Source organism: Octopus sinensis, linkage group LG1 (genome assembly GCF_006345805.1).
Source record: "Octopus sinensis linkage group LG1, ASM634580v1, whole genome shotgun sequence".
NCBI lineage: Eukaryota > Metazoa > Mollusca > Cephalopoda > Octopoda > Octopodidae > Octopus > Octopus sinensis.
The window spans coordinates 163,237,809-163,381,987 of record NC_042997.1 but is presented as its reverse complement, the minus strand read 5'-3'; the positions used below and the strand labels follow the sequence as shown (position 1 = coordinate 163,381,987).

The 144,179-nt window shown below is 35.8% G+C and overlaps 2 protein-coding genes across 10 annotated transcripts; one reads left to right on the top strand and one right to left on the bottom strand.

Annotated features, from left to right (window-relative positions):
* The first annotated feature begins 23,722 nt into the window (after nt 1-23,722).
* On the top strand, nt 23,723-82,875 carry LOC115217252 (tudor domain-containing protein 5-like). Of its 7 annotated transcripts, XM_029786911.2 has the most exons (27): nt 23,723-24,862; nt 31,198-31,598; nt 43,141-43,274; nt 44,420-44,476; nt 44,589-44,751; nt 46,086-46,222; nt 46,717-46,825; nt 48,037-48,122; nt 49,079-49,281; nt 50,678-50,825; nt 51,580-51,641; nt 51,732-51,801; nt 52,279-52,359; nt 53,017-53,142; nt 55,569-55,706; nt 59,026-59,212; nt 59,740-59,819; nt 61,085-61,311; nt 63,067-63,181; nt 64,809-64,888; nt 66,904-66,972; nt 67,680-67,782; nt 68,785-69,104; nt 70,487-70,632; nt 72,958-73,076; nt 79,317-79,569; nt 80,025-82,875. In XM_029786911.2, exons 1-27 carry the CDS (start codon nt 24,318-24,320, stop codon nt 80,096-80,098), a joined length of 4,233 nt encoding a protein of 1,410 aa, XP_029642771.1. In that variant the 5' UTR covers nt 23,723-24,317; the 3' UTR covers nt 80,099-82,875. The 7 variants fall into 7 exon arrangements, with proteins under 7 accessions (XP_029642771.1, XP_036362115.1, XP_036362113.1 ...); XM_036506222.1 differs by lacking the exon at nt 80,025-82,875 and having other exon boundaries at nt 59,035-59,212; nt 79,317-79,998; XM_036506220.1 differs by lacking the exon at nt 80,025-82,875 and having other exon boundaries at nt 79,317-79,998.
* Nucleotides 69,651-130,126, bottom strand: LOC115215056 (mitoguardin). 3 transcript variants are annotated; one of them, XR_005000780.1, is made up of 14 exons: nt 129,945-130,126; nt 108,817-109,058; nt 104,029-104,199; nt 102,041-102,141; nt 100,072-100,296; nt 99,158-99,270; nt 98,801-98,873; nt 97,081-97,167; nt 96,506-96,604; nt 93,807-93,941; nt 91,156-91,209; nt 90,545-90,661; nt 88,802-89,080; nt 69,651-69,663 (listed from the first exon to the last, which is right to left on the bottom strand). XR_005000780.1 is itself a non-coding variant. In XM_036506224.1 (13 exons), exons 1-13 carry the CDS (start codon nt 129,950-129,952, stop codon nt 88,934-88,936), a joined length of 1,572 nt encoding a protein of 523 aa, XP_036362117.1. In that variant the 5' UTR covers nt 129,953-130,126; the 3' UTR covers nt 87,320-88,933. The 3 variants fall into 3 exon arrangements, 2 of the variants coding, with proteins under 2 accessions (XP_036362117.1, XP_029640061.1); XM_036506224.1 differs by lacking the exon at nt 69,651-69,663 and having other exon boundaries at nt 87,320-89,080; XM_029784201.2 differs by lacking the exons at nt 69,651-69,663; nt 129,945-130,126 and adding an exon at nt 123,663-123,978 and having other exon boundaries at nt 87,320-89,080.
* Nucleotides 130,127-144,179: the final 14,053 nt, after the last annotated feature.

Below are 144,179 nucleotides of genomic sequence, written 5' to 3'. Positions count from 1 at the left end.
GGAGAAAAACTACAAGTAGTTGATAGCTTCTGTTACCTAGGTCAGTAGTGGGGGTGGATGCTCTGAAAGTGTAGCTGCTAGAATAAGAATAGCCTGGGCAAAGTTCAGAGCACTCCTACCTCTGCTGGTGACAAAGGGCCTCTCAGAATAAAAGGTAGACTGTATGACGCATGTGTGCGAACAACCATGGTACATGGCAGTGAAACATGGGCCATGACTGCTGAGGACATGCATAAGCTTGCAAGGAATGAAGCTCCACTGGATGTGTAATGTCAGTATGCATTCATGACAGAGTGTAAGTGCCCTGAAAGAAAAGTTGGACTTAAGAAACATCAGACGTGGTGTGCAAGAGAGATGACTGCTGGTATGGTCATGTGTTGCGAATGGATGAGGACAGCTGTGTGAAAAAGTGTAACACCCTAGCAGTTGAGGGTGCAGCAATATCATTGCAGCCTTTGGAAGAGGTAGACCCAGGGAGACCTGGGATGAGGTGGTGAAGCATGACCATTAAACATTGGGCCTTGCCAAGACAATGACTAGTGACCAAGACCTTTAGAGATATGCTGTGCTTGAGAAGACCTGACGAGCCAAGTGAGACCATAACCCATGGCCTATGCCAGTGGTGTATAACCAGCCCTTCATTCATTGGACAATAAACTTTGCTTGCGAAGACCTGTTGTGGCAAGTAAAATAAAAATTGCTGATGTGGCTGATGACAGTACTGCATGATTGGTACTCGTGCCAGTGACACGTAAAAAGCACCATTTGAGTATGATCATTGTCAGCATCGCCTTACTGGCACATATGCTAGTAGCACATGAAAAACAACATTTGAGTGTGGTCGTTGCCAGTGCCGCCAGACTGGCTCCTGTGCAGGTGGCATGTAAAAAACACCTTTTGAGCATGGTCATTGCCAGTACCACCTGACTAGCCCTCATGCCAGTGGCACATAAAAGCACCCATTACACTCTTGGAGTGGTTGGCATTAGGAAATTTTGCCAGATCGGATTGGAACCTGGTGCAGCCTTCTGGCTCACCAGTCCTCAGTCAAACTGTTCAACCCATGCCAGCATGGAAAGTGGACGTTAAATGACGATGATGATGATGATGATATATGTATATATAAATCAGCTCTGGTTGCTAACTTTGAGCTATATAGAACCTATCAGATTTTTGAATTTCCTTGCAACTTTGATATAGGAAAAAAGTGTGTAACTCTCAATGCCAATAAATTGTTATCATTTCTTATTGTATACTCTCCACTTTTTTGTTCTCTATACCTGCCACTCATTGCTTGAAGCTTACCAACTTCCTACACTTGGATCCCCAGATCATATATAAGCTTGAAGCTTACCAACTTCCTACACTTGGATCCCCAGATCATATATATATATATATATATATATATATATATATAATATATATATATATATGATCTGGGGATCCAAGTGTAGGAAGTTGGTAAGCTTCAAGCAGTGAGTGGCAGGTATAGAGAACAAAAAAGTGGAGAGTATACAATAAGAAATGATAACAATTTATTGGCATTGAGAGTTCTAGTATGCTCCGATGGATGTGTAATGTCAGTGTTCATAATTGACAGAGTGTAAGTACCTTGAGAGAAAAGTTGAACCTAAGAAGCATCAGTTGTTGTGTGCAAGAGAGACATTTGCGCTGGTATGGTCATGTGATGAGAATGGCTGAAGATAGTTGTGTGCGAAAGTGCCACACCCTGGCAGTTGAGGGGACCTGTGGAAGAGGTAGACCCAGGAAAACCTGGGTCGAGGTGGTGAAGCACAACCTTCGAACTTTAGGTCTCACCAAGGAAATGACCAGAGACCGAGACCTTTGGAAGTATGCTGTGCGTGAGAAAACCCGGCAAGACCAGTGAGAACAGTCAAAATCAAAATCAAACCAAATCAATACATATATCAGAAAGCAGAACCAAATTGAGGTCGATCAACATCAGGGGCCCCGTGCAGGTGACACGTAAAAGCACCATCCGTTCGTGGCCGTTTGCCAGCCCTGTCTGGCCCCCGTGTCGGTGGCATGTAAAAGCACCATCCGTTTGTGTCCGTTGCCAGCCTCGCCTGGCCCCCGTGCCGATGACACGTAAAAGCACCATCCTTTTCGTGGCCGTTTGCCAGCTCTGTCTGGCCCCCGTGTTGGTGGCACGTAAAAGCACCATCCGTTCATGTCCGTTGCCAGCCTCGCCTGGCCCCCATGCCGGTGACACGTAAAAGCACCATCCGTTTCGTGGCCGTTTGCCAGCTCTGTCTGGCCCGTGTTGGTGGCACGTAAAAGCACCATCCGTTCGTGTCCGTTGCCAGCCTCGCCTCGCCCCGTGCTGGTGACACGTAAAAGCACCATCCGTTCGTGGCCGTTTGCCAGCTCTGTCTGGCACCTGTGCGGGTGGCACGTAAAAAGCACCCACTACACTCACGGAGTGGTTGGCATTAGGAAGGGCATCCAGCCGTAGAAACACTGCCAGATCTGACTGGGCCTGACGAAGCCTTCCAGCTTCACAGATCCCAGTTGAACCGTCCAACCCATGCTAGCATGGAGAACGGACGCTAAATGATGATGATGATGATATATATATATATATATATATATATGTAGAAAGAGAGAAAGAGTCAACAGATAGTTTCTAAAGATGCTCAATATAGAAGAAACTTTGTATTCTGTGTAAATCTGCTTGGTTAATATATAAATATCTATGCTTACACATGAATGTTCATAGTCTGAATATTTTCACTCTCTCTCTCTCTCTGTTTACATGTATATTTTATATATCTAGCCCTAGCAGTTTTATTTGTTTATTTGCATTGCTATATATACATATATTTAAATGATGTTTTTCTAAGTGTACTTAACTCAACCCTCTGAAATATTTACAGTAAAGTACATTATATTTTTTCCATACAAATATTTATAAACTATATAAAAGCTATTTTAATTCTTTTTAAATAAAAGCATGAACTGAATGAATGGAAATTCCAAAAATTATTGATTATCATTATTGATTGCATTTTGGTTATAGTCATAGCATGTTAGGTCATAACAAAATGACTCCACACTTCTGTCAAATATTGCTTCTGTGTAATAGTTGTATTGCCATGATAGTAATTATGATAACACATCAATTTCATGTTAATATATTGATTATACAAATTATTATATATTGATTGAAATATTACCATATTTTTTGCAAAGAGCATTAAAAATCTAACTGGAGATAATTATGCTGTGAGGAAAAAGCAATATTAATTATTGAACAATATAGGTTATAATAGATTTAGAATGAAGACAAGGAATAAAAGAAAGTTGAAGATGAAAACCAGCAAAATCGAAGGCTAAGGCATTTTATGTGGTTAAAAAGTTCACTTTACAACCATGTGGTTTCAGGTTCACTCCCATCGCACAGCATCTTAGGGAAACGACTTCTATTGTTGTCCCACACCGACAAATGCCTTGTAAATGAAGCTGATAAACAGAAATTGTATGGAAGTCCATTCTACATATATATATACATACACAAACACACACATATATATATATACCTATTTCTTTACTACTCACAAGGGGCTAAACACAGAGAGGACAAACAATGACAGGCAAACGGATTAAGTTAACCCCAGTGCATAACTGGTACTTAATTAATCGACCCCGAAAGGATGAAAGGCAAAGTCGACCTCGGCGGAATTTGAACTCAGAACATAACAGCAGATGAAATACCGCTATGCATTTCGCCCGGCATGCTAATGTTTCTGCCAGCTTGTCGCCTTTTCATATATACACACACATATATATACCACCCATGTGTAGGTGTATATATGTGTATATTCAAGGCAGTGCCCCAATAACTGAAACTAGTAAAAGAACATGAATAAAGAGCCAATATGACTGAGCACAAACATGCAGGGTATCTACATTATCAAAAATATAGCCAGCAGAGAACAAGAATGATGAACAGTAAACTAATTATTTGCAACAACATCGAGAGAAAGAGAGAAGCACAACAATGCAGCACAGATGAATACAGCGGGCAGAATATTACATCAACCCTAGTGTTCAGTTGGTACTTATTTTATTGACCCTGAAAGAATGAAAAGCAAAGTCAACCTCAAATAATAATAATGGTTTCAAATTTTGCCACAAGGACAACAATTTTGGAGGAGGGGATGAGTCGATTACATTGACCCCAGTGTTCAACTGGTACTTATTTTATCGACCCCGAAAGGATGAAAGGCAAAGTCAACCTCCAATAATAATCTTCTCTACTCTAGGCACAAGGCCCGGAATTTTGGGGCAGGGGGTTATACAATTAGATTGACTCCATTACGCAACTGGTACTTAATTTATTAACCCTGAAAGAATGAAAGGCAAAGTCGACCTCAGCAGAATTTGAACTCAGAACATGAAAACAGATGAAATACCACTAAACATTTCTGCCAGCTTGCTGCCTTATACCTCCAGTAATAATAATGATGGTGATGATAATGATGAAAGCAGCGGGTGGGAGGAGCTTATAATTTCCGGTAAATTATTTCAAATTATAATTATGCAGTTTGTTTTGTTTGCATCGTTTAGTGTAAAGATTATCACATCTAACGGAAAGGGAATTTATTTGTTTTAAAATTCAGGGTTTGACACACCATTCTACTTCTGTCTGCACCCAGAAACTGATTGCCTGACTTCAATAATAGAATTAATGATATAAAGTTGGTTAATATAATCAACTTAAAATTTTGATGCTAAATAATCTTTACAATTTCAATTAGAAGCTCCTCAAAATTCAAAATGTTTGCCTAATGTGTTGTATACTCTACAAGAAATTAGAATATTTACAATCCATGTGCTGAACTATATAAAAATATGCATTTGAAAGAGCTGCAAGGTCAGGTATGTCTGTATATTTCAAGGCTGGAGAGTACCATTTATATTTGGTAAGAAACAGCCAATCTTAGTACAACAGACTGACAGGTTTCTTTGCAACTACAGAAGGCGGCGAGCTGGCAGAAACGTTAGTATGCCAGGCGATGTGCTTAGCAGTATTTCGTCTGCAGTTACGTTCTGAGTTCAAATTCTGCCGAGGTTGACTTTGCCTTTCATCCTTTCAGGGTCGATAAATAAAGTACCAGTTACACACTGGAGGTCAATGTAATCGACTTGATCCCTTTGTCTGTCCTTGTTTGTCCCCTCTGTGTTTAGCCACTTGTGGGCAATAAAGAAATAAGGTCTCTTTGCAACCAGAGAAAACCAGAACTGGTGGAGTAATGGTCATATTTCCTTCTTCATTCACTAGGAGTTTACCAGTTCTTTACAAGATGCTTTGACAATAGTAGTAGTAGCAAAGTATGGAAAACCTGACTATTTTCTAATGTACATCAGTAATCCAAAATGCCCAGAAAATACAAACAATTTAAACATCCCACAGAGACAAGCTTTCCACCTTCAAAGTCAGCAGACAAGTGTACTTTCAAAGAAGTTAAGTTTATTAACCCTTTTTGTATTTTGATTACTCTGTCAAATGTAAGGTTTATTTATTACATTGTTTTGAGTTAATCATGTATTATCTCATTGCTTTGAAATTTCAATGATGTGACTTTATTTTTAGAAAGACATTGTAAGGTAGGTGTGAGAGGCCAGATCTGGCTGGTTTGAACATAAAACAAGTAGAATATTTTGGACAGATATGGCCTTTTTAAATATTAGAGGGTAAAGCTACTGAAGCACAATGACACTGTGATACTATTTTGACTGAATAGTCTGGATGATTATTTCTTCTCTGTAAAATCCCATTTTCAATGAAAGAAGGAAAAAATCGATGCATAAAAATTTAGAGTTGATAAGTTGTAGAGACAAGTATTTTAATAGGTATAAGAAAGGAGTGCTAACAGCTTCATCCGAGCAGGATCACTGCCAGAGCAGCTGTCTGGCTTCCGTGCCAGTGGCACATAAAAAGCATCATTTGAACATGGTTGTTACCAGCGTCACTTTACTGGAACGTGAACAAAACATTCGAGTGAGATCGTTGCCAATGCCGCTGGACTGACTCCTGTGCAGGTGGCACGTAAAAAACACCATTTGAGCATGGCCGTTGCCAGTACCGCCAGACTGGCACATAAAAGCACCCACTACACTCACAGAGTGGTTGGTGTTAGGAAGGGCATCCAGCTGTAGAAACTCTGCCAGATGATATTGGAGCCTGGTGCAGCCATCTGGTTCGCCAGTCCTCAGTCAAATCATCCAACTCATGTTAGCATAGAAAGCGGACGTTAAATGATGATGATGAAAGGAATTTGTTTTTTACTTAGAAAATATTTTTTTAATGTTTACAAGAATTATATAGTGTCACTGATCCAATAGGAATGTTAAATGAGATGAATGGCTAAAATATTTTACTGGTAAACAACCCCACGGTGTATATTTGTGTATATGAAGCAAGACATGGAAAAATTGAGAATAGTCCAAAGAGAAATTATGTCAGCTACTAAAAATGCTTGCATTCAATTTAAATTATTGACTAAGAAAATGAGTTTGGAAGCACTTTAGAGGAAGCTTCAACATTTTGAACACTATTGCAACTTACAAGTAATGTATGCAGCTAAGCTATTTGTACTATTAACAATCCTCAAAATATAATTCAGTCTTGGAACTATTTTGCAGAACAAACAATTGAAGATTTTCTTTACATAAAGGACAAGAAATATGCAATAAATCAAAGTTCAATCTAAAGAGGAACAAATTAACAAAGACTAGGAATAGGATTATGAGAATCTATGGGTAAATTTAGAAACATAGATGAACAAGAACTCCAGCCTTATTCATTTAAACAAACATTCAAAAAATTTTAACAAAAAAAAAAAAAATTACTGATGTATTGATCAATGCAGAAGACAAGAAGAGAAATTCTGAAATGTAGTTGCTTTTATAATCAAGATTTCAGGAGGATGTAGGAAAACTTATTTAATGTATATTATTGTTTCTAGTCTTGGGAATAATTTCAATTTATCAAGTACTGTGTAGACTGGTGTTGCTGCTACTTTGTTGTTATATAATAGTAAGACATTAAGCAGCTTATTCAAACTACCAGTACCCTTTCTGATGTGTTGTATGATCATGTGTTGTATGCTCTACATGTATGCTCTAAGCATTTGTAATATATCTCCTAGAGCTGAACAAGTTCATTTCTTAAGAGATCAAGATGTAATTCTGTCTCATTGATGAACCACCCATGATACTCTTTATGCCATTAATAGTCAAAATATTGCTGGTATCAATAGCATTTTTTTATATAAGATCATTCTGCTAGGAAAAGATTACAGACAAGTGTTGCCTATTCTTCTGCAATCAATACAGGCTGCTATTGTTCATATAAGCCATTAATGATCATCTCTGACTACATTTCAGATGATATCATTTAACTCAAAGTATTGCAAATTAGTTGCTTCTATTTTGAAATGAAGCCCCTCCAATAATTCAGGGATTAGCATCTGTAATATTAGGGAAGAATTAGAAGTTTGAAAGAACCAGTAGTACCACATTTGTTTTTTATTAATTCATATTTTTATTTTAGTTTTTGCATGATATAGATATATAATTTACTGAATTACATGTAATATTATTAAAAGGATATTTTTCTATACATGAAAGGGTCATTATAAGCCTATTGCATTTTATTTAAATATATACTTCTTTCCATTATTAAAAGAACTTACCCTCATAAAAGCCATGTTTTACCTTCCTTTAGAAACAAAGTTTCTAACAGTGTAGTAAAAAAAGTGGAATACATCAATTTCCTTAACCCTTTCTGGCCCAAATTTTTTAACATGTTTTTTGATTGGCCTGGCCAGATCTGGCATCTCACACCAATCCTATAATGTCATTCTGAAAATAAACTATCATGACATCAAAATCTTGAAGCTATGAGATAATTCATAAAAAATCATGTCTTTCTACTAAAGGCACAAGGCCTGAAACTTGTGGGGAGGGGACTGGTCGATTACATTGATCTCAGTGTTTCACTGGTACTTAATTTATCAACCTCAAAAGGATGAAATGAAAAGTCAACCTTGGTGGAATTTGAACTCAGAACGTAGCAAGGGGCAAAATACCACTAAGCATTTCAATTAGTAAGCTAATGTTTCTGCTTAATAATTTCATCCAGTGAGCTAACGTTTCCAGCTCAATAATAATGAAATTGTTATATACACTACTCAGGTGCACTACACCTGATAAATTCCTGATTAATTCAAAACAATATGAATAAATAAGCCTTACATTTGACTGAGTAATTTGAACACTGAAGGGTTAATTCAAATATTGATATAAAATTATTGCACCTATTAAACTCTGCATGTTTACCTCCCTGCTCCTCTACCCCACCCCTCTGTAAATTACTCCTCTACTACTGCTGTCTCCTCTCTCTTCATCTCTCCAGCTCCCACCACTTCATTCAAGTCCAATAAGCTAATTTTATCTGCTTAAAAGCATTGACCTCTCTGTAGAGAAATAAATTCTTCATGCATCAGTGACTATCACATTCACAAACAAAATTCTGAACCAGCTCACTTGATATGCTGCTGAATCCACACAATATACCACCAACTGGCATTTTAACTTCTCCCATTTATATTCTATTATATTTTCCTAAGCACAAAGCAAACACTCCCATTGGCATACTACATCAACCTGATTGATAGCTTACATTCACACATTCACAAACTGAAATCACTACATTTAAATAAAAACAGAAAACCACCACATTTCTGCAACCTTTTAAATACAACATTCATTTCTGACTCAGGCTAAAAATTCCAACCACCAAGAAACCAGACTACTAGTCAAATAAAATCTGAATTGTACTTGGCTAACAAGAGACTTAATCTGAGCACTTATATTGAAACTAAAAGGTATTCAGGCTATTTAATAATACACATAACTGTTAAGTTCACTTTAAATCTATTTCATAAAGCATCAAAATTTTTGTCACACAACTGACACAGTTCTACTGCAGCTGAGTACATATACAATATACATATTATATATCTTTTATCTTTTGTTTCAGTTATTTGACTGCAGCCATACTAGGGCATCTAGTTGAATGAATCGACCCCAATACTTATTTTTAAAGCCTGATACTTATTTTATCAGTCTCTTTTGCTGAACTGCTAAGTTAAAGAGATGTAATCACACCAGCACCACCTGTCAAGTGGTGGTAGGGACAGACACAAAGACACACATGCACACACACACACACACGATGAATGTCTTTCAGTTTCTGTTTACCAAATCCACTCACAAGGCCTTGGTTGACCTGAGGCTGTAGGAGAAGATACTTGCCCAAAGTGTCATGCATTGGGGACTGAACCTGGAACCATGTGGTTGGAAAGCAAACTTCCTATCATACAGCCACACCTGCACCTATAGCACATTTTCTTTATATGACCATTTTTCTATCTCTCCTGAATTGTGTGGTATATAGAGGTTGTTGCCAGTACCACCTGACTGCCCCCCCCGTGCCAGTGGCACATAAAAGCACCCACTACACTCTCGGAGTGGTTGGCGTTAGGAAGGGCATTCAGCTGTAAAAACTCTGCCAGATCAAGATTGGAGCCCAGTGCAGCCATCTGGTTCACCAGTCCTCAGTCAAATCGTCCAACCCATGCTAGCATGGAAAGCAGACGTTAAACGATGATGATGATATATATGTATGTGTGTGTATGTCTTTGTTTCTGTGTTTGTCTCCCACCACCACCCAACAACCAGTATTGGTGAGTTTACATCTGTGTAATTTAGCTGTGCAGAAAAAGTGACTGATGGCATAAGTACCAGGCTTTTAAAAATTCTTCAAGCTGGTGCCCCAGCATGGCCGCAGTCCAATGACTAAAGCAAGTCAAAAATAAAAGAAAAAAGATATTTCTTTACTTTGCAGTAAATTCCAAAGTATATTATTAAAACCAAATCATTTCAAAATACATCAAATTATTTCAAAAAACATTATTTGTATTCCAAAATATCATAATATTACCCAAAGTACATTGCTACAATCAAATCATTTCAAGATTGTATTCCAAAGTACATTTTTTACAGTCAAATGATTTTAAATTACATTGTTAAATATTGCAAAGCACTTAATTACATACACACATCATCATCATTGTTTAATGTCCATTTTCCCTGCTGACATGGGTTGGACGGTTTGACAGGAACTGGTCAGCTGAAGAGCTGTTTTGACATGCTTTCTATCGTTGGATGTCCTTCCTAATGCCAACCACTTTACAGAGTGTAGTGGGTGCTTTTATGCACTTAGCACATACATACGAGGGGTTGCTGAAAAGTTCCTGGCTTTGAGTAAAGAAAATATAGGAGGATCAGTTAATTATGATTTTATTCAACATATTCCTCTCTCGGATTCACACATTTATTGCAATGGTCCTTTAGTTTCCCTAAGCTTTGCAAAAGAACTCACAAAGTTGGGCCTCCAACCAGGCCTTTCATGATACCCTAAAAGTCAGGAACTTTTCAGCACCCCACCATATATTTACAGGTAGCTAGGGTCATTCATTTCCAATATTCTGCAAGAACATGAATGGCCATGGGGGAAATATTACTTTGCTGGGAAGCCAGTGAGGGTTGGTGACAAGAAGGCATCTAGCCACTTCAATAAACTCTATCTGACCCATGCAAGCATGGAAAAGTGGATGTTGAAACAAAGATAATGATGATGATATATCGTCATCTTCATCATTGTCATTTTAATGTCCACTTTCCCATGGTTGTATGCATCAGATGAAATTCACTGAGGTAGATGGATGACCTTCCTCACTTGTTTCTAAGAAAGTTAATATTTTCCCTAGTCCTTTAAATGTAAGCAATGTGATGATTGGACAGGATTTCACAGAAGATAGCAAACAATTGATACTGATTGTATGACAGTATTCTTTTGTTTATATTTAGTTGTACATGATGTCAAGATAAAGACATACAAACACACTCATAGATATATATGTACAGACATATTCATTTATATTTATACAGCTGGATGCCCTTCCTAATGCCAACCACTCCGTGAGTGTAGTGGGTGCTACACTCACGGAGTGGTTGGCGTTAGGAAGGGCATCCAACTGTAGAAACACTGCCAGATCAGACTGGAGCCTGGTGCAGCCTCCTGGCTTCCCAGACCCTGGTTGAACCATCCAACCCATGCTAGCATGGAAAACGGACGTTAAATGATGATGATGTACATTTTCATAATTGTTGAGAGAGTACCAATGTCCCATATGACAGTGTGGCAAGCTTGATAAATGTTGAGAGATTTCTCTCGGCAAGAAACCAATGGTAGCTTTGTTAACCCACAATAAAGTATATATATATGTGTGTGTGTGTGTATTATGTTTAAGACAATTTCATGTCTATATACTTTGGTAAAATTTCTTCTTTTGAAAAGTTTTGTAAAACTATTCTTGGTTTTAAAATATTTGAGCTTTAATGAACCATCATAAACAGATCCTGAAGAAAAGGAGTCAGATGTACTGTTGTTGGAAATTCAATGTTTATGCACAACAAATTCAATTAGGGTAATTGGCAATATCTTTGAGTTTTTCCCCAAGCAATAGTCTATTGGGAAAATTGCCCAATAAAAGTCTTCAAGCAATGCTGTTCAAAGCAATACTGCAACCCTTATAAAACCTGAATCATTTTTGTTTTCATACTACTCATAGCTGCATTACTCTTTGATTTTGGTTGCCAACATGGTTTTACAATTTTGGATTAATTCTCAGAATGATTGCATTGAATTTTAATAAATCATACTTCAACTAAAATTTTAACTTAAAAAATACAAAAATGTTTAATCCATTAGAATTCAGACTACTCTGCCAACTGTAATACTCACTTATTCACATTATTTTGAATTAATCATGAATTATTTCATTTCTTCCAGATAGTCGGGGCGGCGCTGGCAACAACCATCCGAACGTGGCCATTGCCAGTGCCACCCCGACTGGCTTCCGTGCCGGTGGCACGTAAAAAGCACCATCTGATCATGGCCGTTGCCAGCCTCGTCTGGCACCTGTGCCGGTGGTACGTAAAAAGCACCTGCTACACTCATGGAGTGGTTGGCATTAGGAAGGGCATCCAGCCGTAAAAACATTGCCAGATCAGACTGGGCCTGGAGCAGCCTTCTGGTTTCCCAGACCCCAGTTGCACCGTCCAACCCATGCCAGCATGGAAAGCAGACGCTAAACGATGATGATGATGATGAGTTCAATGATGTGATTGCTCATTTTAGAATGACATAGGGTAGGTGGCTAGTTTGAACACAGAATAGGTAGAATGCTTGGGCCTGATATGGCTGGTTGTAAATGCTAAAACATTAAAGCTTACACATAATTGCATTATTTTCATATGCACAATTAATCAATGCATCTAATTTGTATAATATTCACCAAATATGGATATAATTTCATCATTTTGTTAGAGTAGATATCTAATCTGATCATGTTCATTCTTTTTTTATTTTTATGAATTACAAAACTCAGTTATACAACTAATGCTCAACTCTGGTTAACCAAGTCTCAGATATCTTTTATTCTGTGTACATTCAGTCATCAAGGGAACTTCTGCTGTGGTTGCTTGACCCACTAGAAACAGCAGCCAATCTTCATCAGATCATACCCTGCCTTCTTAAAAAAAATGAAGGATTATATAGTTTGTAGTTTTAGAAACAGTACATCTGAAAAAAAGTATGGGATGGTCGTAGCTAGAATGCTTTTAATCATAGGTCTGACTTGGAGCTAAACAACAGCCTCAACAGTAGCAATAACCCTTTGAAAATAGCTTTTGATCATCAGTTTCCTTGATCAGGGCTGACTTGGGATTAAACTGCAATAACAAAAGACTGCTATCTTTATACATTAACAACAAAATAGAAACAACATGCTAGTAGTGAGTTCTAGGATTCACAACACTTTTTCTAAATTATCAGTTCAAAATTGTGCATGAACCACAATTCAGGCATGTATTTTATTTCTTTATTGCCCACAAGGGGCTAAACATAGAGGGGACAAATAAGGATAGACAAACGGATTAAGTTGATTACATCGACCTTAGTGCATAACTGGTACTTAATTTATCGACCCCGAAAAGATGAAAGGCAAAGTCGACCTTGGTGGAATTTGAACTCAGAACATAGCGGCAGACAAAATACCGCTAAGCATTTTGCCTAGTGTGCTAACAATTCTACCAGCTCACCACCCTAATTCAGGCATGTATTTGTCATGTGCATGCACTATTAATTGACTAATCGTCTTGCAGCTGATTAGGCCACACAGCAAGAACAAAAGTCAATATCCTTGAGATCTGCATGCTTTTCTAAAAGATTTCATCACCATCATCATTGTTCAACCGTGGTCGAGACAATGGAATTTACCATTTTACTAAAAGATCTAATAGCAGAGTGTTGAGGGCAACCAAACAATTCATGAACCTCACCTCTTGCCAAGTAGACCAGGACAACTGCAAAGGTTGAGAGACTCAATAGTGAGCAACATATGATTCTTGGTCCCTACATAACCATGTTATGAAGAATCCATGAACTCCATTTCCTTACCTCTAACCACAAAAATCAAAGACAGAGTTTCAGCAAGATGTGGAAACTCATATCTCTCTGTCTTTTACCCCAAGATAACTAATGTCTGAGTAAACACAATTAAAGATAAGCTATTTCACTTCTCACATCAAAGCAAGCCAGAAATGTGAGCAGGGAGAGTAAAAGAGGGCACTTCTTGAACATAAAAGGATGGAGGACAGCGTTGGAGTGGGAAAGATGAGAGCATCATATAGTATTATGACCTGATACATAATTTGACTTGAAGCATTTAAAATTTTACCAGTTAAAAAATTTACTCAGTGACATGCCTGATAATAATGCTATAGATTTCTTGAATGCAAGTTAGTTATAAATTTGCAACTGCATTTTTCAGCTGGTGTAATGAGGACAATGACCAGAGGAATTTGTAGAAAAAGTTGTTAAAGGAGGTGTACAATGTAGGCTGTGAAATGGGGAAACATATTGTAGGGATATGAGAACTAGGTGCATCTTGTGAGACTATGAGAAGAGCACATACTCTGTAGGGCTAGGAGAAGATGGAAAACATTACATGGTTGGTTGAGGGTGCTAAATATCCTAGCACTGGCTCTGGTTTGTTTATTTTTTGCAATGAGACTAAAATAACATGGTCAAAAGATATACAATACATTTCAAATTATCCTCCAAAACCTGTATGGTGTACAATGAATTAATTATGGTGTTTCATGTTACAGAACAAACCATTTCTCGATAAAGTCTGTAGAATAGTAAATAACAGACTAACCCATTGCCCAGTTTGATACCATCACCTGACAGTTGACTGTAAATTCATTGTGGATAATTAATTACATTGCAGTAAATACCTCACTTGTAATTTCATCACATCAAATCAAACTGGTGTCTGGCTCCCCACTTTCTTTCTCTTTTCTACTCTTTGTGTGTGTGTATGTATGTATACATATATAGATACATATATATATATATATATATATATATATATATATATACAAATACATATATTTATATATATATATATATATATATATATATAATATATATATATATATACAAATACATATATTATATATATATATATATATTATATATATATACAAATACATATATTATATATATATATATTGCTATCTCCATTGGCTGGCTATACTATTTCTAAATAGTTCTCATACAAAGAAACATGTCCTATACTTGCATGGTGTACAAGAACCACTTATGATTATTAAATAAGTACATTAATGACATTTATTTCATCAAACATAACAACAACATTTCATAACCTTTCAAAATACTCATTTGCTGACGAAAAGCAACAGACCCAATGCTATGGCTGCTATGTATGTTCTCCAATTTCATTAGTCAAAGAGCCTCCCAGAAGCCTTTTCAAACCCACACGTCTGAGACTGCCTCTTGAGCTTTGATACCAAACATCCTATTTTAAAGCATTGAAAACTTTCATATCAATTTTAAATCAGATATTTTTGCTGTTTCAAACAGTACATAAACAGCAAAAAATGATAGTCATTTTTACTAAATCTCTGAACTCTTATGTTCAAAATTAATTAAATGTATGTAATGTATCCCATTAAAAAAAAAAAAGGGTCAACTTTAAAAACTGTTCCTAATACTGGTTGAATATTGGTTAAGTTTTCTAAAGAAAATCCTGTATCTGTTGTTAAGGAAACTATGTATGCAAATGCCTATTTCATTTAGTAAATTATCCTATTTCAGTTTCTTTCACATTTTTTTTTTCTCTTTCAGAATATTCTACAAAGTGATTTGATAATTTCTATCCATTTATCATTTGATGGAACTCATACCTTTCATAACTTTGTAGCACTGCTAATTCTACATAATTTCCAATGTTCTGTTTTTAAATTTATATTAAAGCTCGCAATTATAAAGAACTATAGTTAATGTTTTACGATATTTGTTTTGGTTCTCTGAATTCAGAGTATAAATTCTATTTAGGTCAACTTAGTCTTTCATCTTTTCAGTACTACAGTTGAATCCTCTTCACCAAACTCAAAAGAATTTATGACCTTATTTAGTAAAGACAATTTAAAGACACAAAATACATGATAGTTAACTATAATGCGGCTGCTGTTTTTGTTGTTGTTGTTGATAATAGTGATGGTGGAGGCAGTGGTGGTGGTTTTGATTTCCTCACTACACCTGTAAGTATAGTGAGGTTTATGCTTTGCTGATGAAACCATAATAAGACTAAAACATGCCTAGGATTGTCTTCTACACTTATTGAAAAAAAATGGAAAATATTTAGTGATAAACTTATATAATTTTTAGTTTCTCAGAGTACAAATGATGTACTGATTTGTAGCACACATATTGAAATCCTTCCAAGAAGTGTAACTTATGAGGGTCAGCTGAAAAGTTCATAGGCTGACCAAGATATTCTCATGGAATGTGACCAAATGGTGTTTATTTTTCAACATAGTCCCCCTCACATTCCACACACTTCTTCCATCAGTATTGCAGTGCTTTTATCCCGTTGGTGAAGAAGCTTTCATCTTGTTGGTCAAAAAAAAATCAACAGTAGATATGATGTTATGATCAATGACACTGGTCCCTAGCCAAGCGTTTTCTCATGTTGGGGAACAGATGATAGTCTGATGGGGACAAATCAGGAGAATAGGGAAGATGATCATACAGTTCAAAGCTACAGTCACACACAACAGCCATTGAAGCCAAGGCTTGTAGAAGGTGAAACAAGACCCCTTTTGTTAGTTTTCCTGATGTTTAGTCTGGATTACCCCTTTTATAACTGCTTCAGCAAATTGGCATAGTACTCTCCACTGATGATGTGGCCCTTTTGAAGAGAGTAAATAATCACAATTCCTTTTGCATTCCAAAAACTGAAACCATCACCTTCCCTGCAGATGAAACAAGCTTGGTCTTCTTTGGAGAGGATGGTTGTTTCCACTGCATGGATTGTCTTTTTGTCTCTGGCTCAAAGTGATGTAGCCAACACTCATCCTGGGTTGGAAACTTTCAAGGAAACCAGCTGGATCTGCCTGAAATAATGTCAGATTTTCCTGTGATGTGATCAGCCTGATGTGCTTTTGATCAGGTGTCAGAAGACATGGCACCCACCAAGCAGAAACCTTCCTCATGCCAAGTTTATTGTGCAAAATATTCTCAATTCTCTCATGGGACATGTTAATAACATTGGCTCTTTGATTTATAGTCAATCACCTGTCATTCATCACCTTGTGGTGAACATGATCAATGTTTTCCTCAGTGGTGGTAGTTGCAGGACATCCACATTGTGTGTCATCTTCAATACTCTTCTTCCTCCTCCTAAATTCAGCTGCCCACTTTTGCACTAGCTGGCAGAAACGTTAGCATGCTGGGCAAAATGCCTAGCGGTATTTCGTCAGCTGCTACATTCTGAGTTCAAATTCTGCCTAGGTCGACTTTGCCTTTCGTCCTTTCAGGGTCGATTAAATAAGTACCAGTTACGCACTGGGGTCGATATAATTGACATAATCCGTTTGTCTGTCCTTGTTAGTCCCCTCTGTGTTTAGCCCCTTGTGGGTAGTAAAGAAATAGGTTAAGCTGAAGCATCATCCCCTTATGTAGCAATTGTATCAGCATGACTCATATTTTTTTTTTGCAGGTATTTGATAACAGCATGATGTCAAATTTTGTCCATTTTCAAAAAGAATTGCTACTAGTTACTTTTGAAGTCTTCTTTGAACAATCAGATGTCAGTTTACCTGGGAAAGAAACAATAAAAAGAGTAGAAAATAATACATGCAAGATTTCACAGCTCCAGCATTACTCCCTCATAGACAGCCTTCACCATCCCATCTCCATTCATCTCCCCATTTCCTTCAATCATCATCCTATGATTCATATCTCTCAACTCACTTACTGCTGGCTGTCACGCCCTCTCTCCATTTTCTTTTTCACTGTCCTCACCAAACAAGCTCTTAGCTATCCCAACATTTTCTCATCTCTTCCCTTCTGGTCTACCTTATGACTCCCACATTTGTCTTCCTTTAACAACTCTTTTTAGACTCTTGTCACCTTCATGTATTTTCTCTCTTTCATGTTCTCTTCATTTTATGTCTTCCACCCATACCCTTATAATATGGTATGGCCTTGAACCCACCCTACAAACTTCATCCCCCTTAGCACTCTATTCCTCTCTTTCTCATTGACCAGTAACCCTAATCCCTTTCCTTTCCATTGTCTTTTCCATATTCCTCCCCAATAATGCCTACTTTCTAACTCTCTTACTACCACCCTTTCATAACTATATGTCTGTTCCTTTCATCGTACTTAGCTCACTCTCATCACCTTGTCTCAAATCATCACACACAAGTATTCTCTCCTTTTTCTCTTTCAGTTCTGTTCTGGATGCTTTTATCATGGCACCAGTCATCATCACCATCATCATCGTCATCACCATCATCACCACCTCCACTATCATTATCAACATCATCATTTAAGGTCTCCTCTCCATGCTAGTGTGCTTTAGATGATTCAATAGTTAGAGTACTGCATCATGCACCAATGTCCATTTTGGCAACATCAGGCATGGCAGATACTATGATGAAAGCAGATGACATTAAAAAAGTAAATGACATTAATGTCATCTACTGTAAAGCAAATGATATTAAGAAGGATATTCAGCTATAGTAACCATTCCAAAATATACACTGGGGCACAATTCAGTCCTCCAACACATCAGATCCTGTTGAATAATTCAAGCCATGTCAGAAGGTGTGGAGGACAAAGTAAAAGCAATTGGTCTCCCTTGGCCTGATATCTAGGAGGTAGCCCAAGATCACATCCACTGGCACGAAATGCCCACTGCTCTATGCTCCTTACAGAGAATTGTAGACTAAGTATGCCAGCATGCAGAGCAGACATTGGTGATGATGATGATCCTACATTTTCTTGGGCTTGTCAAACAAACAAAAGTAATAATGATATCGAATGAATTAGAGTAGCTTATAAAAGTGCTATTTCTTAAATGAAGGAAAATTGAATAGTAAATATAAATGGTAATAAGAAGAAGGCAGAAAAGGAAGGAAGAGAGATGAATCTAATTAGTTGACTAATTGTCAGCAAGGTTAGAGGTTGTGTTCAACTTAGGACAAATTACAAAAACAGTGACATTTTTATGTACTAATATATTTAATTATTCATTGAGTGCCAATGGATATCCAAATGTATGAAGATCATTTGATTCCAAAACATAAAAATCATTATCATTTGCTTGTCACAACTGTTTGTATCTCTTACTGGCTTTCTGCCTATTCAACATTGATTCTGTCTCTCCCTTCCTTTCTCTCTGATGGAACAACACTAAGGCATACGGGTACTCAGCTAAAGGACTAGATATATATTTCTTTACTGCCCACAAGGGGCTAAACAAAGAGGGGACAAACAAGGATAGACAAACGGATTAAGTCAATTACATCGACCCCAGTTCGAAACTGGTACTTTATTTATCGACTCCGAAAGGATGAAAGGCAAAGTCGACCTCGGTGGAATTTGAACTCAGGATGTAATGGCAAACAAAATACGGCTACGCATTTCACCCGGCGTGCTAATGGTTCTGCCAGTCAATGAAGGAGCCTTTATGCAGTTACTTAAACAACTTAATTCTCCTGGTAGACCCAATCTGTCACCTGGTTTAACAGCACCACCTGATCTCTGGCTGCCTTTAACGAAGACCATTCTGTTGCAAGCATTGGGACCAAGTCTCCAATTTGATGATAGTTTCGCCTCTCCCTTCTTAACATCCATCTTGAAGGTCTTGTAAATGGTCATTGGCACTACTCTTCCCTCCTGGCTAAGAAGAGATGACATAATGTAGGATAAGAAACCTGTCATATAGTATTCAAACTGGCAATGATTTAGTTTTCTTCTGCTGTTGTTGTTGCTCTGTTATTGCAGAGTTAGTGCTGATGTGGTGATGTTATTTACAAAGGTTCTCTTGTTATCTTTGCTTGAGGACAGAAAGCTTTCTGCATAAGTAACACCTAGCTCTCCTGTTTTCCATCATAATTCTAATGCACTCCCTACTTTCTAAGTAGAGGAAGCCAGGGATCTTCAGAAATCTTTCAGGTATGAGCAGCATCTTCACTTTTAGCAATCTGTATACATACTTAACCCTTTCATTACCAACCCTGCTGAAACCGGCTCTGGCTCTGAGTACAAATGTCTTGTTTTCATAAGTTTTGAATTAAAATCTTCCCCCAAACCTTAATCACAATTTATGTTCCTAACACTAGCTTAATGATAACAAAGTTATTTTACAAAATTCTTAGATATACTTAAAGTAATTGAAAGAAACACAGGGCATCTCAAAATAAATACAGTAACAAAAGGGTTAAAGCGTGTCTATGTTGAAAGCCTTGTTAAACTGCAGTTTTCATCATGAAAAAGTATCTCTTATATACATGACCTTCACCCGCTGTAGATATTTTTTCTGTTTTCAACACTACCTGTCTAAAAGAGATACTTTCTCAAAGTAAGTAACACAGTTTAGTAAGGCTTTCAACATATACACACTTTAAGTGTGTATACAGATAGCTAATTTTGAATTAACACTGCTTCCATCACTAATAACAAATATCTTCTTTATTTCTATCACTACCTACTTCTCCTTGGAGTTTGATCTTACGGTGATTATTTCATGACACTCTTCTAATGAAGAGCTTACTTTTACTATTTTGGTGTGGGTGGGGAAAAAGCATAATTCATCTAACTTGCAGGCCCTCTCATAATATTGATCCCTTCCAGCAGGGATATATCCATTGCAGCCCTATCTGCCTAATCTCTGGTCAGAACCTAATAGCAAATTCCCAGAACTCATGCAGCCACCACGTCTGTCCTGAGTGACATCCCCAAAGCAAATGAGACCCACACTAATTGTCCTTCTGCTCACATGGACCCCTTGCTCCTTTCCTTCTAGCAAGGCTCCTCAACTGTTCATGTGATGTCACCGACCCTATAGTTCTGTCACCTCAGCCCCACACGCCCCTTTGGATATCACAGATCACCTTATTGCCTCACTCCGTGTCAAAATCTGCCATCCCTTTGGGCAAATGCCTCACCCACTGTGACCTCCACAGATATGGAATTCTGCTCGCATCCTCTCCTTCTGAAAAAATCAATGATCCTGCAGACATCCAAGACATGATGTGGTATTTCATCCACAGATATGTTGTTTCAAGAATTAACAGCTGTTACTATTTCTTTTCATTATTGAGACATGCAGCACACATTTTGAGGGCATGACCCAGACTTCATTCCTACATGAAGGCAGAGTCCCTGTCTTCCACAGGTCTCTGTGATAATGTACATTGATGTTGCCATTCATATCTGAATATCACTGTGTGACACTGACTCCTCATCTTGCCCTGACTGGGGTGACATTGCCTCAATTGGTGAAATATGTCCTCTCTTTACCATGGCTTTGGGTGTGTGATGGTGTCTCTCTGTGATCCTATTTCCACTTGGCCTATATGCTGCTCTGAAGAAGCAGTTTGCATTCCACTTATCAAGCATTTCCTTCAGCACCTCTGAGCAAAATGCATTACCATTGATCATCAGCAATTCATCCACAGGGTCACACTCTATGAATATCTCATTCTGGATTCCTGTAACTTCAGCTGCAGTCTCCATCGTGATTTCTCTCAAAATCACCATCTGCCTCAGTATGCAGTTGACCATCTGCCAGTAGTGCATCGCATCCAGTGCCAACTGATTCTAATTATGCTTCACTGGGACGTTTCCCATCTTGTTCACACCTGAAGCAGAGTCAATGGACTGACACTTGTCATGACTCCTGACCACTTTTTGAACACTCTATCTAATAATGTTGCAGTTAACTTTCCTGGCTAGGTATTGGATCCTATCCACTATCATGTGGTGCATGGTATGCAGTCTTCTTAGCTCTGAGTTGCTTAGTTGACACACAGCAGCTATCTCCCACTCCAAATCCTCTACCAGCCAGGCTTTCTTCACCCTAGTTACAACATTCACCTTATTCTTTTCTGAGGGCACAATGACCATGCTCTATTTCAAACTGAATTCAGCAGCGAGCTCTCCAGGAATCCCTTGGTGATATTTTATTAACATCTCTGCTGCCTATTTTATTCATACTCTCTTCTCATTGGTGGACATAAATTGTAGCCCTCCAAGTACAGTGGCTGAATTGGTTTGAATCTCGAAGGTATGCAACCCTCATCTCAGAGCCAGATTCACTTCCTTCAGCACTGAGTTCAATTCAGCCATGTTAATATGATTGCAAACACCCATTTTTCTGAACCAGGCTGTGTCCTTCACTTCAATGATCCCTATTGCTATGCTTCTAGCATTGCACCATATGGTCCTGTTCTTCAATTTGGGCATGTGCCAGCTTCCTCTTACTGGGTCTTCTGATCTTACCTTCTCTCGGATCTCCCTCATCATAACCAGTTGTCTCCCCCACTTTGTGCCCCCAGCTCACCCTGTCTGCTTGCCTCTTGATATAGCTACCCTGCAATTGAATAGTGATCCACCAGTCTCCCACACATGAAGTATAGATGTCATCTGTTCGTACTGGTGCCCAGTTCAGAATGTCTTATCCACAAAGATGGTGCCAACATAGGAATTGGTAGTGTTTTGGCCTTGTCCACCTTTCCCAGTATAGATTTGAGAAGCATTGCCATGATCTTTGGTGCTGAATTTAGTCCAAAACCCAGTCTAGCTGCTACTTCCAAAATTTCTCAGCCACATGTAACTGCAAATATGTCAACTTCAAGTCATTGATTGTGGAAGCCCTCATCATGTATGCATTCTTACAATGTTTCCTCGCAGATCTCAGTAACCTCACCACCCATGTGGCACAATACATAGTCATCCAGCTCTTGAAAGTTCTGTACCAGCCTGACCTTGTTTTCATTGGATTCACCACTGCCGTTAGTGGCAGCACTCTACTCTTTACTTCCTCCTCCCAAGGCATTAAAATACCTTCTTCCACTCTTTCAAACGCACTCCTTTCAAGGTATGGTGATAATAGCTAATCCTATTCCTCATCATGGGGGCGGAGGCTCTCCTTTCCAGCTCCACTCAGCTTAGTAACTGCTGGCAGTCGAACACTGCATGAAAATCCTTGTTTACGATGGTGTATGCAACACATTTCTCTTCAAGGCTCTCCCCACTCTTCTGATGCAAATCACAGTTCATGGTGCTTTCGCACTACCAAACCCCATATTCACTAATTATGACAACTCCTAGGAGGTTGATTGTATTCATACCCATCACCATATGGTCGATCACAATACACACACACACACACATATATATATATATATAAGAGAGAGAGAGGTAGATAATCATCATTTTAACGATGATGATATATGTGTGTATGGCGATATAGATAAATACAGATTAAGTAGAACACACAGGGGAACTAGAACTCAAAACATGAATTTATACAAACATGGCTCAAGGGATGAAAGTTTCGAGTATAACACTCATTTGTATTTCGGTCTTTGGCTGTTCGCAAGCGACGTTCAGCAGTCTCATAAATTTCATTTAAAAAAGCAAATAAATAAAAATTGAGTAGACGTTTGGTAGTGGACCACTGTCTGATTATAAGACTGACCGCCTACATTTGTCGTGTCAAAATGTGAGCTCATCGAAATAGCGTAATGCTCACACTTAGTTTTAGCACGTATCTACCTATAAATACTAAGTAATATTGATATCTTTTGTCTAGGCATATAGCCAATCTTTGCAAGAAATGAGACACGGTAGACACAATCGATTGTAGCATATTACCGGCAGTTAGTTTATCAACCAAGGAAGAAACAGAGACAGGAGTCTAACCCGGTGGTTTTTGAACTTGGCACCAAGTAGAAAGAAACTATATGCGACAACGCATTCGACCTAACGCTCTTCTTTTGCGCAATTCCCACAACCATAATAAATACAGAACACACACATATATATATACATACATACACACGTATTAATGTGTGTATATATGCATATGCACGTATATGTCGTCGAATGACATTTAGTATGCGGTTATTCCCTACCGGTCTTAAAGGTAGATAACTCTATTTACTCTTCTCTCTTTCATCCTTATTTTCCTCTTCCAGTGGGTTAGGTTGCGGCGTCAAAAATTATTTACCACATGGGATGAGTTCACAAGAGTGACTGACAATTGTAACATAACTAATAGTACTTAACCTAACGCAAACAAACAGAACTCATGTATACGAAGAATCTACCTGTACAGAATGGCATTATAACTACTGAAACGCTTTCCCAGGATAAAAAGCGTTTTCTTTCCTTTGTAGCGTGTCCGATGGTCAGCCGCTGCTTCTACCCCACATAGCTCAGGGTTGTTTACGAACACGTGACAATCTAGAGTTTAGCTTTTTTAACGTCAAATAATCTCTAATTGTCAGACACGGCAGTAGTAGTCATGTTGTGTAGTGTCGCTTTGCTCACTAATGATTGATCTTAAATTGTTACAGCCCATTTAATTGACTTATTCTTTGCATTTTTTTTTTTTTTTTTAGAATTTATAATTGTCTTTTATTTGAAAACCTGGACACCACTTACATTTCTCCTGAAAAAGAAAAAAACAGCATCTCTTCTGAATCGCTTTTAAGCAAGCACTGGTATTCTGCATATATTCACTCAAGTTTGAAAACTACTTTAATTAGCCAAAATGTCCGAGAAAGAAGATATTAAGAAAAAAATTCGAGCTTTGCTCATCTCATCTCAAAGTGGTGTACCGTTGTTTAATTTTCTGAAGGATTACTATGATATCATCGGTGAACCCCTCAAATTCCGTGATCTTGGATATTTTGATTTGGAAGATTTTCTTTTAGATATGCCAGATGTAGTCGATGTTGTAAAGGCCGCTGATGGACAGACCGTATTAAAACATGTCACAGCCGACAGTACAAAGCATATTGAAAAATTAGTCGCACGCCAAAAAACAACCGTCACCAAAAAACCACGTGCTAGTAATAACAGTTATAAGACCAACGGGTATTTCCAATCTGACAGCATCTCACCTAGCCATTCTTCTTATATTCAAAAAAGGAGTCCAGTTTCTCCAACTTTTGCAAACAGATTCCGTCCAAACAACAGCAAACAGTTTCGACTTCCTTCCTTACCAAATTTCATTAAAATTCAAATCCAACAAACTTTAAGGAGTTTTTCTGAGCCAATTAGTGTCCATTCTTTTGATGCTGCTTATAAAGCAAGGTGAGGCAAGAATTTATTCCTCTTAGAATTTGTTTCATTTAGAGTTAATTATAAATTTGATTTGTTATTGAAAGTTATGGACGCAATTTTTCCTCTTAGACTTTTGTATGGTTGTTGTAAATTTATACTTCACAAAACTATCGACGGTGTCGGCAAAATGCTTTCAAAGCAAAAAAAAAAAAGGCAATTTTTCAAATTTCTAAAATGTGTAGCAAATAAATCCTCACTTCCTTAACGCTCACAAACTTATTTAATTAAAACCAAAAATTTGCCCTTGTGAAACATACTTAATTTCCAGAGACTCCTACTTAATTTGTATGACCATGGATATCAAAACAACACTGAACGAATTTCTCTTTATGCTTACTAACTTAGCAAAACAGTCGTTTATATTAAAGTGTGTGCATCTATTCATATAGTTAACTAAACTCTCGACACAGTCCCCACGTTGGATATTGTACAAGCCTGATTATTTCCTTTCTGTTCTTTTTGTATCAATTACATACGTAATTTAAAATGAAAGCCCATGTTGTCAAACTTTGTCATCGAGTTAGATTTCGTTAACAGGTTTTAATTCTTCTCTAATTTTGCTTGCTTTCTTATTTTATGAATTAAGCTTCTTAATTTATTGCCAATTTTATTCCAGTATAATTCTCTGCACATTTTAAGAATAATCACTTGAATCTGATTTGTATGCATATTTTTGATGAGGCCTATAGATTCAACTAGCTTTTTAACTTTGACTTACCATGTTCAAATTCTTCACATACTTTTTAACTGTTGCATATTATTTCTACTTAATTCACTTTGAACATTTTTAGCCGTAACTTTTTTTTTCTAATTTATATTTTAGTGAATTAAGCTGTTTCCTTTAGGCTCGCGTGAAATGTCATATTGTCTGCATGCAAAATATTTATTTTATTGATTGCGACAATTTGAATATCTTTTGAGCTTTCCTATTTTTTCATTAAGAAAAGCTGCTAGAAAGTAGGTTATATGTATATAATGTATACAACTCTAAACCTCACATAATATACTCTGTGTTAAAACAGCATCCTACCTCTAACAAGTGTGTATAATATACCTCTCTATCTTTCTTTTTATTCACAACTCTCACTCACTCTCTTTGCCCTGCTACCCTACTTCCGTTATCATCCTCATACTGTTTTTGCAGGTTGGATAAAATTACGTGTGGTAGTTTATTCACTGAGTGAAAATCTACAAGTTTCTTGTTCAACTGGGTTGTCTCATAAATTAATGATAACACGTTTGTATGGAATCTGGTGGTAAATAGCCAGTTGAAGTCTATCACTATAGTTCTTCTTACACCTGTGCTGCTAATGTTGTTGTTTTTTTACTGTTAGTATGAATTGATTTTCGTATCGCACATTTGAGATGCGATAAATAGTCTCGGACTCCCACTGTGAAGCTTATGAGCTTTGCACTTTCTTCTAACTGGGACTACCTCAACACATATTTTGGGTAACCCATAGTTTAGCTTCTAAAACAAGAAAACTTTCCAAAACGTAAAAATAATGCGTCCGATTTATTTCGCTGTGAACGCGGGAAAATATGCGCCGATGCGTGAAAACATACGCCTTTCTCTCAACGCGTTCCCAGTGATCATTTCACCTATTTTAAGTTTCAACCATGACCACCCAGTCATGAACGGCGTTCCGAACGCGAGTTTTTCTAAAACCTAAATCTTCATTGTTACACCCTATCATCATTTTAAAGGACATACTGAATGTCTGAAAGTACCGTACACTGCTTAAAAACAAAGATACGATGGTCAGGGGTGGAGTGTCTTTAATCATAGGTCTACTGAAACAGAACTGCCTGGAGCTAAACAACTAATCTCAGTTAACAGGAAACCTCCACGCCTCATTCGATCGGCTAGAAACAGCAGCCAAATTATTACTGAAACGCCTTTAATTATCATGTATAGAGGATTTCTCGTTAGCTGAAATGAGTTACTTGTTGTCAGAGATTTCATATTTTCATATCGTGTGCTCAGTGCAAAGAATATACACACAAGAGGTGGGGACTGCAAGCAGGGTAACAAAAAAGCTGACTTTCCTATGTGGCAAGTGCACATGAAAAGCACTCAGGAAAGAGATTCTTTCAACTGCCTTGTTGGCTTCCAAAAGGTAGTAAATAGTCTCTGTTGCACAGGTGATCTAATTAACACCGTTGGCAGGTGCTCTGAAAGCATAGTAACCAGAGTATGAACCTATCAGAAAAAAATTCTCCAGTGCTACTGTCTCTGTTGGCAACGAAGAACCTCTCCCTCAGTGAAAGGGCCGGTGGTTGTATGATGCTTGTATGTGAAATCCAATGCCGCAAGGTAATGAAATATGAGCTTTGAATGCAGGGGATTTGTGAAGACTAGAAATGAATACAGCAAGTATGCTTTGCTAGACATAATGTTAACATGCATGAACAACTGAGTATAAATGACATGAGAGAACGATTATATAATACGGATTAGACATAGTATATAAGAAATAAACTGCATTGGTATGAGCATGTGATGCATATGAATGACAACAGCTGCATAAAAAGGTGCAGAGCACGCAAAGAGGTTGGTACCTGTGCAAGAGGAAGATCTACAAAGACATGCGACACAATGGTGAAATCTGATCCCTCTCATGGTCTCTTTACTCTTTTACTTGTTTCAGTCATTTGACTGTGGCCATGCTGGAGCTCCGCCTTTAGTCGAGGAAATTTACTCCTGGACTTATTCTTTGTAAGCCTAGTACTTATTTTATCGGTCTCTTTTGCCGAACCGCTAAGTTCGTAAACACACCAGCATCGGTTGTCAAGCGATGTTGGCGGGGAGGCAAACACAGACATACAAACATATACACATACATATGTATATATATATATATGACAGGCTTCTTTCAGTTTCCGTTTACCAAATCCACTCACAAGGCTTTGGTCGGCCCAAGGTTATAGTAGAAGACACTTGCCCAAGGTGCCACGCAGTGGGACTGAACCCGGAACCGTGTGGTTGGTAAGCAAGCTATTTACCCCACAGCCACTCTTACGCCTGGTGTTGAAATAGATAAGGAATCATGATAACAGGTGACACAATGGTGTTGGAGAAAGCTGACTCTTGTGCAGTCAAGGCTGAAAGAATGCTAAAACAAGTTGTGAAGGTGGCTGGGATGTCACTGCATTGAGATCCTTTGCCTTCCCACTGCCTCTTTTACTCTCACTGTTCTCATTACATTCATCCATTCCTCCTCTATGCCATCTCTCTTTCCCCACATTAACCCCATGGCTTTTCTTCTTCCTCTGCCTCCCTGAACGCCATTTCTCTTTCAAGCACCCATTTCACCCACCCCAGAACACTAGATCCCCCTACTCATCCACTCAACAATACATCTGCTACTCTCATTATACTTCAACCTCTTTCAACGTCTTGCTTAAACTCATTACCCTCTTATTTACCTTTCAGTTAAGGGGGCTCTTTAATCTTGTGTTATGAGGGGTCCTCATTTAGTGCTCATGCCCTCAAAATAGCATCCAGTGACTCGTGAACTGAACAGGGTTGAGTGGACCCTTCAGTCTTGCAAAGAGCCTTGACAACTTTCCTTGTGCTGTTACCAGTGAAAAATTCACCCATTACTCTCTGTAAATTAGTTTGTTTTATGCAGAGCATCCATATATAGAAATCATGTGGAAACAGATATTTGTGTAAGATGTTTACCCCCCCAACCCTTTGGATCATCTTAGTCTGTTTTTGGAGACCCATAGTATGACACCATCATCTTCAGTTTACATCCATCTTACAGGATCTTACCACTCATTCTGGTCCTTAATTCTCTAGCACACTCTGCAATACAGCATGAAAAGTAGATGATGCAAAAGATAAAGAGGAACAATGATGATGTGTGTATGTGCTTGCATGCGTACATGTATGTTTACCTCTCACTGCTTGACAACGAATGATGATTTGTTTATGCTTTTGTAACTTAGTTGTTCAGTATAGAAGAATTAAAAGATTATACGCCTAAAAATACTGGAGTTGACTGATTAAACCTTTAAGTAAACCTGCAGTCCATTGACTGAAAACAAGAAAATAAGAATTTGTTTCTTTGGCATTTATTTTAAGCTTCTATCTTTTTTTTTTACCTTTTCCAGAATCCAAACCAGTCACCAACAAAGTAGCTTAAATCTTTTGTTTAACCCTTTAGCATTCAGATTTCTTTGTCAAATGTAATGCGTTTTTATTCACATTGCTTTGAATTAATCACGCATTATCTTGTTGATTCAGCATTTAAATGGTGTGTTTGTATATTTTTACAATGACATTGTTGGGGTTGGATCTGGTTGTTTTGAAAATAAAACTAGTAGAAATATTTTGGCCAGATTAAATAGCCGAATTAAATGCTAAAAGGTTCACATTGCTTTGAATTAATCACGCATTATCTTGTTGATTCAGCATTTAAATGGTGTGTTTGTATATTTTTACAATGACATTGTTGGGGTTGGATCTGGTTGTTTTGAACATAAAACTAGTAGAAATATTTTGGCCAGATTAAATAGTCGAATTAAATGCTAAAAGGTTGTGTCAATCTGGAACAATAGATAAAATGTTGATGGTTTTTTTTGTTTGTTTTTGGTGTAGTTATTTTAATGTTCTTTGAGCTGGCTACCCAATATAAGGTTCAGGGAGATTTCTTCACAATTTTTATTGATTCCTTGTGTGATAGATTGCATTCCTCAGAGTACAACTGGTATGCTGATTTGTAGCAGACAATGCAATCCTTCCAAGAAATATAACTTAAAGTAATTGGCAAAAGGCATCACAAAGCTTGCAGCATAATTTTGTTCAATTAGAGATTATACTTTTTAACACTTGCATATATAGTAATACTGTGAAAAAATAAAACAGGTGTAGGTGTGGCTGCATGGTAAGAAGCTTGCTTCCCAACCACATGGCTTTGGGTTCAGTCCCAATGAGTGGTACCTTGGGCAAGTGCCTCAGGCCAACCAAAGCCTTGTGAGTGGATTTGCTAGACAGAAACTGAAAGAAGTCCATTGTATATATGTGTGTGTCTCTGTCCTCCTACCATTGCTTGACAACTGATGGTGGTGTATTTATTGCCCCTGTAACTTAGCAGTTCGGCAAATGAGACTGATAGAATAAGTGCCAGGCTTACAACGAATAAGTCCTGGGGTTAATTTCTTAGACTAAAATGCTATAAGGTGGTGCAGCATGGCTGCAGTCAAAATGACCGAAACATGTAAAAGAACAAAAAAATTCAATACGACAGTGAATCACTGGTTATAAACTGCCAAAACCACTGGTTTACAAGAAAGCTAATGTCTATGTGGGTAAGAAGCTTGCTTCCCAACCATGTGGTTTCAGGTTCAGTGTCACTGTGCAGCACACCTAGGGCAAATGTCTTCTATTATAAGCCTTGGGCTAACCAATTCTTGCTGAGTGAATTTAGTAGGCTGAAATTAAGTCCATTTTTGTGTGTGTTAGTGAAAATGCTCCTGTCTCTTTGATTGGCTTGGTTGTGTGGTTATAAAATTCAGAACCAAGTGCTTTCAGTGTCTTCTACTCTAACTTCTGGTTGACCAATACCTTGTAAGTGAAATTTAGGAGATAGAGACTGTACAAAATCTTATTATATATGTACATACAGTTGTGTGTCAGTGTGCCTCTTCATGTTAACACTATTTGTATAAAGGTTTGTTTAGGTTTCCTGTAAACAGGCTCCATAGCTCTTTCATGTGAAGACCAGTGGAATAAAGATACCTTTCTTGGAAAGCAAGTGTAGATTGGCAACAAGAATAAGTCTCATACAATCCATGCCAGCATAGAGAAAGCAGATCAAATAACAATGAGACAACTATTTTTACTTTGTGCAGCATTGTGTGTAAATGGTAACTTATTTTGAAAATGATATAAGGTACAAGTGTGGCTGGGTGGAAAGAAGCTTGCTTCCTAACCACATGGTCCTGAGTTCAGTCCTACTGTGTGGCTCCTTGGACAAGTGTCTCATATTATAGCATTGGGCTGCCCAAAGCCTTGTAAGTGGATTTCATTGACGGAAGCTGGAAGAAGCCCGTTATATATGTGTGTGTGTTTGTCTCCCACCACTGCTTGACAACCTGTAACTTAGCAGTTTGGCAAAAGAAAACTGATAGAATATGTACCAAGCTTTAAAAAAGAAATAGGTACTGCAGTCAATTCATTTTACTAAAATTTCTTGAATGGTGGTCCAGCATTGCTGCAGTCTAATGACTGAAACAAGTAAAAGACTAAAGATGTTCTCCAGAATTGCTTCAATTTTTAAAACTATCTTTTACAGGTTTGGCGCTTCTTTAAACTACGAGAAATGCGGATTTTGTTCACTGGATGCAGTTTTACAAGCTATTCCTGAAATGGTGATGGGAATCTTACAAAGGAATGGTCAATATCACTATAAATTGCTGAAACCTCCCTTTAATATGGACTTCAGAAATGGTTCACCCTACTCCCCACAAGATAACTTTATTTCACCTTCAAATGCATACCATCAGCCACATTCACCAAAAAATTTGGGTTTTAAGACTTCCATACAAAGACCTGTACCATTATTACAGGTACCAACACCAAAACCTTTAATGCATAGTCAACCATTCTATGCTGCCTTTGGTAGTCCTAACTCTCAAACTAGACATACCTATTCCTATTCAAATGCTTCCACTTATGATGACAAAATACATAGAGGTAAGATGCAATTTCTTTTCTTCTATCTTTTTTTTTTTTTAGTTGGAACTATTTTGCTCTGTGCCATTAGGAAGTTATAAAAACCTTCCAAAGTAAATATTGCATTGCAGATTTAATTCATTGTCCAATTTAGTACGCCTGTAGACCACTTTCTTTGCAGGCGCTCAAGGCCAGGTCTTTGGTCTAAGCAAAATGTTATTAGTTTTAGAGGTCCTGCTCTTCCTCTAAGTAATTTAAAGCAATGTAAATATGTTTATTGTGTAAAAACAGTAATTGTATCATTTCTTTCAGTGATTTGTCTTGTTTTCACATTTGTATATGGTAGAGGTATAGTTCATTAGATCGATCCCAGTTAAAGGGATTTGAAGTCAATATCCAGGGATAATATTTAATGCTGGAAGACATTGAGTCTGATGCTCTACAGTTTCCGCTGCTTAATTATTTTCATAATTGCTATGGGTGCAGGAGACATATTTATCTCTGTATGTATGGTAAAGTTAAGTTGTTTGCTTTGTAACCATGTGGCTCCAAGTTTGATCCGATTGTGAAGTACCTTGGGCAAGTGTCTTCTACCATAACCCTTGTGAATGGAATGTTGTTGATGGAAACTCTTTGGAGAACCATAGCATGTCACCATCATCCTCAGTTTACATCCATCTAGGATCTTACCACTGATTGTGGTCCTTAGTTTTAGATCAGCTGTTGGTCTTCAGATCAATGCTGGCAAAACCAAAGTGATAATGTCTCTGGTCACAGCAGATGAATGGCAGCCATTCTCGAGGGCATGGAGCTGGAGGATGTGGAGTATTTCGTCTACCTGGGTTCAGTGGTGGTTCCAACAGGCCAGGGTGCAGCCGAGGTCAAGCGTTACATAGGTGCTGCCAGATCTGCATTCATGCGCCTCCAGTGGTGCCTGTAGGATAGAAGAGAGATCTCCTCAGTGACCAAAGGGCGAATCTACCGGGCCATCCTTCGTACTATCCTCCTCTATGGTTGTGAAACATGGCTTATGAGGGTAGTCGATCAGTGAAGGCTGGAGGTGTTCGACAATAACTGTCTCTGCTGTATTCTTCGCTGCCAATGCATTGATCGGGTTCCTACAGCCAGTCTTCATCATCGCCTGAATCTCCGGCCTCTCCCTTCGGTGCTTCTACAATGGTGCTTAAGGTGGTTCAGTCATGCGGCCCGGCGTCCAGAGGGTGAGCTGATTCGCGATGTCCTCCTCCCACTTCCACTTCCCAACTGGCGCAAACGCATGGGCGGGCAGCTGAAGACCTGGGCAATGTCAATAAAGGACCTCTCCGAACTCTCAGGTCCACAGGTGGTCAGTCTGCACAGATGGCACCACGAATGGCTCGCTATCTCCAGTGACCTCGCACAGGACCGTCGAGCGTGGCCTGCCATGGTTCCTGCTGCCGTCAGGACCAGAGAAGACGCCGGCTCAATCCACCCTGGGTGAATTCCATCACAAGTACAAGCAAGTTAGTTTTCTAGCACACTCTGCAATACAGATAACCTCCCAACTTTCTTCATGTTTTTCAGTGAGTGAGCTACCATTCTCCTCACTAACCATATATCGTGTGTATTTATGTGTGTATTTTTCAGCAAAAGATATAAATATTTGCAAGAGAACTGGAAAACCATTGCTTTATGAACAAAATCCCTTTAGACTTTTGTTTTGCATCAAGTTACAGATACTCCTTTGCTAACCATTTAGCATTCAAATTTTTCTGCCAAATGTAATGCTTATTTTGATTCGATTTGGATTTCACTTACCTCAACAGGTCTTCGCAAGCAGAGTTTAGTGTCCAATGAAGGAAAGCTACGCATAAGTGGGCTGGTTATACCCCTGGCATAGGCCACAGGTTATGACCTCACTTGGCTTGCTGGATCTTTTCATGCACAGCATATTTCCAAAGGTCTCGGTCATTAGTCATTGCTTTGATGAAGCATAACGTTTGAAGGTCGTGCTTCACCACCTCATCCCTGGTCTTCCTGGGTCTACCTCTTCCACAGGTTCCCTCAACTACTAAGGTGTGGCACTTTTTCACACAGCTATCCTCATCCATTCTCACCACATGATCATACTAGTGCAGTCGTCACTCTTGCACACCACATATGATGCTTCTTAGGTCCAACTTTTCTCTCAAAGTACTTACACTCTGTCGAGTACGCACTCTGACATTATATATCCAGCGGAGCATACTGGCTTCATTCCTTTTAATCTTTGCATTATGTCATAGCTTTGAGATTTCAATGATGTGATTGTTTATTTTTAGAAGGACATTGTAGGGTAGGTGTGAGAGGCCAGACCCAGCCAGTTTGACCATTATGTTTAAGCTGGATATGGCTAGTTTAACCCTTTCGTTACTGTATTTATTTTGAGATGCTCTGTGTTTCTTTCAGTTACTTTAAATATAACAAAGAATTTAGTAAAATAACTTGGTTATCTTTCAGTGACTAAGGTTTGGTGGAAGATTTTAATTCAAAACTTATGAAAACAAGACATTTGTACTCAGATCCAGAGCCGGTTTCAGCCGGGTTGGTAACATCATCATTATTTAACGTCCGTTTTCCATGCTAGCATGGGTTGGACAGTTCAACTGGGGTCTGGGAAGCCAGGAGGCTGCACCAGGCTCCAGTCTGATCTGGCAGTGTTTTTACAGCTGGATGCCCTTCCTCACACCAACCACTCAGTGAGTGTAGTGGGTGCTTTTTACGTGCCAGCGGCACAGGTGCCAGGGGAGGCTGGCAACGGCAACGATCAGTTGGTGCTTTTTAGGGTTAATCTTGTCATTAGAAATACTGTAAACTAGTGATCAATTGGCTCATTGAAATCCTGCAACCAATTTTGATATCATTCATCAATTGTGATATAAAGTAAATAAATGAGGCTTGTTTTATACCATTTAAAGTTTGTAATGCAATTTATGGACAATATCATTCTTGGCTACCGGTCACCAGTGGATCGGTCTCTAATTCATTGCATTTCTGATGGTTAGAGTGACAAGGGAGTATTTGTTGCTCAGTACAAAACAACACATTCAAAGAGTACCAGGTTTTTGGTTCTCTTGCTGATGTTTGCATCCTTCACTGTTATACATTTTCAAAAGATATACGAATGATATGCATGTCATGTATGTTCATTAAATGTCTGTCTTTCTATGCTCGCATGCATTAGATAGTTATTTAGTCCTTTAGCATTCAGATTACTCTTTCAAATGTAACACTTATTTATTTACATTGTTTTGAATTAATCCCACATTGTCTTGTAGCTTTGAGATTTTGATGTTGTGATTGTTTATTTTGAGAATAATACCATAGGGTAAGTGTGAGAGGCCAGTTTGAACATGAAACATAAAATATTTTGGCTGGATGTGGCTGGTTTAGATGCTAAGAGTTTAACCCTTACGTTACTGTATTTATTTTGAGATACTCTGCGTTTCTTTCAATTACCTTAAATCTAACAAAGAATTTAGTAAAATAACTTGGTTATCATTCAGCTAGTGTTAGGAACATAAACTGTGACTAAGGTTTGGTGGAAGATTTTAATTCAAAACTTATGAAAACGAGACATTTGTACTCAGAGCCAGTTTCAGCAGGGTTGGTAACAAAAGGGTTAAGGCAAAATTTTTGCAGCTGAATGTGCTTCTTGTTCCCAGCTCCTACCTGTTTACAAGTGAAAAGGTTTTTATCAGAGTGACTGGTTACATTGTCAAGGAATGTGAATATCGTCACCATTTTGCTCAAGTGGTGATGAGTGGACTGTCAGCATGCACATGCATGTGCATACACATATACTATGGGTTTCTTGCAGTTTCTGTCTTCCAAATTCACTTGCAAGGCATTGGTTATCCCAGTGTTATAGTAAAAGACACCTCACTAAGATGCTATGCAGTGGGACTGTACATAAAATAAACCAGTTTTACAACAAATTTAACCTCACAGCTATGTCTAGCTTTTTAGTAAACTTCTTAACCACACTGTATGTGTATTGGTGCGTGTTTGTTTAACATTCATTTTTCTATGCTAGCATGTGTTTATGTTGAGAGGTATTTGAGTTAGGATTTTACAGGTTGATGCACTTTTTGTCACCAACCTTTGTCTCAAAAGCAATTCTTTTATATTCCACTTCAAAAAGTGCACAGTAACCAATCATAACGTTAAAATCACCACCACAAGGAATGTGAATTTTCACACATACACACATTCACATATTCATGCATACATTCAATTGCAGGCATGGCCATAATGGTGTAGTGTGTTAATCCATGTCTATGTATGCACACACACATATATATATGTGGCTATGTGGTAAGAAGCTGGCTTTCCAACCACATGGTTCCAAGTTTAGTCCCACTGCATGGCACCTTGGGCAAATATCTTCTTACCCAAGACCAACCAAAATCTTGTGAGTGGACTTGGTTGATGGAGACTGAAAGCAGCCTGTCAGATCGGTAGCCACTACACACATTTTTATCTCTCCTTGTTTCTTTCTGTGTTCCTTTCTGTAGAAGAGCGTAGGCTCGAAACATAAAAGACTTTTTCAATTCCTGAGCGTGATACTAATACATCTGTTTGTTTTCTACACTATCTGTCTTCATCTTTTGTTTTTTTCATGAATTCTCTCCATACACACACACACACACTAGTAGAAATACCCAGTGCTGCCCGGGTTAAAGAAAATAATGAAATTTCAAAACACCGTCTAGATTATGCAGATCTCCAGGCCACTTCCTTGCTTCACAATGTATGCACTCTATTATCATTGCACCAATGGAAACTCTAGTGTCATCTGCACAATGAACTGCTCTTCGTTCTGCAGTGGAAACCCTATTCCTTGTCAGGCGTGCATACCTCTGTTCGTCACTTTGAGATGCTCTGGCTTTTGTAGTGCACAGTCTGTTCGTTTCTTGGCTTGCTTCCCTTTGTGCAGTTGTCTCTTTTTCCCTAGACAGAGACATTCTTTTGGCTGACCGTGACATTGTAGACAAATTTGACACTTTCCTTCTAGGCATGGTTATATACGTATACAGAAATACCCAGATGCAGAAGATAGTAAACAATGAAAATAACTTGGTAACGGAAATTATGTTTCTTACTATGATGAGCAGAAAGTAAATAAGAAATTTTTACGGAAAATAAAGAATTGTACAGGTTGAAGCAAAATTTGTCACTCAGTGAATCAAAGAGCCAGTATCGAAGGAACCAGTGATAAACGGTCAACAACAGAAAAACAGGATCTAGTTAAATTGATTGACAAAATCAGCCTCTACTTTATCTCGTAAATTAATGAATCTGATGTTATTTGGAATTGGGAAAATTTGGGTAATTTTAGCCAATTAACAGTTTGTTACCATGACAACTGCATGTTGTGTTGTGTTTCATCAACAAAAAAAAAATATATAGAATAAGTACTAGGCTGGAGTCAATTTCTTTAACTAAAAAAAAACTTTTAAAGCAGTGTTCCAGCGTGTTTTATATCTTCCCCTTGTCTTAGCATTATGTCTTGTAAGGAAACATGCTTGGCCATTGAGCTATTCATCTGAAGGTCTAGGACAGTGGTTCCCAAACTTATTTTTACTCTTGGCACACCTTACAAGAAGTTAAAATATTTTGGCACACTTTGGACATAAATTCTAAAATTTATTCAAAAGAGGTTTTATACATATTAGCATAACATAAACTATAAAGCAATATATAGATAATTAATAATACATAAAAATTGCACGTACCTACTCTTTATTCAATATATGAAGCAAAGTTATCAATGAGAAACATGCACTTGATGTTTTTTGGAAATGTTTTCAATATTGGGACATATTTGAGAAAGACAAACCCTCATTTCTTCTGCGATGTAACAGAGCCTCTCTCATTTTTTTGGATTTGATGTTATTGAGGGTTGAAAACCCTAACTCACATAAACACGATGTGGAAAACTGCATCAAAACAGATAAAGCTTTTTTGTGCTACTGAGGGGTATTCTCCTATAATAGTATTCCAAAATGTATCAATAGGTAACTCAGCATATTTGATTTTAAGTCCGCAATCACTGGATATAGATGCCAGTTCCTCTTCTTCATATTTTCAGGCCAATATTAGATGGAATTTTTATGAAGGGATTTTGAACCCAATCATACTCTTCTGTGTTCAATGACAGAAAATAAAAGTTTATTTTTCCTTCCAGATTTGTCAAATGTTCAAATACAATAGGAGTTGTTTCTTTTATGCAGCTTTTATGTATTAAGTCTTTAGTGTCCGCATTATTCTGCCAAAATTAATCCTTTTTATCCACATTGTTTTGAACTAATCATGCATTATCTTGTAGCTATGAGATTTTGATGAGGTAGCTGTTAATTTTTAAAACGATATTGTAGGGTTGGTGTGAGACCAGATCTGGCCAGTTAGAACATAAAACAGGCTGAATACTTTTGGCCAGATATGGTTGGTTTAAATGCTAAAGGGTTAAAGGGAAACATTTTGAAGTTACCACGTTCAGCTCTATTTTTCCAAATTACAACTTTCTTTTTAATTGAAACCAGCTTATCTGTTGAAGTGAGAATGTTTTCATCTCTACTTTGTATGCTTGTGTTGACACTGTTGTTTAGCTTCAGTTCAACCCAAGCAGAAGACTGATGATCAAAGACATGATCCACTTTTTTCATTGTCTGCAAGAGTACACTCCAGACTTCATTACCCAATGTGTACTTTTGTGTAAAAGAGATGTTTTAAGATGATTTGATAGCCATTTCTAACAGATCAAATGAACTTCATAAAAGCATCTCATTAGCTCAAGATGTCTTGTTTTTTTTTTTATGTGAGAATATTGCTTAATGGACAAATGTTTCAATTATCAAAGAAATGCAAGCAGGAATTGTGTTGTTAACTATTTATGAAAAAGATAGAAAATAACTTTGCAAGTGATGACAAACATTTTCCTCTCTCTTCTACTTCCATCCTACTTTTATTTCATTTTCCATAATTTTGAAAATTTCTAATCTGGAAATTCTGGGAAAGGCTAGAGAACTTTTCTTGTGCTGTTATCAGAATAATTTTCACTTGGTGTCCATTGTCATAGTAGCTGAGAATAGGAATGGCATGATGTAACAAAGACCTTAGTAAAACTCTCGTGCTATATAATGGAAAAATATGTTGCATTGCAGACCTACCCTGTTCATGCTAACCTGGGATGGGAATTGATGTAAAATTACCTTGTTGCTAGAGTTAGAACTTAAATTTCCCTCAAATCACTTGCTGCTGTCTTCATGAATGGAAGAACACACTGGATAATGTAGTCCTTGTTACATTGTGTCTAAAAGAAAGACAGAGAATAGTTGCAGATGTTGGAAAATCTTAAATCACTCATGGGCAGCTTGCTGGCCATAGGACTTTGTGTATGACATGCCCAATGAAAAATTATCGTGAATTTCTTTAGTAGTGCACCTCTATTGATGATGAGCCATGTCTCATCCAGTCTGTTTCTTGAGAAAGGTTACCCATGGTTCTCTTAGATCCCAAACTTGTTCCATCAAGGCTGACCTTGGACTAAACAGTATCATGTAAAAGTGCCAATCACCTTTCAATATAGTTATTCAAGCTAATTATTCATGTAATTTTTTTTGTTTTTCTTTTCAATTTCTTATTGTCAGTTTGCAAGATTTTAGAAATAAATAGCCTGTTATGTCCTTTAAGTTTATCATCTTCCTTTGTGATTGCCTTCCTAAAAATTCTTCACTATTGATTCTTATCTATTCAGATTCTCTTTGTTGGCAAATATTCTAGACTACCTATTTTGTAATTTTATGGGTAAAATATTGATTTTTATATTTCTATTCGAAAGGAACAAAAATCTCTTGTTAACTACTTAATGACAACATTGTATACAGCTGGCTGTGTTTGTAGATCAGTCAATTAGATTTAATTATCAATTTCATCTAAAGTGATTTTTCAAGAATTAATTTCTTATTGGATTTTTGACAACTTATAATTAAGCGATTTCTATTAATTGTTTTTATTTCCCCCTCAAATAATCTTAATGTTATTGATTATAGAAGAATATCTGAAGAAAAAAAAAATGATTTGATTATTTTCCAAAAGCTCTTCAATGTTTTGGTTCTAAGACTGTAGCCTCTCTGATACCAAACCACTTGAGACTATCCATGGTTCTATGATGAAAATTTCCTGTTTAAAATTATCTAAATCAGGAGTTCTCAACCATTTTTTAAATCTTTGGACCCTTTTGATTACAATTCTATTCCGCTGGACCCCCATCACCATTTGATATTTAAAACCTAGTTTTATAGATACTTTTAAGATTCTTATTTTATTTTTTACATATTAACTTGTGTAGGTTGAACTATGTAAAATGTTAGGGAAAGAAACCTTGCTTTTTCTTGCAATACATACAAATACATTTAAAGCAAAAAATTTTCAGGGGATCCTTAAAATACCATTGTAGCCCCACCTCCCCAATTTACTATTTTGTTGCATGCCCCCACCACCACCAAATCTTACATGGATCCTGTAGCAGCCTTTTTTAACCCCTCTTTCTTTTGCAAGTGCTCAACTGAGATCCATAACATATACACTAGATGAGTTTTCAACATTATTATGTGCACATACATGAAACTGCTAAGTTGTATATCCATCACCAAGTATGATTGTCATTGAAGTGATTGTACATACAGGGAGTTAGGGTGTCCATAAATTACCATTACAATTTGAAAAATATGATAATTCAGGAGAGCTTATTGGAAAATATTGGCAAATAAATAAATATTTATCAGAAACATCAGAACACTTCCACGTGGGCTCCATTAGTTGCAAGCAATAAAAGGATATGATAAATTGAGGAAATTGTGTGTGTAATTTAATTACTTTGACAACCATATAAAATCATTCAACATTTTCTATGCTGGCATGGGTGGGAATATATGTGTGTGTAGGGCTGTATTTTCCAATGTAACCATTTTTTAAGACAACAGAGTAACTTGAGTGAGATTTGGCTGTTATTTCTAATAGAGCAATCAACCATATAGTGGCTCCCTCCTTGACTCATTAAATAAATGTATTTGAGGAAACAGTAATCGATTGGACTTTCGCCTGTTTTGTGTTCAAACTGACTTTTCAAACCTTACCTACAAAGCCATTCCAAAAATAAACAATTCATTGAAGTATCAAAACTTTGAGATAATTCAAAATTAATTCAAAACATAGTGAATAATCAAGCATTACATTCGACAGAATAATCTGAATGTTAAATGAATAAAGTATGTGATCTCTTAGATTTCCTTAGAAATAAGTATTCATCATCATCGTTTAATGTCCACTTTCTGTGCTGGCATGGGTTGGACAGTTTGACTGAGGACTGGCAAGCCAGAGGGCTGCACCAGGCTCCAATCTGATCTGGCAAAGTTTCTACAGCTGGATGCCCTTCTTAATGCCGACCACTCCGAGAGTGTAGTGGGTGCTTTTTATGTGCCACCGGCATGGGAGCCAGTCAGGTGGCACTGGCATCAACCATATATTCATGTTGCCATATTCCACTTGCTCTTTTTTTTTTTTTTCTCATATTGGTATATCAACAGCAAAAATACCTGAAATAATTCAAGACTGAGAGACTATAGTTGTGTTGAACCTTTATTGTGAAGAATTACTTGTAAAATGTTATTAATGAATGATGTTATACCATCTTTAAACGTTTTGCTCTCAACATAGAATATCTTGTCTAAACTGATTTTTATAATGATTCTGTTTTTGTTACTCATCTAATTAGTGATCCCCACTGTTAATTCTCTAGGTCAGTGATTCTCAACTGGGTGCCATATGACCCCTGAAGGTCCATGTAAGATTTTGGTGGGATCCATATAACAAAATAGCAAACTGGGGGTCCACAATAGTATTTTTGATGTATGTATTGGTATGTATTGCAAGAAACTGCGAGATTTGTTTTTCAAATGTTTTACATAGTTCAACCTACACAAGTTAATGTGTGAAAAACAAAATAAGAATTTTGAAAGAAGTTTCTATAAAACTAGTTTTTAAACATCGAATGGCTATGTAGGGTTCACCAGAATAAAATAGTAGGTAAAAAATGATTGAGAACCCCTGCTTTAGGCATACAAGAACCTAGTAAATGTCAAATGTTCTGACAGCATTTACTGGATCTTGGATAAAAATATTTTTGAGATTTGAAATAAGCACAGGCATGATTGTGTGGTCAAAGAGCTCGCTTTATAACCACATGGTACTGGCTTCAGTCCCACTGCACATCACCTTGGGCAAGTGTTTTCTAATGTAGCCTAGGATTGATTAATGCCTTGTGAGTAGAATGTGGTAAACAGTCAGTGCAGAAGCCCAGTGTGTGTGTGTGCATGTGTGTTTTTGCTAATTATCTTTTACTTGTTTTGGTCATTAGACTGCAGCCATACAGGGGCACTGCCTTCAAGAATTTTTAGTTGAATGAATTGACCCCCGTATCTATTTTGTTAACCCTGGTACTTAATTCTGTTTGTCTCTTTTTCCGACCCACTAAGTTACAGCGACATACACACATGTGTACATATACAGTGGGCTTCTTTCAGTTTCTGTCTATTCCATCTACCAAATCCACTCACAAGGCTTTGAACAGCTTGAAGCTATAGTAGAAGACATTTGGCCAAGGTGCCACAGTGGGACTGAACCAGGGATCATGTGGTTAGGAATGAAACTTCATACCACACAACCATGCCTGTACCTAATGTATAGTGGTGAAATGCAGACATCACTGAGAATCACTCAACCCACCAAAAGAAGATGGTCTTATATAATATTTGGTCTTAGCTGCAGAAAGAATCCCTTGTCTTCATCATCATCGTTTAACATCCGTTCTCCATGCTAGCATGGGTTGGACGGTTCGACCAGGGATCTGGGAAGCCAGAAGGCTGCACCAGGCTCCGGTCTGGCAAAGTTTCTACAGCTGGATGCCCTTCCTAACGCCAACCACTCCAAGAGTGTAGTGGGTGCTTTTTACATGCCACCTGCACTGGTGCCAGGCGAGGCTGGCATCGGCCACGGTCGGATTGGTGCATTTTACGTGCCACCTGCACGGAAGCCAGTCGAGGCGGCACTGGCTTCGGCCACGATTCGGATGGTGCTTTTTACGTGCCACCAACATGGAAGCCAGTCGAAGCGGCGCTGGCATCGACCACGATTCGGATAGTGCTTTTTACGTATCTCCAGTCCAGGGGTCCTGGCATCTGCCGGGTGCCAGAAATGCATGAGACTAATGAGCAGTCTTTTGGAAACCTGAAACCAGCAATGTTTATCAAATGAAATATGAAATAAATAAATAATAGATTTAAATGTTTGACTCCTGCTAGGCCTAGTAGCTACTTGCACATTAATACTACCTATCAATAACCACCACAATGATGTGAATCACTCCTAAAAAATTTTTTTAACTTGTAAATTCAGTCATTCTATGCAATTCAAGTTTTCCTTTCACATCTTTTGCTATTGTATAATTGTTGCAATTTTTTTCTTTTTTTTTTTTTTCAATTAGATAATAAAAAATATTCACCGAGAAGAGAGTCGTATAATTCCTCTGCTGCTAATCTAGAGAAAAAGAACAATTCGTCTGAAAGCAATGATATGTTTGACCAAATAAATCCTGAAATTACCTCAAATATCATGAAGGTATGTTTTTTCTTTAAATTTCAAGTTACTTCTGTTATTTTTATTTTTAACGAAACGTTTGCTCACACATATATGTGCAAATGTATGTGTGTGTGTATACACCATCATTTAATGTCCATTGTCCATGCAGGCAGTGGTTGGACAGTTTGACCAGAGCTGACAAGCTGTATCAGACTCTAGTCTCATTTGAGATAGTTTCTATGACTGGATACCCTTCCTAACACCAACCATTTTACAGAGTGTACTGGGTGCTTTAAATGACATCATGTGTGTGTGTGTGTATGTATGTATGTATGTATGTATATATATATAATATCATTTAACATCTATTTTCCATGCTTGGCATCAGTGGAACAGATTAACAGGAACTGGTAAGCCGGAGGACTGTGCCAAGCTCTATTGTCTGCTTTGACATGGTTTTTACAGCTGGATGCCCTTCCTAATGCCTGAAAGCAATCAGTACACTATGCCATATGCCCACAGAGCATGGGCTACTAACCCCAAGATTCCGAGTTCGATTCCAGGCTGTGACCTGAATAATAATAATAATAATAATTACTTTGAAAAATACCTTAGGAATGAGAACCCAGGTTTGAAATTTCCCCAAGACACCTGATGAAGGGATGAAACACAGGATGCCCTTCCTAACGCCAACCACTCTGTGAGTGTAGTGGGTGCTTTTTATGTGCCACCTGCACAGGTGCCAGGCGAGGCTGGCAACGGCCACAATCGAATTGGTGCATTTTACGTGCCACCAGCACGGAAGCCAGTCAAGGCGACGCTGGCATTGGCCACGATTCGGATGGTGCTTTTTACGTGTCACTGGCACGGAAGCCAGTCACAATGGAATATATTTTACGAGGATGTTGATGGATATTTATTTAGCAACTAGATAATGGACATTTATTTGAATAATAAATATTTTGCAATTAGATAATGCTTATTTGATATTCAGGCAATAGAAATTTGATATCCAGACAGTGGACATTGGTTATCCAGTCAATGGATACTTGATACCCAAACAATCAATAAACCTTGTAATGAGCTTTTGGGATTTGTCTTTGTTTTCCATAGGATGCCAAAATATTTTTCTTTATAGAATTTGGAAGATTTTCTGTGTTTAATAATTGTTGCTTATCTTTCAGATTCTTGATTGTAATCCAGAAGGGCTTTATTCTTCTAAATTATGTTCTGCATATCAAGTAAGTATTGAATGGAATTTCTTACATAAATTTTCACATGTTCGAAATATTTTGGAGACACTGTTTGATTTTTATTTTATTTTGTTGTGGTTTTTCAAAAAAAATTTTACAGAAATATCATGGTTCTGAATTGGATTATCGAGATATGGGCTTCCTAAGTGTAATAGATTTAGTTTCCAAATTGGACGCAATCCACATTGTGAGGCCTGCTGGCAGTGGGGATTGGATCTTGTATGATACTAAAAAATCTAAAGAAACTGCAGAGAAGTTGGCAAGTAAGTATATTTGTTCATTGTTGTTTTCCATTGTTTTGTAGACAAAGAGAAAATTTTCAAACTGGAACCTATAACAGAATTTCTTAATACTTTATCGTCCTATTCAATATAGCAATTTCATTTTGCATTATAGAAATCTATGACTTAAATTTGTTCCCCATTTTGTGGGAGGAAACTGCTCAACCACAATTAATAGGGGTAAAAGTGATTTGATCACAATTTCTTAATGTTTTCATTAACTCAGAGAAATGTACAGCTCTCAGAAGTGTGCCTGTAGTATGTTTTCAGATGTTTCTCAGTTTGAGATTGTCTCTGGTATTTTCACAATAATGAAATGTGGATATATTAGTTGGTTCATAGCTTGAAGTATAAGTGCTGATACTGGCTGCTTTTAACTATCCCATCTCTTCTGTCGCTGTGCCAGTTAACTTCCCGAGATTGTAGTAGCAATAAAATAGGAAGTAAAAGGTCAAAAAGATGGTTGTTTCAAGTCCAGAGTGTTAGGATTACTGAATATTTAACACTTTTATTACCATATTTTTATTGAAATATGCTGCCTTTGTTTTGGTTAATTTTGAAAATAATGAGGAATTTAGTTAGATAACTGTGTCATTTTATTAAGTTGGTGTTGGGATATAAATTAATTTGAAATTTTGATGAAAGTTTTCATTTAGTTTCCTTTAACCCGTTTATTACCGTATTTATTTTGAGATGCTCTGTGTTTCTCTCAATTAATTTTAAATATAACGAAGAATTTAATAAAATAACTTAATTATCATTAAGCTAGTATTAGGAACATAAATTGTGACTATGGTTTGGAAGATTTTAATTCAAAACTTATGATAACATGACATTTGTACTACAGAACCAGAGGTGGTTTCAGCGAGGTTGGTATTGAAATGGTTAAAACAGAAAGTTTGTGTCATAGAATCAGGAGTGGTTTTGGGTAGATTGGTGACAGAAAATTAAGAGAGCAGTTTAATGACTCTTCAACTGAATTCCAAATCCTGTTAAAACTACCTTTGAGTAAGACTTGCAGTAGACTTAAAATTCACTACTGAAGTTGATTCCAAGAAGGGGTGGGGATATTTGGCTATAAAACATCTGTACTCAAATAAAATATTTGAAATTCATCATCATCATCGTTTAATGTCTACCTTCCATGTTTAACAATTAGAATTATCAATTAGAATTATCTAGGACAAATAGAAAAGGTTTGTCCTAGATTCTTAATCAATTTAAAAGTTTGTTTTTAATGAAAAATCTTAACTGTTTGCTTTATCATCTACAATTGGTATTTTAGTTCTTATTTTATTTTTTTTCTCCCCTAATAGATCAGTTGCATTCTCTTGAGTTAAATAAAAATAAGCTAATCAAAGAAAGAGAAAAAGAAGTCCGATTAAGCATTTCCAAAATGATGGAATCTTTTCCAAATGGACTAAATCTAGATTGCTTTATGGAGAACTACAAGGTGAGAAATATTGATATCAACAAATTTATTTACTTTTTTAATAATTGATGCAATTTCTTTCTATTGTGTTATTTGATATCTGGAATTTTGCCCTTTCATAGCAATCACCATTTAAAATTAGACTTGGTAATTATTGCACAGAGTATAAAATTTGTTTCCAAGTGTTATGCTGTTGTTTAGCCACAGATCATTCCTGAAGAAGATGACCTGTGATCAAAGTCATTCCAGTTGTGTCTCAATTTCTTTCAGTTTTAATCCATCAAATACTCTCATTTTCAACTATGAAGGTGTGTAATCAAAAGGTAATTTAGGATTTTATTTTTGAAGCCTTGGAAATATAGAAATATAAGGGCAAGATGAATCTATGATATTGCTTTCAGTAACGTGGTCATTATTGACTTTTAGTGAAAGCATTTTAGAATTTTTCTATTTAATCTTGGAAGAAGTAATAATTTGTAGTTTCTCCATTTATTTTACTGTTCCTTTTATTTCAGGCAACAACAGGGTCAGAATTTCAACCTTCAGATGTTGGTTATAAAAGCCTGGAGAGCTACATACTCTCGCTGGCCAATAATATTATTGAAATAAGTTACTCTGGAAATGGTTAGTATATGTTTTATATAATGTGTGTGTGTGTGTATCTATACACACGTTTTATAAAATATTTTCTGTTTTCTGTTGTAAGTTGTGTGTGTATTTGCATAGCCTTTTGTGTGAAACAAGAGATAATTATTACTCTCCAACTGGTCTGTTGAGCAGCAATCTGGACAGGTCATATAGTTTATATCTGTAGAACACTCATTTACTTGTATCTATGAGGTTTTAATGAACAATTTGATTTGAGAGTTATGACTAGTTTAAGATAATCTGGTGTTAAGTAAATTTATTTAATGTTAGATATGTGTGAATGTTCATGGTTTTCTTGTTAGAGAAGCCACCATTGTTGGTAGTTCATATCAAAGAATCCTATTTCCTTTTTCTGGTTTAATCTTGACTACCAGAATCAACAACTACGGACAGTAAAATTATATTATAAAATTTTAAATGTTGAAATGTCCAAGATAAGATGTTAATGTTTATAATTTTTCAGGCTATTAACCTAATTTCTATAGATAAGTCATTTTGTTTTGTAAATATTTACATCTACATACATCTGGGTTGAATTCCAACTAGGAGCCTTTACTTTTCTAAACTATATGTTGTACATGCCTCATTACATCAAAGATGAGGTTAAAAGCTTGAAAAATTATATTTTTTGTAAAAGTCTAGATTAATATTAAATAACAGTTCCTTGCAACTAAATATCTTATTTGGTAGATTGAATATTGATGATTGCTTTCCCCAAGTTTTCTTTTAAATAAAGAAAATGTTTTTTATCATTTAAAAGTTATGGTTGTCTCATAGAAGGTTAACAAGCAAAATCGCTTTAACTTGAATTGACTTGAGATTTGACTATAAATGGACTTGAGATTTGACTATAAATAGACTTGAGATTTGAGAGGACTGTGCCTCGGGCAAGTTTGATCGAGCAATTTGCATTCCATTTGGAATATGGCTCAGAAACACTACTCCATTAGAGCAGTCTGGTTAAGTTAAATGAATTCTCATTTCAAAATCTCACTGGTTTGTTAGTCATTTGCCTGAGTTGACTTTTTAAAATAGGTAAAGATTATTTTTTAAAAAAGTGTTAATGTATGTTTTTACTAACATGTAAATTCTTTTGTGGTATATACTATTTTAATACCTTTAAAAATTCTATTTATTTTCATCTCTATCAATTTGTAAAAGAAATTCTTTTCACTTTTCTATGACAGCATGTTTGACCATAAAATCTGCAAAAAAATACAACTCTAAAGAAAATCAGCAACCTATTCAACAACTTATTCCAAAACATTCTGTGGTATTAATCATTTATTAATTCTACTTCTCATTCTTGCCTTTTACATTTGCTTGACTCTTCTGTTTTTATTGTTTTAATCATTTTTTGTCTATTTTTCTAACAAGAAAATGTCCCTGTTGTGTTTCATTTAATTTTTAAATACTCAAAAATTTAGAAGTTAGTAGAATAACTATAACTTTTTTCATTAGTTGATATATTTACCTTGCATTTGTAATAGAATGCATCTAAATGTACTTGCATAGCACTATGATAGATTTTAATTTAAATATGAACACTTTAAAGTTAGTGGTTTGCTTGAATAGTATCAAAAACATTAAGGGATGATTTGATTGGTTTAATTTCTGCTTATACATAATACAGTTGAGGTTGGAAATAAATTCATTCCAAGTAAATTATTTTCTCTGTATATGTTTTGTTAGACATAGTTTTAAATATCCTCAAATATTTTTGCTTACCTACTCATATTCCAGTGCTCTCTTTACGAGTCTGGGGTACTTGTTAATTCAGAATTCATGAAGACTAGTGATCAGACTAGGGCTTAAAATTCATAATTCTCCAAAATGTTTTCATAATGGTATAATGTAATTTTGGAGTTTTGTATTCCATTGGCTACTAATTAACTGTTAAACACTATTATATCCACACACTAACTCAATGTGCGTGTTTGCATGTGCACTTGTGTGTTCTTTTAATATCTACATGTTCTAATGATATAAGTGTGTGAGAACTTAGAATATCAATCTCATACCACCAGCTTCCTATAGTTTGACTTAGTGTTATGAGTACTGTATATCGATTGCATGTTTACATATGCATACATATATGCATATGTACATTATACATACATTCACACACACACACTTGATTTTAAAATTCTTGATTATTTCCCACTTTATTATTTCTTGTTCAATGTGATATATTTAAGAATGTTCAAACTAATGTTCAAACTGTTTCAGAATCCTCCCCAGTCTTTAGCCATTACATCCTTACCAGAAGATGCTGTTGGTCCTGGTGTGGCATATCGACTTCTTGATATCCCAAATAACATCCATTTTGTTGAAGTGTTTGTTAGCAACATTGAAAACCCAGGACATTTTTGGTTGAAATTCCGAGGAAAAGCATACTCTGTTGCTTTGGAGAATTTGATGGATGAACTTGAGTAAGTTAAATTTATTAATTGATAAGAGAAAACTTTCTATTAACCCTTTAGTATTTACACCAGCCATATTCAGCCAAAATATTCTACCTCTATCATGTTCAAGCTGGCCATATCTGGCCTTGCACACCCACCCTACAAATGTCATTCTAAAAATTATCTCAAAGCTATAAGGTAATGCAAGATTAATTAAAAAGATGTGAATACATGAGCATTACTTTTGACAGAATAATGTGAACGCTAAAGAGTTGAAGATTATTCACTTATTGTAATCTATTCATCTTGTGAAGCCTATTTGATAGCTTCTCATAATCACATGCAGGTTTCATAGGAAACTAGGCAGTATATGAACTTGTTGAAAAAGATGACATCTCACAGAGTAGATTTGGGTTTCCATACGTAGTAAATGTCTTGTTAAATTGAACTTTTTTGTCATTCTACCTCAGTAGAGATCTTTCGGATGGTGTTCAAATTCAAAATATAATAATTTGTTGGTTTTTCCATCCTGGCATGGATTGGACAGTTTTGTTTACAGCACAACTTACTACTTGGCCTTAGTTTTCTGATGCTCACAACAAAAGATAAAACTACCAATCTTTGTTGTTACATATGGTCTTTACAGCTAGATGCCCTTCCTATTACTAACCATTTTACAACATGGCCTGGATGCATTTTATCATATCACTGACACAAGAATGTTTCAATTTTTGGGGAACATTAAAGGCTTGTTTTGTTTTAATTTATCCAACTATTTGAGAGTTTTAAAGTAAAATTCACAACTGGGATTTTCTATTTAAGTATAAATTAACTGGAGATTTTAGTAGGAAATTGGATGTAATGCAACAAAGGAGTTAGAAATGAATCTATTATAGTCGCAGAAGTCTGGTGCAGGCTTTGGCCTGGCCAGCTCTTGTGGCACCATCTCACCCATGCTAGCATGGAAGACATGTTAAATGAGGATGATGATGGAATGATTTGATCAGTGTTTGTATTAATAAAAAATTGTTCATAAAGTGTTTTATAAAATGTATGTTTGAAAAAAATTATGCTGAATAACAATGAAACCTAAAGAGTTGAGTATCTAAATATTGGCACAGAATAAAATAATTTGTAGGTGTGTAATATAGATCTATTGAATTTCGAACATTAAATTGTATACCTGATGAAAAATACATGAAGTATCAAAAAAATCAAAGTAGAGGTAGTTCAAAGAATGAATCAAAGATCAATTTAAAGAAAATTAAATTAGACAATATGAAGAAACAAATGTTTAAATGTATTTGGTTTTATATTCTGTTGAAGAGTTTTTCTCTAATCTTGCACAGTCATTTAGTTAGTTACCAGCCATTTACCTATTCATGTAATCAATGAATTAATATTGTTGTTTGTTTTTTTATAGATTATTATATTATTCCTCTGATGCTGATGCCTATCATGTTCCAGATGAATTCATTTGTGTAGGCTTAGTAGCAGCAGCTATATATCCCGAAGATCAAAATTGGCATAGAGTTTATATTACGAAAGTACCAAATGTATCCTTTGTTGAGGTAAGTATTACAAAACATCATAAAAATATTATTCCTAAAATTTAACAGTTCTCTCTTGGTTCCTTCAATATTTTGGTTGAATATCTCCTTAGCCTCTTAACCTTTTAGTATTTAAACCGGCCATATCTGGCCCAGATATTCCACATGTTTTATATTCAAACTGGCCAGATCCAGCCTCTCACACCAAACCTACATTGACATTCTTAAAATAAACAATCACGTCACTGAAACCTCAAAGCTATAAGATAATGCATGATTAATTCAAAACAATTTGAGTGAAAAAATATTACATTTATCAGAGTAATCTGAACACTAAAGGGTTAAACAGTTAATCCTTTTCAATGCCAACTTCCTAACACTGCCTCTGTTTCAATGATACAAAATTATTTCTTTGTAAAATTTTAAAAATGAAGTCTCCCATCATAATTTTTTGTTCTAAACATGGCTTAATAAGGAACAAAAAAGTTATTTTATTTCTAAATTGTTTAATATTTTCAAAATAAATTTAAATATATAGCCAGAAATATTGTTATCAAGTATGTCAACCTTTATATAAAGGTTGCATTGCTTGTTTTGACAATGTGCTTATTTTCTAAAATATAGCATTGTATATTTCATACTGTCCAGCACATTAACCTTACATTTAGAAAAGGATTTTTTATTTTGAATTCTTTGTTATTTATTCAATTTTTAAAAAAATCTTTGAACATTTTCTGCATCCATTTGTAACCTTTGTAATTTTATTGGTTTTCAGGTGTATTTTGTTGACTATGGCAATACTTGCACAGTCTCTCGCAACTCTCTACGCTTACTTCGGTATGTTAGAACCTCTTTTCTAACAGTTCTTCTTTTTTACTTCTCCCAATAGCTTTGAATCTGAGGTTTCTAATTTTATGTCTTTTACAGAAACCATTTCTTAAGTCTACCAATGCAAGCAATAGAAGGAAGATTAGCAAATGTAAAACCAATTAATGATGTAAGTTATTTAAAGATCTTCATGTATAATTCTTGTTTACATGCTTACAAAATCAAAAAAGCAATACAGCACCCATGACTTTTGGAAACATTTTTTCACACTCAGAATTGCCGAAGTATAACAAGTCTTGGGGGCACACACAGACACACACACATACATATATATGACAGGCTTCTTTTCAGTTTCCGTCTGCCAAATCCACTCACAAGGCTTTTGTTCGCCCGAGGCTATAGTAGAAGACACTTGCTCAAGGTGCCACGCAGTGGGACTGAACCCAGAACCATGTGGTTGGTAAGCAAGCTACTTACCACACAGCCACTCCTGCGCCTAATTTTTTTTTTTTTTTTTTTTAGCACCATTACCGTATATTTGTGTTAAAATAGATAAGCATTCACTTTGCATTGCTTGTTTTGACATTAGTTGTTAACATTCAGAATTGTTTTATGTTTCAATGTAAGCTTTGATTTATCTCTTTAGGAATGGAGCACAAAAGCCAGGAACCGTATGTTATCTCTGTGTTTCAACAAACCACTAATTGCTCTTGTTATACAAGTGAAGGTATATTTTATTTATTATTTAAACATTTGTTTAATAACCAGTCTTTTATTTTCTATTATATATTTTATATTATAACTCTTCCTTTCTTTAAAATAGAAAATTGCTGTCACTTTCAAAGAATGGCTACCCAATCCCACCATGAATTTTGACTTTATAAGACAGTTGCTGTTCTGTCGTTTGATACTATCCTACTGGAGACTGCCTCAATTTTACTGTGCATGACCTCTTTTAAGAGTTTACTAATAAAGATTCCAATCTCATAAGTTTCTCTTAGAAGAATCTTCCAAATAGCTTTAATGTAAAAGTTAGTTGCTTCACTAAACCTCTCTATTCCTGATTATTTCCAAAATTAATTACAGTAGTAAACAGTATATTTCATGAGAAAAAATTTGTTACAAAATAATTGATGTATTGAAACTTTTGAATCACTGCAATTTTCTTAGGCTGATGGTAAATTATTTAAAAAATATTTGGGCTTATTCATTCTTGTAGACTTTCTTCTGTTATATTTCTTTCTTTCTTTCTTTTTTTTCTACACTTAATTGCTAATAATTATGTTAAAGGAATTCATTTTATTAAGGGCTGTAGGTGAGTAGAATAATCCCCAGACACTATCCAAATGTTATCCAATTATTTGTCTTTTATCTTTTTGTTTAGGACCGTGTAATGTCTGTCTGTCTGACAGATACTTCTGACAACAAAATTGACATTCATATTAATGATGTCCTTGTGGCTGAAAAATACTGTATATTTTATCCTGATGACAATGATCCTGACACAGATGTAAGGATAAAAATATTTACACTTCATTATTTTGTTGTTTTTTTCCCACATTTATAGCAACTAGTAATTGTCATCCTTAGGTTCACTAAATAACTTAACAAAATATAGTGATAACAAAATATTGTATTCCCTTCTTACATTTAGAAATTTCCTCAAATTTTAGTTTGTTTATGATTACAAAGAGATCCATGTAATGAAACTAAAGCTTTGATTATAGTATTTCTCTATAAACAATGTTTTCAGTTAATCTAATGTAAAGTCTTATGTGAAAGTTATTCCCACTATCTGCTGCTGAATTATCCACATAGCTGTCCATGAGAGAAATTATGTAGTGCAATACTCAAATCAGTTACCTGAAGAGGTTGATTTTTGAGGTTGCATTATAAACATATCACAACAAAGCTTAACAAGAACTGATGGACTTGAGAACTAAGCGTGAAGATTTACTGGAGGCTGTTTTGCACTTTGTTTTAAGGTTATTGCTGCTGTCCTCAAGTGGTTCATATTCTGTTGTACTAGTGCTACCAGAATATGAATTAGACAGGTGCAGGTATGGTTGTGAGGTTAAGAAATTCACTTTACAACCACAGGGTTTCAGGTTCAGTCCCACTTTGTAGTGCTTTGGGTGAGTGGTTTCTACTATTATTCGGGGTTAACCAATTCCTTATGAATGGATTTGGTAGACAGATACTGCTTTAAACTCCTATGTGTATATACACACACACACACACAAAGTGGTGTGTGGCTTAGTGGTTAGTGTGTTAGACTCATGATCCTAAGATTGTGGTTTTGATTCCTGGACTGGGCAATGCATTGTGTTTTTGAGCAAAACACTTCATGTTGCCCCACTCTGCTTAGCTGGCAAGAATGTGTAATCCTACTACAGACTAGCATCCCATCCAGGTGGGAGATTTATACACCATGGAAACCAGGAAACTGGCCCTTCTTAGTCAACACGACTTGAGGAGGTAACTTTACACATACAGAGTTGTTGTGCAGCTTGGTTTTGTCCATGAGAAAAGCAGTATTGATGTCATCTTCTTAGAAGTATTTAGCTAAAAGTAAGCCATTATGCTTAACATTTGACACTCTCATTTTGTGATCTTGGGGTTGACAAATGGCTTGTGAGAGTTAGCCACAAGTACAACGACCCTCTTATTTATCACTGTTCTCTAAGCAATAACAGAGAAATTTAAGAAAACAATCTGTGCTTGGGAACTTCTGTGTGCTGAATGCTTCATTCTTATAACAAAATTTGTTGTGGAATTAGTAAAAAAAATTCCTGGTGTCGAAGCAAAACCTGAAATCAAAAGGCCTTGAAGTTAACTGAGACTAAAATATTTGTAAACAGGGAAACTGGTAGGGTTCTACTCCTATTAGATTAAATGGCACTGCTTGACATGTAGGAAAGGTGTATGCATGAATTCTATATAGTGTACTCAGTGCAAGCTATGGACACACAAGAAGTACAATGGTATTACTGGAAGAACTGAGGGTTGGCAACAGAAGAGTATCTCAAAAACAGTTTCCCATCTAGACCTTTCTAGTGTGAGAAAATAAATATTAAACAATTTTAGATGTATTGTGGGGAGGTTATACTGCTAATAAACTCATACACTCTGGTTGTCATTTACTGTTTTAATGTCATAAATTTTTCATCACACCATTGGGACTTTTCAATGATTTCAAATTCTTCAACTGATATTTTTCAAAATCAGATCATGTACTGCAAATGTCTTTTGTTGCTACATTGACATTTAATATCATTTGAGTCTGTCATTAATAGAACATTTCCATACAGTTTAAAGAAACATTCCCAAATTTTTAAGGTTAGAACATGTTTGAAAGATCCATCATATATATTTGTTATGATTTAGTGTAATCAATTTTGTTTAGAGCACAATGACCTGGAAAATTGTTTTAACATATAGGCTCTAAATTTCTTAATAGGCATTGTAGTGTTTTTATAGCTTAAACTTAATTGCTAAAATAGTTAGCAATAGGAGTGCTCTCCATCATTTTAAATGATATTGCTCTTTCTCTTATTACACATTAAATCTTTAATGACTTTCTAGAGCTGTCCAACTTAGTATAGAAAATTGTATGAAAACATTTAAAAGTTGACATCAAATGATAGCTTGGCTGTGTAACCTATAGTATTATGGAAAAATAGATATTGTAAAAAAAACTTATTGTTTTTCATTGGTTTAATAATTGATTTTTTTTTTTTTATCCCTTTTCAAAAGCAGAAATTGCAATTCTTCATTTTTCTCTTAAATAAAAATACACAAACAATTTTATTGCAGTGCAGTTTCATTTGTTTATATAAAAACAAAACATCTCTTTGTAATTTGTACCTCCACCAATCAGATTTGCTGTAAAACAAGTTGCACATATTTTTGCTGATGGTGATTGTTACATTTTAGAGATGCAGTCTGCCAGAAGGCACAAATAAAAGAATGCCAACAAATACTTATATAGGCTATCAACATGAGCCAGTTCTTCCTCAACAAACCCCAGAATGGTTTCCACATACAGTCTACCTACAGTCTTTGGTTGCACTGGTGAGTTAGTTCAGTGTCAGCTATCCCAGTAAAAGCTATCCTGTCTCTCTATCCTAGTTATTTGCTGTTTCTTGACCATAACGGGAAAAGAAATTGCTGCTATTTTATTTATTTATTTATTTGTAACCTGGTCATCCTGCAAGCTTTGTTAGTATTTTGTTGTCCTTTCCATACTATTGAATAAGCAAGAAGGCATTTTCTCTTTGTCAGCTGTAATAGCATTCTGCAACAGTTACAATTTTGACTTTGAGAGCAAATATCATTCCTAATGAGGAAAGAACATACAGATGAAGGATTGTGTTATGCATTTTAGCTATGTTGTATATTTGTTTTATTTTGGATTTCAGTATTTTATATTCTTTGCTGATTCTGTTCTGGTGTAGCAATTCTAGCTTTTTCTCTTTCTCTCTCTCTCTCTCTCTCTGGAGTTTTGAAATATAAATGTTCTTTGTTTTGCATCAATTTTCTTAGTTCAATTATGTCTGCATGGGAAATATACAGTCAGCATAATTTGATTTGAAATTTATAAAAAATAACTTCGTGTGAGTTATGATGAAACTTGTAAATTCTGCTGTCAAATTTGCCTGTAAGCTACGAAAAAATGTTTTAATTTTATTCTTAGTCAGAAATTAAAGACAAAAATTATGTTGCTTGTACATTTATATTCTAATATTAAGCAAATTTATTAACAGGGATATCAAATTTGCCTCTTATAGAAAAGCATCCTAGATAAAAGAATTTGAATCTCCAATAACAGTTGATGAGATTCCACATCATTTATTGGTCAATTTAATGTGTTGCTGAGATGCAACACTTTGCATGTTTTAAGTCTTTAATAAGGTGCTATCCAGTGATTCTGTTAAATGAAATTTGATGAAACCTGAATACAGATTGATTTTTACTTCTCCAGTTCATGGGTCTTATACAGAATTGATTGTGTGATAATTCAGAATTTTTATTTTTAATTATCAATTGTGATTTATTCTCAGAGAATATCTCCATCTTCAACAAATACTATCAAAGTTTAACAGTTTACTGATAACTATTTTACTTAATAGTTTAATTTGCAATAATCAAATCAAACCATTTAGGTTCTCTTTGAGGATGAAATCTAGGCTTGAAAATAGTTTCAAATGCATATGTTCTGTGGACACAAATACACAGTAAGTTATGTCCTTTGTAGCTGCATCCAATTTTAGTTTTAATACTTATGGAATGATCTTTTTACATATATAATCTGTTTTCTTTTTTAATATATTTTTTGTTTCTGTATTGTAAATTATTTTAAAATCTCTATTTTGGATTCTTCACTATTACAAATATATACAAAAAGATTTTTTTGTTTCTAGCCATTTTCTTCTGCCACAAAATTAAAACTTTTATTTATTATTCATTGGATAATGTTTTAGTGATAGCATGTTTCTTCCTAGATAATATTAGAGGATTATTTCAATCTCCAGTAAAGATAATCTTTGGTTAAGAAATGCATTTGTTTTTACATGTTCTTGAAATTGTCTTCTTGTAAACCAATCCTGTATTATCTTAGCAATATTTCAATCAATCCTGTATTTTCTTAGCAATATTTTAACCAATCCTGTATTATCTTAGCAATATTTTAACCATTTCTGTGCAAGTAGTTAGAATCTTACCTGTAGTTATTGTCTTTTGTGCTAAACTTTGTCATGTTAAGTTGGATACACAAAGATGTGCTAATGTATTATTTGATATCAGAGAAAATTATTATGAAAATGATTTAATCAGAATATTATGTTTTTATAGCTCAATAATTTGTGTGGTAAATCTTTAGGTCAAGAGATATGTTAAATTCACAGAACAGAGAACTAAAATAATTGTTTGGTAAATACTGTAGACAATCAGAATTAATAATTCATACAAGTAGTTAAATATAATTTCATGAGAATGGAGTTCGGTCTCAAAGCTGATATTTAAAATTTGTTTACAAGAATACAGTAAACTTCTCAAATTATGGGAACATATTTAAGTATTTCATACTAACGTCAGTTACATAATTTCTCATTTTTTTTTTTAATAATTTCTTATTTTCATCATTTAATGTCTGTTTTCCATGCTAGTATAAGTGGATGGTTTGACGGGATCTGTTGAGCTCCAGTGTCAGCTTTGGTATGTTTTCTATAGCTGGATGCCCATCCTAACATCAACTGCCTTAAAATGTGCACTGGGTGCTTTTTTGAGTATGTATGTGTGTGTGTGTGTGCCACCAGCACTAGTGAGGTTGCTAAGTAAGTTGCAAAACAAAAAAAGAACAAGAAAGGAAAAATTTCCCACCATGGCTATGTGGGAGGGGTTGGCTTTATGCCAGGTGCTGATAAGCTAATTATGACAAGTACAGGTATCTTGTTATGGATGAGATACATAGCTACCCCACATTATTTAAGGGTGAGCTATAGTAACTGCGAAGATGATAAAGATGGTAGTGGTGGGGTACCAGAGCAAACTTAAGGTAGAAAAAGGTGAGCATAAGAGAGGATTTGGTCTGTGGATTGGGGAATGGGGTAGTTTCATCATCATCTTTGTTCGACTGTGGTCGAGACAATGGAATTTACCATGCTACGCCAGACTTCACGGTCCATCATAGCAATACGGAGGTCCTGTTGCTGGATGCCTGTATCCCTGGAGATTACATCAGGGTAGGAGAGTGTGCACCTTCTGGTATCGCGAGTAGATGGCTTCCAGAGGAGAAGAGTAGGAGGTAGTTTCATAAGAACGTGAAGGGAGAGTATCAGCTAGTTAAAGCTGAGGGTAAAAATGAAAAACAATTGTGTACGTTTTTTTTTAAAGAACTTTATTTTTTAAGTTAAGTAATAATTTGTGCGTAAGTGCTTTGATATAGTTTTTATTTTTTTAAAATAATAAAGAACATTTTGTGCTAAAATTCAATTTCTCTAGATATAAACTTTTATAAAAAAGTAACTCAAGATGGAAGAGAGTATAAGTACATAGATGAAAAGTTTGAATCTTACTGCAAGTAATGTACCATATGTTTCATAGTGAAATAGTTGTCAATTGGGAAAGATATCCTGTTGTAAAATATCTTTCACTCCTTGCAGGTATTTGCACTCGATACTTGAATATTTTCTGTGACTAAAGACTAATCACAATCAGCTATTGAGGTCTATCATTGTCTTTAATGTTTTATAAATGCTTTCTTGTATTATTGATTTCTTCTTAGTTTGCTTATTAATGTATGTATTTCCTTGCATAATTTTGTTTTTTCACTGTGTCTTTCTGCTATGTTTTATTTTCTGTTTTTAATGCAACTGAACTGAATCATTTTTAGTTATTTCAGAATCGTCCAAAACCTGAAATTTCTGGCATCTCGGAAGAAAATATTTTTTCTGAAATTACCAAGGATTCTCTGGATCAATCTGTCAGTCCTAGTCATAAACAATATGACATTACAACGACATTACAACAGCAGATCGAATACCATAAAACTTCAAACTGCAAAGTAAATGGTATACAAGGCACGTTTCCAATTTTTAAAAATTTTTACTTTTTTTTTTAACTTTTTATTTATTTTCTAATTTTTTTCTTTTGATCTATAAAAAAAAGCCCATCTTCTTTATCATTTTAATACATGACAGAAGGCTAATCTAAAACAGTTCCTACTTTTAATAAATGTTTATCAAATTAAAATATTTATGTAATTGATTCCTCATGTTTTAGAATTCCCTCTCCTCATTAGGTGTGGCATAACTTTAGATTTAAATGTATGGAAAAAAAACTATTCTTGCTAATGTTATAAATTACAAACATACCTAACTCATAAATTCCAATGCTCTTAGTCTGTTTGACAGTATATTTGAGTTGTTTTTTGTTCTTTTTCTCTCAGTGCTTTCTTTCTAATTCAGCAGTAGCATAACTACAAATGTTTAAAAATGAAAATATTTCAGAAATGAGAAGTAATTTCCATTATGTTTTATTAAGTACACCCACATTAACGTACAGCATTGTATTGTAATTTCCTTATTATGCTTCCTACATTTTCCAGGAAAGATGCATTCAGAAACAACCAATATTAATCCTGGGTCTCTTGCCACAGGCACATGTGAAGATAAGATCAATAGAGAAGTGAGTTACAGAATTATCACCTTCAGTCTTTTAAAAGAGATTTTATTTGCCGGATACTGGTCTCATGCCAGTGGCGCATAAAGGGTACCCAGCACACACTGCACTGTAAAGTGGTTACAGTTAGGAAGGGCATTCAGCTGTAGAAACCATGCCAAAACAGACAATTGGAGCCTGGACAGTTCTCTGGTTGGTCAGCTCCTATCAAACCGTCTAACCCATGCCAGTATGGAAAACAGATATTAAAGGATGATGAATTAGCTGCTAACACTCTAAAATGCTTAAGTAAGATCTACATTGGGATATTGCTGACGCCTGTGGCTGCTATAAACACTAGTATTCAGGGTAGAAGCCACAAGTAAATAGCAATGATTTATCTAACCTCCCAGATGAGTTGTATTTTGTATTGCTCCAGTAAAGTCTAACTTAATACACTGGTCTCTCATTGTCTATGCTTTATGCTACACAGCCAGCAGTAATTACTTTCACTCAACCTCTGCTAATGCATTGTCTCATTTCCTACCAAATTCCACTCCTACAAAAATGGTCTCTGTTTCTCTGGTGTAGCAAGATGCCACCCAATATGTCTTATCCTCACATGGTCTAGACTTAGCATGTTGCTTCATTTTTTTTTTCTACCCAGAGCATCAACTTTCTAGAATTCATTCCCTGCTCGTGTTATATCTGCAGATGTGAACTTACAGGATGTTCAAATAGAACATCAAACATATCAGTCTAATCAGTGCTGGAAAGCAGGCAAATGGTTGTGGCACAGCCCCTTTTGGACATTTCCATTAAAATAATGGTTTCAAATTTTGGCACAGGGCCAGCATGTTTGGAGAGGGGTTAAGTCAATTGCACCAACCTCAGTTCTCAATAAGTACTTATTTTATTGACCCTGAAAGGATGAAAAGCAAAATCGACCACAAAAAAAGTTGAACTTGGAACCTGAAGGTGAACAAAATGTTACTAAGCATTTTGCCTGGCATGCTAACGATACTCACTGCCTTCTATTCCATCAAAAATAACTGTAGACAATTCTTGAAATCAGTTAATTTACTTTGTGAATATTGAGTTCACTCACTTCAGTACTGATAATATATTTTATAGTAATGAGGTTTTGCATGGGTAGTCTTTTATGTAGTTCCTCAATTTATTTTAGCCACTTCAACCAAGACCATGCTGGTGCTCTGTTAATATATGAGAATGCTAGTTATTAAGTTCCTTATGGATTAGAAATTATAGAACATTTTTGTATCTTCTTTCAGCCTTCACGAACAGAGCCAGACAACAAATTACCTCCTCCGATTAACAAATGTTCAAAAAGTGAAGTGGTTGTGCGTCCTACAAGTATTTCTACTATGCCGATTACCAATTCTATATGCAAAGTAAATATGAATCCTGGCAATTTCTTATCAAACAACCTACATACCTCAGACATCTCAAAAGAATACCCTATTAGTCAAGGAAATAACTTAAAGCCATTTGTTCAAAGGTAAATAAATCATGTATTTTTTCTATTATTGACTGGTCCCATTTCTTATACTGTTATCCATCCTCTCCTAACATAAAGCTGTTTCATTAGGGTTCATATTTTGCAAACTACTTGGTTACTTGAAGAAAGTACCAAGTACATGCTGTAAAATGGTTGACATTAGGAAAAGTATATATCTATAAAAACGATGCCAAAGCAGACACAAGAGCATGATGCAGTCTTTAGATCCATTGGATCCTGTTGAACCATCCAGTCTGTGTTGTTAGCATGGAATTTGGATGTTAACCGATGATGATATTTCAAAGGTGATGTGTGATTTAGCAGAATATTTTAAATTAAGGATAAGTAAGGGCTGCTAATTGATTTAGGATCAAAGTTAGTTGACATCCATTTTGTGTTGGCTTCTTTTATTACCATAGAGAATGCTCAGGTGCTTTTTTACTTCCCATGTGTAAAAAAACCACTACAAATCTTACTATTCTGATCTATATTTGTTTTTACATAACTCAGTAACATGACTTTTTTTTAGGGTCTTCTGGGGCTGATGGAAGGTAAACGGACTAGACACCTGACCCAAATGCATGTAGTGAAATAATTTATAGCAGGTACCAATGGGCTAGGTGTTAGCATTAAACTGGACAACCCCTAAGAACAGGAAAAGTCCCTCAAACAAGGCTGCAACACAGCCTTTCTTCATCACCATCATCATTTAATGTCTCTTTTTCATGCTGGCATGGGTTGGACAGTTTGACAAGAACTAGTAAATCAGGAAACTGTACCAAGCTCTGCTGTCTGTTTTGGCATGGTTTCTATGACTGGATGCCCTTCCTGACACCATCCACTTTACAGAGTGTACTGGGTGCTTTTTACATAGCAGCAGTGAGGTCCCCAAGTAAATAACATGACAAGATGTATCAACTGAATGGGGTGTAGTATTGAGGGACAAAAAAAATGTCTTGCATTAGAGGAGGAAACATAGCTACCTCAGGTGGAGAGAGTGAAGATGATAAAGATGTGATGAAAAGGGAGCAGGGGCTGTATACCCAAGTTACAGGGAGGTGCAATGATGAAGTGGATTGGGGATTGGAGAGGGTGAGTGAGTGGGTGAGTTAAAAATTATGAAGGCAGTGTAGGAGCTGGTGGGAGGAATTTCACTCTCAAGATTTTAGTTGTCACAAAAGAATGTACCATGCAGTGAGATTAAAGCTCTATGTATTTGTAACGTGAATGTCTTAAACATGCCGGCATTTAAACTATATCTTTTTTTTTGTTTTGTTTTTTTGCAGCATGACATCTTCAATTAATATTGCATTATTTTGTTGTTATCTACCATTTACTTCAATATTATTTAACTGATGTTTACACATTCAAGCTCACTCCTCTGTAATTCAGTAACACCCTCATGCATTAATTTTCTGTTATCCTTTAGTTTGTTATTGTATTTTTCCATGGATGCCCCAGCATGGCCACAGCTTGTGAACTGAAACTAGATAAATAAAAAAAATTTTTTTTAAATAAACATTTTACTGGTTTCATTTTGGAGCCTCTATACATGGCTAGCCATTCAAGGGCTAGAAATAGCAGTCAACTCTCTTTCAATTGCACTTTACCAACTTAAAAAAAAACAATGAATTTAGCACTCACTATGCCTGAAAATAGATGGAATGGTTATGGTTGGGATGCCTTTCATCATAGATCAGTTTGGACTTAATCTTGAAAGTTAATGTGATTATTTAACCTTTTTCATATTTTTAGAATAGAACTCACTCCTGAAATTGCAATCCACCTCTTCAATTTCAATGGAACTGCCTGTATCTCAAGCTGTGAACTTTCATCTTTCTTCTGGAAGATTGACATTATACGAACAATGGTATTTATATCAAATCTTTCCTCTTCTTTTATACAATTTTTGTACATTCTTTGTGTTATTTCTCATATCATCCAAAACAGCGAGGGGAAATCTAATAATGAGTAAACCAGCAGGTGATTTGTGGTTTGGACTGTTCTACAGTGGAAGGGGATTCTATCATTATAATAATAATAATAATAATAATGAAATTATTGTATACAGTGCTCAGGTGCACCACAACTTGTCAGAAAGTGCATATAAAGTACATGCAGTAGTGTAGAAATGTCTGGAAAGTGAACATGCTTGTGTGTGTATCAAGTGTAGTGTTGGCGAATCTCAGGAAGCATGGAAGTTTTGAAGGATGCAGTGCTCCGACAACTAACAACCGATGCCGGCAGTTTGTTCCACGCTTCAGCAACTCTCAGCGTGAAAAAATGTTTCCTGAAGTCATGGGAGCTGTGCTGTTTTCTTACTTTGTAAATATGTCCACGGGTGTTAGATGGGTGGAGTTTGAAGAGGTGCTCAGAGTTATTGTTTGTGCGATGGTTGATAATTTTATGGGTGTCTGCCAAGTCAGCTGCCAGACGTCGGAGTTTCAATGTGTCCATGCCCAGGGAAGTAAGACGTTCAGGATATGGCAAATGCCTGATGGAGGGTATTCTTTTGGTTGCACATGCCCCGTTTCTCTGTATTGTCTCTGGTTACACTAAATCCAACTCAAGTCAGTTTAGACTCTGAGTCCTTTGGCAAATTTGCAACTTCATATCTGACTTACTTAGACTGAGGTACTCCTGCATCAGGCGAGCTGGCAGAAACGTTAGCACGCCGGGCGAAATGCGTAGCTGCATTTAGTCTGTTGTTACATTGTGAGTTCAAATTCCGCCGAGGTCAACTTTGCCTTTCATCCTTTCAGGGCCGATTAAATAAGTACCAGTTACGCACTGGGGTTGATATAATCGACTTAATAACTGTGTCTGTCCTTGTTTGTCCCCTCTGTGTTTAGCCCCTTGTGGGTAATAAAGAAATAGGTACTCCTGCATCAGATGATGCATGGGAAGTCAAAATACTCCAGTAGGATTGGTCAGTAGTCCCCCTCGATACATCATTCCATCATAGGTTTACCAGCTGAAGGTGCTTTGGGATGTCCCCTGCACCGTTGCCTCTAAAGGTTTCACTTAAGGACTTGGTTGGTGAGTGTGTTTGTCAGGAGTCCTGCATGTCCCAGCCAACTCAGTAGGCACTTGCAGATGGTGATGAACACTGGGTATTGATCTACTCTTCCTCTGAGCTCCTCATTGTTGATAGTTTTTCATATCTAGCATTAGTGAAATATTTCCCTGTCTTTACTTCTACGACTGTATACAGACAAAACTAGTAATTAGGTCTACCTGGTATCTTGTCATTTCGGAAGAAGACAATTGTCCAAGTGCTGTACAGTAAGCTAGAACTCAAGATCAACTCTACATCCACACCACCATGTTTGCATCTATAATAATTTTAAATACTTTCTATTACTTTTGTTCTCTCTTTCTCTGACTTTTTTTTCTAGTTTAACAAATCAGTTGATCTTTAACTACATGTTCAGAAAGATAGATTACAAGTCTATAATTCTGGAGATAATAACTAATTCTTTATTTTTCATTTCCAGCTTAGACGTGTAAATCTTGGAATCTCAAAAGTTATAATCTGTGAAGAAGATTACGAAGAATTGTTTAAGGAACTAGAAAAGTGAGTAATCCACTATTTGAGATATATATATATATATATATATATATAATAATTTTTTTCTTTTGACTGATGTCAAAATTCATTAAATTTTCTTCTAATTTAGTAATTATGTGTTCTAGTGTAATTTTATCTTGTTTCAGTCATTAGGCTGTGGCCATGTTTGGGCACTTCCTTGAAAAATTTTTAGTCAAACAAATCGACTCCAGTACTTTTTTTTAGCCTGGTACTTATTCTGTCGATCACTTTTGCAGAACTGCTAAATTACAGGGGTGTAAACACACCAACACCAGTTGTCAAGTGGTGGGGACAAACACAAGACACACACACGACAAGCTTCTTTTGGTTTTTGTCTACCATATCATCTGCTATGTGGTTGGGAAGCAAGCTTCTTACCATGCAGCCATACCTGCAACTGTAAATTTAAGAAAATATTTCATAAAAATTACAATAGAATTAGTATCATCGTCATTTAATTTGTTTTGTAAATAGTTTTGTTGGTACTTACCAACAAGAAACTCTATACATTAGCTTGACCTGTAACTGAATCTGTTAAATTACACACTACTATTTTACAAAAGGAAGGACATGTTTAATAATTTAGTCCTCTATGACTATGTCTGAAGAAAAGATAGGTTGGTTGTGGTTGAAACACCTTTGATCATAGACTGGCTTCATTTGGGAATGGTCTGGAGCAAAACAACCTGTTTTGGTCTATTCAACTGAAATATAGTATTTCTTGTGTGACTGTTATAGGGAATTAGTAATAATGGTACACCTTCCCATGTGACGAATGGGATAACCTAGTAACTATAAGTATAGAGAAGTACGTGAAGTACTAGAGTACATAGTAGGCAGACACAGATAGTCATGTCTTTATTGGTCTACTAAGTATACTGTGTACCAAAGTGGGTGTTATAAGAATATAACAGATATGTGGTTGAACAGTAAAAGATAACTAGAACTATTAATTTGTTTTAATGCTTGCTGATAGTTTCACTTGTTCCAGTTGTTGGACTGCAATCATGCTGTGATACTGCCTCGTTGGATTTTAGTCAATATCAACCTTAGTACTTACTGATCTTTATTTACTGAGCCACTAAGTTATGGTACACAAAAAAAGAGCACTGTCAACATAGGGAGACCACATATGACAGATTTCTATGTGGTTTCTGTCAACCAGTTTCACTCTCAGGGCATTGGTCAGTCTGGGGCTTTTTTGAAAACCTTTGTCCAGGATTCCATGCAGTGTGGCTGGAACCATGACCACCTTTCTTTCAATTAATTTTACTGAGTCTGTAGATAAACCATAGGTTGTGATTTTATTATAGAATGTTCTCAAATTAATATGAGCTTTTTATTTGTATTGTTGTTTGTTTTTTGGGGTTTTTTTTTGTTCATTCAATCATTTATTTTGTGTCTAGTTTTCCATGCTGGCATGGTTTAGATGAATATATTACTTGAGGTATTGTCTTACAGCTGGATGCCTTTCCAGATGTTAATTTTATTTTTCTTCATAAAAGGGATCACTTATTCTACACAGCTTCAAAGGCACAAAGTGCATGGATGCATGGATTATTTGTTGTCAAGAGAAACTGACAACAACGCTGCCTACCACACAGTTGTACAAGTGATTGTAAATATAAACAAACGCATGCACACACACATAAGACAGTTTTCTTTCAGTTTTTCTCTAACAGTTCCACTCATATGACTTGCTTGCCCAAAGTGCTATGCAATGGGACTGAATCCAGAACCATGTGGTTGGGAATTGAACTGCTCAATCATGTAGCCATAAATTCACACTATTTTCATTTATAATTTTTAACCAGCCAGGAACACACTACAAAAAGGAATTTGCTGTTGATATGTTATTACAAATATTTTACCTATTATTCCCTTCTCTTTTTCTGAAATTAATCCAAATCTATTGTTAAATTATAGATTATTCAAAAATAGGATTTAAAAAATTCCTTCTTTGAAAATAACTTATTGAGCTGCTTTTGTTATCCTTTTAGGATTAACTTTAGTGGTTTGAAATCTGGCGATGAACATAAAGATTGGTTGACTTTGTTCCGGCTTGAAGAGTAAGTATTATTTCGATGACTAAAACTTTACAGCTGCTGTTTTTCTATTTGTAAGGAGGGATTATTTTAAGAACTTGGAAATATTTATTAGTTAACACATAAAGGCATTTCTTTTTGTTACATGTGAAAAAAGAAGAAAATGTGTTAGATATTTTAATCAGAAAGAATGATTGGAAACAGGACTGATTGAACTTGATTCAACATATAGCCTCTGATTGACCTCAGATTAATTATTTTTATTTTTTTACAATCATCCTAATTGCTGAGTAGCAAAATTTTTTCCTGCTACTTATATTAAACCTGAATATACCCTCTTGTATCTCCAACAACTAACAAAATCTCACGACATATGCAAGGGTGTGTGTGCTATTGTGTTTAGCTTACAACAAAATTAAATATAATAGAATAGATTTTAAAATCATGGCAAAATTTGCAGGAGTCATTTGAAATGAAAGCATTTCTTTGAATTGTCAGATAATCCTGGTTAGTTGTTAATTAAGAATTTTCAGTTTTGAAAGGTTTAATTAAATGGTTCTAAAAATACACACTCGCTCAGTACATAATCTAATTTATTGGTCACTGATAAAAAATTTGTCAATCTTCGCAAAAATTTAGATTTACTTCTTTAAAAGTTGTTTAATCTTGCATGGTACCCTATCAATAATTATTATGTTAAATTTTTTTGTTGAATTCTTTATTTTTTTCAGTGTCCCTCTGGTTTTAGAAACTTTTTGTCATCCTTCTGCTGAGTTAAAAGCAGCTGTTTACAAAGCAATCCAAGAGTTTGAGCCAGATGATAATTTTTGGAAAGTAGGTAACCAATTAGTCAACTAAGTGTTCATCATTTGCTTTTACTTCTGACTGGTGACATAAGTTAAGATTTCAAAATAGTAATTTTGTTTACTGTGTGAAATTTTAAATTGAATACAATCTATTTATTTTCTGTTGATCTTTCTTTCTAATGAGGAAATTGTCTTATAAAACAGAGAACAGTTTTTGTGGAAACTGGGTTCTCATGATGGTCATTAAGCTTTGCAGTAATTTTGGGAGCTGTACTTTTGTGATTCTTTCTAACAATTTGCATAAGAGACTGATGGTCCCTATCTGAAAGTTTTGGTTTTCGTCCATAGTTTTGTTTCGACGAGGAAGTTTTTCCCTCTTTCTCAAAGGCTGTCATTAGTTTCGAGACAGTACTTCTTAATACACCAAACATTTCAGCTGTTTCCGTTACGTTAGCGCCTGCCATACAAGCACCAACAATTTGACCTCTTTGAAAGTCCGATAGATCTGTCATTTTAATGAATTTTAATTACCTTTTTCTGATGATATCTGAAAAGAAAGCAATTTTAGTAAAACATATTAAGCAACACTAATAATAAATCAAAAAACAAAAATAAGCTTTTGACAGTTTTATAGATATTTCAAAATTATGATGCTAGGTGTTCCTATTATTTTGTCCAAACCCTATATATATATATTTTATTTTGTATGGAATTCTAGGCCCTGATATTACTCCTGTAGCTCTCAACTTAGGTAAAAATATATTTGTATATGTACATGTATGTCTTTTAGTGGAAAAACTGAAAAATTGTTTCTGAAACAATCTTTTGCTATATTCGTTCTGCACCAACTTACAATATTCCCCTGTTACTCTCATCATCAGAAAGGCTGTGAACCAGTAGTTCTGTGGAAATTTATAATAAACATTACTTGTTGACAAATTGCAATATATAATAAATGTGATTTTCAATTCAGTATCTTTGCTTCTACTATTTAACATGGGTTTAATATTCTCATCTTAATTTATTACAGAATAACATTGCAAGGAGTTCTCTCAAGAAAGTGTCTGATAACTCAACTCTTAATATAGTAAAATGTACTTCACCTGTCCCCATCCCTACAAATAAACTCTCAAATCAAGTCCAGCATCTCTCCGTCAAAAATAAGGGACAATTGAATTTGAGTAAGTCTGCTTCCCCTCCTAGTCTTCGGTCACAATGGAGCTCTCCTTCCCAAGAAATCAAATTTAAAGCTGGCTCTCTGGAGGCTGTACCTTGGCTGCGCCATTCCAGTGCTTCAGGAGAAGACATGAAGACCATCAATTACAATTTGACTATTTTCCATAAGCAAAGGTAAACTTTTTTTCCTATATGCTCAAGTAGAATTTTTTTCTCTTATAAATTTATTATATATATATATAATTCATTTTACGCCTTTTCCATGCTAGCATGGGTTAGACAAATGTCATTTGAGGTATAGTTTCACAGCCAGATGACTTTCCTAGAGCTAATCTTTATGGTTGTATGTAAATAATCAAAGTACAAAATCACAATACAAAATTATGTATGTATATATATAAATTTGTGTATAGGTTTGTATGTGTCATATATATATTTAACACAAAGTAAGTTAGGGGTTGTGGATGTAACCCACTAAGGGATAGTATTTATCCAATATACTGTTGGTGAAGTACCCAGATTCTTAATACATAAATGTCTTTAATTGCAATGCAATTAACATATTTATTGTATTAAATAGGTGAAGGTAAAGAAATATTTTTACTGTTAATTTATAATACAAATAAAAAAAATGGAGAAACAAATTTAGTTTGCTCATCAACTTTCGGATATTAGAATGTTGGATTATTTATTCATTTAACAAAATGAGAACCTTAATAGCATACATATATATCTTATAATTCAATACATATAAGATAAGAATACAAATTATAAAAATCATAATATAAATTATTGAAATCATTAAAATCACTTCTTACAGCTGTTTCAGCCTATGGTTAAAAGTAGTTATTTTATTGCCTATAGTTGTCAATATATTGAGGTTGTAGGCATTTAAAAATAGGGTACTTATATATATAACCATAGGCCTCGTCAGAGGTTATAAGGAACTATAAATATATTCATATTAATACATGAAACATGATACACGTATTATTTAATATATATAAAAAAATATGAACAAATATCCATATAGACATACATATATACACATATACATAGATAAGCAGAGTGTATATACTTTTACATGTGTAAAAATACATAAACACAATTAAACAATAGGTCCAAGTAAATATACCATTCGTCATATACATTATATACATATACTGGAACATATAAACACATCTATGCTTATGACCACATAAATAATAATCAATTATTAATATTATTATTATTATGTTTATCAATAATAACAATATTATTTTATTTATAGTAATCTTCACTTCACAATACATATTATAATAGATTCTAACATATCAAATATTACGATATAAGATAAACAATCAACAATCCATACAAATAAGTATATATATATATATATACATATATATATACAAATATACATGCATATAAACATATAAAAAACATAGTTAGACTATGGTTTTCAGTATATAGACCCTCTTAATGCAAACAAGTTTAAGTGTAATATCCATTTGAGGATTTTTTCTTTTCGCCTCAGTTAAAACCTGAGTGGTTCTCTTCCTTTATTTCCTTTTCAGACAACGAATTTTAAACAGATTAATGAAAGATCCCAATGATTATGAAAACTGTGTAAAAGAATTAGAAGATGTTGAAGATAAATTACAGAAGTTGAATGAACTACTAATTAAACTCAGTCCCACTGTTGAAAACCGTGACCCACCTGGTAACTCTCTTCTCTATCTTCCTGTACCAGTCATTATTCTTCTGCAAACACATTTTCATTTTACTTATTTACATTGCTGTTTTGGGGGTTTCTTTTTTTAATTTTGTTATTTCTTTTATTGTCTTGAAACTGCAATATGTCTTAAGTTATGCTTTTAACATTTTTATTGTTTTATGAATCTTAAGGTCAGAAGTGTATTGTGGTTTTCATGCATTTCTCTCAAATGCGTGAATGTGGAATGTGTGAAGTGAAATGGTTTCAACTAGTGATTAAAAATTTTAGTAGATCATGTATTCACGTGGATACATGATCTACTAAAATTAGTAGCTACAAATCTTCAATTAATTTTTCACTATCTTTATTTGAATGTTTAGCATACAGTCTATTCTGTTGACTGTTATGCTTATTTATTCACATTGTTTTACTCTAATTATTCATTACCTTGTGGCTTTGAGATTTCGATGATGTGATTGCTTATTTTCAGAATGACATTGTGATGTATGTGTAAGAGGCCTGATTTGGCTAGTTAGAACATAAAACAAGTAGAATATTTTAGCCAGATACGGTCAGTTTAAATGCTAAAGGGTTAAAGGAAAGAACACATTAGATGATAACATTTGAAAAACAGAAACAAGATGGTCATGGCTGGAATACTGAATGCCATAAATCTACTCAATTGTAATTGACCTGGTACCTAACAACATTAACAAGAATAAATCATTTAGTCATTTCCACTGCTGTTAATGCTTAACACAGCTTTCATTTATTACAAATCATTTCAATCTTAATTAACAAGGAGTTATTGATATCTTGAGGGGTCTTAGAATTTTAAAATTGCCTTTGGATCAAACTTTTTAACCTCTCATAACTTAGAAGCGCAGACATAGCTATGTGGTTGAGAAGCCCATCTACTGAATGTTCTCTAGTAATGGAAGAGTGGTGACATGCGCCAACCTAACCTGTTGGAAGCACACAGTTAATTTCATCTATCACCTATACTTCATAATATGCAGTTCTGAATAGTCATCTGAGAGGTCATGGATAGAATCTCCACTGGCAATGAGGAAGTACAAGAAGATGGAAATCATCTGTAAAGGTGAAACAATCAGTATATATATGTATGTTTAAGTGTATGTTTGTATCTCTTTATTTTAACTTAGAATGTCTATTGTAAATGAGTATCACTTTCATACAAGCAGTGTCATTCATTTCCATTATTCTGCAAAAACCATGTCTGACCATGAGAAAATGTTACCTTACTTAGAGACAATTGAGGCAACAGGAAGGGTATCCGGCCATAGAAAATAAGCCCCAATAAAACTCCATTTGACTTAAGCAGGCATAGATCTAACAAGTGTCAAATAAGGAAAAGAAAATCTTGATAAGGAACTTGTTGTGTACATTTGTGAACAGCTGGAATATCTGTCAGCTTGGCATGACTGCCTCATCTAAAGATACTGAGAAAGAAAATATCTACAGAAACCCAATAAAGCCTACAACCTTTGTCTTTGGGTTGTAGATTAACATTCATATCTATAACCATCATTTTACAAAACAATTTAACAATAGGTTTAGTGGGACTGATGAAAATGCCTCTGTATGCTTGCTTTTTCACTCATAATAGCTGCCAAATTTCCTTCATATCATATACAACCATCTTTATAAGAAAAGGATAATAGGTCTTAGATTCACTGCCTGAAATTAATTGAATTGTCACTACTAGAACATTTTTGCTCGGAGATTTCCTGATCAGGGCTGACCTGGGATTCAACAACAAATTATGTAGATAGCAATCTTGAGGTTCCTTATTGTTTTATTGATATTTCACTTTTAAGTTCAAATCTTCTTTGAGTTGAATTTACCTTTCATCCTACCAGTAAGATGTTAAGGCTAATTCAATCAATTATATTTTGGGTTAGCAGAAACAGCACTAGATTTTACTATCTCTTGCTCTTTAGCTATGTCCTTTCATGTTGTGAGCTCACATCTTGCTGAAGTTGACCTTTCCTTTCATCTCTCTGGGATAAAGTAAAGAAGTTCTAGTCATATATTTGAATTTGAGCAAATCAGCTCAGTTGCCTCCCTACCACATTTTTGACCTTGTGTCCTTATTTTAAATTCATATTTGTTGAGTAAAAAAATTAACGATAAACTAGACTAATTACCTTGTGGTGTTTAGTTTGGTTCATCCTGTGTTAAAAATCCATGCAGGGTTGGTAAAAATAAGTACCATTCATGTACTGGAGGCCCAAATATACTGACTACAACTCTTTTTCCCAAAATGTGCGGCCCTGTGCCAATGTTAAAAATCATTACTATTTGCAGGAAGATCCCATTCACCGTACCACCAAAGCCAGTCTAACCACAGTGGCTCCCCATCAAGTAGTCGGGGTCTTTCTCCAAGAGATACACGATCAACATCTCGTTCACCCAGTTCGTCTCCGGTAAACACGAGTTCTTTTTAACATTATTTTGATATTATGTTCATCACTAGCTCTACTTTTATAGTAAACTTGTGTTTAGAAAGGCAAGGCATTAAATTTCTTTAGAACCTCTGAAATTTCGTTGGGTCATGAATATAAGGCATTTAACCATGTTTTCTATTGTTATGCCTTTTCTATACAAATAGTCAATGGAATTGTGAATATTTGTTTTTTTGTATTTTACATACTAAAGTATTTGATGGCATGAAAGATGCACAAACATATTAGATGTACCCCAATTTCAACAGCACATATTTAGGAAAAAAGATTTTAGTGCATTAAAGCAGGTGATATAGACCTGATTTCATATATAGGACCCAGAGTGATTTTTTTGAGATTTTTTTTAAAAAACAGTGCATCTTATAAGCCATCAAATACAGTATATGCATTTCTTTTTAGCTGAAACTTCTTGATACCACTGTTTCTATTGAGAAAAAGTAATGCCTTTAATTGCCATGAATGTTATCATCAGCTGGAAACAGTTCAGATATTTTTATTACTTTTGTCATTCTAAGAGTGACAGATTGACAGAATCAGTAGAGCGTTATTTAGTCAGATCTCATTATGTTCTGAGTTCAAATCTCATTCGACTGTTTGTTCTTCCAGTGTTGGTTTTAACTTTGATTCTTCCAGATTTGACTTTGTCTTCTTTTCATCCAGATTGACTTGATTTTTCTTCCTTCATTCCAAGTCTATTTTGCCACTCAACCCTTCTAAGGTCAACTGAATAAAGTACAAGTACTGGGATCAATCTAATTGACTGTTCTCTCACAACATCTGTGGCCTTGTGGCTATTTTTGTAATTCTTTCAAATTTGGATTTTTGTTAAGATTTTGATTTATTAATAACATCTAAGCATAATAATAACCTGAACCTTTCAGACTATTGGTCTTACCTTTTGTATTCCTGCTTACATTTATCTTTTATAACATTCAGGTTTCTCTGCCTATTGTATTGCTTATTTATTAATATTTCTTTGAATTAATCAAGCATTATCTTGTAGCTTTGAGATTTCAATAATGTGATTGTTTACTTTTAGAATGACATAGTAGGATACATGCAAAAGGCTGAATCTGGCCACTTTGAACATAAAACAGGTTGAATGTTAGGGCCTGATATGGTCGGTTTAAATGCTGAAGGATTAATTTTCAATGCATTCATCTTCAAATATCCTCTTCTCTCTTCCCTTTTCCCTCTCTCTCACAGTTCATATTTCACATTTATGTATATGGCCAATGTCATTCTTCAGTATACCAGTACAACTAGCTGGAAATGAATATCACTTTGTAGGATAAACATGCCAATGAGAGCAGCTTCCCTAAAATTTGCAAGTAGTTTAATATATATAATACTGAATTCAACTTGTCTTGTGGGTTTGTGTTGATATTGGCTCCTCTGTACTTAAACACTCCTGTGTTATTCCTACTGTTGTATTTCATGGTGGTGATTGTTTAACCCTTAGTTAAATTCATTCAAGCTGTGACCATTCCATTTTAATTTCAGGCAGTATATCTAGGATTACAGTATCCAAAGTGTTCTTCCTCTTGTAAGGGTATAGATATAAATTAAGAGAGAGAGAGATTTGGTAACTATCACAAACAGTGCATGTGTGTGTGTGTCTCCATATCCAGCTATTTGCTCATCATTCAAAGTAATCCTCGAGTTGGCTAATAAATATGTCTACCCTCAGATCACAGTGCATTTCCTGGTTAAGTTTTCAGCTTATGGCTTTTTTCAAAGTTCTAAAAATTGTTTTTTTTTGGTTTTTTTTTTTTTTAAAGTGATAATATGGAATGCATGATCTGTGAGTTATTGAATGTACAATATTAAGTTCACAAAGTTTGCATTGAGCATTTGCCAGAGAACTTATTGAGATTCATTCAGTTCTTGTGTGTCAAAAATAGCATAAACATTTTTCGGTAGTTTGAACTTGAAGTTTATAGGTATGGCATAGATTATATGTTACCTTCTTCTGAGAGGATGTTCTATCTAACAAGCAAATTGTGGAAAAAGTTTCTTTTAGGCTTTCACAACAATGAGCAATTAAAGGAGATTTATTTCCCTGGATTATAATGCTAACCTATTGTGTATTTTAATAGTGTAATGATTTGAAATCAGCACTGCAAGTTTACATGACAGTTAAATTAAGTCATTTCTATATACAATATTAAGTCAACTGTAAGGCGGCAAGCTAGCAGAATCATTAGCACTCCAGGTGAAATGCTTCGCAGTATTTCATCTGTCTTTACATTCTGGGTTCAAATTCCACTGAGGTCGACTTCGCCTTTCATTCTTTCAGGGTCGATAAATTAAGTACCAGTTACATACTGGTATCGATCTAATCAACTGCCCCCCCCCTTTTCCTCAAAAATTTTGGGCCTCATCCTTGAGTAGAAAAGAATATTAAGTCAGTTGTACCCTTACCATAGTATTTATTTATTGCTACAAAAACCATTGATAACAAACCTTTGCTTGAATTACAGTAGATTGCTTGTAATAATATCGAATTGTTACTTAGGAGGCTGATATCCTAATAATTCAGCAAGTGGTTGTAGTGTAGCCCAAGGTCAGCCCTGATCAAGCAGACATTTGACAAAAGGCATTCCAATTATGTCTTTTTATTCCAGTTATGTCGTTTTAGGGTTTATAATGTAAGACTATATTATCTAATATGTCTTCATTTCTTTTTTTTTAAGATGGGAGGGTGAGATGTGAGGATGGTTTGGCTGCTATTTTTAGCAAGTAGAACGATTACATAGACTGCCATGCTGTTTCTCAGAGGCATAAACAAGTTGATTGTAACAATAGTAAATGTAGTGTTTCTTATCTTTACTTAGAAAACTTCAGCAGACATTATTTGATTGAGAAGCTAGCAAAATAAACATTGCTAGCTTCTTACTCTCTCTATCTTCCTACTGTCACTTGAGTTTATTTTTGTTTTATCTATCTCTTGCTCTTTTCTTCTCGTGTCTCTCATCCTATCTTTGTCTTATGTGAGGTGAAAATTTGCAACCATCTATCAGTAAACCATCTCCAAAATGTACTGCTTAGAAGCAAACTGTTAGAGTTCTGGTCAGTCTGAATTGGGTGCTGTGACATGTGGTTTTGCACCAACAGATACCTTTAGTGATTTAACAGTGTTCAGTTTCACAAGCATTTGAGCCAGTTTGAGAACAACGGTCTTTCGATATACCACTTACAGATGAAATGTTCTTTTGTGTGGAGAGTGCAGGTAAAAAAAAAGTCCCACCTGGGACATCAGGAGCCCAACCATGCATATAATGCCTGAAGAGGTTGCCCCTATCATCTGACCCATAACCTCATATTTATTTTTTATCTTTAGTTCATGGCTGATGCCCCAGTGAGCATGGGATTTTAGGGTTATTAGCAGAGACTGAAATAGTGGTTAATGAAACTATGAAACAACAAAATAAGAATCACTTAAAAATTGTTGGACTTCAACCACTACATTGTTTTCCTTTGACTTATAGTGCCACATAAAAAATACCACTGTACATTCTGTAAAGTGGTTAATGTTAAGAAGGGCATCCAACTGTAGAAACGAAGCCAAAAACAGATTATGGAACCTGATGTGACCTCTAGCCTTGCCAGCTCCTGTCTAACCGTCCAACCCATGCCAGCATGGAAAACGGACGTTAAATAATAGTGATGATGATGATGATGTCTAGAGGGAGGGACAAACCCATGACTTTCACAATTCCTTTGAGGTTGGTGTTATTGGTGTCATTAACATTCCTCTTGAACAATTACAATTTGATGATAGCAGGAAAAACTTGAATAGTGAGAATCCCAAAAGGCTGCTGTTTCAGGGAGGACTAGGTATAATCATTAGGGCATAGTCTGGGATGAGAAAGTGAGGAGAGGTGGGAGATATGCGTGTTGGAGTGCCTGAGTGAAGGTAGCAGGAGACCAACCAGCTCTGAGGAGCAAAAGTTGCTGATGTAGCAGTAGAAAAGGCAGAGAGAAGAGACAGCACATCTATGGGCCAGTGTTCAGAGTGTGTCTGTGAGCAACTTCATGCCAATCAGCCAAGTAGACTTGTTTTGGATGCAGCTTAGGGTAGAGTCACCAGTAGTAATTATCCCAGGTGTGAAAGCAGTACTTTATTTGTGGACTTCTCTTGTGCTTGGTGGCGGTTTAAGTATTTTCATTTGAATTGTTTACAAAAGATTCATTTTGTAAGAGCATTACATTCCATTTAATTGACCATTCTGTGAGTACTTATTTTACTCTAGCTGTATTAGAATTCAGTACTAAGGCAACACAAGACGCCCACAAGGGGCTACACAGAGGGGACAAACAGACGGATTAAATCGATTGTATCGACCCCAGTGTGTAACTGGTACTTATTTAATCGACCCCGAAAGGATGAAAGGCAAAGTTGACCTCAGCAGAATTTGTACTCAGAACGTACCGGCAGATGAAATGCCGCTAAGCATTTCACACAGCATGCTAACGTTTCTGCCAGCTTGCTGCCTCTAAATACTATAAAGCAATGAGGCACACTCATGACTGTATGGCTAAGAAGGTTCAGTGCTTGGGCCCTTATTGTTTTTAGTCTTCATAAATGACTTGCCTGATGACCTCACGCAACACACCCTTCTATTTGCCGATGATGTCAAACTGGTCGCTCCTCGCGGAGATATAGATGATCTTCGTCGATGCCTCCACCAAGTTTGGAGATGGTCTAATGAATGGGACCTGTGTCTGAACATGTCAAAGTGCTGTTATCTGCCTGTTGGCTCCTCTCCTGCAACTCAACTTGATTTCGAGCCGGGTCGTCTGCTGCTGGAGAGGACCGACCAGGTAAAGGACCTGGGTATCTTGGTGGATTCTTCCTTTTCGCCTTTGGCCCAGTGCGTCCATGCTGCCAACAACGCACGCAGAGTTCTGTTCTTGATTCGACGGTCATTCGGAATGCTCACAGCAGCCATATTCCTACCGCTCTATGTCACGCTGGTGAGACCCATATTGGAGTACGAGATTCAAGCCTCTTCTCCTTATCTCCTCAAAGACATACATCATCTCGAAAGAGTTCAGAAGCTGGCTACCTGCATGGTTCTTGACCTCAAGCATTTGTCTTATGAAGAAAGGCTGAAGACGCTCAACCTTTATTCTCTAGAAAAACGCCGCCGCCATGGTGATCTCATTCTCGCTCACAACATCATAAGCGAAAAGTGTAACACTCGAAAGAGCTGTTCTTCACTCCTACTCCAGAGCGTCGGCTGCAGGGTCACTCCGAAAAGCTCTATCTGCGACGATCTCATCTCCGGGTTGCGGATCTGTGGAATAAGCTGCCAGACAAGATAGTGAAGATGCCGACGACCGCTCGGTTCAAAGTCTCTCTTGACCAGAAATGGCCTGAACTCTTTGCATGAACACTGTCCCTGTACATAACTCCATGTCCCCCTACATGGCCTTGCTTTTTGCTTTTTGAGCCAAAAATTAACTTAAGAAGTTGTCTCTGTAACCACGAGGTTTCAGTTTCTATCTCACTGCATATCATCTTGGGCAAGTGTCTTCTACTATAGCCTTAGACTGACTGATGCCTTGTCAGTGAAACCATAGATGCAGACTGTATGGAAGCTCATTGTGTGTGTGTATGCATGTGCATTTGTTTATATATTTTCTGAATATTGTGAGCTACGAGCAGTGATGCTGTTATCCTTCTCTCTGTCAACAAATTGTCTGCTGGATTTGCAATTTTGAAGATGTGTGAAATTAGAGATCCTTACATGAAAATCATTTGGCTGTGAAACAATGCTACGATAATATACTCGCATAGCTCCTGCTAGTAATGAAAAAGGATATAAGAAATGAGCAAATGAATATAAACAGCATTAATGTTGCCTGTAAACAAAATATACAGCAATAGTTCGATGTGAAATAAAGTATCTTCCTTGGAGATAGGAAGGACATCTGGCTAAAAGAATACTGCCTCTAGATGTTTCATTGATTCCATGCCAGCATGGAAAAAGTGGACATAAAATTGATATGTTAATTTCTTTCTAATTCCACCATGTTCTCAAATTCTAATATATTATGTGAATTTATTGATTGTAGAAAGATGAAAATTAAGGATATTCTTTAAAAAGATGCATATAATTTTTGTTATTTTTACCTTGTATAGTATTAAAATCTAATTCCTTTTTCAAATTGGAATTTCTTCTTGTTTTCTAGGTTCCTGAAAATGTTCCTTTGACTCCCAAAATTCTCAATCAGATGTTAGATTCCCAGTATGCTGCTATGTTTGCTGCTTCTGGAGCAGCAGTAGCATCCAATGAACACTTTCTTGCTGTTGGTCAGAATTCATATTCTAGTGGACATCCTTTTAGCAACAATTCATCCCAACTTTCTGAAAGACCTTATAAACTGTGCTGCAGCCCAACTGCAAGAAACAATTCTAACAAGCTTTCACCTTTACTCTTACCTGGTTTGTATCCCTTACTGCGAGAGCAGATTGCTTCCACTTCCTCAGTAGGGTATGGCACAAGTTTGCTGGGTGTGACTCAATCAGCTAACTGCTTGTCTTCTAGAACATTTAACTCTACCAGTCCATCTTTATCCCCCAAACATGTGCCCTTCAGGAGTCCCTCTCCACTGACTTCCATATCTGCATCAAGCAATGCAAACAACACCAAAAATGGCCATGTTTAATGTTTACTACTACAACTACTACTACTACTATTATATGTGTTTTATCATGGGACTTTGTCATTAACCCAAGCAATATTTATAGTTAGCCAATGAAATGTAGTTTAATTTTTTTTTGCCATACTGAAATTTAAATATATAAACAATGGGACTTTTTTGTTATTTGATTTACAAAACTCCAAACATATTTTCATATCTGATTGTTACTTGTTTTTTTTTTTGTTTTTTTTATAGGTTCTAGAATGTTTAAGGTTTTCCAATATATGCTAAACCTACCTGTAATAGATAATCTTTTGGAATTGCAATAAAACCCTGAACAGCAAAACAGTTGATAGAAAACCAAATGAGTGGGAATCATTACTGACTGAGAATGTGCAGAAAAGTAACAATGAGAAACTTATCTGAGTAAATTTTTTGCTTGAAGAAAAAAAAAATTAATTTTTCAATTTTGAAATTTTAAAATAGATACATCAATTAAATCAAATCATGGTATATATCTGTTAATTTTATGCTTCTATGTTCTCTATTAATGTACAGAATATGTTAAATCATTTCAGTTAAAACTATAGATTTTATTTTAGCACAAAGTATTATTTTGTATGCTTTTGAAAATTTGTAAGACAGACTTTGATTTATTGTTAACTTACTATAATGTTAGAATTTTAAAACTATTATCTTCATTATTATATTCTTTTCAATTTGTGACAAATTCCATAGAGAAATAATTTGATTACTTTAACAAGCTGTTGTTGATACAAGTTATGTTTGGATTAAAAGTTTCAGTTGGCTTTACATTTTGTATGATGAAACAGAAAGGAAAATATTCTTAATATTTTTGTAGAATACTATCAATTTTTTCTTGTCACTTCTTTTCCCCTGAAAATATATTAAACAATCATTTTCTAATCAAAATTTTTTGTCCACTCCTCTCATTTTCATGCTTTTAAACATGTTCTTATTTACTTCATTTATTGCATCTCCAGGTTGTATCAACAAGACACTTTGAAGTTCATTATAAACATGTAAATTTAGTGATTTTGATAAGCCTTTGAAAATTCATAATGTATGTGTGAGATTTTTTTTTTTTTTTTTTTTTTTGTTAAACACAGATTTAAGTATCATTTAATAATGAATAATTTGGTCTGGCTGTGACTTAACATTTGTTATCTTAGAATGGCAGTTTTATATTGTAAATTTTGCAAATCACAATTATTATTCAAACTTGGTTTACTGGTACTCTGGGATGACATAATTTTGTTTTGCTGGTAAACTTCCTCTTTAAAAAAAATTCATTCTAAGGTCATTTCATGTAAAAACACTGGTGGGCAATTGTCTTTCATGTTAATTTAATTATTTTGCTATTTCTTGTTATATTAGAAATTATTCCTGAAGCACTGGCTGAAGCTTGAAAGCTGTGATATTCTAATGTGCCATTTAATTAATTTAAATGCAATGTATTTATTAAAGTTAATATTTTTTACAGATAACTGTCTCTCTTTGTATTAGCTGTTAAAAAAAGAAAAAATATTTCTACATATGTAGCTTTACATTTTCAATTTTTTTTATGTTTCTCACATTGATAAAATGTGTATTAAAATTTTTTACTTCAATTTCTATTTTTTTTATTCTATATAAATTACTGTATTTGTGAAGTTATCACAAACAACTGCTATGGAATGTAAGTGGTAGCATTACTAATTTCTGCAAAAAGACCTTATTTACACCAACCACTGGCAGCTTATTTTCCAGCTAATATATGCTTATTTTTTTTATTATAATTTTTCTAAGTATTTTTTTCCTTTTTTCGCACAAGTGCATTTGTGTGTATAATTTTGAAATGTTTGGAGATAAACAGAGAACCAATTTTCTAAATTACTTTAAAATACATGTTAATATCTAGATAGAACATCAAATAATTTGATGGTTTAAGTATTTTCAGTTGATAAATATTTACATCAATAGATGATGGTAGATTGTATAATGTCATTGTAATTGATATAAAGCAGTAATGTAACATAGTTTTGTCATACCTATACTTTTGATTTTAAAATAATAGGGTTATTTGTCGTAAAATAGTTTATCAAAACTTATCCCCATCTCCCAAATTTTTAGCTCATTTAACTTGGTTCATAGACCGACTTTGGAATAATTTATTCAGGTTGTTGTAGGTGACATAATTGGTGTTGTAAGAAATACCTCATGTCAATTCACCCTCTGTGACTACCTAGAATGCCAGAGATGTTACAACTAAATTTTATGAAGTACCAATAACAATTTAGTCATTAGGATATTTTGCATCCTTATCTGAGGAGCAATATAACTGTTAAAGTTTCAACCCACATCCTAAATTTATCCTGTAAAAATAACTTTGTTCCACTGCTTTTTAACTTTTTTAAAATTATAAGCAACTAGTGAACAATTTTACTGTTGAGAAGGGCAGAAATATAAAATTAAGATTCAACAATCTATGCACATACATATATATATGTTTCTCTAAGATCTTCTTTAGACAACCTTTTGTGTGTCCTTGTAAGAAATGTTGTATACTTACAATGACCATTTGACATTGGTCCCTATCCTTGACAAAATCAAATGCTTCTTTGAATCTAATTTGGCATCTTATTAGATTATCATTAACTTCTAAAACATATAACTAGCAAAAGTTCCATCTACCTGATCTGTAGCTAGATTTTTGTATATTTTAGAGGGGACAGTTGTAGAAGTTGGTCTTGAAGTATGTGTAATGAAAACAAATCTTTCAAGATAAAAGCTAATTGAGCGCTCCACACAAACTATAATATTTTCATTCGATGTATTGCTTACATAGCTTTCTAGAACATTGACACTTTTAATTCATGGATTTTGTTATCAGTGACTAGCTATTTGTCATATTCAGAGGATTTAGATGTTGATCCCTTTTCATTTGAAATCTTTTATGGCATTCTAGATTGGGATAGTTCTATTTCTACAATTTGGGGGAAACTGGGGATTTTTGTAGTACTTGTTTTTTTTTCTTCTCATATTTAAATCTGTTTGTCTCCTACTCACTTTTGAGATTTTTTCAATAAAAATTTATCAATTAGCATTGTTTGTCTTCTATATTACCTTAAATTATTTTGTGTGTAAATGAATCTAATTCAAATTCATTAGTAAGAATTGCTCTTAGAGTATGGTAGGAATATATAAAGGATTTTTCCTTACCATTTAATTCTTTAGATTACTCTGTCAGATATAATGCTTATTTATTTGCATGGCTTTGAATTAACCATTCATTATTTCGTAGCTTCGAGATTTTGATAATGTGATAGTGTATTTTTAGATTGACATTGTAGAGTAGATGTGAGAGCTGGATCTGGGTTTACGGTTAAAAAATCCTATACTATATACATATTCTGGAATAAGGCACACAATCACTTGATCACAGTCAGAGTAGATGTAAAAATTATATCTAAAATAAAATTACTCTTCAGACACATCCTAAACTTTGCCTCTTGATCTGATCTCTTTGGCTTCAAAAATGTTATATAACCAATATTTAATTAAACTGTTGAAAACAGAAATATCTTTTCTATTGAATCCTGAAATAACGTTAGCACATTATTACTCACCAGTTTCTTTTTAGGATTTAACAAATGATCAATTATTGCATGATACAGACTTTTACTTCATCCCTGAAAAGTACTTGCTTCAGTTAGAAAGAGCAGTGTGATACCTGTCACTTTTTGCCTTATATTCCTATAGACATTACACCAAGTCAGTTTGTATAGGAAGTGTGCATATGGTTCAAATATATTTCTAATCTTGATACTTTACATGTATGTATTAAGTTTTATCAAAGACCAATTAGTAGAAAGGTTTGGCATTTTATGGCCATTGTTTTTGCGGTTAATTCATGCCAGTCTGCTCCTGTACATTGTTTTGCCACTTGTAACAGATTTTCTGTATTTGATATACTCAAGTTTTGGAATTTTTTTTTCTTGTATTGTTAATCACTCGACACCATGGACTGGGTGTATTCCATTATGCCACTAGTATTAAAAAGGTTATTTACATCAGGACTTAAATATTCCTTCAACCTTTATTAGGGACTAGCAGTATCGCCCGGCGTTGCTCAGGTTTGTAAGGGAAATAACTATATAAGTATTTTTAGAGAGTTACTTCCCTTATATAAACCGAGGAAAAATGATGGTAAATTTTTTTTTAAATGGTAGGCTCATCGTAGACGCGCGCTAATACCCAGAAGGGCTCAATATGAATCACGACTATAAGATACCCGCTTTTGGTTAAACTGCACCGCAAAATGTGGGAGTAGTTAGGAATCTAAATCGGAGTAGACAGACAGACACACAACTTTAGTTTTATATATAAAGATTACTACCTAAATAGGTTGCTTTTGCTAGCATTTACACGGATATTTCTCCATTGTATTTATAGCCATATCAAGCTGAATGCACTGGTTTAGGGCAGTGAGCTGGCAGAATGCTTAAGCTGGTCAAATTGCTTAACAGCATTTTGTCTATCTTTAAGTTGAAATTCTGCTGAGGTCAACTTAGCCTTTCATTGTTTTGGAGTTGATAAAATAAGTATCAGTTGAGCAGTGGGATTGATCTCTCATGAAATTGCTGGCGTTGTGCTAAAACTTGAAACCAATATTTTTCCAGTGTTGATTAGGGCAGAACCTTGTCTTGTACTGTCTGGTTGCCTTCACTTGAGCTGAGAGGCCATGCTTGCTTCTCCAATATATAAGGTTTTGCTACTATAGGAGCTGTCGGTGCTGATAATGCAAAGTTATTTCTGTTGTGTTTCCCAATTGAAGGACTTATAGTAAAGAGCCACCACGATGTGTCAAGGGGGAGGTTTATTTAGCTAATGAAGAATTTGTCATGAAGGGTTAATGGCAACTGAGTCTGAGTTGTTACGATCAATACTGAGGAAAATAGGGTGTACCTGCACATTTGCATCCTCATATTTGTCTTAACTTTTACACACATTGTTCTAATCATTAGTCATTGTCATTTTTGTATGCATTCTTCCATCCTAATACAGGATGAATAGAAATGTTCCAGCCCCATCTCTTAATTTGCTGTTGTTTTTCATCTCGTTTGTGAGGCTCAAAATCATTAGATCTAACCTCACTTCTCCCTCTTTCACAGTCCTGCCCTTCATTCAATGCAAAAACCTTTCTATTACCAAGATAGGATCTCAGAACTTTTCTCTCCCTGTCCTTATCTAGCTACTATGCTTCCACACAACTGATTGGGTAACAAGCTGTCATGTTTCCAGCATACCTCTTAAGTAGTAGCTGAGAGACTATATTTCTTTGGTTTTCTTACTGCTAACTATTCCTGTGCATCTATCAGAAATCCTTATCTATCAACCTGTCTGATTCCTCATTACCTTTTGCATTAGTAACTAGTATACAGTTGTTTATTCAGTTTCTGCATATCAAGCATGGTGATTTGTAGCACAGTTCTGTTTTGTTTCCTGCCATTACTTCACCTCTGGGACTTTCCCTCAAATTCAACTGATTTGACTATGAGAACTAGGTTGTGAATTTATTGGAATTCTCACAAATGGCCAATCTTGAGCTCTTTTAACAGCTGATTGTGATTTTTCTGATGGCAACCTTATATGTGGCTTGCAAAGCTCTCATTAGCCATTTATCTACTACTAGTTTATTCAGTGTGGTACCCTATCAAAGGCCTAGAAGTTAAGGAATGGTAGGTATAAATGGCTATTTCTTTGCATAGAACCGCTGTTTAAGAAGAGAGAGCATAGACTGTTCCATATCCTTGCACAAACCTAAACTACATTTCATCTCTGCTGAGATCAATGAAAATAATAAATACCAGTAATAAAGATGTCAAATCAATCATCAAAAATTAGCTCTTTGTTAATGATTATTCTCCTGCAGAAATCAACTGTGCTTTGTAAATAAATTCAGATCAAGTTCTTAAAGTAAAATCTTTTAAAAAATTAGATTTCTGTAACAAAACTTTCTGTAGTGGGAGTGAAAGATGATCTTTTTAACTGGTTGGAGTCCTTCACTCTCAACCAAAAAGATGAAGTTGTGGTTCTAGGACAGCATTCTTTACTCTGTCATCTGGTCTACTGCAGGGATCTGTTCTTGGTCCCCCTTTTGTTTGTTGCATACATTAATGACATCAATTTGTACCTTGAGATCATCATCCCTTTCTGGCACAAAACCAAATTGCATCTCATCCACCACTTTCCAAATTCTCTTCTCCAACACTCTTTCCACTATCTTCATTGCATGCTCCAATAACTTCACTCTCCTATACACCCCACAACTCATTGCATCCCCCTTCCCCTTGAAAGCATTCCTCTTCCATCCAGCACACCCTGGCAGAGATCCATCATCACAACAATCCCTATCTCTCCATTTGCAGTTATTTCCACACTTCTGATGGACCAGCTGCCTTTCCTGTTTTCATTTTCTTTATTGCCTCAACTACTTCCCAACTAACCTGCTCCACTGCCCCTTCACCACAGCAACTTCCACCCTCTGATCCCATTTATTTTCCTCGTTCAAATAATTCCCTCCATATGCTCCTTCCAGATAAAAAGGACAAATCCTAAATATTGTAGATCTTTCTTACAATCGAACCTGAACACAATGCAACAATAGATCACAGACTGGCAACTCATGCTGGCTGTGGACAAGTGTACCACCATACATTTTGGAAGGAAAATCCCAGCGTTCACATACTCTCTCCATAACACTAATATCAAGAAGTTTTCTTGTGAACATGACCTGGGCATTACTGTCAGCAGTAATTGGCACTGGACAAAGCACATCTCTAAAATTGTCAAAAAGGCTGATTTAAGGTTATATATAGCCATGGTGTAACCACACTTGGAATTTGCATCATCAGTCTGGAACCCCTATCTTGCTCAGGACATTGACCTGAAAACTGTTCAGACACATGCAACCAAGCAAATACCCCCATCCGGCATCTACCATACTCTGAATGCCTTGCTTCCTTGGGCATGGATACATTGAAGCTCCAACATTTGGTAACTGACTTGGTAACACCCACAAAATTATTAACCATCATACCAACAACTACCTTGAGCTCCATGTGTCTAACACACGTGGGTGTACCTACAAAGTCAGAAAACAGCACAGCTCCCATGACTTTTGGAAACATTTTTTCATACTCGGAGTTGCTGAAGCATGGAATAAACTACCTGCATCAGTTGTTATCTGCTGAGATATAGCATCCTTTAAAACCTCCATGCTTCCTGAAATTCACCAACACTACACTTCATATCCCCCGCCTCCATACGCATGCACACATGTATATCGTGACTCATACACTGTTCACTTTCTTAACTTTTGTACATAATTCTATGTACTGTACATGCACCTTTAATGAGTTGTGCAGACAAGCACCATACACAATAATTTCATTATTATTGTTATCATTATTTTATTATTATAAATGTATTTTATTTGCCATCTTAAAAGATGGACAATAATCCTCCTATTAGTACATGGACCCTTTGTTTTTAAATTTTTATTTCTTCAGGAAATTTGCTTAAAGATTATCATGAAATATATTTAATACATATATTCCTGAGTTTGACAGATTGTTTTCCTGATCATAATGTCAAATGAAGAGGAAACTACTTGAGGGAGCCTGTTTATTTCAATCCTAAAGACTGAATGTTGAAGAGGAGAGGGAATATTTTTAAAATGTCAAAGACAGACAAAAAGTTTCCAGTTAACAAGTGTTATAAATAAATTAAAACTTTGCATCTGAAATAATGTATGTACAATCGAACAGATAAATGTCAAGCATCTTAAACATTCTATGTTTATCACAAAATAGGAGGGCTTTACATAAGATGTTCTTCGATTTCAAGTGAAATGACATATCTGTACTTAAGATTTGAAAAAAAAAAATTGAGGACTAAATTTTTACATTTGTAAATCAAAATGTGATCTTTTCTCCATTTACCACATTCTTAAAGCAAGGTAAAGGTGTTTTAAAAATGTCCTATGAAATGAAGAAATTTCTTTGGTTATATATTTTATCAGAAAAACTAGAAAGCTTAAAATTACTTTCTCTGTATCCAATGAACATATTGAAATTTTGCCTTTCCTACTAAATTTTTCTTCCAGATTTTGTCTTGTGATATCACAGTTGATCACAATCAAATAGATTCAACTAAAAGATCAAACTCTTTAATTTTCTCCAGCAGAATAATATACTCTGCTTATAATAAAACACTATCTTAAAAAAAAAAAAAAAAATTGTAAATATTCTTCAATGGAATCACAAGTCTAATCAGCTACCTCTCTTTTAAAAGACTAGCAAATTATTTAGCTTTCCAAGAATAAAAAAAAAATTATTCACCGATTCTCATGAATAATAAAACTTAAACCAGGATACAATGTTGCTGAAAAGGTAAATATAAGAAATACCTTTAAAATTTAGACTTTTTCCTCTCTCCACAGATTGAATTGAAGTGAAATCTTAATATTTTTCATCCGTCTGCATGCTAGTTGGATAATTCTTCAAAAGTTCACATTTTAATTGTTATAGAAAGTGTAAGAAAACGTCCCTTTCTTACGATACCTACTGTGTTTCACCTAGGCAAACAAAATATTTTGACTAAGACTGTATAATATTAGGTCTAGTGTCATTGATGTAACTAATTTGAAAGTGATCATGCATAAAAATACTATTCTAGAATATCATATTAAGATCATTTAGAGTCTAAGGTAACACAGAAATAAATAAGACACTGCCAACAAAACGAAGAAAATCTTAATTTAAAACGTGGTAGAGAAATTAAAAAAAAAAAAAAGAGAAATAACCTGGTTATAGAGTAATAGTCTGGTTAAGTTTAAAATCACCAAGATTCTGTTTCTCAACAAAACAATCTCTTCATAAAAAATAGTTCTAATTCAGTTTGGTCAAAAGTGACTTCCAGTAGTGTTGTACCAAACCTGAATTTTGTTGAAAGGAATGCTGTCTTACGCACACAGAAACTGTATGTACGTATATATATAAATATATATACACATATATGTAACTCTCACTGGTCAACCAAGAGATGAGTATACTTTTATATATGTGGAATTGGCTGTTCATTATTAAAATGAACAGAAGCTATACATTTGCAGAACATAGCTTATTTTCAGCAATACTGACATATTCTTTCACAATACGTAACAAGTCACTTCCCATGTCCTCTTGCGTAGTGAATCGTACTTTTTCGAAGCTGAAGATGTCTTTGATGAAGTTATACACTATATCCTGTAAAGATAAAAAAAGAAACCCATCAAACTAATAGTTTCAAAATATAAAGTATAATAATTTTATCAGAAAATCAAACTATAATATACCTTTCTCAGCATATTCTTTGTAAAATATCATTCTCAGTATTTAAAAAAAAAATCTGATACTTGGGCTGGTGACATGTAAAAGGCACCCGGTACACTCTGCAGAGTGATTGGTGTTAGGAAAGGCATCTGGTTGTATAAACCAAGCCAAAACGGACTGGAGCCTGGTGCAGCTCTCTGGCTTACCACTTCCAGTCAAACTCATACCAGCATGGAAAACAGATACTAAATAATGATAATACTGTATTTTATTAATTTTTTTGTTTTTGGATTTGGTTTGCAAGATTCTTTATATGAGTTCGTGTGTTGAAGCATATTCTGTTGTGTCTGGGGAGAGTAATTTTCTTTTTGTGCCTTACAATGTAACACACTCACCGGTAAAATTTCCACTTATTTCATATTTTTATTCTCCTAAAATTTTCGTTGCGTCTTGCAACCTTTTCAATAGTCTTGAAAATTTTAGGAGGATAAAAATATGAAATAAGTGGAAATTTTACCGGTGAGTGTGTTATATTGTAAGGCACAAAAAGAAAATGACTCTACCCAGACACAACAGAATTTTTTTGTTATTAATTTATTGCATTTTGTGAAAGACAGCATTGTTGGTTAAGTTTCCAATAAGCCAATCACTGGGTTTTTTTGTGTCCAAATGTTTTTTAGAAGTTCACTTTGCGATCACCAGGTCTTGGGTTCGACTCCAATGCATGACATCTTGTGCAAATGTCATTTTCTACAGACTCCAGTTGACCCCATACCTTTGTGGATGGAAACTGCATAAAAACCTTCAGATGGATCATACTTGTAATTCCAAAATACAGTTTCACAGTGTTATGCTGACTGGGTCTGAGAATTAAGAGTACATGTGTGTGGAATGCTCGGCCACAGCCAATTCAATGAGTTGGTCAAACAATTCAATCCTTATTATCAAAACTGACAGGAGAACCATCCAGATTCTGACAGTAACCTGCCTATAACAAGTCTATGGACCAGTAGACTAATTTGGTCTTACTGAAGAGATAACAAGTGACTGAGACTTCTGGCAATTTGCTGTACTTGAGAAGACATGTAAAGCTAAGTAAAATCATGGCCGTCAATACATACAGACATGTCCTTTATGGCCATGCCCCAACTCCCTCTCTCAGCCAAGAGGATTTTTGGCTTGCAAGTGCTGGTGCCATGTAAAAGTACCTGGCACACTCTGGAAAGTGGTTGGTGTTAAGAAGGGCATTCAGCCATAGAAATCATGCCAGAACAGACAATTGGATCTGGTCAGCTCTTGTCAAACCGTCCAACCCATGCCAGCATGAAAAGTGGACATTAAACAATGAAGATGATGTTTTTACTTATTGAGGTTAAGTAGATATAGTTATTGACTTACCTTAAATGCACAGCAAATAGTTTTTAAATTGGATTGTGGGCCAAGCAAACCCCATACAAGAACTGGAGTAATTAGTTCAGAGATGGAATAAAAGTAAGATATAAAACCATGTGGGAACTGAAAAAGAAACGTTTATAATCTGAAAAATATCCTTAAAAAAAAATCTTAGTAATCTATTCAATAAATAGTCAGTATGTAATAATGTTAGATTTACATAATTTGAAAACATTTTATTTGACAGTGTTTTTAAATTCTTCATAGAACATTAATGGTACCAATGTCATTGGTCTCAGACAGCCTGCGAAGATTATGAGCACAGACCTTTCTTATACACTCAGCAAATAAAAGAACATTATAATGCAGTTTCCTTTGCTGATATTGAAGATTTTTTTTTTAAATTTTGTAATTCAAACTAAGAGGGTTTTTTTTTTGTTTTAACTGGGTAAAAATAAGCAAAGAAAATACATTGTATAGATTTGTAACACTTTATCAAGCTACTGACATTTTAATCACTAAACAATTTAAAATGTAATAATGTTCTGACTAATGGCACAGAAAAAAGATGTAAACTGTCTTAGATAGTTACAGATGAAACATCTCGGTTTATTTACCTTGAGCATTCTTCTTTTAGCTTTCAAAACTGACCACACAGCTGTAGACAGTGCCTGGAAAACAGCAAATACATTACAAAGGATGAGAAGTCAAAATAATATTTCGATTTTGGATTTGGTTTGCAAGATTCTTTATACGAGTTCGTGTGTTGAAGCATATTCTGTTGTGTCTGGGGAGAGTCATTTTCTCTTTGTGCCTTATAATATAGCACACTCACCAGTAAAATTTCCACTGTGTCTTGCAACCTTTTCAATAGTTTTGACTATTGAAAAGGTTGCAAGATGCAACGAAAATTTTAGGAAAATAAAAATAAGAAAAAAGCGGAAATTTTACCGGTGAGTGTGTTATAAGGCACAAAAAGAAAATGACTCCCCCCCGCCAGACACAACAGATTATAAAATAATATTGAAGAAAAAAATACAATATTCAGAATATGCCATTCTCAATTAACAGACAGCAATTTTTTTATTAGTAAAATAGTAATTAATACCTCGTTGTTGAGATAGTGAACTGATTTCTTCAATTCTTTCTTGTTAGTGAAACAAATTAGAGCAGCATCACATTGCTGTACATAGGGATTTTTAAATAATATGCAAAAGCTTTTAAATGTCTTAACATTCTAATAGTTAAATTTACACCAACCAGGGTTGAATAAATTCAGCAGAACAAGATTTAAATATTTGGTTTAAAACTTGCTGAAGAAACAACTAAAAATTGCTAATACTACACATGAGGAGTCTCTTTTCAGTGACTCAACCTACTAGAAATAGCAGCCAAATTTCCTCAAACCTTACCATTTTTAACCCTTTAACTGCGGAATTAAGTTTTGTGATTATTCCAGCAATAATGTAAAATATTTACTGAAAACTAGAATAAGTATTTACTGCAAACGTAATAGCATATGTGCCAGTAACACATGAATGCATCTATGCCAGTGACATGTAAAAGGCACCCACTACACTCTCGGAATGGTTGGCATTAGGATGGGCATCCAGCCATAGAAACCAAGTTAAAATCAGGCTGGAACATGGTGCAGCTCTCCGGCTTACTAGTTCCAGTCAAACTATCTAACTCATGGCCAGCATGGAAAACAGATGTTAAATAATGATGACGATGATGTTGGTCCAGTAAACTTGACATATCTTGACAAAAAATAGTTTCAAACGTGACAATCCTCAACAAAAGATAAATTACTCATAACTGCATTCCACATCATCATCGTTTAGCATCCGCTTTCCATGCTAGCATGGGTTGGACGGTTCAACTGGGGTCTGGGAAGCCAGAAGGCTGCACCAGGCCCAGTCTGATCTGGCAATGTTTCTACGGCTGGATGCCCTTCCTAACGCCAACCACTTCGTGAGTGTAATGGGTGCTTTTTACGTGCCACCGGCACGAGGCCAGTCGGGGCGGCGCTGGCAACGGCCACGTTCTGATGGTTCTCTTACGTGCCACCGGCACTGGTGTCACAGCTACAATCTCCATTTATGAATAATGAAATTTTGAGTGGATATATCTGATTTCACAGTAAGAGTTGAAAATGATAACGAAAAAAAAAAAACTCCATTAGATAATGTAGCCCTAGATGTATAAAACAATGGAATAATCACAACAGGAACACATTTGATCACAGATCTACTCAATCAGACGTGACCTGGGGAAGCTTAACAAACAAAACTGCTATGACTAATTTCATTTTGTAAAACAGATATTCAATTCCAATAAATAAAGATCTATTTGCCCTCAAATAAGTAACAGCAATCTGACATAATGCTTTAAATAAGCTATCAAACATTGAAAAATATTGTTCTTTATACTAAATGAAATAAACTCATTTACATAACTGATTTCAAATTTTGGCACAAGGTTAGAAATTTTGGGGGAGGGGATAAGTTGAGTAAATTAACCTGTGTTTCACTGGTACTTAATTTGTTGACCACAAAAGGATGAAAGGCAAAGTTGAACTCAGAATGTTAAGATGGATGAAATGCTGCTAAGCATTTTACCCAGTATACTAACGATTCTACTAACTTCTCACCTTCCAATATACATAATTAAGCAATAAAACAATACTTATATAAGCTAAAAGCAATATAGTGTATACATCAGAAAAAAATTTTTAAATATACTAATTCACAGTTATTTGATTATTCATATTCTTAGGTCATTTTTAGAATAAATTATAAAATCAACTAAATAAGCTACAATTTTATTAACTCTATTTATGTAAAATTCTCCATCATCAAAAAGAAAGGAGATCCTAAGTGTGTGGTAAAGTCCACTGATAGCTGCTACATTTAGATGTTCTGAATGGACTTCTACATCAGCTAAATACAGAAAATGACCCATGAGCAATTGTATGGTGACCTCTTCCAGCTGACTAACAAGACAGCAAGAGAGGATAGATGTAATCTGTCAAACACTGTCAGCAACATCCAGAGTTGCTTACCAGTTCCATGAGCAGATGAGCTGTAAGCATCCATCAAGCTTAGCCAAGATCCTTATGAACAACATTGGTGCTGAAATTGCCAATAAACTTAGGACACCAATTATGGAACAGGTTATGTGGTGTGTCTGTCATCATACATGACACGCAATAATTAATGAAGAATAAATAAAAGATGTAATGAACATGATATATTAATAGTCTTACAGTTTCTTTAAATCCATTAGATAACCACTGGTTTTGGACCACAGCAACCACAGATTTCGGGGGATTCTCTAAATCATCAAATGCATCCAGCAGTATAAAGTCTAAGAACACATCATAGAAAGTACATTTTTTCACCTGAAAAGCACAATTGATATAACATTTAGTAAAACAATAATCACAGAGGCCAAAGTTATTTTTTAAAATACTGTACACATTAAGTGTGGTATGAATTCAGTATAACTTATTTGTTACAACACCATTGATGACTGTCTTGTGGAGAGGATACACTGGAACAGCAATGATGGTGGTCTTACTGAAGAGAGGATAAATTGAAACAGCAATGATGGTGGTCTTACTGAAGAGAGGATAAATTGAAACAGCAATGATGGCTATCTTAGTGGAGAGAGGATAGACTAGAACAGCAATGATGGTGGTCTTACTGGAGAGGATGGGCTAGAATAGCAATGATGACTGTCCATATGTACACCAACGTCTGTTTGTAGAGAGGAAACATTAGAACACCCATGATGTGTAATTAGTGAAGAGAGAATACACCAGAAAACTGTTTATATCTGTTTTATTGTAGAATAAAACAAAAGAAGATATACTTGGTTAGTTTCATCATCATACTTTTGATATTCAGCTTTCTATGCTGGATAAAACAGGGTTTCCTCATATATCTTGAACAGTTTTCTAATTCAACTGGAAAGGAATGTAAATCCTTACTTATGAAAAAAAAAATGGCTTTATGCTTATTAGAAATAAATCTTGGATCAAATTCTGATGTTTTTATATGTAATTAATGAGAGTAGCAGCAAAGATATTTCATTGTAGATTTTACACTGTCTAAGTAATTCTGGTTGAATCTTGCATACTTTTCCCATCCACTCAGCAGCACCAAAATTCTTTACTGTTGCAATAAGTAACTAAGTTTAACTAGATCAGCAACTTCAACATCATTCCCTGCATTTCTCTTTTAACCCTTTCGTTACTATTATTTCTGACCAAAATACACCCCTTATGTGTTTCAATTAATTTCTAACAATCATAAATTTAGTCTGGTTTCATTAAACAACTATAACTTTTTTATTTATCAATATATTAATCTGATTTTTGGAAGATAATTTAATGAAATATTCTCAACCAATTCTATACTATAATTTTTGTCACAAAGTGACTCTAATTGCAGGTAGATACAAGTAAATTCAACAAAATATAAAATTATTAAAATTTTGTTCAAACATCGCTATAGAAAATGGGTTATTAGCTAATATTCAATTGGGTATACAACAAAATTTTATGATAGAATTTGTTATTCTGGGTAACTTTCTGATACCCATAATAATATTTATGGCAAAATAGTCTTAATTTCATTTAAGGTTGTGGGAAACCACTAACTATCCTTTCTTTCACTTTGTTTACATTTAGCTTAACGGTTCATTTCCGCCGTAATGATTTCAAATAGGCTCATTCGAAAAAGTAAAAAGAAATAGTCTAAGGCTTTACTCTCCTGGGAAAGTCTGTGGCTTGGTCCAGTTTCTTCAGAAAAATCACCGAAAGAAACAGTTTTTAAATTTTCACTCCATTCAGGTGCCAATTCATTTTCTTTATCGCTGTCGGAGCTCTTGGATTCACTGTTTTCACTTTCGGAAAATGAAACATCAGATTCATTATCAAATACCACGTGCTTTTTTTTTTCAGTCATAGAGTTAGATTTATCAAGGTCTTCAGTAGAAAATCCTTCGAATTCTGACTCACTGCTTGATATAATGAAATTCGTATCCATTTTTTGTCAGAATTACAAATTTTGAAAATACAATAGGAACAAATTTCAGAAAAAAATCTCCCAAAATTCACGGTATTAAAATTACACTTCGATCGTTGTACAAAACTGTAGATGAACTGTTTACGAAGTATAATCACTTGTTTTCACGAATGTACTAAAGAGATTTGCTCTGATATTCTCATTTAAATATGAATAGGTAAATACGGGTGGGTTTGGGCGGTTTGGTAACGAAAGGGTTAAATTGTCAAAATTAATTCTCTCATACATAACCTCAATATTCAAATAGCTACAAATTATTTTATCAAAATAGATGTAGTAATTGAATATTGTATTAGTTAGAATTAGTACATCAGTAAAGTAATTATGTTGTGTACTTAGGAAACTCACAGTTTTGTGCTTGAATAATTTACATTAGAAAGAAATACATCACAATTCCCACCTTTTCCCTTGTAATACTTTCATTAATGGATACCTTTGATTGTGGAGAGTCAAGTAAAAATTTAAAACAGCTGATGTTTTAGGGAAACTAACAACATTCCAGCTTCTGCACAGATATGCTGTCTCCTCAGAAATGGTTTGTCTCATGCTACCTTCATTCAGATATTGAGTCACTTATCTTTCCTCCTTTTATCACTGACACTGTATCCACTACTCCAGATTGTACTAACTACTATACTCAGTCCTTCGTCCTAGGACATGGGATCACTGCAGGAAAAATATGTAATGATTGAGAATTCCAATCCTCAACTTCCAGCTTTTCAAGAACATTGACCACATCCATCTCACCAAACACATTGAAAATAAAAATTATCTAGATGAATGGATTATTTTAGTGAAAATATAATTGAGGTACATAAGATGTGACATACATAAGAATGAAATTACATAAGTTAGAATCAATGTTTGCACTCACTCCTTTTTCTCTAAGTTCTTCCTCCATCTGTAACCGATGGCTATCATCATTGATGTAGTCCATCATATCTTGATAAGCCTGGTAGAACTCTTCAGTATCCTGTAATTAAAAGAAAAATTTTAGATGCAAATATGAAGAGGACTTCATATTTGCTAGTCCATGGCTTCATTACAGAAATATGATGGACAAGCCCATTTTATTCAAGTTCTTAAAATTTCGTTTTCATATCAGGGACTTAGATTTGTTTGAAAGAGAGAGAAAGACAGTCAGAGGGAGACAGGTAATTATTATAGCACTTCCATCTACTGCTTCAATGCAGGGAATGAGTCTAAAAGACATTTCCCAAATACCTCAAACTTAAGCATGCATTTTACAATCAGATGCTTTTTCTATTGTTGCTGAAAGCACCAGAGCAGTCCAGGTGACCAGCACTAAAGAAGTTGTTTCCAAACTTGGAACCTTTTCCACTCTGTATTGGTTTCAGGCAACATGAAAATTAACACATACAGACATACTACTAGCAAAGAAAACATGTTAGTTTATAATATAAGTTTCTGACTGATATATACACTAACCCTATCGGCTTTCTGTAACAATCCTGCTATTATGTTACATCCCATTTCTTGTAACCATCTTCTAGTTTCCACGTCTTTGAAAACAATCTGAAAAAAAAATACATAAACATTTTTTTTATTTAGCATGATGAAAAACATACAATAATTATTTTTAAGCTAGTATTTAAATACATTGAACCAATATATATATATGACTATATGTACTTATGTGTAGGTATAAACACAATGACACAAACTACTTTTAATATTTCTAAATACAAAGTGATAGATAGTACAACATAGATTAACATTTATTTCTATTTGCTTATCTGCATCATAAAGCAGTTTCTCTTACTACCTTAATTCTATACAACTGGATAAAAACACTAATTCAGATACATACATTAATTTAAAAAATAAATGAATTGTAAGTGATAAAATAAAATATCCTACACCCCCACCAAAAAACTCAATTTTCTCTGAAAGTAAGCTTTTACATATGCTTTTAGGGTCTTCTGGCTATCTAATCATCATTCTCATCTGTTTGGCAATAGACTTAGTAGACACCAACAAAATTATCCAACATCTTTCCAACAACAACATTGGGTAATTTTTCGAATTCCATGTCTAACACTCATGAACATGCTTATAAAACCAAAAAACAACACAGCACCGATGACTTTAAGAAACATTTTTTCTTGCTCAGAATTGCTGAAGCATAGAATAAACTACCTGCATCAGTTGTTAGCAGTTGAGAAACTACATCCTTCAAAACTTCCATGCTTCCTGAAATTTACCAATAATACACCTGATACTCTCCAACACTCATTTTTTTTTAAGACTTACTCATTGTTCACTTCCTGTGCATATTCTATGCAGTTTTGGTTACTTTTTCTTATTTCTTTATTGCCCACAAGGGGCTAAACACAGAGGGGTCAAAGAAGGACAGACAAATGGATTAAGTCGACTACATCGACCCCAGTGCATAACTGGTACTTAATTTTATCGACCCTGAAAGGATGAAAGGCAAAGTTGACCTCGGCGGAATTTAAACTCAGAACGTAACTCAGACGAAATACTGCTAAGCACTTTGCTTGGAGTGCTAACGTTTCTACCAGCTCACCGCCTTTTTGGTTACTTTTTCTGATGAGCTACAGTGCAGCTGAGAACTGTACATAATAATTCCATTATATTATTATCATCATTGATTTAATATCCATTTTTTCATGCTTACATGAGTTGCCAGAATTCACTGAGGAAGATAATCTATGGCTTGATGCTCCTCCTGTAGTCAGCCCTCACCTGTTCCCAAACAAAGTAATGCCCTTATTGTTGGACATGTCCTACAGATGATTGGAAATGAAGGACACAACTTGTATGATGGTGATGCTTGTTTACTACTGTTACACAATGTCAAGACAAAGAAATACACACACACACACACACACACACACACACAATGGGCATCTTTCAATTTCCAACTATCAAATTCACTCACAGGGATTTGATTGACCTGAGGTCATAGAAGACACTTATCCAAGGTGCCATGGAGTAGGACTGAACCAGAAACCACATGGTTGGGAAGTGGACTTCTTAACCACACAGCCATGACTACAATTACCTGTCAGCTACAATTTTGCTTAATATTCAGTAGTAGAAGTTAATGACTACATTTTCTAAATGACATATACAATTCCCTACTTGGACATCAAATGAAATTTTTTAAAAACCCTATACTTACATTAAATCCTTCTCGAAGACAATGCAGTTTAGCAAGAAATTCAGCATCTTTCAAACAACCTACCATATGCGTTCTGTAAAAAGATAAATGCCATGCCAACAAGAATCAAAGAGAGACCAATCAATAATTAAAAAATAAAATAAAATAAAACAATAAACTGTTTTAAAGCTTGACTCTGTCTTCTAACAATTTTAAGGTTGTTGAGGCAATTCATTAGTGTTTCTCAACTTCTGATATTCATTCCCTCTTTAATTTGAAGCATTGAAGGAAAGTGTCTCACTCATGTATACAATGCAATGTCAGTCTTGAAATGTGAACCCATAATTCCACTGTGAACCAATGAACGTGCTTACTTACCGAATAGTGCGATAGGCAATCCCATTGTATTTGTGTTCTTGAAGTGCTGCTTCATATAGGGGCAGTCGTTTGAATAAATCTCTATAAGTATCAACATCAGTCAAGTCAGCCATCTGCAATAATTACAATTAAGAATGGTTAGTCATTAGAACAAATGGACAAACAGGATTACTTATTATCATCTGAAATCATAACATTCAACACTCAAACATTTCCAGATATTAAATTTCAACACTTTAAACAAAAGACTAACCACACAAGGCCAACTCTAGTTTACCCCTTATCATCATCATTGTTCAACGTCCACTTTCCATGCTAGCATGGGTTGGATGATTTGATTGTGGTCTGGTGAACCAGATGGCTGCACCAGACTCCAATCTGATCTGGCAGAGTTTCTACAGCTGGATGCCCTTCCTAATGCCAAACACTCCAAGAATGTAGTGGGTGCTTTTACATGCCACCGGCACGAGGGCCTGTCAGGTGGTACTGGCAATGGCCATGCTCAAATGGTGCTTTTTATGTGCCACCTGCACAGGAGCCAGTCCAGCGGCACTGGCAATGACCTCGCTCGAATGTTTTTTCACGTGCCACCAGCACAAGTGCTACTAAGGTGATGCAGGTAATGATCACACTCGAATGGTGTTTTTAATGTGCCATCAGCACGAAGGCCAGCTTGTTGCTCTGGCAACGATCTTACTCATATGGTACCCTTAGCGCTCCATTAGCACATGAATTTAAATGTTGTTTTGGTGTGTAAGGGGAAACTATTAATATGAAAGGGAAAAAAATATCTATTTTTCACCTTAAGACCTTTTCACTGTTCATGGGTTGTAGTGCACCTGAACACTATACAATAAGTTAATTATTATCTTAAATGATTATGAAATGTGTAAAGATACTGAAACAAAACTCACGTCAGTTGCTGAAACAAAAGACTCTTGGTCTTCAGATGACTCCAGATCGGTAGAATATTGCTTCTCTGAACGAATTCTGTCAATCTCTGCAAATGCAGCAAGTGCTGATTCGAGAGCTGCCTGGTCAGCTTGTCGTTCACATGAACGTTCAAAGCCATCTTGCATACGGAGTGCTAGCTCAAGCAAATTTTCTAACTGATGTTGCAAAACACTAGTTTCTGTGTCCTAAATTATCAAATTTTTTTTTTTTTTGAAATGGGAAAGAAAACAAAGAATATACAGAAGAAGTCAAACAATACCAATCACTTAACTATAAACAATAACATTAAAGGAAGAACATTTAAAGTGTATTACATTATTATTATTGAACTGATCAGAGATTTTAATGTTTGGTTTAGATCTTTAAATGAAAATTATTATTAACAGTTGTACAATTTGAATTTTCCAAATAAAATAAAAAAGCAAAAAACTGGCATTCCATTGATTATGATGACAAGGGCTCCTGTTGATCTGATCAATAGAACAGCCTGCTCAGAAAATTAAAATGCAAGTGGCTGAGCACTCCACAGATGTGCATACCTTTCACATTGTTCTCAGGAAGATTCAGCATAACACAGAGTGTGACATGGTTGGCCCTCTGAATTACAGGTACAACTCACTTTTGCAAGCTGAGTGGACTGGAGCAATGTGAAATAAAGCATCTTGCTCAAGGACAAAACATGCCACCAGGAATTGAACTCACAATCTTATGATTGTGAGCTGAATACTTTAACCACATGCATTCACAAATTTTCTAATTATGATAATTCTGAACAGTAAATATATTTTCTTAAAAGAAAATATTACACCAATATTATTACTGAAACGGATTAGCTATTTTAATATTCAACTGAAAAATATTTTCCCCCAAATATCATCATCATTGTTTAACATCTGTTTTCCATGCTAGCATGGGTTGGACAGTTTGACTGGGGTCTGGGAAGCCAGGATCCAGTCTGATCTGGCAGTGTTTCTACAGCTGGATGCCCTTACTAACGCCAACCAGTCCACGAGTGTAGTGGGTGCTTTTTACGTGCCACCGGCACAGGTGCCAGGGGAGTCTGGCATCGGCCACGATCAGTTGGTGCTTTTAACGTGCCACCGGCACGGACACCAGTCAAGGCAGCGCTAGCATCAGCCACATTTGGATGGTGTTTTTTAGGTGCCACCAGCACGGGTATCACAACTACAATTTCCATTTGATTTTAATTTTGATGTTTATGTACTTGACTCAATAGGTCTCCTCAAGCACAGAATATGATAACGGTAAATAGTAAGTATATTTTCTTTAGTGAATAAACCAAAAGTAATAGTGTAAATGGATGCAATGGAATGAGACCATTTTCAGAGATAGTCTTTAAGCAAGAATAAATGGCAAATTGGCAGAAATGGAGATGTTTAAAAGAGCACTTTCACAATTATTATCAATTACCTTTCTAAATTATTAGGCAATCAATATTTAAGTTTTAAAAGTTCACATTAAAACATTAACTCAGTGTTTCTCAACCCCCTTTTTTTTTATACCTATGGATCCCTTTGATTCCTATTTTACCCAAATTCTATTATATTTTTATAATTAAATATTATTAGGAAGTGCATAAAAAAAAAATTTTAATATTTTATGTATTGTTGAAGTATAAGAGATTTAGTGCAGATAAATTCGAACAACAAAATCTTATTTACCCAAGGCGTCACACAGTGAGGTTGAACCCAGAACTATGAGGTTGAAAAGCAAACTACTTACCACACATCCTTGCCTACATCTATTAATATATTTCATACAGAGAACTAAACCAAATAAGCATTCAATTCAATAAATACTGTAGGTGTAAACCATCTGAATAAAATGTTGATCATTAAACTTTAAAGACATAACTAATTTTTTCATTTACTTTAGTACGAGAACATTACTGCAATTGGTTAAACATACCGGAATAGCTAATTGGTCCAAAGAATCTTCAGCATCTAGAAAGGAAAGTTTAGCTAAAGCATCTTCCCAGTGTGAAATTGCCATGTCTAAATTTTCAAGCCCTGTAAAAAGAAATATTTAAACAAGTATTTGAACCAATGAAGCTAGACAAATAATGAAGATAGGCAGATAAAAATAATATCAAACAATGCTTAGAAATTAGGTAATATATAGTAAGATTGAAAGAATAGTCAAGAAAGTGCCATAATGACGAAAAGAACTTTAAAAATATCAATAGAAGATATAGCTACAAGTGATTTCTTTATCTGATTGTCTAATTGAAAAAAAATAAATATTGAAAATATTTTATCAAGGATACAATGAGAAACGAAATAAACTAGGCCTTCAATTAAACATAAAAATAAAAAACAAGATCATTAATTTCACCGAGATAAATATAATTTTACTAGATCAATCATTTATGTTTTATTACTGTACTTCACTTACATTTCTTCTAGTAAGCTACTGTCACTAACTACAAAGACTTACAAGGTGAGACCATTGTGCTAAAAAGATGAAAATATCTCCTGGAAAGGATCGTCTATCACAGGTAATATTCCTATAACATCTGGTTACTGTTTCCAAAAATTAGTTCTACTGAGGTACATACAATTAAGTATATCAAGTATATCTATAACAAATTTCCTATGGTGAATGCAAAATCTATGAACTGTTAGCACTATCAATACAGCTATTTTACTTCCCTGAACTACATATCGTAGTATATATAAGATGTATATTAAACAGAGCATTTAATTATGTTCGTTAAGTTTGTTTAATCACAGAAACCAGTTATAAATAATGACAGCACTGCTACTAAAAGGTCACAAAAAGAACCAAAAGCAATCCTTGTTGTTTGTTACTGCAGAATATAGTGAGTAACTTGAAGTGGAAGCAGCCATGATCTTTTTACAGAGCCTCCAAGACTGGTAGGGAAAAGGGAGGAAGAAAGTGTGACTCAAGGATTGCTGAAATATGAAGTAACACATGAAGATATCAAGTAATTCTCAGACTTAATCTGATTGTTTGTAGCAGATTGAAATCTGCTAAAAGATACTCAAGAACCAAGTGGTGGTATTAAAGTGGGCTAAACATTAGGCACCCCCTGTGATAAATGGCCCAAGCTCTTCTATACCACCCTTGGCCTGAAGAGCTATCTTATGCACTGGCACCCTTCACATCCATCAGGATGAAGAGGCTCAATCACTTGCTACAGATTGACAGCTCAGATATGAGTTAATTCTGTCAAGGATGACATTGGATCTATCACATAAATTTGGTTTTGGATCTCAACTGGAACAGTTTCTCTTCAACTGGAATGATTTTACTTCACTTAATGCTCTTTGGGACCTTTCATTTCATTTCACTCAATTCTTTTGGTAAAAGCATCAGTATTCGCTTAATAGGTCTTGAACTGGGTTGTGACAGAAAATGATGGTTGTTGATAAGCAGGAACTGCTCAAAAATTTATGGTGATTAATTATTCTGTTTGAAAGCTTCCAAAGCAGTAGATTAGAAGAATAAGTAATGAATCAAACAAAATAACTTGAAGTACTTTTCCTAGCTTTTAAGAATCTAATCTGCCTTTTATCCTTCCAAAGCAGATAAATTAAATACCAGTCAAGTGCTGTTATCAACATGATCAACTAAGACTGGTGTCACACAGGCTTCTTTATGCAAGAGACCATAGTTGAGAATTTCAAAAAAACCATCTTAATGCTGTTGGCACTTAAGGGTGTATGAGAGCATAAACTACAATGGCCACAGTATTCCTGTTAGAAAGAGCAACCCCAAGTATTATCAGTTTTGAGAGACATTGTACCTGTTGCAAACTAATAGTAGAAGCCTCCAATCCTTATATGTTTTACACAGCAATGAAGAAACAGTGAAACCCAGACATGACTTACCTACTACACTTCCATAATCTCTGACAATACAATGTTACTTACCTAACTGGCAGAGCTGTGCAGCTGTAAATTCTGTTGTTTCTACAACAGAATGGGTCAGTGTTGATGTTGACGAGGCCAAGCTTGAGTTAGAATTAGACACAGACAAAGCTTTATTTCTTATAAATGAGCGACTTGAAGTGGGACTTGAACAATTCTTAGACCAGGCAACATCTGTTAAAATAAATATATTTTCAAATTTTCCAAATGGTCATTACATAACTAAGTCTAAGTAGATAATTTTTGTAGTTGCAGTAATATACATATAACTTGTAAATATATATATATATATTATATATATATATATATGTTTGTTTGGCATCCTTTCTGTCTCGGGAGACAATGGAGTTGCGCATTTTTTTTTTTTTTTTTTTCTAGGTCTAGTCCGGCTGTTATATTTTATTTCCTGTTACATTTCTTGCTGTGGCTGTGTAGTCCTATCCTGGACAAACACTCCTCTGGCAGGTACTGCAAATGTAGCGAAGACTGTTCCTGGCTGATTGTAGTGCCATGGTCTCTTGTTTATGTCTCTTCCTTTCTTTCCATTTCTCCTCTCTCTTTCTGTCACTCCTCTGTATACCCTCTTTTACTGTACGTCGCCATTCTCCACGGTTGCCGGCGACTGCCTCCCAACCGCTAATGTTGATGTTGCAGGCCTTCATATCCCTTTTGCAAACATCCTTGTAACGCAAGATCGGTCTACCCACAGACCTAGTACCCCTAGCAAGCTCTCCGTAGAGTATGTCCTTGGGGATTCTGCCATCTTTCATATGGCTAACATGCCCAAGCCATCTCATACGTCTTTGTGTGAGGAGTGCAAACATGCTTGGTATTCCTGCTTGCCTGAGGACATCTTTGTTGGGGATATGATTCTGCCATTTGATGTGGAGGATTTTTCGGAGGCAGCGCAGGTGAAAGATGTTTAGGCGACGCTCTTGGCGTGTGTATAGCGTCCAGGTCTCGCTTCCATACAGTAGAGTGCTGAGTGCACATGCCTGGTAGATCTTCATTTTTGTGGTCTTGGTCAGCTTATTGTTGTCCCAAGCCCGTTTGGAGAGTTGGGCCATCGCAGCAGCTGCCTTGCCAATGCGTATATTGAGCTCAGCGTCAAGGGATAGGTTGTAGGTGACGGTAGAGCCCAGATAGGTAAACTTCTCCACCTCTTGTAATCTGTGGTCTCCAATATGTATGTTTGGGATGTCCGATGTAGCCTGGCCCATGATGTTGGTCTTCTTAAGGCTGATAGCTAAGCCAAAGTCGTTACATGCTTGCTCAAAACAGTTAATGAGCCTTTGGAGGGCTTCTTCTGTGTGTGTTACCAGAGCGGCATCATCAGCAAATAACATCTCCTTGATCAGGACGTTTCTGATTTTGGTCTTGGCACGCAGGCGCGAGAGATTGAACAGTTTCCCGTCACTTCTACTGTGCAGAAACACTCCATCATCTGATGTCTGAAAGGCATGTGACAGCAAGAGTGAGAAGAAGATGCCAAACAATGTAGGAGCGAGGACACAGCCTTGCTTTACCCGTTTTTTATTTGGAAGGCGGCTGATGTTGAACCGTTGTGCTGTATGGTGCCTTGCATGTCATCATGGAAAGACTTGATGATCCTCAGCAGCTTTGGTGGACATCCGATTTTTTGGAGCAGGAGGAAGAGGCCTGTTCTGCTTACCGAGTCAAAAGCCTTTGTTAGAACAATGAAGGCCATATATAATGGCATTTTCTGCTCTCTGGACTTCTCCTGAAGTTGGCGTATGGAGAATATCATATCGATAGTTGATCTGCTTCTTCTAAAGCCACACTGCGATTCCGGATAGATTCGAGAAGCAAGCAGTTGTAGCCTGGCCAGGATAACGCGGGCAAAGGTCTTTCCAACAGTGCTTAGAAGGGATATACCACGGTAATTGTTACAATCACCACGGTCACCTTTGTTTTTGTAGAGCGTAATGATGTTAGCATCCCGCATATCCTGAGGGACTGTACCCTCTTCCCAGCACTGACACAGAAGCTCATGAAGGTGCCGAAGCAGGATGGTGTTTTTGCCGGCTTTGATGATCTCTGAGGGGATGCCGTCTTTTCCCGGAGCCTTATTTCTTGCTAGGGAGTCAACAGCCTTGGTGAGCTCTGCTATAGATGGCAGACTGTCGAGTTCGCACATGACTGGCAAGATCTTGACACTCTCGACTGCAGCCTCAGCCACTGTGGTCTCCCGTGAGTAGAGATCCTGGTAGTGCTCCACCCATCTATATATATATATGATGATGATATATATATATATATATATATATTTATGATGATGATATATATATATATATATATATATATTTATGATGATGATATATATATATATATATATATTTATGATGATGATATATATATATATATATAGGAAGGAAGGAAAGAAGGAAGCTGCAAAAAGTAGAAGGGTGAATAAAAATGGAAAAAGAAAAATTAGTGCTAGTTTTAGAATTATTCAATGGAGATAGCTGCTCAATCCAGAGAGAGTGATAAACTTCCAGTTCACTAAAAGAAATTTGTCCACATGTTTGTAATTGCAGAAAACTTCAGATCTGGTATTCAAGTAGCATGGTGGGATTCTTAGATCTACAAAGAGTATGCAATCATTCTTAGATCCATTAATATGGATTTATCTATGACATGGATTTTTCTATGATTCTCCACTTGATTGTATGTGTTGTGCAATTGGTCTGCAAACCCTGCGGCTAACCAACTTAGTGGCTTTACTTTTGTCAGTTGCCAGAAAGAAGATAGGTGGTTTGCTTAAAGTTTTTTGAAACTGCCTTCACACGCACAAATATATATCTAGATTTTGTGATACAGAGAGGAAAGTAGAACTCAAAACATGAGAATGTGTGTGTGTGTGTGTATGCATATATGTTTCATTTAATCTGCGGAAGTAAATGATACCCAAGAATTGTGGTCATTGGTAGTGCCATGTAAATGGCTTGTCTGAGTCATGGTCATTAATGGTGCCATGTAAATGGCACTTGTGAATTGCAGTTGTAATCATTGCTGGTGTCATGTAAATGGCACCTGTGCATCGTAGTCATGGGCATTGCCAATGCCATGTAAATGGTTGCTGGTGTCATGTAAATGGCACCCATGCTGGAGGCATGTAAAAGCGCCCATTACACTCCTGGAGTGGTTGGCGTTAGGAAGGGCATCCAGCTGTAGAAAGCATGCCTACATGGTGCCAACCACAGAACCTGGTGCAGTTCTCTGGCTCATCAACTCCAGTCAAATTGTCTAACCCACGCCAGCATGGAGAGTGGACATCAAATGATGATGATTATACAATAACCTTAAAAATGAGAAAATAATTGATTTAAGTTGGCTTCACATTCTTTTGCAAACAATTACATCTGATAATGGTTGTAGAAGTCTTATTAACACTTCTTTATTAGACCCTTCCTGAAATCAAATATATTTAAATTCCTTTTGCTCCCTCAAAATATAAAAAAAAACAATTGCTAATAGTGCACCATCACAGGCTACAACACATCATATTAGCTCAACATAAATTTTAGAAAACTTTATAAAAGAATCTTAAATCTACATACTATTCTTAACAATTATAATATATATTTGGTGCTGCCATTTGTATCTAGGATTTGCCTTACTTATCTGTCTAGGGTTGCAAGGTTGGTGAGGGTACTTTCGAGACACAAAGGTATAATTTTACTCAGAATGCAAAAAGCTAGAACAAATAGTGCAAGGCATCTGGTCTGACATTCTTATAGTTCCACCAATCCACCTCACTGGATTGGTACTTTTTTTTTTAATCAATCCTGAAAGGTATTCTATCTATTTATGATGATGTTGAGAAAAAATAAAAAGAAGTGAAACATAGGTGCAGTAGTGGCTGTGTGGTAAGTAGCTTGCTAACCAACCACATGGTTCCGGGTTCAGTCCCACTGCATGGCATCTTGGGCAAGTGTCTTCTGCTATAGCCCCGGGCCAACCAATGCCTTGTGAGTGGATTTGGTAGATGGAAACTGAAAGAAGCCTGTCGTATGTATGTATGTATATATATATATATATATATATGTGTGTATGTTTGTGTGTCTGTGTTTGTCCCCCTAGCATTACTTGACAACCGATGCTGGTGTGTTTACGTCCCCGTCACTTAGCGGTTCGGCAAAAAGAGACCGATAGAATAAGTACTAGGCTTACAAAGAATAAGTCTTGGGGCCGATTTGCTCGACTAAAGGCGGTGCTCCAGCATGGCCGCAGTCAAATGACTGAAACAAGTAAAAGAGAAAAAAATAAAAGAGAAATCCTGAAAGGCCAAAAGACAAAGCTGACCTTGGTGGGATCTCAAGGTATTCTATCCATTTATGATGACGTCTGAGAAAAAAAAAGTGAAACAGTAGAATTCAAGAAAAATAGTGGTCTGCATCAGCAAATAATAAGTACAAAAAGATGATAAGGTGTGAGGTAGGGATCTTTCTTGGAGAAAGATAAAATGTACATTTAATATTTCTCTGGCAAAGAAACTCACCCAAAATGTTAAATTTTTTTGCTACCACATTTCTGTGAGACTTTTGTTTTAATTAATTTTGAAAATAATCAAGAATTTAGTAAAATACCTTTCATATAAACCTGGTGCTTGAACATAAAATCATCATCATTTAATAAGTACTGGGCTTACAAAGAATAAGTCCCAGGGTCGAGTTGCTCGATTAAAGGCGGTGCTCCAGCATGGCCACAGTCAAAATGACTGAAACAAGTGAAAAAAAAAATATATATATATATATATATAAAGATTACCTCCATTTGTACCAGATACAGCGGCTCTTGAACGTGATAATTTTGTTTGAGTACTCTTCCGATCTGAGGGTCTTTTCTTCTTTTCCTTTTTCCGTAACAGCAATGTGAGCAATCCTATAAGTGCAACTCCAAGGGATACACCAAATACAGTTATTTTCAAATGGGAATTAACCTTCAAGTGTTTAATGCCAGCCACACGAGCTGCCAGTTGGTTGAAAAGTTCTTTATTCATTTTCCACAGCCTGTAAATGAAACAGAGAAATAGATAACTGATTTAAAAAAAAAAAAATTCTTTTGGTATAAATGCGCTTTTGCATTGTTTTAGCCTTCAAATGACACCACCCCATGGGTTAGGCAAGCAGGCCAACATTCCCCTCTGATAAAAAAGGGGAGTGGAGAAATTTGAAGTGGTTTGCTCAAGACCACAATGTCTGGCAACTGAACCCATGGCCTGGTGATCATGAGTGCAACAGCCTAACCACTAGGCCACATGCCTTCACAAAAGAGTAGTTGATTGAATTAATTTCACAGCAAGACTAAATACATACAGAAACGACTCCATATATTAATTTCCCCATTAATACTTTGTATGGTGCTGACTACCTTCACATCCATAGCATCCAACACCATTTTGGTAACCTTGTCTGTGTATGCCAAAACACTTTTCCTCATGTCTCAGTTTGAATAACAAGGACCTCAGATTCTGCAGCAATAGCTTGAGATTTAGCACATATAAAAAGAAAAAAGATGAGGACACACTTGACAGATTGAATAAGAGGTTCAGTCTGCCTGTTTAATCCAGCTTCTGAAAACAGGACTGATACATGCTGTTTTGGGGACAGCTATCAAATAGTGACGATGATGAACCACACTGAAAGATTTTTGATTGATCTAAATTAATCAGAGTCCCACTGAAGCTAGGTTTTGTTACTTTCCTTCTCTATAATGTTACACATGAAGTAGAAGGTGTCATGCTTAGAAGTGTTTAGGATCATGTTGTTCTTACACTTTTCCAACCTCCATACTAACAAGTGTCAATCACTTTGCTAGAAATTTGGTGAAAATCTTAAACACTGCATCCAATAAAACTATGGAATAGAAATTATCACCAATGATCCACTTGTATACTTTTTATCTTTCAATAGTGCTACACTCTGGCTCACACAGCCAGGAATGTTCCCAGCTGTTGCAAGAGACATGATCATACAAGTCTGTTATGCAGCCATAAAGTACCTACTGCATACTGAAATCAGGTGATTTTCTTATCACACAAGTTATTGTTAATTACATCTCTGTTGCTCAACACTGTGCGTTCTCTGCAAGATAATAATTTCTAGTAATCATCATTTAACGTCCACTTTTCCATGCTTGCATGGGTTAGACAGAATTTGTGGAGGCAGATTTTCAATGGTTGGATGCCCTGCCAGTTACCAACCTTCACCTGTTTCCTGTATAATTAAATATATCAACCTCAGTATTTGGTATGTAGTTATTTAGTATTTTATCAACCTTACAAAGATAAAAAGCAAAGTCAATTACAACAAGATATGAACTTGGAATGCAAAGGATATTGTTGCTAGAACAGGCAAATGGTCTGAAATTTGAAGAGAGGAATTAGTCAAATCAATTTCAACCCCTGATGGATACAAAGCAAAGTTGACCTTGGCTAGATTTGAACCCAAGAAATAAAGGGTCAGAAAAAGTACTGCAAAGCTAACAATTCTGACAAATCATCATCTTTGTAACAACACAACAGCAACAACAACAATTCTTTCTAAATGGAGTTAGCTGATTACATTGACCCCAGTACATGACTGGAACTTTAGTAACCCTAAAAGGATGAATTGCAAAGTTGACTGTGGTGGTAGTTGAACTCAAAATGTAAAGAGGTAGTAAAAAATGTCGCTAAGCATTTTGTCTGATGTGCTTATTGATACTGCCAGCTCACTCCATTAATAACAATTCTTCCAAATTTTGGCACATCGCCAGATGTTTTAGGAGAAGGGGTAGTAGTTGATCACATCCATCCCCTGTACTTGACTAGCACTTTATGTTACTGGCTCCCCAAAAATGAAAAACAACATTGACCTCAACAGTATTTGATCCCAAAATGTAAAAAAAAACAAAGAAATGCCACTAAGCACTTTGACACACTAATGATTCTGCCAGCTAGTCACCTTCATAATAACAATCCTTTCTTTTACAGGTACAAGGCCTAAAACTTTGAGGGAGGGGGCTAGTTGATTATATTGCCCCCTGTGGACAACTGGTACTTATTTTACCAACCCACTAAAGGATGAAAGGCACCTGGGTGAAATTTGAACTCAGAATGTAAAGTTAGAAGAAATGCACCAATGCATTTTGTCCAGAGCAGTAACAATTCTACCAACTTACATCTTTTATTAACAACAGACAGGTAACATAAAGTGGTATTTACACACAAAATTGAATAGTTCTTGCCAGTGTGGGATAACACCATGGACAGATATAAGCTTAGCTCTTCATAAAATCTGAAATAAATTTGGTAAAAGATAAAAAACAAAACCTTGCTGCATTGACTGCAAACCCAGGTATCACCATCTGTAATGCAGTGGAGAGAAAAATAAATAGAGGGGCCTGACCAGCTGCTGTCAATTTCTGCTGGTCACCATTGAGACTTCAGGTGTTCTCAAACCCAACACTACCATTTTCCTCCACAAAATCAGGATAACAGCTGCCTGTCTCAGAAATGAGCCCCAGAATGTGTAGTGACTATGGCAGCAACTGTGTTTATTTGTAAAGTTAAGGAAGTTATTAAAAACTGAAATCCATCAGTGACTTTTGGGACACCCTGTACAAGTGATACATTAATGCATTAATTATGATTATCACATGAAATGCATCACTGAACCACAGTGTGTGTAAATGAGGTCAGTATGTGGGGCAAACAAAAACTAAACAGTATGAAGCTTTGGATACAAACAAAACAAAATAGAACAACTCTAATAAGTACAAGTGATACTTCTGTTACATGTACTATAGGTGATTACTGAACACAAAATATACTATTTCACACTACACTTTTGCAATGGATTCGATGAAGTTTACTGAGGCAGATTTTCTATGGCTGTATGCCCTTTCTGTTGCCAACACTTATGTGTTTGCCAAGCACAGTAACATTTCCCTGTGGTCAGACACATTTTTTTTTAGAATATTGGAAATGAATTACACTACTTGTAGGACAGGGACATGCATTTATAACTATCACACCGTGTCAAGACAAGGAGACAAGCATATACACACAGATATATATGACAGACTTCTTTCAGTTTCTGTGTACCAAATCCATTCACAATGCTTTGGTCATCCCAGGGCTATAGTAGAAGACACTTGCCTGAGGTTCCACACAGTGGGACTGAACTCCAAACCATGTGGTTGGGAAGCAAATTTCTTAACCACATAGCCACACTTGCACCTGCTACACTATTAACAAAATAAAAAAAAGAAGAAAATCAACTACTTCAGAACTATATTTGTCTAGTATGTAACTTGATCTGTGGCCACATTTTGAAATTAAAGCAATTACATCATAGAAGAGTTATTTCAGTCATTTAAAAATATAACAACTACTAAATTTCCTTTTAATTTATTCTATGAGTAGAACTGTGTCATTGACCAGGCTATTATTGTTTGACAAAAATGTTGAAACCTTGTGAAATATATTTTAGTAAGGAGTGCCATATTTTAGTGAATTTATGTGTTTTAAATAGCTAAAATGGATCTTCTATGATGTAATTGCAAACCGACTATGACCAGGGGTAGATCAATCAGCAATAAGATAATACCAGCTAAACTAGGATGTAAGATAGAATTTCATAACATGTTGTTCAGAAGCTGTTCTCTGTCAAATGATGAACTCTGAAACACAAAGGCTTGTCTCTTAAAATTAGTGTCCAAAATAAAAACAAATTTAAAAGAGAGCACAAGACCAGTGAATATTGCATTGAAGTGTTACATTCCTATTACACTCTTACTATATCCAACACACATAAGCATCATAAAAGAGACATAGTAAGTATGAATGGAAAATAATAAGGAAGTGAGAAAAATATTACAGCAGATACACTTGTGATTGTACAGAGATTTATAACAAGGAACAAAATTGAAAAAATTGAAAACAAAAAAAGCAAAAACTTATAGACAGAATGCATATTGAAAATTTGACAACAGAGATAAAAAAAATAGTCTACCACAAACCAATGAAAGCTTCATAAATATACCAAATACAAAACAAGTTTTTTTTTTAATAAAGAAAGAAAGTAGCACAACAAATACAATCATAACAAACAATAAATATCACAAAACAAAGCATAAATACTACAGACCCTGCCATGCAAGTAACAAAGAAGACAGTACCAGCAAATCAAAAACACACAGAGGAAAAGGAACAAAAATCCCAAAACATCAAGATCACAGAAGTCCTCCACCCCTACCATAGAAACACTCTACAAAATTATAACCTCGAGCTGTCACCTTAGAAACAAACAAAACGTAAACAGAACAGCCAGAGCCAACATTGAAGAGGATTTAACAGAAACAATAAAGAAAATTAAAATATTTTAAAAAATCATTACAACTATGATAAGTGAAAAGTAAACTACCCAGGCAGATCTCTGAAATAGATTAATGTAATAGGAACCAGCCAAAAATTCTCTTTATAGCAACAAATTGCTCGAATATCAACAGACTGAATGATCTGATCGATATTCTGTAGAAGTGAGGGGAAACTAGTGAGGTTCAATCCTAACAAAGTTATTGTATTAAAGACAAGGCATAGAAAAAAGTTAAAACTAACCCTACATGCATAAAAAGAGGAATCTTTTAGAGAGATTAATTATTTTCCTACACTTTTTCCTAGCTCGGGTTCCATAAACAAACCTATTGAACATAAGACTGGGTATAGAGACAGTCCTATCTACCCTTATATAATGCAGAATAGCCATGTATCTCCTCTATAGGAAAACACCTGTGCCGGTCTTTCCATCATACTTTAACCTTTTAATGCTTAGCATAAAGCCACCTCCCCCTCTCAAATACACCCTTCCTCACTTGGTCAAGAAAGCTTTTTCTTTCCCTGTCTTGCAAGTTACTCGGCAATCTCTCTGGTGCTGGTGGTGCTGAAAAAAAGAACCCAGAATGCACTGTAAAGTGGTTGGCGTTAGGAAGGCCATCTAGTCACAGAAACCATGCTAAAGTTGACACTGGAGCTTGACAAAGTCCTGTGACTCACCAGATTCTGTCAAACTGTGTCGGTGGCACATAAAATCACCCACTACACTCTCGGAGTGGTTGGCGTTAGGAAGGGCATCCAGCTGTAGAAACACTGCCAGATCTGACTGGCCTGGTGCAGCCTTCGGGCTTGCCAGACCCCAGTTGAACCGTCCAACCAATGCTAGCATGGAAAGCGGACGTTAAACGACGATGATGATGTCCAACCTATACCATTGTGGAAAAAAGACATTAAAATTTGAAAATATTAAATTAGATATAAACACCAAAACCAAAGAAATAGCTCAAAACCACCATTACAAATACTTAACAGTAGAAGAAACTTATACACTACAAAAAAATGGAAAGAATTAGGAAAGAGTTTACAGAAGGGTCGGAGTAATATTGAAGAATCAAAGACTTAACTGAATGTTACAAAGACAGTAGGCATAAACACACTAGTCGTTCCAGTAATAAACTACTTCCATCATAATAAACTGGAATTTAAGTAAGCCAAAGAGTTAAAGCAGAAAAATCAAGAAATTACTGACAGCATTCTCAGTCACCATTCTAAAGCTGATATAGGGTGTGGTCTAATATAAACAGAAATCTACTACAAAATATCAGCTATAGTACTTGAAAAATACTTATATCAAGCAAAAAGAAGCTAATAAGTGTAATAAGAATATAGGAAAAAGCATAACACATTCCTCTTATATATATAAAATCATCGTTGTATCTGTTTTCCATGCTGGTATAGGTTGGATGGCTTGACAGGAGCCAACAAGTCGTTTTTTAGGTGCTTTTTCATGCCACCAGCACTAGTGAGATCATCAAGTAAATTCACAAGACAAGACCCCTCAACTGTAGGTAGGGGTAGTAATGAGGAAGGTGGTTTTATGCCAGATGACTTAGCAGCATGAAATAGTATATTTTATTAAGCCATTGGTACAAGAGAGGTTGTCTGCACTAGGACATAGAAAGGTGGGGGAGGAAATTAGCCACAGTAATGGATAGGTATTTTATATATTGTTCCCAGAAGGATGAAAAGTAAAAGTGATCTAAAACAAATATTGCATGCCTTAATGACTGACTTCTGGTCCAGTTGTTGTTAATGTTCTGACCCAGGTTAGCTTAATCTGAACGGATTTATGACCAAAAAGGTTCCAGTTAAGATCATTTTGTCCTTTATTCTTCATGTATCATGTAGTTAATACTACATTTATGTAGTCATAGGTGTCATCTTTTTTGACAGTAGGGTGTGATTTAAGGGAAATTTGGCAGTTATTTTTAGCAGGCCAATTGAGTGTGACACATTATTGACTTCTTTAACTAAGCATAAAGCCAAGATTATTACCAATTTGGCCCAAATGGGATTCGAACTTGGAACAGTTTGGTGCTGAACTGGAAACAAAAACTATCAACTCTATTGTTCCAATGTCTTAGTTATTACCACCAATGGCCCATTTTAGCAAAATATTAATACAACAATCATGCTTAACAAAAAGCTCACAAATAAGATTATTTGATTTAAAACAGAAAAATAATCTCAACTACAACAATTCCTCCACATAAATCTCTCAAAAAGAAGTTATATAACAATTTAGATAACCTTTTTTCATGTGCTAATCTTAAATTATATGTCAAACATTTATTAATGACTGTATTATCAATTTTCTCTCTCAGTTAATCTGTTAGTATTACTGTAGATTGGTAAGTTCCCGAAGTGATATTTAAAGGCACTAATCCAAATCTTATTCTTCTCTGATGAATGGCTCTATTTAAAATGAGAAATATTTCTTCTCTTCATGGTTAATTATCACAACTCAGCTTTTGGTTTTTACTGATTTTTTATGATGATACAAACCTCTAACTATAATATTCCATTAAAGATTCATTTTTTTTCTTTTCAGCACTAATGCATCTCCTTGGGCTTTTATATATTTGCAAATCATTCTTGGTACTAAAAAGGGTCCCTTACTACTGCTGCAGGGGTTTCCTCAAGTAAATTTAAAGTAAAGGATGAGCTATGATGTAAACTGATTTCATTCTTTAGTTCATGCCTCTGCACTAAGAATTTTTCCATTAGATTCAGAGTTACAGAGGCTGTGTTCCTGATATACATTGAAGCAGTGAGAATGGCTGTTCTAAAAGCATAGTAACCAGAGTAAGAACAGAGTGAAAAAGGTTCATAGATGTATTGCTTCTACTGGCAACAGAGATTTTCTCTTTAACCCTTTAGTATTTAAACCGGCCATATCCGGCCAAAATATTTAATCTGTTTTATGTTCAAACTGACCAAATCCAGGCTCTCACACCTACCCCACAATGCTATTCTACATTAGGTAATTACACCATCAAAATCTTGAAGATATGAGATAATGCATGATTAATTCAAATCAATGTGAATCAATAAGCATTATGTTTGATAGAATAATCTGAACACTAAACGGTTAACACATTAACCACCAGTGGTCCCATCACAAACTTCACACAACTGCCATATGCACCACCAGTGGTGCATCATCATTATCATCATTTAACGTCCGCCTTCCATGCAAGCAAGGGTGATTTTCATAATTTGAGGAAATATTTTATTCTTTATCTCTTTCTCTCTGCATCCCTCATGTCTTTCTATCTTGGCTGCTATTTCTTGAAGTGAAGCTGGCCTTTTATTCTCAATGTAGCCACCCACTCCTGCCCCCACCACCTATACCAGAAATCTCTTCTCTTATACTGGAAACCCCTACAAAGCTCTGCCTTGTTTCTGTACCTGAAGACTTACATAGCTCCCCACTTGTTAGATGATGCTTGAATGGAGGCATGTTGATGTATGTTGCATTCAAGAGGTAAGGTGGAGAGGAGCTTCAGCCAGGTTCCTCACAAGCAAGACACATAGGTATAAAATCTTCTGAGAAGGTAACAGCGATAGGGTAGGTGGTGTGGGCATACTTCTTGCAAAGAAATGGGTGGATAAGGTCATAGAGGTAGTCAGAGTGTGCAATAGAGTACTTAAGCTAAGGCTAGTTTTGCAGAATAGTATAGTGATGATTATCTCTACCTATACCCCACAAATGGATTTACCAAGTGAACAAAAGGACTGTTTTTATGATATTCTTGAAAACAAGTGACAATGATCTCATTTTTGTGGCTGAGGATTTCAATGGGCACGTCGGGCAGCAACCTGGTATCTTCCATGGTGTATCGGAATCAACAGTAGCTTAGTGCCAAATCAAACTTGAGTCTGGTACAACCTTCCAGCTTGCCAGCCCTGGTCAAACCATCCAACCCATGCCAGCATGGTCAACAGATATTAAATGATGATGTATCTTTGACATAGTTCCAAGAATATTTAAATAACATGAGTGTTAAATATTAAAGTTTAATTATGAAATACTGTAAAAATGCAAAACAAAGTTATTTCCTTGTAATCAAATGACATGCAGTATGACCGGAAATACATAACATCAATGGTAAGCTCCAGTAACAAGCCATGGTGGTTAACACGTTAAGTGAAGGTCAGACTATGTGATGCTTGCATAACAGCAAAACATGGGCACTGAAGGTAGAGGGTGAGCAAATGCAGGTGAGAAACGAGATGAACAAAATACACTGATTGTGTAATGTCAGTATGAATGAGTGACAGAGAACAAATGAAATGAGAAGGAAACTAGATATGAGGAATGAGAGGTAGTGTGTATGGAGGGTAACAGTTGAGTAAAGAATGAGACACAATGTGCATGATGGACAATAGTTGGGTAAAGAGGTGACAGGGCATCCATACAGAAGGAACCTGCAGAAGCTAAAGATCAACGAAAACATGGGTAGAAATGGTGAAAACTCACTGCAAGAGCAAACCTCCAAAAAGAGATGACAAATAACAAGATCTCATGCAGATGTATATGTGAGTGTGTGTGTACATACATATTGTGTATATCTGTTTCTTTATTACCCACAAGGGGCTAAACACAGAGGGGACAAACAAGTACAGACAAATGGATTAAGTCGATTACATCGACCCCCAGTGCATAACTGGTACTTAATTTATCAACCCCGAAAGGATGAAAGGTAAAGTCGACCTTGGCGGAATTTGAACTCAGAACGTAATGGCAGACGAAATACGGCTAAGCATTTCGCCTGGTGTGCTAACGGTTCTGCCAGCTCACCGCCTTTTTAAAATAAAGCATCTTGGCAAGAACACGACCTGGTCCAGTAATCGAATGCACTACCTTATAATTGTGAACCCGACGCTCTAACCATTGAGATAATTATATGAAAAAATTTTTTTTTTAAATAAAATAAAAAAATAAATAAAAAAAAAATTTAATAATAAAAATATAATATACAATATTTATGTGTATATCTTTCAGTGAAAGATTTAAACATTAATGAAGAAAACAAAAAAAGTCACACGATGTACTTGTTTTACATCAAATTACAAACATTCCTTTGTGACTATTACAGAACAGCCGAGTAAAATACTGTAAATGACATATATTTGATAATAAAAGTATTAATACAGTACTCTATCACTTAACTCAAATAAAAGTAATGGGAATAGTGAAAATTTCCCTATTGTATTCTTTCAGTTTCTCAGAATCTAAGATAATGCAGTTTTACTTTTGTATGAACATATTTGCCACCAGTAAAAATATTTCATCAATATTGCTTCTAGATTTGTATAATTTAGAAATGCATTTTGAAGAAAAGGATTCTTGAAGGTATGAAAAGTTGAGATGAGGAGGGAAAGATGTGATGGCTAAAAGGTGAACTGTTGAAAACAAGAAATGGTGGCCGTATCAAAAATTCATGTGTTTTGTGGATGTCTCAAGGAAAGCTGGCATGAGGAAGTGGAATTGCTATAACTGTTAAAAAAGAATGTGCCTGAAGAATTCGTTATCTCAAAATCAAAATTACTTCTTTAAAAAGCTATTCAGTAATTCCACTAGTAGTGAGTTGACTGTTCTCACAAAGTATCATAAAATGAGCTGCAAGTATGGGAGTATACAACAGTCAGTTGGTATAACTTTAAGGAGAATGATTGAAGTGAATATATACTTGCTCACTGTTGATAATTAGAGACACTGATGATGCTAGCAAACTTGATTGTAGTGGAGATTGATGAAAATGTTTTGTTTTTCCACCAAAACAGTTTTCATGATGGGCAGAAGAGATAGTATAAATGGGTGGGTTTTCAGTGGTACTGAAATTGGTACCAACAAATGTTTTGCCTTGTTCTCAGAGATATTCATATTCATTATCAATGAAATGATTACCTTCTTAAATGAATGCCAATTAAGTGAACTGGAGGAAAGAAATTTGGTAGTGTTGAAATTTGCTGCAAAGACAGGAAACAGCCTTCCATGACTGTTTCTTGCCATTTGTGTGTCATTGGAAAAGAAGTGTTTGAGTGTATGTGTATTCTTTTACTTGTTTCAGTCAGTTGAATGTGACCATGCTGGAGCACTGCCTTGAAGGGTTTTAGTCAAACAAATGAACCTCAGGATTTATTTTTTGTTAAAGTCTAGTATTTATTCTAATGAACTGCTAAGTTACAGGGACATAAACACACCAACACCAGTTGTCAAGTGGTGGTGGGGATACAAGCACAGACACATAAATATATACATATTTACAACAGGCTTCTTTCAGTTTCCATCTACCAAATTCACTCACAAGGCTTTGGTCAGCCCAAGGCTATAGTAGAAGACACTTGCCCAAGGTGTCACGCAGTGGGACTGAACCTGGACCCATGTGGTTGGGAAGCAAGCTTCTTACCACACAGTCACACCTGTGCCTATGTGTATATATATATGAGAGATTAAGGTAAATACAAGTTTAAATTATGGTTGCTTGGAACCCAGCGTTAGGTTTTCCAAGTGCATTTGGATGCTTAACCAGAATGGATCTTCAGGGGACATGTTATTGCAGTAGGGTACAGATAACTAGTGTCAACACTAGTTCTCTGTAACATAATACAATAAAGCATTCTTTGATGAGAAACACTTATGCTTCCAAATGCACTCGGAACACCCAATGCAGCATTCCAATCAACCATAAGAGTAAAACTAATAATGTAAATTTGTGTTTATCTTAATCTCTCCTACATTTGTTTTATACTGCATAACTAGTAATACTACTTAGTTACTAGGCTCCACTATCTGCTTTAGCAGGATTCTATGGCTGGATGCTCTTCTTAATGCCAACCACTTTACAGAGTGCACTTTGGGTGCTTTTTATGTGGTTTTGTGTCAGGTGATGAGGAGTTAAAGTATGATGGGCAGAAACAGGTGCTTTGCTGCTGAGGAGATACATGCCTACCTCAATTGGAAAGAGAGGAGAGAGAGATGATGGAGAAGATGGTGGTCATACCCTAAGTGTGAAAGGGAGCAGGTTGCAGTGAGTGGTAGACATGGGTGGAGGGAGGGTGTGCAATAGGCAGAGCAGTTTGGGCAGGGGAATTCATCAGAGACAGACTGTATGCAAGGGCATAAACATAAATGACATGGCTTTAGAACCCTATTTTTGCTTAGATGGATGGGTCTTCCCAGGCACAACAAATGAACAATCATCTCCGTCCTTTGTCAACTCTTCTGCGATGCTCAACAACATATGGAGGTCATTTTCACCACTTTGTGCCACTTCTTCCTCTTCCACAGGTTCCATCCACACTTGGCTATCAGCACTTCTTTATCCAGCTGTCCTCATCCATACACATTACATGACCATACCAGTGCAGTCTTCTTTCTTGTACACATCTTATATCTCTTATGTCCAATTTTTCTCTCAACACATTTACACTTTATTTTACATGCACACTGATACTGCACATCCTGTGGAGCATGCTAGCTTCCTTTCTTTCAAAGCCTTCACATGAACTCTGCATTTACAGCCTACATTTCACTATCATGTAGTACTGCTGTTCATTCATACACAAGCACCATATATTCTGCCTTTCATTCTGAGAGAGAGACCTTTTGTTGCCGCCAATAGACGTAATAGCTCTCTGAACTTTCTCCATCCTATTCTTATTCTACCAACTGTACTTTCTGAGCAACTAGTAATTAGAGCACTTACATAACAGAAACTATCTACGTTGTGTGTGTGAGTGTCTAAGTGTGTATGAGTTTATGTAAAAGTTTTTGGATTGTTTATTATAAATTATCTTTTGTTTTTTGTATGTCTCTGTTTTGTTTACACTGGTGTAGTTAAATACTTTGTAATTTGAATTGTGGTAAACAAAATAAAATCATCCTCGTTCAGGTACGGGGATTGATTTAATCAACTCTACTTACTTTCTAACAACTTGTGTCCTTTAGCCTATATCAGAAACAATAATAATAATAATCCTTTCTACTATAGGCTCAAGGTTTGAAATTTGGGGGAGGGGACTAGTCAATTCTTTTCTACTCTATGCACAAGGCCCGAAATTTTGGGGGAGGGGGCCAGTCGATTAGATCAACCCCAGTACACAACTGGTAGTTAATATATCGACCCCGAAAGGATGAAAGGCAAAGTCGACCACGGGGGGAATTTGAACTCAATAATAATAGGTAGTGGATTGGCAGAATTGATAGAACAATAGAAAAAATGCCTTGCAGTATTTGCTCTCGGTCTTAACAACTTGAGTTCAAATCGCACCAATGTCAACTTTGCTTTTCTTGGAGAGTCAATAAAATAAAAGAACCAGTCAAGTACTTTGTTGTTGGTATTGATTAAGTCTTTACCTTACAAAACAGCTAGCCTTCTACCTAAATTTTAAAATTGTTTTTAGTGACAAAAGGCAAACTCAGCAGAGCTGGGTACAAATACTGGTGGAGGTAAAGGACATGAACTGCACCACCTTTCTGGGATTTTTTTTTCTCTACAGAAACCCACTTTTTCGACTGCGGAGATTCCGAATCTGCAAAAAAATCGACATTTCAAAATTTGAACCCCCTCCCAATTTTTCACTTTGTTTTTTTTTTTTTTTTGCGAAATACGTAGAAAAATACGGAGATAATGATTCTGAAAAAAAAAAAAGTTGCTAAAATTTTAATTTTTCGAAGTAGATAAATAAACACCACCTCCACTTTGCCAGCGCATCTGTGACAGAAAGTGAACATGTTGTGGTTGAGGGTCTTTTGAAATGCCGATTTTTTCTTGCAGATTCGGATCCGCAGTCGAAAAGGTGGGTTTCTATAGAAAAAGAAAACCCCCCAAAATAACCAAAAGCGAGTACAGTCCATGACCTTTACTACCCAACAAACACTTTGCTATACTCAATCACGTTTTTTTGTGTTTCGTGTCTAAACCCCTTGGAATTTACTTCATCTTTTATCCTTCCCATTAATGGGTGACCTTCTCCACAACATGAGGAATTATGTTGAATCATTTAAAAAAGGAATACTTGGACACTAGTGGAAGATTTAAGCAGCCGCCGGTTTAATAACTCTCAGCCCTTTATCGGAGTTTACTTTGTTGCGAGCATTCAGCTCTCCAGTCTGGGAATAACTTTTCCTTTCCTTCTATAAATATAGGAGAACCTAAAAGGAATCGTAAGTTCAACTCTTTATCGTCTAGCACGTATTTAAAAGAAAAATAACAAAAATCACCTCAAAACGAAATCTATTTGAACTGTAAACCACAATGATAGAATTAATGAAGTTACTTAATACACAGACAATATGCACAACTTATTAACTTAATCGAATGCAGAGTTGCATGTAAAATTAAGCACATGGCTAGACATCGATATACATACAAGCTGCTTGTCGGTCTACCCTCTAATTGCACTTGGATTTATTTCATCGTAATTTAAGATCGTCAACACAACAGAGTAGAGATGAATACTATAAGTAAATAAACGGTATCTATTCTTATTGTTGGAGAGAGTAAATATGTTTTAGAGAGAGAATAGAGCTTAACAGGTATATATATATATATATATATATATATATATATATATATATATATATATACAGCTTAACAGATATATATATATTTGGAATGGCATAGCAAAATTATTATGATGGATAACAACAATTAGAAATGATGGGAAATTACACGGTAAAATAATGGGAAGTTTCAAGTGTGCAAGGTGAAGAAATACAGAAAAATGAATGGATGAAATATTTTTCTTTAAAAAAATAATCATTGTATCTGCAAATCTATGGGTAGCTGAATTCAGTCTCAATTCAGGTTGTCATTGTACACGAATAAATAAAACAAGCTATAGTTGTCCTCTAACGTAAAAAAAATATAACATATTTCCATATTTTCTTTTTATACTAGACGAAGCTGAGAATATTTTGCAGAAATTGAAACGATAACTTTCAATATTCCAAGAGGCAAAAAATGGGACGGCGACAGATAGATATGAATGAATGACATGTGTAAAGCTGTGGGAAGCCTAAGAAAATAACAGAAACAGAATATTGAAACTAACAACACATTTAACAGGTCGGAAACTGGTGGTGATAGGAACGTGGAATGTATAAAATGAAAGGTCAACTGTTAGCATGAAGATTTTAGTAAATACCTACGTGGCATAAAAGTAATATACCACATCTAAGAATACAAACATATGGATTAATAATCATAGAAAACTCTATATTTACGTAAGAAGAAGGTGTGTAAGAAATAATTGGTTTCTGTTAGAGGTCGCCTTCCTATGTTGAAAGTAGAATTGTTCCCGTTTAGTGATTGCTTCACTTTATTTCACTTCATTTGCGGTTGTTGGTATCCATGCAAGATGACGATACAGCGGTTGCTGTTGACAGAATGTAGACGAGAAGCAAAGCGGCATTTTAAAGCTATAAATATGTGAAAGAAGACAAAACATGATGGAGAAAAGATAAATACACAAACGACTTGCTAGCAGCGATCAAACAGGAAGCACTCTCTACCGGAAATACATTTATCACATGGACTTCATATCACCGGCTTGTTCAATGTAAACAATTGTTAGACAATATTTTCTTTTAACGAAGTTGTATGTTGCCCTATCCTTCCTGCCTAAATATAATGTCCTTTACATTCTATGATAATCACCGATTTAAATAACTAGGTGGGCTTCTTCGAGGTGGATCGTCTTGCTAGAAATAACAATCAAATGTCCTTCAACCATGCCCTACCGTGTTAGAAAACAAAAGACAGGACAGTCGGATAATGTAGTCCTAGGAAAGATAGGTTGGTCATTACTGGAATGCCTTTGATTGTAGGTCTGCTCATTCAGAGCTCACCTGGCACTAAATTATAACATTCTACTCCATTCACAACAAAGAATTTTAGCGGTGAAGCATGTTATTTTGTTGTTTATGACGCAAACATCACCTAGTGTTATTTACCTAACAACGCTTGTCTTTTCGTGTTGTTCTCTTTCTTTCTTTCTCTTTTTTCTTTTAAATAATTTTCAGTCTAAGAAGATTATAAAACGAAATCGTAGAATCCGAATTCCACGCTGTTGAAAGTTCTCAGAGCGTGGAATTCGGGTCGATATAAATATCTTCACCCTGGAACAAAAAAAATAATAATAACCAGCCTATGGAGGGGGGTGTTAACAAGTATGTGGAAAATGAATATGAAAAAAAAAAAATGCGCGCTGACGACCCTGGAGGGTGGGAAGAGGACTTTCGGAAAATTCACAAGATCTGATTTTTCCGTCATAACTTTCGGTAAAATGGATATATATTGACTTTTTTTACGGAATGTAACGTTTTGGTTATGAAAAAATGTTTTAAAAATCGCATTTTCACTTTTCCTGGAATTTTTTTTTTTCTTTTTTTTTGCGAAATACGTAGAAAAATACGAAGATTACGATTCTGAAAAAAAATTGGCTTGTAAAATTTCAATTTTTCAAAGAAAAAAGACAGTGATCAAAAGCTCTGCTAAAATATTCTCACACACAGACGTCATGTATGTGAGACACGATAGCTAAGTTAATGAAAACATCTAAAAGCTTATAGAAATAATTATGCGGTGAGGAAAACAATCCCAGTCCGGTATTGAGAAAATTCTTTATAGTATCTATATTTACTGCCTTACTTTCAAGGTCAAATTTGCCTTACATCCTTCCAGGTTCGATAAAACATTGGAGTGTTAATGAACAACTGGGTTCGATTTAATCGATTATACTCCCACCCATAATCTGTGGCTTTGTGTCAAAGTAAGAGATTAGTCTTATTTTGATTCTTTCGACACTTAGGGGTTCAACTCCTGACATTTTTTGGGCTCAATATGACTTCATTAGCGAAGTATAGACTTACTTCACCGTACTTGTCAAATTAGCGACTGGAGCTTCACTGCATAAACGTACAATATTATAAACTAACTTAAGTAGAAAACAAGAATTGAGTTGGAAGTATGTGACTCAGCGATGTCATATAGACGGAAAACGATCGTTATGTTAATGTTTAATCCAACTAGAAATAATTTATGCAATTAGAAAAAAATTAATATTCTCTTTGAACATTGCAGTTCACTTAGGGACGTATGCTTCATCAACCCTCTTCATCTCTTTATACCTGGTTTGTACCGCTTTTTACATCCATGTAGAAGAAAACTAATATTAGTTATTGACCAATATGATTTTAATTACTTAGGTTTAGTACGGGAGACAAGTCTGGACATGTGATCGCATTATAACTTCAGCAGCAAAGTATTGCTTTGTTTTCCCCCCACTGTTATTGTCTCTAGTTTAAAAGCTCAATGCATTAATTATTAGTTTCACTTTCAATAAAAAATTTTAAAAACGCCAAATCCTCTACAACATGCTTTGAGCAATCCTCTCTCATTCATGCAACACAAACAAACGGATATATATATATATGGATTATTTGGTATCGATACAATCATTTTATTAAGGGATTTTATTGCATTGTGAAAATTGTAGGGAGTGCAACATCTATTAGATACTGCATGTCATTAAGCTACACTGTCCATTGATATGTTGATATTTGCTCTTATGCAACATAGTGCAGCCTGGTGAGTTGGGAGGCTCTCTGTTGTGTTTTGCAGTATTTTGCTGCACTTCATACATCCCTGCCTGCACAGTTTTACAATGCGATAAAATCTCGTAATGAAATAATCGTAGCGGTACCAGTCCACACTGTAAAGTGGTTAGCATTTGGATGGGCATCCAGTTGTAAAAACCATGCCAAAACTGACCTTGCTTGTGCTGGTATCACATAAAAAGCACTCAGTCCACTCTGTTGGGTGGTTGGTATTAGGAAGGGCATCCAGCCATAAAAGTCATGTCAAAATAGACACAGAAGTCTGATGCAGTCTTCTGCCTAACCAGCTCCTGTCAAACCACCCAACCCATGCAAGCATGGAGAGCAGATGTAAGATGATGATGATGTATCATATAATCCATATGTTTTTATTGTTATTTTACACTGTGCTGAAGTTTTCAACTTTGGATATTCAAGAAGTTGCAGATTACCAAACATCAGTGGACCTCCTGGATTGTTTACCTGTTGGCTTGTGTTTTATTATATAGCCATTGGTTTTGGGTATAACATTAAACTGGATATGGTGGTAAGGCTTCAGTTTGGAAGTTCTGAAGTTGTGGAGAGCATGGAGTCACCCCTTAATTACCATTACTCCCAGGTCCATCCTGACCCAGAATGGTAGTACCAGTCAGGGTCCCATGTATGGGTCACATAGATTTTTGTAAGAGTAGATTGAACTCCTTAGCTGCAGTAAAAACAATCAATCTAGGAGAAGGAAAACTTCAAAATTAATACCCTCTTCCAACTTGCCCTAAGCCAGCATGGAAGAGTATGGCTGATTAAGCTAACATGAGGTATGCCCAGATTCATACTACGGAGGCACCTAACTCATGTTAGAGTGTATTCTGCCGCAGGTAGAGACAGTAGGAAATGATGTAGCCATTGATATGTCCTGAGTTTAATTGATCCTCTTTAATCAATATATATCATCATCATTCAATGACTGTCTTCCATGCGTACATGGATAGGACAGTTGACAGGAGCTGGCCAGTTAAAAGACTACCCCAGGCTACTGTGTCTGTTTTGGCTGGGATTTTATGGCTGGATGCCCTTCCTAACACCAATCACTCTACAGAGTGGACTTAGTGCTTTTTATGTGGCACAAGCAAAGGTGAGGTTAGTTTTAGCATGATTTTTACAGCTGAATGCCCTTCCAAATCAAGAATCCATGTAATAAATGTACATACATGTATGATATGTATACATGACACACAAATACAGGTGTATCAAATACCATGCAACATCAATTCTTGATTTATTAAAATTATATCTGTCTCAAGAGGATGTGGTTGCAATTATGAAATGGAAATCAAGACCAGCTCCCTGGGAGAAGAAAAGATATTATCAAGAATCAAAAATTCTCCAGAATTGACATACCATTAAGGAAAAGGAGAGGTTTTATTGTCTGGAGATAAGAGGACAATTGTGAACACATATTTCTGCTTCAATAAGTGTTATTAACATGACAATTGCCATTTAACCCTTTGGCAATTAAACTGGCCATATCCAGTCTCAATATCGTACCTGTTTTATGATCAAACCAGTCAGATCTAGTTTCTTACACCTGCTCTACAACATCATTCTAAAAATAAACAATCACTTCATTGAAATCTTCAAGCCATGAGAATGCATAATTAATTCAAAACAATGTGAATAAATAAACATTACATTTGACAGAGTAACTTGAATGCTAAAGGGTTAATAACTTTAACCCATCCTCTAGAGGTAGAGAAAGTTTTGATAAATCAAGAATCCATGTTGTATGGTATTTGACATATCCATTTTTGTCTATGTTGTTCAATACACATGCTACTGGCTACTGTTAGCTCATTTTTATTTAAATCATACATGTTCATCCATTAATACTGATTATCACTCATACTTTCATTGATCACCTGCTCACCCCCACTTACTACTTAGAGGAGAAAGGGTAATGCCTATGTACTTTTTAAAGTGTCTGAGACGGATGAGAAGTTAACCTCAGGCCACTGACTGGCTTGAATGCTTCCAACAGTGTGGACTCTACTAAGGCTATTCAAAGGTAGCAGTATTAAACTGGGCAACATATTAATTCAACCACCCAAGAATGGGAGTAGTTCCCCTATAGACCTGAAGCCAAGGTAGTAAATATTTGCAGAAGGTACTGTGTAGTGAGATTGAAATTGAAACCATATAGCTGCAAAGCAAACTTCTTAATCACACAGCCTATGGGAATAAGCTAAGTAGCAGTCTGTCAGTTATGACAACGAGGGCTCCAGTTGTTCTCATCAATAGAACAGCCTGCTCAAGAATTTGATGTGCAAGTGGCTGAGCACTCCACAGACATGCATGTTCTTAACACTGTTCTCAAGGAGATTCAGCATGACACTGAATGTAATAAGGCTGGCCTTTTGAATTGCAGGTACTACTCATTTTTGCCAGCTGAGTTAACTGGAGCAATGTAAAATAAAGTGTCTTGCTCAAGGACCTGATGTGCTGCCAGGAATCGAACTCACGACCTTACAGTCATGGGTTGAATACCCTAAGCACAACGCCACACACCTTCAGCTATGAGAATAATCCAGACTGTATAGTCAAATTTAAACACCTTGCAGTAATTAGTTTTGTCCACCCACATTCCAAGTTCATGTCTTACTTGAGTAGATTTTTTTTTTACCATTTCTCTGGTGTTGATAAAATAATATCCAATAACTTTATTGGATTAATTCACTTAACTAGGCATATTCTTTTCTTGTTCTTTTCTTCATTTAACATCCATTTATCTATGCAAACATGGATTGCTTGGGGATATATTCAGGGCAGCAGTTTATGACTAAACACTCTTCCTGTTACCAACCCTTACCTGTTTAGTCAGAAATTTTGCTTATTTTAAATTTGTAACCATGTGCCAATGTGATAAATCATTATTATTATTCATCATCATTTAATGACCATTTTTCATGCTTAGCATGGATTAGACAGTTTAGGTGGTACTGGTGAACTGGAGAGCTGCTCCTGGCTCCAATCTGGTTTGGCTTGATTTCTATGGCTGACTGCCCTTCCTAATGCCATCCACTCCACAAACTGTACTGGGTGCCTTTTACGTGTCATTGGCACTGGCCATGACTATGACTTCACTTAGCTGGACTATTATAAAAATAATGATAATAATTAGGAAATTATTGTATACAGTGCTCAGGTGCACCACAACTTGTCAAAAGTGCATATAAAGTATATGCAGTAATGTACAAATGTCTGGAAAGCGAACAGTGTATGAGTCAGATACATTCTTGCGTGTGTATAGAGGGGGGAAAATTAGGTGTAGTGTTGGCGAATCTCAGGTAGCATGGAAGTTTTGAAGGATGCAGTGCTCCGAAAACTAACAACTGATGCCGTAATCAGCATAGTAATAATCAGAACAGTATTAATAAAATAGGAGCCTCTATGTAAATGCTTCATTCATTGAGAAATATTAGCCAAATTTCCCTCACATCATATCCTACCATTTTGAAAAGGAGGGCATTTTAGATAATACAATTCAAGATGATACTATCTGAAAAGTCAGAACTAAATTCTTCTCATAGAACACAAACGTATTTTATGTATCTGTATATCACAAATGCTATTATTTACATAAATGCTCTGTAATTGTGCCTTTGAAATCGACTCACTTATTCATCCTTGCATGGGTCTTATGCAATTAGCATTGGTGGATTCCTTAATTCATTATTGGGCTGTTGAGAACATCACTGAAGATTCCAACTTCACGTTTGTAGGCTTAAACAAGTTGACAGAACCAATCCCTCTCGCATCTATACATCTATTTCAGAATTTAAATTCAGTTCTACAAATCAATCAAACACTCATCAATTAGACAGTGCTGACATTTTTTACAATAGTAATTCTTACCTAGCCATTGGGGCTTTTGAGAGAAAACTACATTAGAAGTTGGCATGAAATAGCTCCAGTAACGTGATACGAACAATCGACCCATCTGATGGCAGTCTAATATTCTGTTAACTTGGACAGCTTCAGCTTTTTACGTTCTGTGAAAACTCATCTGTTATATTTTTCCTTGTTTTAAATTTTTTGCTTCGAAACGAAAGGAAAAAACTACGAAGATGGTTAAAGAAAAAAAGTAAGAGTAGCGTCCCTTTGTTCACATTTACATCTCGGTGATGCATATTTTCATTAATTTACATCTCTTTTACGCATTTCACTTACTATTACAACTCCGATATTATATATTTTTTACACACTAAATTGTTTCAAAACTTTTTTAAAAAACTTTGAAGAGATTTTTAACCACCTGATCAGTGATGTCATAGTAGCGTTCATTTTTAATTTTGTTTTAGAAGTTTATTTCATTTCTAAGTCACTGAACCTGTTTGTTATGAATTGGTTGTTTTGTGAATTCTAAATCTTTGGTAGAATCTGTAGCTGATAAATTTAACTCTAAACGATCCAACGAGTATTATCTCTCGATTTCGTAGAAATAGCCGCCTAATCTCATTCCCAGTACACAATATAGATACAAAGATACAGAAGATAAATGTTGTCCTAACTATGACTAACAGAAAAGGTGGAACGTCTTCTATAACAAGTCTACTCGATCGAAACTGACGCAGGGTTTAATGACTAAGAATTATATTAAATTTGGCTCTATAAGTAGTGTAAATTATCTTTTATTGAATGTTGATTAACTTTGGGTTAAATAATGATTACATGTTTGTTTTTAATGAAGGGAATCAAGGCTTTAAAAATATATTTGAACCTGTTATGTAATGTTTTATATCCGCGTATTTTTCATAGTTTAAAATGTAAACATGCGCGCACACAGAGAGCATGTGTATATATGTGGGGTGATCGGATGTAGCGTACGATCCACTCCCCCAAACACACTCGATATATGAAATAGAGGGAATATATGATTTTAAGACAAAAATCTATAACCAACTAGGAAAAGGCCTTGCTCGCATGCAGAAAAAAAGTCGGTAAAAACTTCGTGCGTGCAACCAGTAGTGGTAAGCGGTAGACACACAAGAGGTGTAGTGGAATCACAGACAGGCTAATAGCATAGATAGCCTTCATATGTGGCAAGTGCTCAGAATATTAAGTACGAAGAGCACTCTGGAGGTAAATTCTCTCAACTGCTCAGAAGGTTCTATAGAAGTAGTCAATAGCTTTTGTTACCTACGCGACATAATTTGCGGTGGAAGCTGTTATCTTGAAAACATAGTAACCAGGGAAAGAACTGGGGCTGAATTAAGTGAGTTATTCTCTCTGTTGACAAGAAAGGACAGATTGATGCTTGTGTGTCAAATACAATGCTACATGGTAGTGAGACCCGAAATCTGAGTGCAGGGGATTTATAAAGACTAGACAGAAATTAAGTTGGACATTTTGTGCTGTATATGTAAAGTTAGTGTGTATGTTTCCCCAAGACACTTTCATCAGGTGTCTTGGTGGAAATTTCGAACTTGGGTTCTCATTCCTAAGGCTGGGGGGTATATCGACCGAAACGTTGTGTTAACAACAAACAAGATGAGGACAAATATCCGTCAAATGTAAATAATGTACATAATTCCTTATCTCTTAAATATAGAACTGAATTTATTTCTTTACTGCCCACAAGGGGCTAAACATAGAAGGGACAAACAAGGACAGACAAAGGGATTAAGTCGATTACATCGACCTCAGTGCGAAACTGGTATTTTTTTATCGACCCCGAAAGGATGAAAGGCAAAGTCGACCTCAGCGGAATTTGAATTCAGAACATAACGACAGACGAAATACCGCTAAGCATTTCGCCCGGCGCGCTAACGTTTCTGCCAGCTCGCCGCCTTTATAGAACTGTATTATCAGTGTGTATGGTCAGCACGGTACAAATGACCACAGAGAAAATCTGTGTATGAGAGGAATTTGATGTAGCTTGCAAGAGAAAAAAAATTGTGTTAATATGGACATATAATGAGTATGGATGCTGACAGCTGCATAAAATAGGGCTGAGTTTAAAGCTGATCAGCCTTGTGGAAAAGGAAGACTTAAAACAACATGGGACAAAAAGATGAAATCTGATCTCAAGATGCTGAACCTCAGAGAAGCGATGGCTGGGAATTGCAGCAATTGGTGACATACTGTATTTGAGAAAACCCACTTTTAGGTGCAAGCTGAACAGTGTGAACACTAACAAGGGGAGATGGGTAGGGTGCTTTCAATGCATCAGTTTATTGCTTTCACCTGCCTTTCTTTCTTTTGAGATGCTTTAAACTGCATTCAACCTCTATTTTCCCCCCACCTCTGTGGTCCCCTGCAGGCTCTCTTTTCTCTTCCTACATTCACCCACTGCCAGTCTTTCCCTCACCAGCTTCTCACAGCTTATCTACCAACTTAACACTTTCTCATCTTTCCTTTTCTACCACCCTTACAGCTCTCTCACTCCTCCCTTAGTCTGTAATGTCCCCTTTCACACAACCTCTCCAGATCCTTGTTACTCTCATCTCTTTCTTTATCTCACCCCCCCCACTTCCTCTCACTTTCTACCCACATTCACCCTTATAACATGGGATAACACAAAATGCCTCTTACACAATCAATCCCATCAGCCTTCTATTCTTCTCCCCCCTCCCCATGCCCCTTCCTTCTCTCTCTCTCTCTCTCTCTCTCTCCCTCTCTCTCATATCCCTGATACTACTTCCTTGCCTTTTTCCTGTCATTTCATTCCATCCCTCCCATCAGTATCTACTCAGTTATTCTCCCTATATTACTCCTTCACAATAATAAATCTGCTCCTTTCATCATATCTCACCTCTTATCACCTTTAGCTAAAAATCAACATCTCTCATATTCTTATTCCAGTCATTGGTGGTTCATTAGTCTTGCCAGTTAGTTGCAAGATGATCTCAGTTGTGCTGGTGGCACAGAAAAGCTTCCACTACACTCTGTAAAGCGACTGACATTAGGAAGGGTATTCAGCCATGGTAACCATACCAAAACTATAACAATTGCAGAAGTATATGGCCTACAGAGTCTTGCAGATAAATTGAGACAATTTTTACAATGCATAAAACTGGTTATAAAAAAAGGTAGTAGACAGATATAATTTTAATGTAACATTTATTACAACAAAAATATTTATCACTCAATATGGCTGCCCATTTGAGCAATTACTGCCTCCACACAAAAACTAAATTTTTTTTAGCTGCCGCAACCTACAGCTTTTTGATTTTGCGTGTCATATGCATAATATAGGTCTTCAAACTGTTGACACTTGAGTGTGGTGAAGCATTGGTCCTTGCTTGAAGTATGTCTTATAAAAAGTAATTGAGATGGTTGAGATCTGGGCTATTACTGGGCCAGATATTGGCCCTCACAAAAAAATGGCACCTTCTCACCAAGGAAGGCCTGTGTTGCTTTTGACTCATGGCATGGTGCAAAATCTTGGATAAGCACCACATTGTCAAGCCCAAACTTCTGCTCAGTCTAAAGTCATAGAGAGTTCTTCAGGATGTCCAGATACTCCTTTGTGCCGATCTTCAAGCCAGATTCAATGAAGTGTGAATCCATGACACTTTCATCTACAGCTCCAAATACCACCACAGAGGCAGGATTCTTAGTCTCAAAAGCAGAGGGACATCAGAAGGGTTGTATGCAATCACTTGAGAATTTCAGTGATTCACCTTAGCATCCACAGTGAACTTCTTGTCTACAAACACAAGAGTTTTTCCTGCACCTTGATGTTCGATAAATGACAGAAGCTTTGGACATCGCTCAGGTCTGATTGCTTTGGCCTTGGCTGTTAGGTGGTGACAGCATTGTCGAACATAGCTAGTCATGCCATGGTTCCTGTTCACATCTTTGGACACCATAGAAAGGGTTACATTGCATTTCTTTGCATGAGTTGTCATGGATGTGGATGGGTTGGTTTCAAACAAGCGTTTGAAAAATAAAAACATATTTTTCGTTCTTTTCCCTATTTCACTTTTATTTAACCTACAAATGTGTCAGGTCATTTCACCGCACCCTGTATTTATGTGCATGCATGTGTGTGTGCTTGTATGTCTGTGTGTTAAAAGTACAATTGCCTTCTCAAGGAGGAAAAAATATACTCCATATTTATTGTAGATTTTTTATTGGAAACTTATCCCTAACCATTACTCGGATTTTCAAGATTTTAATCTTCAGATGTCAATTAATGGTGGAGCAAGCACAATCAGTCTGTATAACTTCTTTCAGAAAAAGCACAAGAAAATGTTTTAATATAATGCCAAGTCCTGACTAGATGTTTGAGTGAAGGAAACTGTCATATTCTTGTATTTTGCATGTTAAGTGTTTAGGTATGTGTTTATAAGTGAAAAATAAAAAATCATAATTGGTCAGATTTTGTTGATCATGTGGGTAATATTCTTGTGAATCGTGACATTGGATGTGACTGCTGAAATTTCCTGCAACATATGTAATACATTATAACTTTGTTTTTAGAGGATGTAGGAATATATGAAAAGTAAAAAGATAATACTCTTAAACTAGTCTGCAGATGCCTGACCAGCAAGAGGAAGCAGCTGACCTCCCTTGTTCAAAGGTTATAAGGGACACAGGTTCGTGTGTAACATAGCTAGCTAGAGGCGATGGCCTCTCGGAGCTAATCAGTGGCAACATTCATCCTATATTTCTGGACTGCCATATTAGCTTGGCGATAACTATTAATATCCAGTACCGCTGACCGTAGTCTCCTTTTAATACTTCTAAAAAGGTAATACATAATAAGAAATACAAAAAAAAAAAAAATACAAAATTGTGGGGACAGAGATCATAAGGCTTTGTGATATATGGCTATCTTGATCAACAAGGGACACTGTTGAGTTGGTATATTGGTATATTAATGTTGTAAGACAATGTGGTAACATGGAAAATATAATAAAGACAAGCCAGCAGCACTATATTAGTATGTGCAGTAGTTAATAGTTATGCAGCTTAGAGTCTGTGTAGCTTTGTTGTCAAGAAATAAAAATAGTTTAGCAAGAGGCATGAAAACAGGCTGCCGTGAAGATAAATATTTACTCTCAATTAGTAGATCAAAGAGGGAATAACTTTTATGTGACATTATTAGCATATCACATTGACGTTTGTGCAAGAATACATTGATGTAAGCAGGTACTTATTTATATAGTTGTTCATACACACACACATGCACGCACACACATACACACACATGCATGCACTCATGCACATGCACACACACAAATGCACGTGTGCATGTGCTATCAGTTACTTTCCCATCTCCCTGGAATCGCTTCTTTTTTAAATCCACCCCTCATTCTCAATATCATCCTTTCTCCCTTTATTTTCCACCAGTTACCCCTTTCTTTACCACTGGTTACCTCTGCAATGCATTTTAGGAATGTTATTATCTTATCTTTAACACCCTCTCTTATTTGCTGTCATTCTCATCACCCTGTCATATCTGCTATGGGCAGCATCACCCATCCCCTTGCATTCCACTCACTATAGCCATCCCTACATACCACTGACATCCATTTCAGTCACTGTACAACTCTCTCTCACACACCACTTCCACTCTCATCTCATACAAAATCTTCATATCATCTGAGCTGCCCATAGATGTATTACACTACTACTCTCCTCTCTCCCTGTACTTCTACTTATCACCTCCTCCTTACTGAGTCACTCCTATTCTTTCACCTTCCTCCTGCCTATACTGATATTTATCATTGACCACATCTCTACCCTTATCCTATCTACCACATTCACCTCTACACTCATCTCTAACAATCTGTAATTCTCCTCTCACACTCTACAGAAATTATACACCCACCCTTTCTGATCCTCTGCCAATATTCTCTTTTATACTCCCCTTCTTGTGTCTTGAGAGTACACTATGACACCTTGTAACCACCACCATTTCTCCCACTCACCAATATCTATTGTGAGATAGCCATGTTTCTCCTCTATAACATGACACCTGTTCCTGTTCTTCTGTCATATTTTAGCCTCTCAACATCTGGTATAAAGCCACCTCCCTCTCCACTACAATCCTACTCATTTGAGGGGTCTTTTTCCTTGAAATGCATGTTGCTTGATGACCTCACTTGTGCCATCATCATCCTCATCATCATTTAACTTCCATTTTCCATGCTGGCATGAGTTGAATGGTTTGATCAGATCTGGTATGTCCAGGGGCCTCACCAGACTTCATTGTCTATTCTAGCATGGTTTCTGTGGCTGAATGCACTTCCTAACACCAACCAGCACCAACGCTTTTAATGTGGCACTAGCACGAGTGCTTTTATGTGGCACCAGCATGAGTGGTTTTTATGTGGCACCAGCACCAGTATCAATTCTGCTGTGGTGGATGGGTTTTCTTGAGTACAGCAAGGCATCAACATAAACCAGTACAGTCTGTAAGTGGTTGGTGTTTGGAAGGACATCCACCTGTAGAAATCATACCAAGATAGCAATTGGAGCTCAATTTGATGGTTCCTGTAAAACCATCCAACCTGTGCCAGCATGAAAGATGGACATTTAATGATGATGATGTTACGACGATGCTGATGACTATATTTTACACATGAGGATGCATCTATCTGTATATATGCATATTTGCATGCAGGCCTTTTCATTCTTCATATTCATGTTTCAACTCTTCTCAACATGCACACATGCACACACATACACACTGACACACAGACACACACATACATATACACAGTTATGTACATTTACTCCCTTACAAAGGTGCATACACAACTGATACACATACATACATGAAAGACCCCCTTTGGTCATGAACGACCATGAGATCGCACTTAGAAAGTTCCCCTCCAAGGTACAAGTCCAGACAAGGTTGTTTATGGAAGACCAGCAGTCGCCCACACATACCAGCCTCTCCTCTCTACACCACTGATGTTATCTAAGGGAAAGGCAATGGCTGATACAGCTTGGCACCAGTGATTTCACAATTTGTTTCTATAGCCGAGTGAACTGGAGTAACATGAAATAAAGTGTCTTGCTCAAGAACACAACACACAGCCTGGTCTGGGAATCGAACTCACTATTTCATGATTATGAGCCCAATGCTCTAACCACTTAGCCAGGCACCTTCACGTACATACATACATACATACATACATACATACATACATACATACATACATACATACATACATACATACATACATACATGCATGCATGCATGCAATGATGGCAGTTTCATATAGTCCAAGGAAGATGGTTCAGCAATTTCTTATTTCTTTATTGCCCACAAGGAGCTAAACATAGAGGGGACAAACAAGGATAGACAAAGAGATTAAGTCGATTATATCGACCCCAATGCATAACTGGTACTTATTTAATCGACCCTGAAAGGATGAAAGTCAAAGTCGACCTTGGCAGAATTTGAACTCAGAACGTGATGGCAGAGAAATACCAATAAGCATTTTGCCCAGCGTGCTAAAGTTTCTGCCAGCTTGCCACCTTCAGCAATTTCTTGCTGAACAGCCTGCTCAAATGATTCATTTACAGTGATCAAATGTATATGCTGTATATTAGCTCACTCCCTCCAACAAATTCAAGTTGCCTGAATGGGTATATACGTAATGTACCACACATCAAGTATCAAAGTGGACATTATATGACAATGATGATGATGATGATATATATCTGTGTGTGTGTGTGATCATTTAACACCTGTCTTCCATGCTGGCATGGATCGATAATAAATCAAAAAACATAAAAATAAACAAGCTTTTCATGGTTTTATAGTTATTTCAAAATTATGATGCTAGGTGTTTCCATTATTTTGTCCAACCCCTGTATGCATAAGCATATAGAGATTCATATATATTGACAAATTTACTTTTACATAGAGTAAAAACGATGCAAAACTAAGAGGAGAAAGCATAATTTTTTAACTTGATAGCTGTTTCTAGGACCTTGGAATTACGTAATAGTTGTAAAGTTCATAATTAGCAAGTGGAAAAATAAATATAAATTTATTTGTCAGTATATATAAATATGTACATGCTTGTACACATGTGTTTATCTTCTGATTATATTTAGTTTTTTTTTATCTATATATATCCTTATATATATATGTCTATATGTGTATATGTGTGTATGTATGTATATTTATAATTATCAACCCTCATCATGTTTATTTGCATCTCTTTCTCTCCCTCTCTCTCCCCCTCTATCTCTCTCTCTCTCTCTCTATGCATGTTTTTGATTTTGTCAACTACACAATATAGTAGGGTCAGTTGGGCACTGCCTGTGAGAAAAAAAAGCACCATGACACAATTCACTCCACCAGAAATTTGGAAACGACATGCTGTACTGCTTGGCATTCATTCTGGAAGCTCCAATATGAATATTTCAGAATGTTTGGATGTCAATCTGAGGACAAGTACCAAGATTAATAGAAATCAAGCATCTAGTCAACATTATGGTGTTTGGAATGATCTCTAGTGATAGCAATGTTATGCCTCTATTCATCTTCCCACAGAGGCCTATATCAAGTGCCTGGAGGAGGTAGTGCTGCCCTGGGTCAAGAGGAGGCTGCTGGAAAACCCTATGTCTGACAAAAGAACTTTGCACCATGCCACACAAGCAAGAGAACCCAGTCATGGCTGTCAGAGAATTTCTGTGACCACATCACCCCCAACATCTGGCCATTTAACTCCCCAGATTGCAGCCCCTTTGATTATTATGTGTGAGACACAGCTGAGCGAGAGACCAACAGAATTCTCTGTAACACCAAAGATGAACTGAAGGCAAGGATTATGGCAGCATTCACCTACTTAAACAAGGAGACCATCCAGAAGAGTTGCAGGAGATTCTGAAGTTGTCTGGAGGCTGTGGTTGAAGCCAATGGTGATTTTATTGAATAAATTTACTCTTTAGTATTTCAAGATATTTTATGTAATTTTTGTAAATATCTCTGGTAAAATCTTTTGTCAGTGTTATTTTCGTTTTTGTGTAATTTAGACGACAGTGTTTTCACCACACCCTCTGTGTGTGTATGTGTGTGTGTGTGTGTAGCTATGGGCATGGCTGTATGGTAAGATGTTTATGTCCCAACCACGTGGTTCCAGGTTCAGTCTCACTGCATGGCACCTTGAGCAAGTGTCTTCTACTATAGCCTCAGCTGACCAAAATCTTGGCAGTGAATTTGGTGGATGGAAAGTGAAAGAAGCCCATCATGTGTGTGTGTGTCTTTGTGTTTGTGCTTGCTTCCACTACTGCGAGATAACTGGTGATGGTGTGTTTATGTTTCCTGTAACATAGCAGCGAAAGAGACTGATAGAATAAGAATCAGGCTTTAAAAAACAAGTAAGTACTGGGGTTGATTCATTCGACTAAGATTCTTCAAGGTGATGCCCCAGCATGGCTGCAGTATAATGACTGAAACAAGTAAAAAATGAAATATAAGAGTATGAGACATTTTGACACAGCTGTTTGACACTGCCTTTTTGGGGTTGACAATTGACATTTTAATGTTTCTCATGTTTTAATAATTGCAGCGTGGAAGGTGTTTGTAAGCCATTTAAGAAACACACAAAAGCCGTTCGATTCACTTCAACATTTAAGTTTAATTTGTCAAAATATGCAGCATGGATTTTTGTCAGTGAACAGGTCGAGGATTTTAGCGACGAAAATATTTTGACAAATTAAACTTAAATGTTGAAGTGAATCGAACAGCTTTTGTGTGTTTCTTATATGGCTTACAAACACCTTCCACGCTGCAATTGTTTTCGTTTCAGCACACGATCTCAGATCAAATCACTTGCTATGCGAGTACATCTCATGTTTTAATGTTTCTTTTATTCTCTCTCTCTCACCCCTCTCACTCTGTTTATGTGTGTGAGCCTATTTCTCTTTATATGTATGAGGAGAGGGAAAGTGGTCATGCCAGTTGTGTTCAATTAATAAAGTCCTCTCTCTCTCTCTCAGTTATTCTTTCTATTTGTCTGCATATTTTTCTGTACATGTATGCGTATGAATGTCTCTCTCTCTCCAGTGTCAAAAGTACAGTTACTGAAACAGTCAGTTTTGCCAAATTGCCAGCATCTAAACAACCATGCTTAATTGTCTCATTCCACTTTGGCCACAATATTCTACATGCCGAAGGTGGCAAGCTCGCAAAATCGTTAGCCTGCTGGGCAAAGTTCTTAGTGGTATTTTGTCTGTCTTTATGTTCTGAGTTCAAATTCTGCTGAGATCAACTTTCAGGGTCGATAATATAAAATTGCTGGCCTAGTGTCAGTATCTGAAATCAGTATTCTACATGCTCCCATTCCCATGTTATTCTGGTAGGACACTAATATACTATTTGTCCCATATACATCTAAGTCTGTCACTTTTGTCCTGTACAGTTCCAATAATCTCTATTATTTTTCAGAGCCTACCACCTCAGCAGCATGTCTGAAGCATTATTTCTTTACAACCTAGGTTGAACTAGCAATGATGTCCACAGAATCCTGTGCCATCATCTGGCAATCAAAGTTGTTCAGCTGCACTATACAACCCAATTCTTCAGAAGCATGGTGGGAGATCAAAAGATTTTTGTAGGGAAATATTTAGTAGAAACTTGCAAGCTGACGTTTCCTTCTTCTCATTCTTGTTAATAAAATTTCATGCAGTCGAAGTGGGTGTAAGATCCTTGAACTTCTCAACCAAATAACAAATGTGAAGAAGAGCGGTCAGTCCCCACTCGCTCCTTTTTTTCTCAAAAAAAAAAAAAAAATTGTTGTTCAACCCAAGTCAATCCTGATCAAGCAAATCCATGATCAAAGTACATTCTGTTAATGATCATCCAACTTTTCTACACAGTGTATTTAGGACTACATTATCCTCTATGTTTTTTTTTTCTTTTTTCTTGTGAAAGATGGCCTGGAAAAGATAAAGACTGGTAAGACTGAGAAGACACAGGAAAAATAGCTGAAGGTTGATCTCAGGATGCAGAACCTCATGAAGGCAATTACTAGGGATCACAACAAGTGGTGAGATACTGTGCAGAGAAAACCCATCCAACTATGAAAAAGCATGAGAAAAATGAATTTTAAATGACTATATATATGTATCTATATCTATATCTATACATGTGTGTACATGTACATATATATATATGAGAGAGAGGGGGAAGGTGTAATAGTATGAGTATGTGTAAGTGCATCTGACTGGAGAGAGAAATGTGTTGTGTGTGTATAACATGGACAATCTGAATATTTTCCAAGAGAGTGTAAATATCTTTGTGTACATGAATTGAAAAAGAAAAGAAAGAAGTATCATGTTTATATACAGGTAACATATATTATGTAAATAGGTCTTCAGTTGCTTTATTTTTTCTTTTAATATAGTATTTTTTTTTCCTTATCACCTCTATAGATAAGAACACACTAAGATCAAAGTAAAGAGTATTTTTCTCTTGATGTTTCTAACATAATTCCTTACATTTGAAAGCTCGCTCTCAGTTCTAAACTAAACACCAAACTAAATTCACGCAAATATCAAAGGAAATAATGTTGCTGTAACTTTGAGAATATGTAGCTAATTAAATCAGCTAATGTTTCTTTGTAACTATATTGGTAGGTAAATATATCAATATAAGTCATTTTTATAATGGCAGTGAATAACATCAAAATAACCAGTATCTAGTTTATCTTTATAATTTATGGACTCATGCATTAGCATCCAGAATAGGTAGATGATCTGCCAACAGAATAGTTAATACTTGGTCAATATTACTATACATTTGGTGGAAAGATCAAGATAAATAAAAGATTAACCATTTTGTATAAAACTCCTTTCCCAAGACTGCTTCTAATACTTTGATACAAAACTCCTGATTTGAAGTGTTTTTGTTTAAACTTTTTGTTAAAAATAATAATATAATAATGAAATTATTGTATACAGTGCTCAGGTGCACCACAACTAGTCAAAAGTGCGTATAAAAAATATGCAGTAATGTACAAATGTCTGGGAAGTGAACAGTGTATGAGTGAGATACATGCTTGCATGTGTATGGAGGGGAGAAAATCAGGTGTAGTATTGGCGAATCTCAGGAAGCATGGAAGTTTTGAAGGATGCAGTGCTCCGACAACTAACAACTGATGCCAGCAGTTTGTTCTATACTTCAGCAACTCTTAGCGTGAAAAAATGTTTCCAAAAGTCATGGGAGCTGTGCTGTTTTCTGACTTTGTAAACATGTCCATGGGTGTTAGACAGGTGGAGTTTGAAAAAGGTGCTCAGAGTAACTGTCAGTAAGATGGTTAATAATTTTATGGGTGTCTGCCAAGTCAGCTGCCAGACGTTGGAGTTTCAATGTATCCATGCCCAGGGAAGTAAGGTGTTCAGAATATGGCAAATGCCTAATGGAGGGTATTCTCTTGGTTGCACGTCGCTGAACGGTTTCCAGATGATTAATATCCTGGGCAAGATAGGGGTTCCAGACCGGTGATGCAAACTCCAGGTGAGGCCGCACCATAGCTATATAAAGCCTCAGATTGATAGCCAGAGAGCAGCTCACAAAGGACTTGGTAAGTGATGCCAAGATACCCTCAGCCTTCTTGGCAATTTTAGTTATGTATAAAACATCAGCTTAATTATTAACAGGTCAGTTATTTTTATGCTAAAGCCTTCAAAAAATTCTTGATTATTTTCAAAATTAACTGAGACATTTGTGGTTATGTAAGATAAATACAAACTGAGTAACTGAATTTAAAATATCTACAGAAAAAATACAAAAAATGTTTTGGTGTTGGTTATTTTATGTTTGTGCCTAATGGTTGTCATTATCATTGTTATGTAATCGTCCTTGTTACTGTCATAGTAGTGGCCATCATCATCATTATCATGATCGTCATCGTTGTCTTCATCATCATTATCATGATCGTCAATGTCATAATCATCATTATCATGAACGTCATTATCATAATCATCTTCTTCCTCCTCCTTCTGTTCTTCCCCCCTGTTCTTCCCCCTGTTCTTCCTCCTGTTCTTCCCCTTCCTCCTCCTCCTCCTCCATCACCACTGCCGCCGCCGCCACCACCACCACTACCACCACCATTACCAATCTCCTCCTCCACTCTCTTCCTCCTTTACTCTCCTCCTCCTTCACTCTCCTCCTCCATCCTCCTAAAACAACCACCACCACTACGATCGTCGTCATCATTGTCATCATCATCCGTTGACTAAAGCTTGCAATAGTACTGAACATGATGATGGATACACCAGTTCTGTCACCAATATCTAGAGTTCATCAGATACCATTACTCAGCATGACACTCCATCAGGGCCTTGGTCATGGTATTGGAAAAGGCCCACAATTCATTATTCCATAGGTTGGCTCCAAGGTGACATCTTGATTGGGGTTAATTCTGGGTGATGAACACAGCACTCAGCAAATACTCCAGCCATCTTTGGGTGACAGTGTGTGCTTTGCAAATGTCCTTTTGTAAAACACAAACTCATATTTCTTCTTAAATATAGAAATACAACTGAAGCTGTATTATATTTTATGTCTCAAAACATAATATATTGGGTTGTCCGGAGAGTTTGTGCCGATTTATAGTAGCTTACGTTTCGACTTATTTTAGAACATGGTTGAGCCCATAAAATAGGATTTGACTACACCTCCATTTAGAGCACAGTTTAAGCTATCTTTTCGTGGAAGAAGGTTTATGTTCCTATAACCTGTGTTAATTCTGAAACCCTTTAAAATGGAAGATGAGAAAGTTTGTTTTCGGCACTTGATGCTTTGGGAACCAGACAAAAATTGCTGCAGCTCGGCTGGGATGTGTTACCCCACCCTCCATATTCACCAGATATTGCTCCTTCAGATTTTCACTTATTCAGGTCTCTGCAGAATAGTCTTAATGGTAAAAATTTCAATTCCTTAGATCATGTAAAAGATACCTTGATGAATTCTTTGCTATGAAACCACCTCAATTCTGTGAAGAGGGTATTTTCAAGTTAAAGGAAAGATAGAGATGCATTGTGCAACAAAATGGTTCATATTTGGTTGATTAAAAATATAATGGCAAGTATTAATTGACCTTTTACTTTCCTTTAAAAATCGGCACAAACTTTCCGGACAACCCAATACAATCAGTTTGACTGTTACGATAT

Excerpts from the sequence above, each read along its gene's own strand:
- LOC115215056 (XM_036506224.1), bottom strand. Across the intron at positions 96,605-97,080 it reads TGTTACAGAAAGCCGATAGG|GATACTGAAGAGTTCTACCA; the intron begins GTTAGTGTATAT and ends TTTTAATTACAG. Across the intron at positions 90,662-91,155 it reads CTAAAAGAAGAATGCTCAAG|TTCCCACATGGTTTTATATC; the intron begins GTAAATAAACCG and ends TTTCTTTTTCAG.
- LOC115217252 (XM_036506220.1), top strand. The coding sequence starts at position 24,318 with ATGTCCGAGAAAGAAGATATTAAGAAAAAAATTCGAGCTTTGCTCATC. Across the intron at positions 52,360-53,016 it reads CTCTTGTTATACAAGTGAAG|GACCGTGTAATGTCTGTCTG; the intron begins GTATATTTTATT and ends CTTTTTGTTTAG. Across the intron at positions 64,889-66,903 it reads TTGTTTAAGGAACTAGAAAA|GATTAACTTTAGTGGTTTGA; the intron begins GTGAGTAATCCA and ends TTATCCTTTTAG.